A 121,896-nucleotide genomic window follows, 5' to 3' on the forward strand; every position below is an offset into this window, starting at 1 on the left:
AATAATTTTTAGATGGCTAGTCACACCTATAATCTCATTGGGTGTCGGCAATTCCAACCCCAAGTAGGAATGCAATTTTCAAATAAAAAATCACATAGTTAAACTAACTATCAAGGAAGGAATTATGAGTTTGATTTTTGTTAATTAAAATAATTGTCTATCTTATCATGTATCAAGGAGCAATTTTATTGGTTTTTGACCAAAGTATCTCTCTTGTCTTTTCAAGTTTATGCCATGCTCCTAAACCTTGGTCTTCTCCAATAAGACTAATAGAAAATGATCTAGATACCCTCACCAAAGCCTTAACTCTGCTTCTCAAAATTTTCATCTCCAACCTCTTGATAAACTTTTTACCCAATTCTTCTTCCTGAAGATTTCATATACTTCAACCTTCAAACCTCTAGGACGAGATATGATTTTTAGAAAAAGTGTAAGATGATGGGATTTTAGGTAGGAATGTAAAAGATTTATAAAGAGGTTAATGTGAGACTGAAAATGATGTTATATAGATTAAAACTAATTTACCATAGACGTTGAAGAGAAAGACGATGATGGATTTTTTAAAGAAAAATCAATGATTTTTGTTGTGAAGTATAAAATGAAGAAAATGTAGAAGATGGTGGTATTTTGGGTAAAAATGTAAATGATTTCTGCAAAAGGTTAAGGTGAGGCAAGAAATGATGGATTGAAAATGGTATTGGATAGATTAAAAATAATTTACTATAGAGGTCGAAGAGCAAGAAGATGATACTTTTTTAGAAGAAAAATTAAAGATTTTGTTTTGAGATTGAAAAAGGGCATTTAAGTCATTTAAATTAATAAGTAAGAGAAATGAAAGATTTAGAGCTATATCATATGTTTGAAATGGTAAGAAAAGTAGAAGATGGACCCTGCTACCAGGGTTGAAACTTAGGTGGGTTGGCCCAATTCAACCTGCCCACAATTTTTTTTGAGGAATTGGTCATGATATATCTGACCCATGCATAATATTATGAAAAATGGATACAAATTTTTTATTGTTACTTAGTATCGAAATGGGTGAACTTGGGCAATTTATGTAGAACATGAGTTAAGATTGGATTTGAATAACTCAACTCGACCTTAATTTAGGTTGAGCTTGGTTTGAGGGTTCGAGCAAGCCAATTTACTCGGAACCTGAGGCTATATAATATTATATAAATGCTTTATATTAATTATGCATATTTATATATTTTTGTTTAAAATATAAAATTTATTTGTTAATCAAAACAAATTTTAACCAATGAGTGTTGAGTAAAGTGGCCAGGGTCTCATTTCAAAAAAGGGAGAGGTCTTGAATTCACCCCCACTGGCTGGCCACCCACACATATTTCTCCCATCATAAAAAATAAAAATAAAAAACTTGTTTAACTTTCTCAATCCATTAAAAACTATGTAACTTGGGCAAATTTGAGTTCAACCCAAGTTTTGTAGTTCAAACTTGGATTGAGTTTTTGTTAATGAGTTCAATCTCAATAATTAGGTTGGGTTGTGCCAGGGTTAGGGTTTCCAACAGATACTGATCGGTTTGAATACGCATATTTCTGAATATGAAAAAAGGGGTATGTTCGGCACCCTACTTTTACCCTACGTTTTGTCCTATATGGGTTAGAAGTTTTGGAATGGGTTGATTTTTTGTGAAGATGATCTCTTCACCATTAAAAATGATTTACAAAAAATGGACGGTCTTCAATTCTTCAACTTGTAAACATGAGATTAGAAGTTTCGGAATGAGTTGATTTTTTGTGAAGATGATCTTCTCACCATAAAGACTATCCTTATAAAAAATCAACCCATTCCAAAACTTCTAATCCATGTAAGACAAAACACGTAAGACAAAATATAAGATAAATAGTAAGGTGTCGAACATTTTCTATGAAAAATATATGATATCCGAATTCGAATATGAATCTGACGGATATTCTAAATCAGCATTCGAATTCGAATTCAATTATCTTACCAAATATCTGATTCATCCAAATCCAAATAATATGATTCATGAATGCTCTCGCCTTCAAAAGAGTTTGAGAAGGGACACGATACTTCTTTAAAAAATAATAATTATTTTTTATCTTATTTTATAAATACTAATACTAATATAAATATTATTATATTAAATCGAATCAGATATTATCGGATTAGATTTATCAATATCCGAATTGGTATCTGAAAATCATTAGAATCTTAAAATATTATCTGAATTCGGATTCAAATTTTTGGATATCCATTGACACCCCTAACCATGATCTACCCTCCAACTGTTATGTGCCTAATTGTAGGGATAAGAGTAGAGTAGTTTTGAGTACATATGATGTATAAAATATATTTCTAATAAGTGGTAGAATAGTTAAAATAAGTTGGGTGCATGAGATTATAATCTGTATTGTGGGAGACGTTGAGCTGTGGTTATGGGATAGTGGGTAGTTGTATAATGTTTCTCTTGTATTTAAATTCATTGTGAGATTAATGAAAATATCTAGAGAATTATTATTATTAAAAGCCCTTTGAGATTTGAAGATTTACCATCTCGAATTGATGATTTAGGAGGTTTGATTTCTCTGAACGAGATCAATTTTAATCTTTTTCTTCTTTTTATTATTTTTTATGATCCGATCTAAGTAGGTACGTAACATCCGCCTAGGTAGCAAATTGCAATCATGCCCATTATCAAAATTTTATTCAAAGTATAGTTCATTATATATATACATATAGTCTGGTCAAAGAGACATCACTAACATAGGATTGACCCTATATAGAGGGAGTTATCGATAATTCCTTTGACTAATTCTCCCAATTAAGTCAGAATGTGAAGCGAAAAAAATGACCAAATTATAATTTTTTTTTATCTTTGTTGAAAACTGCAGAGAGGCAGAGGGTAGTTAACACACTTGAATGGTTACACCAACGAAACAAAAGATTAGACGCGGCTGTGGAAAACCTTATCTGATATCATATTCATCCACCGTTGGATTTGTTGACTTCCTGATGATGTCAGGCGGGAGAATTTCAAGATCCGCGGTGACAGTTGCATCGAAATACTAAATTAGGGTTTCTCCACCTCTAATGTACCCCCACTATATAATCCTTTGAGGTTGAATCAAAGACGCTGCGGTGCATTTGGGGACTGCCCTCCAATTCCAATTCTTTCATCTCTTTCTGTCTATCTTTCTTTCTTTTTCTTCTTCCAAACTATCTCACTCCATTACTTCCCTCTCCTCTCCCATTATCTTCCCCAACAAAAATAGCCCAAAAAAATAGGAAAAAAAAAGAAGGAAAAATCTACAAAAATCCTGCAACGTGAGATTATATCTGTGAGTCTCGCTTCATCACTGCCTTTTGATTGCAATCTATCAATTCGATCTGTGTTCAAGAGTCTTTGGTCTGTCTTGTTTAATTTATAGCGTTTCTTTCCAATAACAAGAGGAGAGGGAAGGGGAAAAAAAAATCAAAAAAATCAAAAAAGCGAAGAAAAAGGGAAATCTAGATCGATCGGTTTAGGGTTTTGTTGAGATGGCACAGGTTCAAGTCCAACCACAGCCCCCTGTTTCAGGTCCTAATGGGGCGGCGAACACGGGAGTGAACCAGTTTGTGCCGACGTCTTTGTACGTTGGAGACCTAGAATTGAATGTTACGGATTCTCAGCTTTACGATCTGTTCAGCCAGCTGGGTCAAGTGGTGTCGGTTCGGGTTTGCAGGGACTTGAGCACCAGGCGATCACTCGGTTACGCCTATGTAAATTACAGCAACACCCAGGATGGTTAGTTAGCTCAACACGCTACCTTTGTATTTAAGTTTGGGTTTTTTTTCATTAATCTTAAAAAAAAAAAAAATCTTTATTTTATATGTTTCGGAAGAATCTCAATATTATCACTGTGATTTCCCTTTTGAATTCATGGAGAAAAATGATTATTTCAATTATGGTATTTGTTTTATGTCCTGATGTTAATACTACTGTGCTTAATCAGTACTGCTTGTCAAATTCATAAGAACATAAGATTTTTTGGTTTATGATTGTTGTTGATCTTATCAGCAGCGTAGGTGAATTGGTTGATGTTTCTAGAATCTTTTAACTAGTCACAATGAGTTCTAATTCGTTGTTGTTGTTTGTGAATTCAAATTAAATAAATTTCGCTCAGTTTTGAAGATCATCTATGAATTTCCTCAGTCATGGCATTTTCTACCCAATCATGTTCATTATCATCATCATGAAGCCTTATCCCAAAAAATGTGGGGTTGGTGAACCAATCTTGGTCATGATTTTGGGGATGGTTCTTAACTTTGCCCTTCAACACCTCAGATCACCAATGAATGAGTTTTGAATTGTTGGAATTGGATCTCTGCCTCGTTGCTCCCGGGGAACCAGTGCAATACCTACCAAAGAGTCTTTGATACTTAAGTTACTATGTAGCACACGCCAAAAAATAATCCAAAAAAAAAAGGGGCCTTCTTCCACCCTTGTTTGCCTTTGGCTATTTATATGGTTTATTCCCCAATCCCTAATTTAGTAGTTTCCTCATAATACAATTCCTACTTCGATCACACCACAATCACCGGGAGTTGTAGTTGTCCTTATCTGGAATTTATTCATTTTAGTAAACTCGTAGAACAGTAAGTTTCCTTGTCACTTGCATCTCTGTGAAGTGCATTTGCTGTCATTGACCAAGTTTCCTCTCTAACACAATTTTCCCTTGTCACTTGAGAATCTCCCATCTTGCGGGTATATCACGAGCCTAGGTACCACATTTTCCTTGCCTTGATCTGTGTAAACACATGCCGGAGCCGATCATTCCCCAATTTGAAATGAATCTCAGGGTGACATGTGTCTTTTCATGATTTAATGACATCTTCACCTATATAAGTAACTACCCCTTCTCAAGACTATGATCTGTCCTATCATTGATCCAAGACATGTAGGGACAAGTGCTACCAACATCTTCACCCCATCATTTCTAGTAGGGAACAATTTACTTGTCTCAAGGTCACTATTGGGAACAAATAGATTTTTCCTGGGGTTTCTTAGCCTGGCCCATGATGCCTGGGCAATCTTATTCCGTTTTACATTGTGGATCATATCGCATTCCCTAGTAGTGTAGATCTTATTCCGACTTGTGGCACCCCTCCCTTATCATGTTCTTCCTTGGACTAAATGCACTATTCCCGATCCCCCCTTCACCGCCATGTAATCTTGTGCACTAGTACTGATTATTTTTTCCCTTATCCTTATTACAAGATATTGATAAGCATTCATCATATATTTTTGATTTTTTTTTTTATAGAGAAAATATAACATTATAGGTATGTTTATCTTGCCAATATTATCCTTACTAATATTTTAAAATGATTGTTTGTTCCACTTTATTAAAAATATACCGTCTAGTCTGGAATCCTATTTGTCCTAGTTTACCAAATTTGACACTCCAGCCATGTCATGTTCTAACACCTGCACTTGCAACCATCTAACATAACTAGAAACTACGGAACCTTATCTATGCATATTTAACTTGTAATAAAGAGCCAATAAAATTATTTCTATGTTAACAATTGTGACATTGTTTCTCCTTTGACAAACTTCTTCATTCAATTTGGATGTGTTTTAAGAGATGGGAAAGGATGGTAGGGGTTTGACCTAGTGGCGTCAATTGAGCCTGTTGTCCAGCTAACCTAGCCCGGATTGCCCAAAAAAAGCAGGATTAGGGCCGGGCTAAAAAATTTTCAACCCGTTATATTTGGGTTGGGTTAGGGCCTAACAATGCCCAACCTTACTGGGTCCGCTAATAGGTTTTTATGTATATATATATATATATATATAAAGGATAACTAAAGCATATTATAAATAGTAAGTTAATTTTCATCTCTAACCATTTTGCAATTATGCTAGATATATCAAATTGCTCCTAATGAATGTAAAACATGCATGGATTTTTTTTATTTTTATAGAACCTTAAAATCAATCTGAGCCCATTAGGGTTGAGCTCAAGCATAGCTAGCTTATGCCCGATAGGAGTATAATGTTGGTCTATGGTATAGCCTGTCTCTTAAGGGTTGGGTTGGGGCTCAACCAAGCCTGTCTTGAGCTTGCCCAACAACGACCTAGTTTGACCTAGTCTCACATATGCCTTCATTTAAGATAAAATTGGTGTATTATCCTCTTTGTTCAGTGTTGAAACTAGACATTATCAGGGTAGGGAAAGGGGATAAGGTGTGCTTTTGGTTGGGGCTCAACCAAGCCCGTCTTGAGCTTGCCCAACAATGACCTAGTTTGACCCTAGTCTCACATATGCCTTCATTTAAGATAAAATTGGTGTATTATTCTCTTTGTTCAGTGTTGAAACTAGACATTATCAGGGTAGGGAAAGGGGATAAGGTGTGCTTTTGGGAAGATAAGTGGTTTGATGGTGCTCTTTTATCAACACAATTCCCTTCGTTGTACGCAACATTTTTGAAAAAACTGTGCTCCTTTAGCAACACAATTCTCTGGCCATTTGTTTCACAATGCCCTTTCTATCCTCTTTTGATTTGGTCTTCTCGAAGTCTTGCATTTGGTCTTCGTTGGTTGTGTCCAAGGTTGCTTTCTTTATTTAGTTGGTCTCACATGAAAAAATTCCAACCTTAGACAATTTGATGAAATGGGGAATCTTTAGTCCTAATTTTTGTCGTCTTTGTAAGAATAGGGGGGATTCCGGAAATCATATTTTTAGCCATTGCGCCTTTGCCTCAGAGATTTGAGCTCATTTTCTTTTTTTCTTTTCCAGTTGGATTAGGTCCTCCCCAATTCTATCGAGTCTCTTTTCATTGGGAGGAATCATAACATTTTCTCCAACAAGAAGAGTTTTCTCTAGGCTATCCTCCATTTTGCCATTGGCTTGGGGCTTTGGAAGGAGAGGAATAGAAGGGTCTTTCAAGGAAAGGAGAATTCGACAAGGGATGTTATTTTGGAGATTCTGGGTTTACTTTTCTTTTGGTGCAAATTGAGTAAAAATTTTGAAGCGGTGTTCTTTGAGGACTGTATGTTTAGATGGGTTGGGCTTTGCTCTTTGTAGAGGGAAAGGATGGTGGTGCTGTCTTTTTTTCCCTCTTCCATTTTGCTTTTTTATCTTTGGTTTGTTTACTTGTAGTCTTGGAGGACCTCTCCTCCTCCTTTTTCTTTGCTTTCAATAAATTTATTCTTAATACTTATAGGGGGCATTATAGTAAATAATGAAACGAATGCTTGCACACATATGTGATAGAATGTTGTTGTTTTTCATTTCCATTTAATATGGTGGTTTACTGTATGTTGACGACTTAATGAATGTGTTCTAATGCTTAATTTGATTTCCCACACTTTCAATGAAAAATTTCTCAAAATTTATGTCATTTCCACAATATTTCCTTTTTTTTTGTTGATAAGTTGAAATTTTATTAAAAAGAGAGAAAAAGGCGGGGTCGAGAGGACCCCAAATACAACTTAACAAAGAATATAGAAAAAAAAAACCCCTTAGGCCGCCTCTAGGTTACAAATAACCTCCCACCTAACAACAAAATCCTCAAAAATGACCTCTTCCAATACGTTAAAAAAGTGATTAAGAATAAATAAATGTGAAGTTAAGCATGCTACTATTCAATATAACAATCAATCATAGAGTTTCGATAATTTAAAAAAGAATTGAAATGCATAGAAACATGTGAAATGAGATAACCCACCGAAAATACCCAAAGGATGTGATCAGAATCCATGTGCAGGAAAACCAAGAAAGAGTCATTTTTAAATGAAATAGATCACTGCACTTTATTTTCCTAGATACTAAGGTGAAATCTCATATATAATACGTGAATGCTTGTTCACCTGTATGCGTGTGTGTGTTTGCTATTTTCTGTTTTGGATATCTATTCCAGATATTTTGATTTGGAGAGGGCATATTGGTCAATTTTAACCATATTGAAACTTTGCATGTGTAGGTGAGTAGGTCCTGAACTGCAGGTATACAATGTTTTGATGGTGGCCAGTGTTTAGACAACATTATTCATCTCTATTGAAAGCAAATAATGTACATATCTTTCTGGATTTTTATGATGCTGAGGAGAATGCACCATGCCTATAAAAAATGTCCCTAATCATCCTCTCCCTCCTGTGTATGCAAGCTTTTGTATTATTGTGTGTGAGCGTGTCTTGGTATATGTGTACAAGTTATGTGGTATGTGTACATATTATATCTTTTCTGATACACGTTCAAAACTAATGACAGCGGCAAGGGCAATGGATGTGCTGAACTTTACTCCTCTAAATGGTAAACCCATCAGGATAATGTATTCTCATCGTGACCCTACCATCCGTAGAAGTGGAAGTGCTAATATATTTATCAAGGTATATCTTACATGTTACTCAGTCATTTATGTAGTGCGTCCTTGTATGATTATATTGATTTAAACTATCATAAGCCGTGTGCTTTGATTTTTTGGTTGCTTGACTTATTTTCTGTTTGCATGTTCTTTTGGCAGAATCTTGACAAAGCAATTGACAACAAAGCACTACATGAAACATTTTCTACATTTGGAAATATTCTTTCTTGTAAGATAGCTACGGATCCATCTGGGCAGTCGAAAGGCTATGGATTTGTTCAATATGATAATGAGGAATCTGCTCAAAATGCAATCGATAAGCTGAATGGCATGCTTCTTAATGATAAACCAGTTTTTGTTGGACCCTTTCTTCGTAAGCAGGAAAGAGATAGTGCTGCGAACAAAGTTAAATTCAACAATGTGTTTGTGAAAAATCTCTCTGAATCAACAACTGAAGAAGATTTAACAAAATTTTTTGTTGAATATGGAGCTCTTACTAGCGTTGTAGTGATGAGGGATGGAGATGGTAAATCAAAGTGTTTTGGATTTGTCAATTTTGAGAATCCAGACGATGCTGCTAGATCTGTTGAAGCTCTCAATGGAATGAAATTTGATGATAAGGAATGGTATGTTGGGAAAGCACAAAAGAAATCTGAAAGAGAGATGGAACTGAAAGATCGGTTTCAGAGTATGAGAGAGGCAGTAGACAAATTTCAAGGGGTGAATTTGTACGTTAAGAACTTGGATGATAGCATTGGTGATGATCAATTGCGGCAGTTATTCTCGGAATTTGGAACTATTTCTTCATGCAAGGTTTGTAAACAGTGTTAATAAGGAATGACTATCTGTAATTGGCTTCCATGACTCATTACCTGTTAGGGCTTAATAAAATTTTCTTTCTTTCTGTTTTTTTTGTGTGTGTGTGTGTGTGTGTTCTTTAATAGGTTATGCGAGACCCTAATGGAATAAGTAGAGGTTCGGGATTTGTTGCTTTCTCCACTCCTGAAGAAGCATCTCGAGCTGTAAGTTGATTTCCTTGCATGACTGTCTGAAAGACTGGTCATAAACTGAATTGCTTTGTCTTTTTATTTTTATAGCTTGCAGAGATGAATGGCAAGATGATTGTTAGCAAACCTCTTTATGTTGCACTTGCTCAGAGGAAAGAAGATAGAAGAGCTAGGTTGCAGGTAAGATTTCGGAAATGATTCTGTTGTCATGTGAAATAATTTGAGTTTGAACCATGAATTGCTTGATTGTACTTGAATTCAACTGCAACTTTTGACTTGCATTCATGTTTCATGGATCAGTTGCTATAGTGGCCGAGTTTGTTGTATGTTTTCTTTCTACCTTGATTTGGAAGAACTGATTTTTTTCCCTTTTTTCAACTTGCTGCTGTTTTAGAAGTTTTGGCTTGTCTTCTTGTTCAAAGTGCGAACTGCAAAGTACTTGGTGTGGTATGAATTATTTGAGGCATGCGAAACTTGTTATGTCAAAGCTCTGTTTTAAGCAAGTCTTTTTATTTTATTTTTAATTTTAGTTTTAGTTTTGAAAGTTCTCCTAATATTCTTTGTAATACAGTTTGCTCTGCCCTTGAATATTTTTGATCATATGAAAATTTTGTTGCCTTTTTTTTTCTTTTGTAAATAAATACTTATGCCTAGTAATTATAGATTGTTCATGGTGGCTCATCCGAGTAGAAAAACTTGATTTGTTTTTTCTTACTTTCCAAGGTAACACATCATTTAGAATTATGCTCAAACCATATTATTTGATACTTTGACATAGGCACAATTTTCACAAATGAGGCCGGTTGCAATGGCGCCTGCTGTTGCTCCTCGAATGCCAATGTATCCACCAGGTGGTCCTGGTCTTGGACAACAAATATTTTATGGTCAAGGCCCTCCTGCTATGATTCCTCCCCAGGTAACCCTGTTTTCTCAAATTATCTTTTTTCCCCCCTGAATTTGTGCAATTTAATTTCTGTTGTGTGGCTATGTGCACTGGAATTAATTAAAAATATGGTACCTAGTAAGACTATATAGGCAACACTTTTTGCCTTTGTTTTGAATATTTATGAATAAATGTTTAAACTAATTAGTTGATTGTTATGTTTTAGTTGACGTGTCTTTTTGTGATTTGAAGAAGCAATGCGAAGCTTATCTTTAGTGTACAAAGGCAGCAGGAAAGACCAAGAATGGGTCTAAAATTTTCCATTTTAATATAAGCTTGACTTTTGGGTGGGGGTGTTTGTATTTTGTTGCGATGTTTGCTTGGGGACTTGTTTGTGTTTTTCTCCCCTTTGGTGGGTGCCTTTTTTGTTTGTTTGTTTTTTGTTTCCGGGCTCACATGCACTTTATGAGGGCACACTTTATGATTTGTTTTCCTAGGAAGAAATCACTGTCACTAACACTGTTTTCATACTAGAAGTCAAAACTTAAGTGACAATTTTGTAAGCATTGCCCAGAAAACTCAGGTCTAAAATATCTCAATTTTTGGACCCCTTGGATCTTTGGGATTTTTAGTGGTAAAAGATACTATTGGTTCTCCAATTTAAAAAGGCATTCTATATAATTCTTTGATTTTCGTCATAAATCCTTCCTAGTAATCTATATAATTAAACACAACAGTGGACCTTAGTCCTGTTACCACTCCCCCACATAAAGAGGGGTTAGGATTTTATCTTGCTACGAATTTCGAGGACAACTTTCAATTTTAGTCTCCTTTCTCTTCTCTTCATTTCCAAGGATACCCTTCCTACTTAATAGCCTTCCTCTTCTGCCCACTTTACCCAAAGAGGCAAACTCCAGTTAACTAACATTTCTTAAATTTTTGGCAAATCGATCAAAATTGGGGGTTTTATCTCTATTTAAGTCTGTAAGAGTTTTGAAAACTTCATTATCTTATGAAGCGAAGTTGATATGTATAATGGATTTGTTAGAAATGCACTATTGCTTTTTTGATCTTCTAAACTTTTCTAAATCGTACAGGGAATAAAGTTCCTTCTTACTCTCAATGGAAGTATTCTTCTTCCAAATTCTGTCTACTTTTAAAGGTTTTCAATTTCCTCTGAAATATGAAACTAGGCATCTAGTTAAGCTGGTAAGAGTTGCACCAAGGGAGAACTGTATTATACACAGACCTTGGAATCACATCAAGTCTAAATGGGAAGACTGCCTTTGGATGCTTCCACAATCTGGCAACAGAGGAGTTTGATCTGAAGCTGGTTTAGCCTTGAGCCACGTCAGAATGATGGCCCTCCCAGTCTCTGGAATGAGTAACCTGTCAAGCCTACACGTGTAGGGCTACCCTGGTTGTTTACCATGTTAACTATTAGTCCATGTTGCAGTGATTAACAAAGTTCAAGAACGTAATTCTGCTGCCCCCACTTTCCTCAGTACAACCCTCATTACATTGAAATCCTTGCCTATACAATATGGAGGTCCCACATGCATCGCATACTCTTGAAGTTCTTACCAAAATTAATTTGGCCTGTAGACTCTTGTTAAAACCCAACTGAATTGTCTTCTTTCATGGAATAAAGGCTAGAGACATGAAAAGCCCGAAAGATGATCCAAGACTTAATTTATTTTATTTTCATTATTCCAGACCACTTAAGATTCCTTGATGCTCATATAGAGGTGTTCTATTTGCACTATCAGCATCTCTCTTAACTTGATTATACATCCTATAAATCTACTTTTCCTTTTCATGTGCAGTGGCATGAAAACCACTCTATTAAGGGCTGCTTAATGCTGGCATTATCAAGCAACACATTGGTGCATTGCAGAAAATTCAATACACGCTGAAATCCACGTTCTAAATTGAAATCATTCTTTTTATTGTCCTTTACTGCTGTCCATGTGCTTGCACATTAAATGTGTCACGAGATAGCTTTTCTTGTAGGAACAGGACAACTGGACTAGTCATAAATGAATCATAAAATTTTGTTATATTTGAAGGGTTTATGACTATTCAAGGTTGGTTTGAGTCTGACCTTTGTAAACCTTGTTTGGCAACTATATAGGATCTTTATTTCTGGACCTCACATTTTTTTATTTTGGCCCCAGAAGCTGGTTCCACCGGTTCTTTCCTGAATCATATTTTAAAATTGAACCAGTTCAAATAAGAGCCTAAAAAACAGGGAATCATCAAAACAACAAACGCACAGAAATAGTTCATCGTATACCTAACCAATCAAGATCTAACCTTGAGCTGGACTAGGTCTCAGTTTGGATGTTTTCAAACTGGCCCTCTATTTGTAAGAAAAGCTGGGAAATGGGGAAAACTTTAGTTTTAAGAGATCAATCCCAGACTACTGTAGCGTGAAGACCATTTATATTGATGAGTTTGTGTTTTTATTTTTATTTTTATTTTTTTAATTATATTAGAAGGGAAACAAACTAATTGAATGCAAAAGCTTACTACAGGTACCTTTTACGTTGAAAATTGAATTTACTCGAGGTAGGCAGGATTACAATAAGCCTCAATAATGTCTACCTAATGATTAAATGCATTGATGAAATTTCTCTTTCAATTACTAGAAATATTGTGAGAAGAGCAGGAACACACAATAAATACCTAATGTTCTAACTCTTCAACATTCCTATGATTTAAGATGTAAACAATCCTAAAGGACCATACCTCTCTCTGCTTAAATGCCCTGGAAACTTAAGTGGCAAACGAAGCTTCACACCTTCTGCATTGTAATTTGTCAAGAATTAGATGTAGAAAGTGAATCTATGTTTTTCATAGGCAGTCTTTGATGCACATCATGAATGTCTTCACTTGAGGGAAAGTGCTGAAAATGACACTATTTCATTGTTTAAAATCATCATCAAAGCCTTATCCCATGTATTTGGTTCGGCTTGTTATTATGTCACTGTTTTATTGTTGATCCAGATAAGTTTGTGAAGTGCTTGGAACTGTAGGTCATTTGACGTCGTGCGTTCAAATCCTACTTTTCCACCAAAAACTAAAAATTCCAGACAGGTTTTGTCAAGGTTATCTATTCATTTATATTTGTCTCAAAAGGGGTCCATGGATAACCTTACATAGTCTTTGTGCACATGTTTGATATTAGGACTGTACAGTATTGTGACTTTAAAATCATCATTATAATAATTTCTCATATTTCAATTATAGGGTCTTTTTATTTTCTATTAGAGTTTTGAAATAAGCACTTCTGTACTGTCAAGCTTTTCTCCTATTGTATTTGAAATTTGTTGAATAAATTATGGTTTTGAATGTAACCTTTAGATGGTTGTACTTAACAGTGTTTTTGATAATCTATGATTTGTCAGCCCGGATTTGGATACCAGCAGCAACTAGTTCCTGGGATGAGGCCAGGTGGAGCACCAATGTCAAATTTCTTTGTGCCATTGGTCCAGGGTGGTCAGCAGGGTCAACGTCCAGGGGGCGGCAGACGTCCTGGAACAGGACCAGTGCAACAAACCCACCAGCCTCTGCCACTAATTCAGCAGCAGGTGTGTGTCAATATAACAACAACAGGTTCTCATTCGTTCATATGAATTCACATTTGTCATTATCACTGTTTATTTGAGTGGCAGATGCGTCATAATAATAATCAAATGTATCGTTACCCCCCTGGTCGTAACATGCCTATTCCAATAGGTGCTCTGGCTACTGCTCTTGCTAATGCACCACCTGAACAGCAAAGAACGGTATGCATCTGCTTTATAGTTTTGGTAATGCGTCGCATGTTCATGTTTTGCTCAATTGAGAGTACTAATGCGTTCAAAATTGGTTTGTGTGTGTAGATGCTGGGTGAAAGTCTATACCCACTAGTAGATCTGCTGGAGCATGATATGGCAGCGAAGGTGACTGGTATGCTTCTTGAGATGGACCAAACTGAGGTTTTGCACTTGCTCGAGTCGCCAGAAGCTTTGAAAGCAAAAGTTGCAGAGGCTAAGGATGTTCTGAGGAATGTTGCTCAGCAGCAGCAGCAGGGTGGCAACCCAGCCGATCAACTGGCCTCACTGTCGTTGAACGATAGTCTTGTTTCCTGAAAAATATGTTGAGCTGAGCTTTGGCATTTGATCACAACAATGATGGAGTAGTCTGCTTGGGAGTACTTAAATTAAAACACTCTTTAACTATGGATATTTTGTTACATTTGATTGAGTTGCTCTGATTGGAGTCCACGGGATCTTTGGTATGATGATTTTTTCGTGATCTTAATGCGATCTTTCTGCGATTGCAATTCAGTTTTGGCTGTGAATTCTTTTTTTTTTTTTTTCTGTTGCTTTGGCCTGCTGCACGTACCCAAGCACCGTAGCATGTGTTAGCAATTAAATATAGCCACTTTTAACTGGAGGGAGGGGCATATGGAGATTCGAAGGCGTGACTTGGAGAGCATACAGTCGACCTTACCATCTCAGTTAACCCCTGATGGTGGCTGTGAAGTCCTACTTCAAACGATACCTACCTTTAACTTAGATGTTGGAACTTTATTAGCACTTTAATTTTTGGAATCAGAATACAGATCTGTGTCCTGTTGGTATAGAATAGGAACGTGTCTACATGGCACGTTCAGGTTGGTGTTTAATCTCCAAACAAAATCAAGCCATGTAGACGCTATATGTTGCTAAAAGAATGGGACACGGCTCTACATGCCATGCAATGATTATAATTGTTATTGTATATGATGCTGTAGGGCTAAACACGATTTTTATATAACATTGGTGCTGGTAAGTATGCTGGAGAAAACTATGTTTTTGGAAAAAAATAATTGAAATCAGTCCCAAATCTTAAGGGAAAAGGCTTTGAGAATGAAGATGAAGATTATCTTTGTGATTTTTAGCCATTGAAAAAGGTTTCAAGAGGCTGGTTCAACTAGGAATATCTTATTTCAGGAGTATTCATGTATTTGAATAACCTTTATTATTTTTGTAAAATAGTTTATTTTGGTTAGATTAGGATATAGGATTGAAATAGGTACTAAAATTAAGTTTGTAAGACTTTTGCTTCAATTTTATGTTTCTCTCTGAGAATTTCTTATTTGGCTTTATTGTGTGGATTCAATGAAATGATATGCAATCCGACGGGTTGGAATTTATTAATGGTCCAGTAATACTTATTCCAACTATAAATTTCACCATTGGATTTTATATTTTAAACAGATAGGAACAAATTTAATTTAATTTAATTTTTTTCTTAAGAGTCATTTTTCAGGACTCATCGGATCTTGACCCACCCTATAATAGACATAGATATTTTGTGATCTAAGGTACAAACATCCTAGATATGCTGATGTAGAGTGCACGGGTTCGCCTCTAATGCATATTATATTTTATTATATAATTCCCATATATGTAATGTAATCTCCCTTCTCTTTTAAAATTTTTACCTCAAATATCGAAGGTTAAAAACTTGTTGCCAGTAAGTACAAGAGTAAGTTAGTAGGACAACAGAATGCGTATCCATCATATTAATACCTGTTTGGGTAATTGTTTCTTTTTCTTCATATGGGTGAAGTATGAGTAAATCATAGAGATTGGTAATCGGAGTCCAAAACACATAAAAATAGCATCTACACCCCATGTGGATGTAGTCATGTAGATGTAGATGTAACATGTCATTGGCCTTTTTCTTCTATACAGCTTCTGTAGATGCCTTCTTCATGGTCCCCTCTTCTCACTATCCCTATTTTGATTTCTTTTACTTTCCAGGTGAAAATGATGGACTCATTAGAAACACAGATTTCTTGATGAGATGGTCCTAAACGACACGATTCTTCGAAACACAAAAATGTGGGCCTGCTTTTTTTTTTTTTCTTTTTCCAGTGATTTCAAGTACAACAATTGCTATAGAGAAAGCAAGGAAATTAAGTTATTGAAGATGATTTTTATAAAGAGGGATCTTATTTTAGAACTTTTTCTGTTTCTGTTTGATAAATGGATGCTTGTCTACCAAGATATAAGAATTGTGGGCCTGGATATTTTGAGGACACCATTTGAAGGATTTAAGGTGTTTACATAATGATTAGAGTTGTGAAATTTGGAAACCATTGATTTACTTAGCCACCTAACTTATAAATGTGATTTCAATTCATTTCTAATATTGTGGCCCAAGTCATAAAATTATAGCAATCATCATAATCATCTTCGAAACCTCATCTCAAAATTTTAAGGTCGTGTTAAATGAATCTTTTTCCAATATTTATTTATTTATTTTTAAAGGAATGTTATTTTTATTATCCAGACCTGCTCTCTCACTTCGATCTACTTTCTTTTTATTCCTTCTGAATGAGACTATAAACAATCATTTATTATATATGACTCAAATATATCCATCCACCCATGGTCACATGCACCGCCCCCTTAGAAAGTCTTATGTGCAACTGGTTGAGTTGAGGGTCAACCAAACCTTGGAGGGTGGTCCTAAAAAATTCATTGCTTCGTGAGGTTTCAAACGCTTTACCTATCCTTCCGGAGGAAGTTATCAAGGCTCTGCTTGTTACGAAGCGAACCCCTTAGGGTTATATTCATCCACTTACTATTTGTTTGTCGTGTATTTGGATTACTCCTAGAATTAAAGTGGAGATATATCTTTAAAGTGCTATGTGACCAGGCATCCCAATCCACAAATCCTTTTTATTTATTTATTTATTTTTGACATTTTATTATTTATAATTGGCATTTTAAAATTAATAAAGTATTTTATTATTTATAATTGGCAGTTTTGAACTCAACAACTGTTTGGCAAGATAGCTTATGAGATACCTAACTTTTGGATATCTTGTGAGAGCCACTGATTTTGAGATCATTTATATTCAACTTCATATATATATTGATATTTAAATCACAAATAATTCAATTACAATCTTAAGTAATAAATATGGTAGGGTAGGGTTTTAGGTACAAGGTTGAAGTACCTTAAATATATTTAGATGATATGTCCACCAACCTATCAATATCTTGTTGGTTTGGTTAGATCTGATTATTTAAACAACACCAACAACAAATCTTTCATGTCGATATTAAAGCCAAATAAAGGATAGAACTGACCAACCAGATTGATTTTATTTATATTTGTATTTAATTATTGGAGAGTATAACATGTTTTCTTAATATAAAAAATGTACTTCTGAATAGGCCAAAGGTTGAAAAATGTACTAATCCAACCATTAATCAAGTTTTGATTTTCATTTTGTAGATGTTCAAGGGACAGGTTGAAGATTCATATAAGCTTGATTTTTGTTGTTATTTAATCCCTCCCTCTCTATGGGTTTCCACTTTTGAACTAACCCTTGCCCTTCCTTTTTTTTTTTGTTTGAGACAAGACTTTGACACTGACTCAACTATAAGACACTTCTAAATGATGATTCTAGCACTTACCAAACAAAAGGAAAATACAAAAATGAAAGAAAGCGCAGAAATTAAGAGATGTATAGTATTTTAAAATTTTAAAATAATAATTATTTTATAGAAAAAATATTTTATTTGAGAAAATATTTTCTATTTCTCAAAAAAAATATTCATAGCAATCAAGCCAATTTAAATGAATATTTTCCTGTGCATAATGTATCTCTTGATCTTTTCTAAAATTATAAATGTCCTTTATCTTTAATCTCTTGCCGAAAACTTTTGACTTTTTTTTATAAATTCTTAATCTTCAATGTCAACCTTGAGATCTGAAGAAAATAAGGGATTTTTGTCTAGAGCTTTTTAGAGGAAAATCATGGGTTTGTGGGTTAGAGATTGAGAATAATGGTAGTTAAATCACTTTCTTATTGATCTTTGAAATAAGACTGTGGTCAAGGGTATGGCATAAGTTATATAACACATGTATTCACCCGAACATGAGGGAGATATGTCTAAATTACCCCATTTTCTAAAGTCCCATAATGGATACATGGAACCCAAAGAAGGAAAGATATGAGGGTGAGGGTCAGAGACCAACACCAACCAACCTCTCATGCGCGCGTTCATCATTAAAAGGATCTTTATACAACTTGTCCTGTCCAAAACTTTCACTGTTTCACAGATTATGAAAATCGTAGCACCTATTCCCAACTATATGTATTTTGATTCCTTCAATTCCATCCCTTTTATATAAAAAAAATCTCGAAGACCCTTCCTTCCTATTTGTAGGGATGACCCATGATGCTCCCCCATCACATAAACAAAATCATTAAAATATTTTCTTTCTTGTTGTAGTAATCTTGTGGACGAAGTCCTTCATAGACCTATGCCGTTGGATCATCTTCAGATACACATCACACAAATATCAAGGATCATATTAACAAGACATCATTTTTTTTAAAATGATAGAAAGAAAAATTTAACATTAAGTTCTTATGTACAATCTAGATTGTGCTAGAGAGGCAAAATTCCCGACATACTCTCCCTAAGTAAATAATTGGAGGGGAGCAAGCATCACACATTTTTTTTTTTTTTTTAAATTTATTATTGTGGCCATAACCTTATGGGTACAAAATTTGATCGAGCTCTAATATGTTTATCTTGACTTACTCAATTCTTAATTCATTGATGGATGAGTAATTTGTACTTACTATTACATTCTGACAATCAAATTAATAAATATTTTGATAAAATTTTTACATGAAATAATATAAATTGTCTAATTTAGTCAAGGGGGTTTTTGATTGTAATGTGTGTTGGCTTGATTGTATCTATTACAAAGATGCTAACATATCTTAGAATGATGTCACATTCCATCCTATCATTCAGTTTCGCTCAAACTCGAGATTTACATTTGACAACCCACATTAGATTCACAAGACCAACTCGTATATCTTCACTTTTGTCTTAGGATGACTCCAAACCCGAAATACTTCAATGGACCAACCCTCATCTGTATCATTCCCGATTTGGAAGATGCCTAAAGACCATTTGTAATCTTCTCGGGTTGTTGGACTTGGAAATAAAACCTTGATCTAGAGGCATGTGACCATCACCAGCATCGAAAGCAGTATGACTTTCTCCTACTCATACAATTGCATTCTAGTTATTGGACCGTAAAAGTGAAGAAAAGAAAAAAAAAGGCCAGGTTATATGATTTTCTCTATTTTAAGGTTAAACTTATTGCAATTGAAAATTATCTTTTGAATGTTATGTTGGACAATTATTTAGATTGGAATGTTTTCCAAAACATGGAGATCCCATTCTTTTGGAATTTCTCAAATTTTAATTAAACGCCTACTTTTATGGTTTTACAAATATAAATATTTTAAGATGGGTTAGTTGCCTAATTCAATAAGAGTATAATTGGAAGACCATGATATAATTTGTGGGTACAAAATCTTGATTCTACTTTTAGTGTCTATCCTTCCTCTGATCTGATATATGGAATTGGTTACTCCTTGCCTCGTTGGTGGAACTTGCAATTGCACTATGACAGTCAAATCAATAAAATATTTAGTACAATAAAGACTTAATGTAAGGAAAATGTCATGCCTTTACCTTCAAATTAGCCCATTGGTCTATGTCATACTCATGGATATTGATACATGTTCGAATCAGTAAGAGTTGAAATACCACTGAGTCTTTCTATTCCACACTTACGTGATGTGAGTCAATGTTAATATATTCATTTGCATGTTTGAATAAATTATTTACTTTGTCAATTTAATCACTCTGAATGAATGATATTAACAAGTGTGATTAGGTGAACCGTTGATGTCAATGCATGTATAAAGATAAATGATTTCTCTCACTTCCTTGAGATAGACTTGTCTCAATTAGATCCATTCCCTTTACATGAATAACAAGATAGACTAAATGTTTTTAGGATCATTCCATTTACATCATTGTACTTTCTATATGGTGCTAGTAAGGTCTTCGGGATTTTACCAATTTGAATTTTTCAAAGATTGGACTCTAGCTATTGATCTTTGGACTTGGTAGTGGATTTATTTTGGTCTGACACAATCTTAATTATCTCCCATAAATGTTGGTACTAATATCTCATTTTGATAAGAAAATGAGAAATTTCCTTAATTCCACTTTTCGTGATAGGTAGGAAACATTCATTACGTAAAAAAAAAAAAAAAAAAAAAGATAAATTCAATACGACCCCCCCTTTAAAATCCTCAATGAAAAAGAGATAAATTCGATGAACCTTAAAGGGGTAAATTAGACACTAAGATCCGTCGAATTTACCCTTTTCTCACATAGTGATGAGTTGTTTAATTTTTTTAAAGAAAATCGTCTCTCCTACATACTTTGCTATTTTTCTCTTATCAGATTTGACATCATGTTAAGAATTAAGATAGAGCTTCCTCCATTGTTCTTGTGATTTTGATGATTATTTCATGTCTCAGAGTCTTAAAAGTTATTTATTGGCATATTGAATTTACTATTTGTGAGTACAATTATATAAAGTAAAATTTTATGAATTATGATTCTATGGTTTGATTTGATATGATTTGATTTGATTGAAATTTGAAATTATAGATCCTGTGATTTTTAGATGTATTTTAGAATAAAAATCTCAAGATGTTAAAGTAACATTTATAGGCATCTTGCATGAATCAAGTTGGAGATCAAAATATGAGATGACTAGAGTGAACATTTATCATTTGTGCCCATATCTTGAGATGTAAAAGATTTTTTTTTTTTATTATAAAAATTATATTCTTACGTTTTTTTACTTATAAGGTGGTGCCAAGGAATATAAATGCAGATATACAAATCAGATGAGTCCAATAGCATCTTTTGTACAATCTATACAACAGTACTGTCAGAATTAATCATCCAACTTGGGTGCATGTTGTTGCAAATGATTCCAACCATTGGATTCTTTGGCCTTTCTTGATTTTGTACATTCTGAGATAATGGATGGTAAATTAATTATTAACCTGTGTTAGTAAATGTCAATAAATGACTCAGACACACCCACCCCACGTATAATTATGTATAATAAGATCTAAGCCATTCTATTAAAGAATCCAACGGTACGGGAGGAGAGTATGAGAGAGAGGTGGGTGGGAATAATGGTGGGCCCGAGAAATCTATGGATGGTGTTCGAAATGGAGACCCACTTGGGCTCTACTGGCTTTTCTAATTGAGGAAAACAGGGGTCTGAGGGTAGCCTCGTCCAGCTTCCATTATTGGAAGATCTTTTCGCACCCACTGACGATGAGAATTGAGATGCATTTGTGGATCATTGGGTAGGGTGGGATATGACGTGGCGTCATTTTACAAGTGTGGGGTCCACAACATGTATGTCTCCCACCTCTGAAGCATCTGACACCACTCCCTGTCATTTTTTGTTTCTTTGCTTTCATTCTTTTTCTTTCGAACATTGTGCACCTTTGGATGGCACGTCAAGTACGAACTTTGGAAACCAATCCTACGGTTTAAAATCTAGGGAGGACTTTTACTCAGGATGACATCATCGTTGTCATTTTTTTCTTTCTCTCTCTCCCATTTTGGATTAGATTTCTCGTGTCATGTCATCAGAGGTTAGATATTGAGAAAGAGAAATTTTTTAATGTAACTTATATTTTGTGTCAAGCGGATCATAATATGCCACGTGTACATTTGGGCCCACTGGCCTTTAAATGCTCGAACAACCATTTAATTTACTACCCATTGATTAAAAAAAAACTTATAATTAATAATAGGTAATTTATAACCATCAAATTGAGCATTTTTAAAATAATCAGATTGTTGTCTCTTTTTCCATTACTAGTACTTAGATTTAAGATTTGTTCATTTTTTTTGGTATTCCCCTTCATAGAGCATGGCCTTATCCAAGGATTAGTACCAAACAAGTGAGGGTGTGCCCTCGTGAGTGGTCCTTGAAGATTTAACGTTTGTATTATATATCTAATGTGAGGGATTTCATATTGGGATTAATTGTAATTTTTTTTTTTTTTTGTGATAATGTAAAGTATCTCACATTTTTTTCAAAATACAGATTAATTCTAATTATTACTTGATCTGATTATAGAAAGTTTTTCAACGTGCAATGAGATAGATTTAAAAATCATATTAGATTAGAGGGAATAAATTCGTGTCGTTAATTTTATCATTGAACTAACCCTTTAGGCTTTAGAGATACGGAGATAGATTGAAATTGAATCCAATGAAACACTTAACTTTCCGAATTATGATCTTAAAAGGATGATTTTTTTAGTTTACAGAATGCATTGAACCAAACATTCACTTGACAGAGGACAACAGTGGTGGGAACATGTTGTATGTTATCACACAAAATAGGTCAGTATCAAAGGTTCTTTGATGAGGGAGCATTTGCATTATTAATACGAGGTGAGAGAGGGATAGAGAGAGATGGTGTATGTGAAGGATGATTGGTGTATTGAAGGCTAAAAGAGGTAACGTGGCCCTCTCCCGTACTGTTGGGCTGGACTTTTCTGGAAATACTTTCCTTTTACCTGTCTATTATTTCATTTTTCTATTAAGAACCCCCCTCTTCCCCTTGCTTATGGTCCAGGCTCTCGACTCTCTCTCTACACACACACATGTACATATATATATATATATGAGATACATTATCGGGCCATTTAGAGTTTTCACACACACACACACACACACACACATATATATATATATATATATATATATGAGATACATTATCGGGCCATTTAGAGTTTTCACACACACACACACACACACACACATATATATATATATATATATATATATTATATATATATGAGATACATTATCGGGCCATTTAGAGTTTTCACACACACACACACACACACACATATATATATATATATATATATATGAGATACATTATCGGGCCATTTAGAGTTTTCACATGCGCCATTTAGAGTTTTCACATGCCCCACTATGTTTAGGTTAATATTAGAGTATCTCCCTTTGTTTTTAAAGTTATGACATGCCTCTTCGATTATCAATCAAACTGCACCCAATCTTCATAACTTAATCGTTGTAACATTAAATAGACCTTGTAATGCTCTTAATTACAATTATAACTAGAAGGTGGCGTATGAAAACCGGCATGCATCAAAAGGGTTCATTTATAATTTAAAATATTAATTAAAGATTTTTTTTTTAAAGATAAAAATAGACCATGTAATGCCCTTAATTACAATTACAACTAGAAGGTAGTATGAGGAACAACACATGCATCAAAAGAACTTATTTATAATTTAAAATATTGATAAAAGATTTATTTTTTATGATTTAAATTTATATGCTCTAAATTACAATTACTACTAGAAAGTAGCATGTAAATCAGAAGGATTTATTTGTGCTTTAAAATATTGATTAAAAACTTTTTCTTTTTTTTTAAAGATTACATAAAAAAAAAAAAAACTTTTGTAATATTGAAAATCAAGAGAAACTTGCAATTTTATTAATTTATTTTTATCAAAATGATCATAATTATATTAAATTTAAATGTAGAAATGGAGAGCATTTATGACCTTTCAAATTTGGAGTCGAACCACCTCTACTCAACTTTCTCTCATTACAACAACAAAGAAATGCTAAAACAATAATATTGTCTAAGGTCTCTTTATAGAAAAAAGAAAATTGCTCATAGAATATGGGATTCACCAATCACATGAGTCCGCATGTATTTTATGGCATCCCCAATTTATAAAATTACGCTTTTTAGTTACAAAACTACCCTTACTATGATTGAGTCTTGACTTGACAAGTGGAGTCTTTGAGCACTGTGAGTAAAAAAAAATCATTCCTGTTTATATTATTTGTTTCACAAAATAACAGTGCCAAGGCATTATATTGGCCCTTATAAACAAAAAGCTGGCCCCCCCATAACACGACTATGCTATTTTACAAAAACAAAAATGGGCAACAATAATAATTTTACAATCGGAAATAGATTGAATACATTTACAATCAAAGTGAATCCATATTTAATCTGATAACAATTGGATCGAATCTCAATCTTGATCTGATTTGAGAATTTATTGATCAAATCCTTATTGTATAATTGGTTCTTAACAACTTTGTTTTTGGAAGATCCAATAACAATATGATCAAATCCGAATATTCAATCTGACAAACAAAAGTACAAAATATAGACCACTCGTTCACACAAAATATGGCCTCTGAGTGCAACAACCGACCTCGAAAGCCCTATAACTTGGTTTAGTACAAGTTGTGGGCTCTCGCTTGGGATGAAGTACAATATCAGGGGGGTCATCACTTCGGGTCTCTTCATCCTAACCTTTTCTGCTTATGGGGCCTTGGGGGAGTACCCACATTTACTATGAATTAGAATTTCCAACTCAAAGACTCACATTTCTAGGTACCCCCTGTAGTCCCACAAATCTCTAATAGATTATGTTGTTGTATATTGGATAAGCCAGTGATTGGTAGATTCTTGTTTGGATACCAAAACCATCATCACACCCTAAATTATTAAATTAGAAGGAATCTGGTCTATTAGGTATTCACAACCATCGTTATCTTAAACTTGAAGGAGGCGATTGCAAATGCATATGTATCAAAAGGGCTTGTTTATAATTTAAAATATTGATTAATTTTTTTATATAAAAGATTACATAGTGAAATAGATATTTTTGTAAGTTTAAAAATTAAGCAACACGACCGTAGGATAAGGTCAAAGTCAATTGTTGTAATTTTCTTCTTTTTATTTATCAAAATTACCTGTATTATATGATATTTAAATATAAAAATGGAGACATTTATGGCAACTCAAATTTTGGTGACAAACGACTTCTACTTTACTTAGGGATTGCAATTTTCATGATTTTTTTAATCAAAATCGCTCTTATTATACTATATTTAAATTGTAAAAGTGGGAGAGATTCATATTTTGGTCTCCAATTACTTCTAATCCGCCTTCTCCACTTATAATAGTAAAGATCATCAATCAGAGCAAAGATTTATAAGAGAGAGTTGCTATTGGCACCCCAATTTTTATTTATTACATTTTATTTTCTTAAATTATTTATTACACTCGAGTCAAAGATTAAAGTACACTTTTCAAACATTATCAAGCTTAGGTTAGATTCTAATATCAACATTATAACAATTTGAGTACTTTACAATTATGATTAGGCTCATATAAAATCCTAAATCCAAAACAAAAAAAAAAAAAAAATAGTGAAAAAAGCGATTTTTTCCAAAACATGTGCAACTTATTTCCAAATTCTGATTGCAGTTCATAATACAAATTAATTTTGAAAACATGCATGAATCAATTTTCAAAAAGTTCATTGGTAGATATTTTTAATTTAAAGTGATAAATTTGTTGGTAAATTTAAAGTCAAAATCTCCTTGATTTTAAAGTGACGAATTCACAGGTAAATTTGATCCTTATTTTTTAATGGCGATTTCATAGGTAACTTATCAATGAGTTCATCACTTTAAATTAAAAATACCTACCAATGAATTCATTGAAAATGATTCATGCATGCTTTTGGAATTAATATGAACAGTGTATCGGATTCAGAATTTCGCCATATTCAGCACATACGAAATGAAAATTTACCCAAAAATACGAGACTGCTTCTATTGGCAACCCAATTTTTACTTCTTTTTAATTGGGATGTAATAAGTAAAAATTGGGTGCCGATAGCAGCTAATCTGTGATGAAAAGAGGAGAGAAAAAGGTGAAAAGTTATTATTATTATTATTATTTTAAATAGAACTTAAGAAGCATTTTGATTCATTTACCGTAAAATTTAGTTTCAGAAAGGAAACTAACAATTTCAAAGTTTTATTGATAAATTTTTTTTTTCACATATTACCATGAAATGAAATAAAATGAACTAAAAAAAGATCAAAATCTGTTTGGAAAATTAAAATTTTAAAATAAATAAATAGTAAAATTGATGAACTTTCAAAGGTAGAAACAATCTTGGAGATGGTGCTATAAAAGACCCAAAGTCATTGAATACTCAATAATCCCATGGCCAAAAAAATGCCAGATGGCAAATTCATTCGATCCCAAATGACCCGGGAGCTCTTGAGCCATGGTTTGATGAGGCGTTCGAGCCAAAATCCTCTTGATTTATGGTTTATGTGGTTCGATTTGATTGTTTTTCATGAAGGTTTTGAAATCATAATTTTTGTGGTTTATGATTTCTGATATTGGATTTGATTGTTTTTCATCAATAATTTGTATAATTTATAAATTTTGATCATCAAAGAATGATTTTTGGTGTGCAGGTAGGTTCATTGAACGATCCTTGATCATTGTAGCTTCGTATAGATTTACTTACTGATTGTCATGAACATTCTTGAATTGAAAATGCCATTGAATGGACTTTACTACACATTTTCAAAAGCAATATGCTAAGCATTTTTATCTTTTCCAGTTGTACCACAAACAAGTCAAATCCTATGAAGTCCCACAACACATATTAAAGGGTTGGGATCAGTTGACTCATAAAAAACATACTAAATCTCACTGTTAAAACACAAAATCCAATAGTTGGACAAATTCTATGGATATAAGTTCTATCTCAATAGTTGGATTTTATATTTTAGCTGTTTTGATTCGTGGTTTTTTACAAGCCATTTTCCATGAGTCACTGATCCTGATCTGTTAAAAAAAAAAATGTATATGATATTTTCCCTTCAAACATAACATGTTTTATTTTTTTTTTCTTTGAGTTTTAAAATATTTTAATTTTTATGTTTAGATCAGTTTGAGATGGAAATGAAGAGCCAGAAAACACTTAACAAGGCATTTATTTTTAAAATATGTCAACTTAGGAAAATTGCAATTATTTGTCCCTCCACGTGTAATGGGATAAGCGAGCAATACACTAGTGATGACAAGATCGAGGACAACAATAATTTAAATTTTAATGGCAAGAACTTGACCGTATGCATTATTCTTTGGAAAATGCTGAAGTAACATTAAAATTGACATCGATTCTCACATTGTTGATGTGGATGTATGCATAGACAGAATCATAGATGCTTTTCATCGAGATACAGATGAAAAGAATCTATAGTTGTGTATACTTCCACATTGGTAATGTGAGAATCAAAGTCAATTTTAAAGTTATCGCAGCACGGCTCTTTTCTTTTTTGTAAGGACGACATAAATATCATGTTTGGACATTCGAATCTTGGAGTGATACAACAATTATTACGACTGATTATTTATTTTGGAATCAATTTATCTTCATGTTTGAGAATGACTAATTATATTATCGATATGGATGTGGATGCGTAGACGGCGGTAATATATACATGAAACAAGAATAGGTATTATGGACTAACTCATTTGTAACAGTTTTTAAGCAATAACTCGTCCAAAGTGAAAGTGATGTATAGAAACAAACCCTAATACACCCAAAACTTTAATTCAGGGTACAACCAGAAATATGCTAAATTTGGGGTACTTTGTGAATATTTACTGTTTATGCATCTAGGGTTAACAGTCTCAACAATTTGTTTGCCAAAATAGGGAGAAATATGCCATATATTTTGAACAAGTTGACTTAATCATGTGCCACTCACTTGTTGGTGCTTATTCCAGGTAAAATGTTTAATGCACCATACTGTAGAAAATGATAAAATTTTCTTTCTCGAGACATAGCTTAATAATCCAATTAGTTAAAAAAAAAAAAAAAATCAACTAAACACCTTAGCCTTAAAAATAAAAGTAAAATATCAAAATATCAATTTTCTTTTTTTAAATTTTAATAATAGGGGTGTCTGAACTTACAAACCAACTAAAGGGATCGAAAGAGTCAGAACCAGAGCCAAGACATATGGGTCCCTCTCCCGAGCACGTGCACCACCCTCACATCACATACACCGGGTAAGTAAGGATGCACTCTCACGAGTGGTCCTGAGGAAATATTGCTCAAAATATCATTTTTTTACATGCATATATAGATTTACTCAATCACGACTGAATATCTTAATTTAATTACCTAAGACATCCAGCGACTATTGCAAAAACACTATCTTGGCAATTTGTAATGGTGAACGATAAGCTCATTGTCTTTGAAGATATAATTTTTTTCATTGCAAAACATGGTATTTTGCTTTTATAGAGAGAGATTATTTATCATTTTTTTTTTCTTTCAAAAAAATATATTATTTTTCATCTTGAATCGATAGTGATTTCAAAATTAGGTAATCTCAAGTGACGAATTTGCTACTTTTAAAAAGTGACAAATTAATTTTTTTTTTTTAAACAACTTAAAATTTTATCTAAACATCCATTTAGTTATGATCATAAATACCATTTTTGGGAGATCTTCACAAGTTAACCCAAAACTATATATAATAAAATAGACAAATGGAAGTCTGACATGCAAGGTTCCCCAATTTAAAAAATAGTGGATTAGTTGCTTTAAAAGTAAATTTGTCATTTGACATTAACAAGCACAAACATCATTATCTTTTCGCGATCGAACGAGTTCACAATGAAGAATAGAATATCTATAGCAAAAATGTATTCTCAGAAGAACAAAAGATAAATAATTTAACTTTTTAAAGAATAAGATTATATCCTTCATTGTGAAAAAATAAAGTTTGATAAATTAAGAGTTCATTGTAAAGTAAACTTATGTATATAAAATAATATTTTAAATATTTCACATTATTTTCTAAATTTAAGAGCATTAATGTGGAAAAACTTTACCCCGACAACTAGAGGAGGGGGTATTTTGAAAGAAAAAACTTTATTCGAGTATATTAAGTAATCTTCCCTATATTTTTTCTTGTGCTTTGGTTGGTTTAGACTGTAGAAGTCCAGATTCCAGGGACAGCAAAATAGGAGTGAAGATTATTATATTAAACATTTGAGCGTGATAAGCTGAAAATCAATAATAGGCTGCCACGTGTTAGTGGAAAAATCCAACCCACTTAACTGCTTTACGCCCAGACATTTTCCTCACTTTGTCGTTAACAATTTTACTGTTATTTACTGTTAATGGAAAATTGGCAGTATGCTGTTGATTTATAACTTAATATAGCAATGAGAAATAGCATCTTATTTATTTAACAACAAATTCTGATTTTTAAATAAAATAGTAATATAAAAAATATATATATATATATAAAGTTGTGTCAGTCAGTCTCACAGATATATATATCTATCATAGATCCAACGGTCCACAGCCGTACGATGCAAGTTGGCTGTTGAGTTGTCGCAATTGATTGTTTGGGAGAAATGATAATGTCCTCCTTGTAATTGAAACTGTAGAAACTTTATTAACCGTTGATGAGTATGGTAGGTGTATCTCTAGAAATATTACTACAAGGAGAAATTCACTAATGTATCTACTTCAGAAGTATGCTCAACACACTAGATTTTCCCATCTTTCCATCTTTGTACAAAATAAAAAAAAGGAAAGAGTAGGAAGTATCAGTAAAGTCCAAAAACAGAGAGATCAATTCTTTTAAAAATAAAAACAGAGTGAATGAAATATGAATAATTGAGAAAAGAAGGTGAGAGAGAGAGATGGGGGAGGCATTAAGGATCGTTGTTCTACGCTAAGCTTTCTAAATAATCCCCTCGTCTATGCTGTATTGGGCAGTTGGGTATTGTGGTTCTTTTGGAAATCTCTCTTATTCCTTTTTACAGCAAAAGCTCCTCTTCAAGTCCAAGGTAGGTTTTGTGTTTAAAGAGGAACAAAACTCTCCTTAGACCTTACTCTCAAGAAACAAAAGCAAAAAAGACAGAGAGAGAGAGAGAGAGAGAGAGAGAGAGAGAGAGAGAGAGAGAGAGAGAGAGAGAGAGAGAGAGAGAGAAAATTTTGGGTTCTTGATGGGGAGAGATGATCATTGAAACCAACCCATTTTTGTTTATTTGATAAATAAACAAGAATCAGAGAGAGAAAAAAAAAAAAGCAATCTTAAGGAAGAAGAACAAGTATGTGGGATCTAAACGACTCCCCTGTACAGAGAAGGGAAGAAGACTATGAAGATTGTTCATCCCAGAAGACCTCAGCTGATGGAGAGGAAGATAAGGGAAAGCAGGTCGGATCCATTTCGAATGAGAATTCGAGTTCTTCAGCTGTGTTGATCGATGATGGATCAGATGATGAAGAAGGAGGAGCTGTTGGTGGAGGGAGGAGGAAGAGAAGTAGTAAGATCTTTGGTTTCTCAGTGAGCCATGACGACAATTTCTCTTCAGAGAATGAACCAGTGATGACACGTCAGTTTTTTCCGGTGGAGGAGTCAGAAAGTGGGATTCCTGCGGACGGAGGTACCGCTTCGTTCCCAAGAGCCCACTGGGTTGGAGTGAAATTCTGCCAATCGGAACCGGTTGGTGGGACAGCAGGGAAGGCCATGGATGTATCTCAGCCAATTAAGAAGAGTAGGAGAGGTCCAAGGTCTAGAAGCTCTCAGTATCGTGGTGTCACTTTTTACAGAAGAACAGGTCGTTGGGAATCTCATATATGGTTCGTTCTTCTCTAATTTAAACAAGAAAGAAACAAAAAAAAAATGTTATCTTTTTAATTGTTTAATGTTCATGTTTTCAATAAGAGGGATTCCCATATTGTTGTTGATGCAGGGACTGTGGAAAGCAAGTTTATTTAGGTATGTATGAAATAAAAAATAAAAAAAATATACTTTTTTTTTATAATTTTTTTTTTTTTGAGAAACTGGGTTTGGGTTTGGGTGTGTGTTTTGGGAAAATTTTGATTTAATTTTTTTTGGGTTATGTGGTTGTGGTTGATATAGGTGGATTTGACACAGCACATGCAGCTGCTCGGTAAGCTTTTCTGCTGCCCTTTTTTGGTTCCAAGTTTCTTTGATGCTTCTTTTAAGTTTTAATTCATCTTCAACAATGAAGATTTCCCTATTGAAAATAGCGATTTTTGTTTTTGTTTTTGTTTTAGTGCTTATGACAGAGCAGCTATCAAGTTCCGGGGAGTTGATGCAGATATAAATTTCAGTCTTAGTGATTATGAGGAAGATTTGAAACAGGTGTCTTCTCAGTTCATCTTCAACAGTTCTTTTTTGTTGTTGACAGTTTTACATGATAGATATAGGAAACATGTATGATAGTAATTCAAAGAGGTGTTTGTGGGATTTTTGACAGATGAATAATCTAACTAAGGAGGAATTTGTTCATGTACTTCGTCGCCAAAGTACGGGCTTTCCTAGAGGAAGCTCAAAATTTAGAGGTGTTACCTTGCACAAATGTGGAAGATGGGAGGCTAGAATGGGGCAGTTCTTGGGCAAAAAGTAATTAACTAGTACTCCCTTTTGTTCCTCCTATGTATCTAGGATGATAATCTCAACTTGTATTGAATCCTTTTATCATAATCTATAAAATTAATTAACATGTCAGTGTGTTTATTCGATTTCAACAGATATGTGTATTTGGGCCTCTTCGACACTGAGATTGAAGCAGCTAGGTATCATGTTTATTATCTGTCTTTATGTATTGGTACCTCACACATGAGTGAGTGAGCGAGCGAGCAAACAAAGTACTTGTAACTTAAATTTTGTGTCTTTTGATTTTCTTAATGTTTACTTCTCTAGGGCTTATGATAAAGCTGCCATCAAGTATAATGGAAAGGAGGCTGTGACCAATTTTGATCCAAGTATCTATGAATATGAGTTGAATTCCACTGGTTCGTATTAAGAAATCTTTCTTCCATATGTATATATTTTTTTAATCTTTAGTTTCAAATTATAAAATGTGCAATGGTCACAATTTACAGGTAATGGTACTAATCACAATCTTGATTTGAGCCTGGGGAATTCATCGTTGAAGAGCGATAGTCGTGAAGCTGGGGATGACCACCGCTCAAGCAGTACAGATCAACAATCCTTGTCGTTGCCATTCGATCCAGATTGGAGGAATAACAATCAGAATTTTAGGCCCATGGTACAACAAACAACTAACTTACTAATTTGATTCACATTGTTGATTGTTCTGAGTCACAACTTTATCTAAAACTAATTTACTAAATATTTTGACACATTTTGGTGATGATCAATTCAAGTTGCAGGATGAACAATGTAGAAGCAATAGCAAACCTCAGAGACGAGATGGGTGCGAACAATTCCAATCCTCGGTCAATGAGATGCAAAGATATGGACAGTTGAAGAGGAATAACGGAGAAAGTCCAATGGTTCAACTCCTACAACATCAATTCAGTCCTCCAATTTATCAAGTGTGTACAAATTAAGACTTAAGACACATACATTTTATCAAATTAGTTACATCTAGAAATAAGATTTATAAATTAATAATTTCTTTGTTTATAGTTCCCAAGCAGCGGCAACGGAAGCCAAATGAATGTAGAAATCGGGGGAGGGGAGCTTTCGCTTGCAACAGGTGAACGACAACAGCAATCGGGTTGGAGCAAAGGCAGTAGTAGCTGGTCTTCTGGATTTTCTCCCCAAATTTTAGCCACAGCTGCAGCATCATCAGGATTCCCATCCACAACGTTAAAACCGCTGCAGAAGAACGGGTTCCACTCTCTCATGAGACCCCATTGAAGTTTTTCTGCTTAGCCATTTCTCTTATTTAATTTTATGTTTTTTTTTTTTTTTTTTTGGGTTTAATTTTTCAAAATCTTCCACCATGTTTGGATGTTTTTGAACAAGAACAAAAGTGAAAGATCAAAGAGGCTAAATCCAAACTATGGGGAGTAAATAGTAGTGGGGTGATGATGATGATGGTCAAACAAACAAACAAACGAATGAGAGATACTGATCTGATTTACTCTTTTAGCTGTTATTATATTATAACGTATTTCATTATTTTACTATTATGATGATGATCATGGACCATGTGTTCCGTGCCCTCTTTTTTATTTTTTAATTTCTGAGCTTAGACGTCGTCATCCATGATTCATGAAGGCTAGCTCTTTTATTTCCATATATGGGTCTGTTACATTGTCTGTAAATCTGTTGGTTAATTCCTTAATCAAGTAATAATGAGACAGTGAAGCGTAAAACCCAAAGAGAGTGACCCCACATTAGTCAGTCGTTTAGCTTTCGAGTGGGGTTCTAGGGAATACCGTGAGATAGGGATGACGTGTCGTTATCGTGGGTGTCCTTAGAATCAGTACACGGCTATTATGATGAGAGGGACTTTACCTAAGCTTCAACCACAAATCCCCCCCCCCTCTCTCTCTCTCTCTCTCTCTCTCTCTCTCTCTAACTTATAATTAATACTGACTTCTCAAACTATAGATTTTCCTTGAGTATCTCGAGGAAAAAGTTAGATTCCTCGAGGGAAAAAAAAATTATAAGTTCTACATGTTTGATTAGTTAGTTTAGCTCGTAAAATAACAATGAGCAATAGATAAAGAGTTGTGAAACTTATATTGCACATCTTGAAGTGAGAGTAGGAAGAATCATAGATGCTTTTTCACTCGTATCTCAAGAAAAACATCTATGGTATTCATACATTCTCATGATAGTGTGTGCGATGTGAGGTCATCTTGAGGTTAATTTAGCATTATTCTTTGAATATATACTTTAGTGGAAAATTAAGGATTCCTCAACCCATGGTTGCGCCTCTCCTATAAATTAAATTAAAATAAGAAAATATAACATTTAGTTATTATTTTTTAGAGAGATTTTTTTTTTATTTACAAAACCAAGTATCTCAGCGTTGGTTAATGGAGTAGATAATGTTTTGCAAAAGACTTTTCTAACCTCAACACACCGAGGTCGAAATGTATACTAATATTTTCTTGGAAACCCCTAACATTTCAATCATTTGGTGGAAAGCCTCAACCTACTATTCTTGGGCAGTAACCTCAGCATTTTCCCAAGATTTAGGGTCAAGCCAAGACATCAAAGGAACGATTGAGATGAGAGGGAAAAGAACGAAGCAAACTTTTCTTAGACATTGTTGTTAGAGATTAACATGATTATTTGAGTCAAGATAATCTGATTACCCTGCGTGTCCTACTCAATCGACTATCTGACATGATAAATTCGAAAATCGTAGATCTGTGCTCCTTGGAATGCACAGTTGCCTCGAGATACATTTTATAAAAAAATGGAGAAGTGCAATCATGTATCCCGAGGAGGGCATATCTACTATTTTAATTATTTTAAAGAGTTACTATTTTCATACCAACTTTTATTAATGCCACAACAATTGTGTGCATTTTTTTTTTTTGTGATTTTATTTATATATGAATTGGTGTGGCATTAGTAAAAGTTGGTGTGACAATAACAGCTCTCTTATTTTATAGATGAATTATCATATATTACAACAGAATGTTTGACGGTGAGTCTCAAACTGAAACTGTGGATTTGAGAGACTAGTATTTTCCTATAAGAATAACACATACAGTAAGGAAAGGTTAACTGGAGAACCGGTTACCTTTGTCTCTAGAGAGAACTTATATACATCCCACGTGTCCGATGTACGCAAACAAGACATTGGACCCTGGAGAAGTCTTTAATACACTAATAAGTGCTTCTCTTTCTCTCTTTAGATCCTCTGCTTTGCACGTATTTGCGAAGTCCTGCTCTACCTAAGACAGGTCAATTGCATCTCTCTCTTCAGCTTAGCTTTTTTTTTTTTTTTTCTCTCTTTCTGTTTATATATTAAGCGTTAAAAAGATAAAGCTAGAGAGAGAGAGAGAGAGTAATGTATATAAAAAGGGGGTGAAGTGGGTTGGGGAGGTGAGGTGTGTGTAACTTAAGAATTAAGATTGTAGTGTAGAACTGTGGGGCTAAAGTGTGGTTAAGGATAGATCGCTATCGTCCACAAATCTGACAACCAATTCATTTGGTTTCCCTTTCAGGTACTCCCCAACCCTAAATCTAACACCGACCGTTCCGATTACCTCACCTTATCAGCTTTCCATTTTTGGTATCTTCTCTCCTCTTGGAGTCTGTTTCCTTCCCAACATTTCTCTCTCTCTCTCACTCACACACACACAATAAGTTGTCAATAAATAAAAGAAAAGCCAAGATTGAAGCACCAATCCACCCACCCACATTTATTGACCCCACACCCCTCTATCATCTCTCATATTATAGTATCACCTTTAAATTTCTCACTATGGACCACATACCCTCACTAAAACAAACAAAAGAGAGAGAGAGAGAAGGGAAATTCACAATTGTGTGGAGTGTGAACGTCTCTGGAAATGCATTATATTTCAAGGATGGTACGCAAGGCCGTTGGGCCACATAAATATAAGTTTTTCCAACACAACATCTAAGGAGAGATGGTGGCCCTCCTCCACTGCATGGATAGATAAATTTAATCTATCCCTTTGTGGTCCCATTTCTTATAATCAATCTCACTCACCCATGAAAGACAGATATAAACAGACATAGAAAGAGTGTTTGTGTGTGTGTGAGAGAGAGAGAGAGATAGAGAGAGACGTTTCTTTTCTCTGATTTACTTACTTACATGATGGAGTGTTAATTGTAAACCTCGTTTCCTTCTTCAATCTATATATATCCTTCAATATAATCACTTTCACAACTTTAGCTAAAGAAGAGTAGAGACAAAACACCTGCTACATCTCCCCACCCCCCAAATCTAATCTACAAATGCAAACCAAAAAGGAAAATGTTTTTAATTCATTTCAGCTTCTCCCAACCAACTGGCTCTTCGTTTCAGATTGAGAGGTTGGAAAACCACGTTACATAGGACCTTAGAATATAAAGTTGAGTAATGATCCTGTACTCCAGGAAGTTGGAATAACCATTCAACACCACTTTTATCTTTTCTTGTATATTTATATATGGGTAGCCTTCAATGGCCAACTTTTTGGCAAAACATTTTTCAAAACATGAGTTAGAAGTTTTGGAATGGGCTGATTTTTGGTGAGGATGATCTCTACGGTGAGGAGATCATCCTCACCAAAAATCAGCCCATTCCAAAACTTCTAACCCATGTTTACAAGTTGAAAAATTGTGGACCGTCCTTTTTTTTGTAAACTATTTTTGATGGGGTTAGAAGTTTTGGAATGGGCTGATTTTTGGTGATGATGATCTTCTCACTGTAGAGATCATCCTCACCAAAAATAAGCCCATTCCAAAACTTCTAACTCATGTTTTGAAAAATGTTTTGTCAAAAAGTTTGCCATTGAATGTGATCCTTGATATATATATATATATATATAATTTTTTTCTTTTCTTTTTATGGTGGGTGTAAGGTCTTTTCTCCACAATATATTCTATTTCGGAGAAGACTTATAAAACGTCGATAGACTATAGCTATTGATGATTTTTAGTCATTGTTTTGGTTTATATGTCACTCAAAGTCTCTTTTATCCTATTAAGATGCGCAAATCTATTGGTAACAACTGATCAATCAAATGACAAGACAACCATTGTTAGATCATTAGTCCAATGATTTTGCCACGTGTCCATACAAACAACCTTTTACATGTGCGGCCTGTTCTACAGGATCTCAATTCTTCCACTTGCCTTATTTGGAAATGTGTAAGACACGTTCGTTAGGTTTCCCATTCGCCACGTAGCAAAATATGGAAAATTTTGGACCAATTTATGTTGTGTTAGGTGAGCATCTGGCCCACCTCCCTCTCCCTCTCCGTCTCCCATTTATTTTTGTAGGTAAAGTTAATATAATGTGATTTAGAGATGCCCTCCCATGTCTTGCTCAATATTATACGTACCCCCGTGATTTCAATCTTATGACATGCCCAGTTGACCAATGTCTTCATTGAAAGACTAATATAAATGACCTATATACCCTCATCTCCAACTTCTAAATAAAGTCCATTTTTTGATATTCTCTTAAAAAACAAGTCATATTTAATGTTAGTGTAAAGCTTGTTTTACCCTCATCCTCTACCTTAAGATTTTTTCCTTGGGTTTCTGGAAGTACAAGGAGGATTTATAAGGTAGAAAAACCAAGAGTTTTTACAAAACATTAAAGACGATGATGTATTTAAGATGAGATTGAATAGGTTAACAAAAGTTTACCATAGAAGTTAATAGTTTTAAAAGGAAAGATTTTTAAGAAGAAGCATTTTTATCTTCATTGTCTTTAACCTTCAAATCTTAAGAAAAAGATTGAATTTTTGAAGAAGAAGAATGATGGATTTCTAGGTAGAAAAATCCATTGAAGATGGTGTTAAATAGGTCAATAATATTTACCCTAGTGATTAGTACTTTGAAAATGATAGAATTTCTAAGTTAAAAATCAAAGGATTTTAGCTAAAAGTAAGAGATAAGGACATTTAAGTCATTGTGGCAAGATTAAGTTTCAACCCTTTTTTATAAGGGTTAAAATTGAGACAAAATGACTATGTGGGGGTGAGGCAGCCGACCTATTTTATTACATAGATATACTATAGTTTGCCGTATCTATAAGCTATGGCACAAGCAACCTCTTTGAATTAAGGGGGGTAAAAGAGGAAAGATAATTAGTATAGGAAGAGTATCATTGAAAAAGGGAAGAAGAAAAATGGTAATGTATAAAATTGAAAGGGTATTCTTGAAAAGGGAATAGAATATGAAAGGTAGAAAAGTTGGAGGCATTCTTAAAAATGTAGAGATGAGAAAAAAATAAAGTGGAAAGTTATCATTGAGACACGTTCTTTATGAGGGATAAATATAGAAGATTGAGACATCGGAGGAACAACCATCCAATTATTTTATATAAAAATGAAATAATTAATTTTTAAATAATATATATTTTTTAGTTTATATGAAAAAAGTTTTGTAATTAGGCATCAAATCCTTCTTGTAATATAAAAATTATAATTCTTAAACCATAAATATATAATGAGGAACACTTTCCTAACTAACTTAGTAAGATTTGAGCCTTACTTAGGGTTGAGTTGCTCACATGGATTACCACCTTAGCAATCCAACACCACAACCCTCTAAGTTGCTTCAAAAAATTCAGATAAATTTTTTTTTTTTTTTTGATAAACACTTTTTTAACTTGATCGAAGGTTTTGAAAATGGGCAGCTACCAATCTTCCACATAACACCCAAACAAAAAATTGAAATTCAACAATAAAAAATAATTCTTTTTCGGGATTTTTTTTTTCAAAGTTCATATAATTTTTTCCTCTACAACCCTAAAACATTGGATCATGTTTTTGGATGCCACAAGTTGAATCCAAGAACCCTTAGTGAGGGTGCAATCATTAATAAATTAGTAACAAGACTCATATATAATTAATAAATAATTTAAAATTAATTTAAATGATTTGACTTAATGGAGATGAATAGATGACTTAGACGAATCAATCTGGTAGTATTGATGGGGGCAAGACACTATCGGGTTTCAAAATCACATACTTGATATTTTTAAGGGAAAATTACTTGAAGTACCCTCGCGGAAGGGTATCTTTCAAAATAATCTCTAAGTTTTCAACGGTTGCTTAACAGGACATTTAGTTAACTTTTTTCTTTCTAAATGGTCATTGGACTTCATCTCCCACATTTTCATGATTGAATGCTCTAATCGTTCGAATTCATCGTTTTCATCCAAAAATTGGATTTTTGACATCTCAATTGAGTTTTGAAGACTTCATTCCATCAGAAAGGATTTAAGAAAGAAGAATAAGTCATATCCAAGGATTTATTCACTTTTTTTCTTCTTAGTTTTTTTATGAAAATTGATCAAGAATGGTTCTTTTGGGTTGAAATCATTTGAACAAGTCGTTATCTCAAGTTTTTAGTCGATCTTTTCATGTATTTTAGTTTGAAAAACTCAAAAATTGAAAATGAGTGGGTTTTACCAGTGTCAAGTTCACCATTTTTTATTTAATAAGTGGTGAACTTGACAATAATTAAAAAATGCTGAGTTTGACAGAAAATAAGAAGTGGTGAACTTGACAGTAAATAAAAAGTAATGAACTCGATAGTAAAGTCTTGTTAAGCAAACACGCAAAACTTAGAAACTATTTAGAAAGAAACCCTTCCGCAAGGATCCTTTTTAAGTAAGTTTCCCTATTTTTAAGTGAGGGTACAATCTTGTCATTTTAAAATAAATGATTTTAATTTTAGAAGAATTTCTAACCATTTGAAAAAGTAATATTCGGAGAAGTATTTCATCCTCTATAAGGGGAATAAGTCAAAAGTACTCGGATACTCCCAGTAAAAGATTCTTGTTGTAGGCCCTACTTGGTACAAAACAAAATGCAAATGATTTGTTGGAATCTAATTTACATATGCTTGGTTATATTCTGAATTTTTTTTGCATTGCAAATTATTTGCATGAAGTTCTTAAAACCTTCACAAATTTCAGTAAATAATTTGCAGTCCAAAAAGTGCCGCAAATTTTTTGCATTTGCAAATGATTTGCATGGAGCAGTAAATACAACACACCATTGCTCTCTACCTTGCATAGTGCATGATGCAGGTTTGGCAGTCCATAAAACCCATCAACCAAAAATACCAGAAAATAATAAATTGATCTGCCTACCACTTTTAAATTATTATATATAAACACATTTTTATAACGCTTTATAATAGACTACCTAGTTATGATATTATTGTATGCCAGTATTATTGTTTTTAACTAATTAATTAATTTTTTATTTTCAAGCACCTTGTCAACCATGTTATAAATCATTAAGTTTTTTTTTTTTGATTGGTAAGTTTTTTTTTTTTATCGGTAAGCTAGGGTTGTAGGGTTTCCTCCCTTTTTATTCATTAAAGAAAATGTTTTGGATCAAACTTTGAATCATTCTCAAAAATTCTATGAAGATAATTATTTTCAAGCACCACAGCACTTCTAAGTTGCTTCGAAAAATTCAGATAAAAAAAAAACAATCGAAGACATTTTTTTTAAACCTTGATCCAAAGTTTTGAAAATGGACTGCTACCAAACTTCCACATAACTCCCAAACTTAAAATTGAAATTCAACGGTGAAAAATAAAAAAAAATTTGGATTTTTTTTTAAAGTTCATAGAATTTTATCCTCTACAAGAAGCATTGGATCATGTTTTTGGAAGCCACAATTCGAGCCCAAGGCCCTTAGTGAGAGTGAAATCCTTACCGACTTAGTAAGGCTACTTGGACTCTTAATTCAATTGTATCACAAAATTTTTATGACTTGTTATGTACCATTTCATCTTATATTCATCCTCCCCTCTATATATATGTTTTATCTGGCACCTATCGTTCTTGGATCTTTCATGGTGGGTCTGGATATATATATAGGTTTCCCTTTGTGGATTCTTTAGCATTTATTTATAATTGACCTCTCTTTCCTTTATGTTTTTAATTTTTAATTTTATTTTATTTGGAGAGTATTCTCATTAATGATTGATCGACAGGTAGGATTGCTTCTTTGGCTATTAGAACTACGTGAAATACTTTGTTTAATTCAGAGGTAGATCTTCCTAAGATAGTTAAAAGGTGTAGTTGGGTAATAAATAGGGTTTGCATTATTTTTTTGGCCTTGATCTTTGCTTGGTAAAGGGTATGCTCCAAATATGATTTGAACACCATTTTTACTCTTTATATATATAAAATCATAATCACTTGTTTAGCACCAAAGAAAGGAAAAAGTTCGTAACAATAATATCATAGTATCTGTCAGACTCACATAGATGGTGAAATGTCAATTTGAAACCAAAGAAAGATCAAGCTTCATCATCACAAATGTGTTCACACCAACTTTTTATTATTATTGAAACAACAATATATACCATTTTGTTTTTCTCTAACACATCTATTTATAAGAATTTATATAAGAATCAAATTTGGCTACTACTTACTAAATTTGGCACGATCATTTCCTTTTCAAAATAATACTTTTTATGTATGAGGCTGATATAACCCAATTGATCATTAATTGTGACAATAGAGTTATCCAATTAGGTTTCAAATAGGGACAATGGGCTTAATTAAATACCAAACAAGTTCTACATTTAGGAGAGAGAAACAAAAAGATAAAAGTTTCCTTAATTCATTAAATTTGATGTTTGATAAGAATCTAATTTCCTTTAATGGAAGAACACTGGCCATGGACGCAAACCCACCCTTTCTGCCCACTGTTTTGGTGATTCATTCACTTTATGCAAACTATAGGATTCTTATGATAGGGTGTGTGGTGTTATAGTATGTGTGAGGTCGTAGTCATCTTCAATTACTTGGATTCCAATAAGTTCCCTTTATGGGTAAGTTGGAGAACAACTATATAAGCCAATTCATTTTCTTAAAAAAAAAAAAAAAAAAAAAACAAGAATTTGAATACAACTTTACACTGATGGGAAGTATCCATATGGGTCTCTCTCAGCCAGACTTTGATGAACCTGATTGCAAGGGATTTTTGGGCTGTTGAGTTTCGAGTCCCCGTAGACAAGAATTTGAATGGTGTTATCAGGCTGGGCCGGATTAGGCCTATTGAAAATTATCAAAATCTAAGCTTGGGTCCGGCCCATTAATTCCCCCGGTATTGTTCATGCATGATTTCTTGCCCTTAGTTACTCCAACTTGTAAGTTAAAAACAGCCGAAATTTCCTTAGAAATAATTATTTTAGCTTTCATAGAGGGCCTAAATATGCATTAATAAATGTTAATAGGTGACTTGTAATATTTTTTATTTCAAGTCAAATCTTTTTTATGCCTATGTTTATATATTCTTTTTATTAAATTATTGTACAAAATTCATCTGTAGAAAGACGTTAGGAGTTCTTCATTAATAAAGAGGTTGTGAATTTAAACGATGTCAAGATATTTCTACCGAGAATCTATAGGCACACCAACTTTTACTTAGAATACACCAATCCTTTTTAAATAAAAAGGTCTACATATAATTTAGTGTGTTATAAGTAAAAGTTGGTGTGTTAATATAAGCTCTCTAAGCAAAAATAATACCTTAATCTTGCAAGGGCAATATTTTAAAAATGGACCTCAAATGATACATGTTCGTTGTTACTTGTTAGAGACACTTTGATAACCTCATCTGTGCATGTATAACACTTTGATCAAATGAGGTGAGAAAAATTATAGAATCTTGAAAAATTGATGACTTGAGATTAGAATACACTCAGTGGTGGCACGCACTACTGATTAAGAAATTTAAATTAAAACAAATCCTAGATAGTAATGGGGTTTGAAAACGAAATCATCCCAATATGACTTTTTTTTTGACTCCACAATTCCTCCATATATTTAAATCCAATTAAACAGCGAGCACCAAAAGTGGAACCTAACAATGTTCTAATCCAATTATATACTTCTAATATTTGGAATTACATATAGGTGGGACATGCATTTATGGACAGCACCGTAGAGTTCTTCAATGTTTTAAAAAGACGAGTAAAAAAAGAATTGATGTGTATTATGTAAAAGTTGGTGTATCAATAGAATCTTGCTTTCTTATTGTGCTATCTTAATTAGTTGCACTTCATTAGGAGAGTTTTTTTTTTTCTTTTTTACTTCAACCCGCTTCATCTTCTCTGCTCTTGTTCTCTTTGGGGCTAATTATAAGTCCTTTCGCTTTGGTTTTAAATCAAAGAACTATCAATTTGACTTTCCATTCTTTTAGTTTTCCGTTTCTAGATTCATGTTTTGATTTATATGGTTCAATGAAGAAGGCAATCATTAGTTTCTCCAATGTTTACATAAATTAGGTGAATTAAAAATGTTAAGGTTCCATGCTCCATTTTTTTTTATATATTGAATTTGATCACACTTGAAATCCAATCCAATCCCTCATGATCCGATAACTTCAGGTTCCGATCTGATATCTTATTGGATCGGATCTGGATTAACCATGTCCCAAATCCGATAAAATGTTTGAAATTAAGAGCCCGATCCAATATTGATTGTTATTGGACTAGGTTTGGATGTTAATACTGAGATCGGATAAAATTTTGATATGTTAAGAGCCCGATCCAATACTTATTGGATCAGTTTCAGATCTTATCCTTCTCAGATCGGTACCAAAATGACCCCTGATCCGATCCATTGACAGCCCTAAACACAAATTTCCTCGAGATCAGCGTAGCTTCTTAGGAATTAGTACCAATTTTTCCAGTGATATAATTTTCTTGCAAAAGGGAAACACTGCCTCAACGCTCTCCCCCATCAAACAAACAAACAAACAAATGGATGAACTATAAGAAGAAAGGAATTCGGGATTAGTACGATTTTACACTAGTGATACAAGTTCCTTGGAAATGACGTAGCATCTCGACCATCCGTTTGTGCATTGGGGGCTAATGTTTATATTTTATTTTTTTGACTTTTCTAACCTTAATCAACTCATCAAACAAAACATACAGTTGAAATAATAAGAAAAAAATAAACACAAATTTCATAAGGATTAGTAGTGGGATGAGGATTTCAATCCTCTCCACCCCCATTCCCCTGGTTTCGTACGATCTCTGAACTCAAAATCTTTTTGATATCTTCCTAGGTGCAACTGCTTGACCTTTCTTCCCACTTTTTTACTTAACTTTGAAAAGTCTCAGTTCCAATTTCCACGAACCTACCTCAGTTCCAACAACCTCAATCTTTGGCTTTGAGAAAAGTCTCAGTTCCAATTTCGACGAACCTACCTACCTCTGTTACTTTGAAACTCTCCCCCTATATGTACCCCATCCCCACTCCCAACACACACCCCCCCTATAACACTCTTGATAGTTTCATCGATTATTACCTCTCGATGAGGCAGGAAGCATCAATTCGTCATATCTCCAGGTGCACCATTAAACCAGAGTGTATTATAAATGAAGAATCTCAACAGATATACTATTTGACAGCATGGGATCTTGCCATGCTCTCTGTAGATTACATCCAAAACGGTCTCCTTTTCATCAAACCCCCATCAACTTCCCAAGATCAAGACCCCATGACCACCATCGCTGATCAACTCAAAGATTCCCTCTCTCGCACACTCACACACTTCCCCCCTCTCACTGGCCACCTCGTAACTAAAAAGGGCGTTGACCCACCTTCCTACTCTGTCCTATTAGATTGCAGTGATCCTACGGGAGCCGAATTTATCCATGCCATTGCAGATGATGTAACTGTAGCCGATATCCTCACCCCTATCGACGTACCCCCATTCGTTGAATCATTATTTGCCATTCACAAAGAAATTAACCATGATGCCCACACCATACCTGTGCTTGCTATACAGATGACGGAACTAGTGGATGGCATCTTCATTGGCTGCTCTATCAACCACTCAATAGCTGATGGCACCTCTTTCTGGCATTTCTTCAATACATGGTCCGAGATCTCTAGAACAACGAAAGAAAATATCATGTGCATCTCACGTCCACCCATCACAAAACGCTGGTTTCCCGATGGCCATGGTCCCATCATCAACCTCCCTTTCTCACACCATGATGAGTTCATTGAAAAATATGAGCCACCAGCCCTAAGGCAGAGAATCTTCCATTTCTCATCTCAATCCATTGCACAACTCAAAAAGAAGGCCAATGCGGAGTGCAACACGGATAGGATTTCTTCCTTCCAAGCTTTAGTCGCACTGCTTTGGAGATCGGTGACCCGGGCGCGTCATCTACCAGCTGATCAAAAAACAAGTTGTAGGTTGGCCATGGACAATAGATCAAGATTGGACCCTCCCTTGTCTAGGGATTACTTTGGAAACTGCCTTCAAGCAGTGTGTGGGACTACTTCGGCTGGGGAACTACTCAGCCACGGTCTTGGGTGGTCAGCGTGGTTACTGCACGAGGCCGTAGTTGGCCAAACTGACAGAAAGGTGCATGAGTGGCTAGAAGCATGGTTAAAGGCTCCCTCGATTTACCATCTGGAACGGTTCTTTGATAGATTCAGTGTGATGGTGGGGAACTCGCCCAGGTTCGACATGTACAACAATGACTTCGGATGGGGAAAGGTGTTGGCGGTTCGATGCGGGTATGGAAACAAATACGATGGGAAGGTATCCTCTTACCCAGGTCGTGAAGGAGGAGGGAGTGTGGATTTGGAGGTGTCTCTCCCACACCAGTCCATGAATGCACTTGAATTGGATGAAGAATTCATGGGTGCTGTCTCCTCCCTTAACCCAAGTGTTTAACTCACTATTATTGTTAAGTCTGTCTTGATGTACATCAGCACTTCTCTTTTACATGCCACACTGTACTCTTTTGGTCCCATTGAACTAAAATGTAGTTTGGGAAGTAGATCTATGATTTTCTTCTGAAATTGGGTTTCATAAAAGAAGCATTGGCCTTGATGGATATTGTGGGTTCAAAATCAATTTCTTCCTTTAGTCTTCGTAAAATACCTCTTGATCTGGTCTGGAGCAGAAAAGCTGGATCCTTTTGTTTGTTAAGGGGGACCTGTAAAAGCACCCCAACGATCAAGCCTGAGGAAATGCCAACACGGTTTAGACTTCAAGATGGGGAAATTACATATATATATATATATACATACATTTGTTTTGAAAATAACTTTTATTTATAGAATTTATCATACATATATGTATCTTGATTTTCTTAACCAATATCAATATCATGCTCTCACGAATTTACACATGACTAGATGGGCACATGTTGGCATTCCACGAAGTTTGCCATCCAATACCAATGTGACAAGGGCAGATGTAATTATGTTAAATTGCATGTACTCCTCAAGTCACCTACCAGGAAAGTTCAACTTTTTTAGTCTACCTGCTCTAGTAGAATAATGTCAGTATACGTTAGGTAACGTCAAACACTTTTGTCAATGCGCACGTATAAACAAATAGACTACTCTACGTTCAAGAGATTATATCGGGTTGTCTACCTTCATAAGGTAAGCATTGAACTCTCATGAGTTAGAGCTCACCATCCCTACCCTTGGTGTATTTACCTTGATTGCTCAAGTCATCTCGAAGAAAAGTTTTTTCATTATCGAGTTTATTGGGTCTCAATAATGAGATCATTGTTCCTTCTCGGATATGATAGTGAATTTTTTTTTTTGTTGATAAATTTAAATTTTATTAATGAAAGAAAAAAGAAGAAGAAGAGGCTGAGATAGCCCCCAAAAAATAAAATCACAAAGAAGAAGAAGGAATAAGGAAGAAATAAGAAAAACTCGCCCAACAGGAGGTTAAAGTTCACAAATCGTATCCCAATTAAAAACAAAATCTTGGAAGCTCAATCCCTCAAAATCTTTACTCATCTTTGACCAGAAGAAAAGAAATCCCAAAGTCTCTAAAATCACCGTATGAGGCAAGCTTTCCTTGCTATGGAAAGCCCTGTTGTTGCGCTCTTTCCAAAGACTTCAAGCAATGGCGAATGGAATGATAGCCCAAAGATGCCTCTTTCTAGAAGAGAAGATATTGAAACTCCAACCCTCCAAAAGTCCAAAGATAGATAATGGAAGAACCCAATTCACCTGGAAACGAGTTAAGAAGAACATCCACATAGCACGGGCAAAATAACAATGAATAAGAATGTGGTTGATTGACTCCCCATTCCTCATACAAAGATGGCAAAAGTTTGGGTAATCCACCCCCGATAGATCGAATTATCCAAGGTTAGGATTCTACCCAAAGAGGCAAACCAAATAAAGAAAGACACCGTTGAAGGAACAAGAGTTGACCAAATGATAGAAGGAGAAAAAGATACCTCATACAACGGAAGCAAACAATAATAGAAAGACTTGACAGAAAACTTCTTATCCTTAGCCTTGAACCTTACCCTTCTATCATGTTCGTTCTCTCTTAATTGAATCGAATTAAGGAGATCTAGAAGAGATGTGACCTCCGTCAATTCCCAATCATTGAAATTCCTCATAAATCCCAGATCCCAAGAATTCATGTTCCCATCCCGAATCAAACATTGCCGTACTGAGTTATTTTTTTTCAAAGAGCACGCGTACAAAGATGGAATTGAGTAGACAGAGATGATGTACCGCACCAAAGATCCTCCTAAAATCTAACCTTGTCTCCCAACCCAACTTTGAATCTAATCTCTCTATCAAATTTATCAACACCCTTCAGAATACCTTTCCACATACTACACCCATATGATAGTGAATTTTCTTTGTTCCCATAGATATGTTTGTGGGTTCTTTTATCAGTCCAATTCATGTTCTTTGATCTTCCATTTTGAAGATGGTGATGGAGCTCCTAATATCAATATGATGCCTAATAAAACGCTCCAATGATCATGTTTGTAGACAAACCAACAAAGTGTTCGTGCATGATGTATAAATTGCGTGATTTTACCTTCAAAAGTAAACTACTTATAATCTAGGGGTTCCCGATGATAGCGTAAACTGACTTGACCATATCAATTGTAGGGTGATGATACATGTTAGAATGAAAGTTCCCTTTCCATGAGTTTCACGAAATATCCAATCGTGTGCATCCTAGATGAATGTGCAACAACTTCAGTCCAATTGTTATATGGAGCATCAGATTTGATGACCTCATCCATCATGACACATGGGGTATTCTGATTTTTTTGGGTACCTAACTACCAACTTCACGCTCGATACTCCGAGTCATTCTCCTGGGAGTTTCACTACCGAGTTCGTTCATGCTCGGGACAAACAGATACATTTCTTGGTAGTTTATGAGAATATACACCACTCAAAATTCCATCCCATGGGTGGAAAGTATACATTGAGAGATAAAGTACGAAGCAGTTTCCAAGTAAATCACTCAACCATAATATTTATGAAATTCTATTTTAATGGCATACCAAACAGGAGGAGACTTGTTAAGCCGTTGTAAGACAAAAAAAAATTGTAACTTAATAAAATGGGAGGGGTGCCATTTCCACCAACTTTTGAATTCCTCAACGACGGGCTGAGATGGGGAGAGAGAAATGAATTATAGTTAGCTATCATTTTCAACTGTAATTTTTTTTTTTTAAAGGGTCAATTGTATATATAATATTAATATCAGCTAGAAAACAAAGAGATAATATTAAATATTCACCAAAACGTAGAAAATCCATTTCCAAAAATGAGAGGATAAACCGGTAAAAAAAAAACCAAAATCAAAACCACAGATTTCAAGAAATTTCCTTTTGATTAGTAAGACAAACTTGTCCAAGAAAATACACTATGATCCCAGAAAAACTATACTTCTCTTCCCATTTCAATTGTTTGTTTGTTAGAATCTTAAGACACGTTATTTGACTCTAGAAAAGTCTCAGTGCCACGAATCCTACTCAGTTCCACTAAGAGACGACTGTAATTCGGTTTGTTAATTGAACATTTGGGGTTAAGTTGGGCAGTTAACGTTTCAACCCACTCTAATTCAACTTACTTTGGAGCCTCAGTGTCCAACAAGCCGATTACCTTTTGTAAGGAATAATTCATTTGACCAGGAAAAATCCGCCCTATAAACACTCCAGAACCTTACTCACACACACACACACACACAGGCACACATATACACACAAAGCACAGCACACACAGTTCAATAGCAGTGATAGTTTCGTTGATTGTTACCTTTCAATGATGAAGGCCGCAGCAGTACGTCACATCTCAAGGTGCACCATAAAGCCACAGCATCCCTTTGAAAAATCTCAGCACGCATACTATTTGACACCATGGGATCTTTGCATGCTCTCTGCAAACTACATCCAAAGCGATCTTCTCTTCCTCAAACCTCAACCACCTTCCCAACATCAAGACCACATCACTGTCATCGCTGATCAATTCAAATACTCCCTCGCTCACACACTTGCACACTTCCCGGCTCACTGGCTACCTTATAACCAAAAAGGGGTTGACCCACTTTCCTACTCTGTCCTCCTAGACTGCAGTGATGCTACGGGAGAAAAATTTGTCCATGCCATCATAGATGTAACAATAACCGATATCTTCACCCACATCGATGTACCCCCAATCATGGAATCATTATTTGCCATTCACAATGCCGTTAACCATGATGGCCACACCATGCCTGTTCTCTCTATGCAGATAACGGAAATTGTGGACTGTGGAGAAAGATAGAATCCAAGTTTCTGGAACTCCACTTCTTAAATAGTGTAGAAACACACTAGCCCAAGACTCATAACCAAGAAGAAGAAGAAGAACAATTAAAAGGATGAAAAGAAAAATACTAAGTTAATTCAAAAAGAAATTTTACAAGTTGGAAATGAGACCTCCACTTATGCAAGATACGGAATTTGGAGTGTTCATGATATCTTACTCACTTTCTCTCTTCTCAAGGGCTATTTCAAGGACTTAGTTGTGAATGAGACTCCCTACACGTATATATAGGTGGTGGAGGAAATTTCTAGCATGTGAGAATGTTTGTTCAAGAAGTTTCAAGAGGGTTCAAGATGGAAAATGAAATTACATTGGGACTTAAGGTTGATTGCATGGGAAAATGGAGATAATTGATGGTAATGGGATTTATCAATGGAGGTCGAGATTCAAGAAGAGTACATGGGAAAAGCAATAATAGTTACATGGGAGACACAAAGATGACAAGGTAGAGAAGAGAGAGAAAGTAACATGTGTCAATCACACATGTGGAGTGGGGCCCATACAAAATTACATAAATACCTTCACTACAACCCTCAAAATAAAACAAGAAAATAAAATAAGACTTTTAGAAAATTATCTTTAAAATTTAACGGGGACGACATCTTTATTGACTGCTCTATCAACCACTCAGTAGTTGATGGCACCTCTTTCTCGCATTTTTTCAATACATGGTCCGAGATCTGTAGAACAACAAAAGAAAATATAAGGTGCATCTCATGTCCACCCATCACAAAATGCTGGTTTCCTAATGGCCATGGTCCCATCATTAATCTCCCTTTCTCACACCATGATTAGCTCATTGAGAGATACGAGCCACCAACGCCAAGGGAGAGAATCTTCCATTTCTCATCTCAATCATCGCGGGACTCAAAGGGAAGGCAAATACAGAGTGCAACACTGATAAGATTTCTTCCTTCCAAGCTTTGACCGCATTGTTTTGGAGATCAGTGACACGGGCACGTTGTCTACCCGCTGATCAAAAAACAAGTTGCAGGTGTCCCATAGAACCGATAGAGATAGGACCTACCATTGTCCAAGGATTACTTTGGAAACTGCATTGAAATGGTGAGTGGGGCAACTGCAGCTGGGGAACTACTAAGCAACAGTCTTGGGGGGTCTGCGTGGTTACTACACCAAGCTGTAGCTAGCCACACTGACAGTAAGGTGCCCGAGTGGCTAGAAACGTGGGTGAAGGCTCCCGTGGTTTACCAGCTTGAACGATTCTTTGATATGTACAGTGTGATGATAGGCAGTTCGCCCAGGTTTGATATGTACAGCAACGACTTTGGATGGGGAAAGGCAGTGGGGGTTTGAAGAGGGTATGGAAACCAAATCAATGGGAAGGTGTCCTACTACCCAGGTTGTGAAGGAGGAGGAAGCATGGATTTGGAGGTGTGTCTTCCACACCAGTCCATGAGTGCACTTGAGTTGGATGTTGAGTTCATGGATGTTGTCTCCTCTCCAACACCAAGTGCATAGGTTCCTATTGTTCCAAGTCAACCTATAATCCAGCACTTCTCTCACTGTTCACGCTTCACAACACTCTTTTGGTCCAATGGAAAAATAAATGTTCACAGCTTTTACTTAATTATATAATTTAGACAGGACATAACATTTTTACTCTTTCATAGTTACATCCTCTCTCCTCTACCAAAGCTCCTATACAGTTAGTGGACCGATTGAGTGTCGCACAAGGCACTTTCAAGGGTTTGTGACCTTTTGATGATTTTGTGAGTTATTTGGTGAGTAGAAATAATAAAGAACAAAGATCCATCTAAGGATTCGAGAGTTTTCTATGAGGATTAACTTAATCGTTTGAAGATGACTCCCATAAAGATTTGAGAGTCCTTGGAGGTTTGGCAACACTTGCTAGACATTGACCATATCTTGATTTTGTCAACTTCTCCAAAGTCCCCTTTTCTGAAGTTTTACTAAGACTAGAGTTTTCGATCTGTGGGTCTATTTCATGAAGAAGATGTCAAAGACAAACAGATCATTCAATTTGGAGCAATGGAAGAGAAGAAAGAGATTGAGAGAAGGGAATTGGAAGAGAAGCAGGAACAACAACTAGAAAACTCATTACAGATTGTTACCTCGGACAAAGATTGTTCAATTTGGAGCCAAAGTTCCACTTGAATCCATCAACACCCCCATTTGGAAGCCAAAAACCCAGCAACCTGTGCATGAGGCTCCAAATAGTGTAGTCGTTCGTAGCCCCAAATGTATTTGATGAGAAGTTAAGTTTGCTAAGGAATGCGCCGTGGTGGCCTTGAAGAAATGCTTGGGTACCAACATGGCCTTTGCAGTCACACGAAAGGCATTGACCCTTGCGCACTATCTCATTTTGGCGCCAAAAACAGTATCTTTGGAGTTATTTTTGTCTCTCACTCCAGAGTATTGTTTAATCCCAAGAGTGTCCTTACTAAAGTTGCTTTGCATATTTTCTGCCTTAATCCTATGTATACTAAAACCTTTAGTTTCTCAGGTATTCCTTCATTTACATCATCTGCAAATAACATACACTAAGGGACCTCTCATTGGATGTAAACAGGTAATCCACCAATTATTAGAACAACTATTACAGAAAAGAGTTGATCACTGTGACAAACCAAATTAAGAATGAAAACTCACTCTTCTCCCCACCAACTGTTCTAGTACTACGTAAAAGTATTTACACAAGTCCTTAATATTGTCAATATACTCACTAGAGACTTTTTTTATGATACCCACCAAATTAACTCTCTAGGGTTTCGATCAAATACTTTTTTCTAAGTAAATAAAATCATGAAAGCATCTTCCTCTTTCCTTCAAACATCTCCATTAATAGACTAAGTAAGAACATGGAAAAACAAACTGGCTGGTTCTCCAATATTTTTGTCAAGAACCTTAACATTTTCTCCATCACTATACCCATTATTTCAGTGACAAAAGTTTTAGCCCAAGATAGCATAACCTTGCAGATCATTCTTGTTCTTATAAACAGGTAGAACTACTCCATTAATTTGGTATTTTCTAATCTTTCCAAAAATTTAGTTAAACAATGTAAGCCAGTTTCTCCCATGCACTTCACCAAATCTCTATTGACTTAGTCTAGTCCCAAATCTTTCCTACAATCGAATCTTAAAGCTTCTTTTGCAACCATAATCCTAAAACAGCTCAAATCCAATAACCAGTGTAGTATTGGACTATGGAAATAGTCCTAATTTCCAAAATTGATCCTTATTTAACAATTTCGAAAATAACTCCCCTCCACCAATCTTTATTTTTTTTGAATGAATGATTATTACATATAAATTGTGATAGTAACAATAAGAAAAATAGCTTACAAGAAACTACAGCAGGTGACACAATATCGAAGTGTAAAACATAAATAAATTAATACCAAGTTTCACCAAAGCATCAATAGGTTGAAAACAACACTCACATGCACACCATCAAAAACTCTTACAGCATAATTAATATAAAATCTTTTGTAGGCTCATATGACCATGTAGAACTGTTAAAGCTGAATCACTTCCCAAATACAGATTTGGGAACGGGCTTAAAATAACTTAAAATAAGTTATAGGGGCATATAAGGATGTATGTTTTTCCTCCCAAGGGATACAAGCATTTGACCATGTTTCAAGCCCGTTTGGATACATTTAAAAAAGCTTTTTTTTTTTTTTTTTTTGTACTTTTGAATGTGGAAAAGTTTGTTTGGATTACTTTCGAAAAGTAAAAAATCTTAACTTTTTAAAAAGTAAAAGGAAACTACTTTCTAAAAGCTATTTTCTTCCACAATTGTTTTTTTTTTTTTGTAAGTTGATAACGTAGGATATCCCACCTCTTTCAAGATATAGAGTAATTCCTATGGTTGCACGCCCCGACCCCACAGAAAATTTTCAACATGCAACAAGATAAGTCAAGAGGTCACCCAGTTTTGAACACATGGCTAGAGGGAGAAAAAAACACCTATCACTGGTTTTACCACTAGGCAAACCCCTTGGAGGTACTTTCGTCCACAATTACTTTCTACTTTGTATACAAACAGGGCCTTCTAATCAAAACAAAATAGTTCTAAGCAGTTCAACATCTGAAGTCTCAACAATGGAAAGAAAATAAAGAAGAAAAAGAAAGCAGAAAACAAACACAAACCACTAGATGCAGAACCTGAATCACAATTGACATACAATAGATGAGGAAATGGTCAACAAGAAGAATTCATTAAAATGGTAGAAGTTCCTCAGTATTTACAAATATTTATAGGGAAAACGACAAATAACCTTTGCAAGCTTGCATGGATGAATTGCTAAGTCATGATTTGTTGAGAGTCTACATTCAAAGAAAATAGTACTAGTCATAAACATAATCAAGTGAAAAACAGACTAAAGCAAATAAAATAAAATAGTATCTTATGTTAAAATCTCAGGATTTGGTTTGATCTTATTGTCCACTAATGTGATTTTTTTTCCTATTTTTCGTGTGTGGCATTGGCGTACCTGCTTCCACTTCTCTAGGAACCCCTCATTTAACAGGCATCAACTAAGAATCAGTTACCAGAAATTTCTTCTCAATAGATCACCATCTCACTTAAAAAAGATTTGTGGAGTGAAACAGCCATGACGTGAAAACCCAACCAATTCCTAGCGGATTGTAGGTATTTCATTGGAGAAACTCTCTCTCAGGGACTCAAGTGCACACCAGACACCAGCTTTGCTACATCAACCAAAGTCTTGAAAACCCAACCAAATTAATGCGAGTGACATCAACATTTTCAGTAGTGTCTTGCACTGTTTCATCAACAGCACGAGGGATGTGCTTCACAGAGTTAATCTTACTGGAAGACCCAATTTCATATATCTCTGGAAATCATCAAATTGGGGCTCCTTGTGGTCGTCACGACTCACCACATTTACAGATGCCACTGGAAGAAAACAAAGCAATGCCATCTGATACACATGGGAAACATACCTATAAGGCGCAGTTTGAAGTTAAATTTATATATTTCAGTTAAAATCCACTTGTATTTGACCTCTAATAACGATTTGTTCTACTGATTTCGAATTAAAAACTGGAAATAACGAAACGCATTCCCTGATTCGGACCAGATGAAAAATAAACTGAAATTGCAAATCCAAACACCATAATCGGAGAACGAGAACTACAACCCATCTCAGCTCAAATCGCGAACCTCTTATTAGACCAAAAAAAAAAGAAAAAAAAAAAACTAAATCAAACCTAACCATAAATCCCTATAAAACCAGAAAAAAGTGTAGACTGAAAGAGAGAAGGTTAAAGGAGGGGGATTGGAGTGAACCTTAGAATTAATCTAATAGAAAACCAGAAATAGAAAAGAGCTGTTCGAGAAGGAAGAACCCACGATTTGTTGCGCCTTTCCTCTTTTGTTCGTGTTCTCTTCTCTGGCAGTCCAACTCAGAGTTAGTAGCAGTCCATGAGTCAACAACACACGCATTTGCTTTGGGATTGACTTGAACTCAATTTGATTTGACCTTAGCTGTCCAAAACTTGAACTCGAGTTGGCCTTCGTCTCATATTGACTCGAGTCTCTGGATCTTTTGGGTTGACGAGTTGACAAGTAATGGTCACTCACAAATAGATCAATCCCAAAATCCTACTCCTTGAATCATCATCATCAAAGACTGATTTTTACCATTATTATCAACCCATTTCTAAGAAAGTACGTATAGACGATGAGATAATGAGAGTTGATCTTATAATAAAGAGTCGTGATAATCTGACACTTTTTTTTTTTTTCTTTTTTATAATTCCCTTCACCGAACTGTACAAAACCATTATCATCTGTCTTTGTGTATCCTAAAGTGATAGATCTACAGTTTTGTGAATGGAGCGTACACAAAAGAGAGTCCGGATATCACGATTCATTAATAAATTGAATAATGCTCAAGGGACCTAAAAGATTGACCCTCACATTGCACACCTGTCGTGAAAAAACATTTATGATTTCTATACATCTTCACGTCAAGATGTATGATATAAGATACAATCTTTAGGTCACTCTAGCGCGACTTTATTAAATTATGATTCATTTTTTGGTGGATTCATTCGCCAACAAATTATCTCTATTGGAATTTCGTACTTAATTTTACAAAAAAATTTTACCAAGAAAATAAAATACTTGTGAGAATAATGATTATTTCTGTTGATGGGACATTTGGGGTCAAGTTGCCCCGAAAGGGACAAATAATGTTTCTACCTACTTCCATTGAAATTTGATTTACTCATTAATAAGGTCATGTTTGTTTCAACTTCAAAACTCAGTTTTTCACGCTTTTTGTAACTCCTAAGAGTGAAAAAACGGACGTGGTGGTGTTTTTTTCCGCGTTGTTTTATTTTAAAAGTTACTTAAAGTCGCAGTTTTGAGAAGCACAAAAAATGTGCTTATATATATATATATATTTGATAAATATAACTTGTATTAAATAAAAGAAGATAAGGAGGCTGAGGTAGCCCCCAAACAACAAGAAAGAAGAAACAACAAAGCGAAGAAAAAAGAAAGCAAAAAAACACAAAAACAACGGGGGGCTAAGCGCCACACATGATTTCCCAATTAAAAACAAAATCTTCGAAGCTAACTCCCTCGAAATCTTTCTTCAACTTGGACCAAAGAAAGAGTAATCCCAAAATCTCTAAGATCACTGAATGAGACGAGCTCTCCTTGCCTTGGAAAACTCTGTTGTTGCGCTCTCTCCAAAGGCCCCAAGAAATAGCAAACGGAAGGATAGCCCAAAGAAGTCTCTTTCTAGAGAAAAATATATTGAATCTCCACCCCTCCAGAAGCTCAAAGAAAGATAGAGGAAAAACCCAATCCATCTGGAACCGAGATAAGAAAAACATCCATATAACTCTGGAAAACGAACAATGAATCAGAATGTGATTGACTGACTCCCCATCCCTAGAAACAAAGAAAACAGAAGTTTGGAGTAATCCACCCTCGATAGATCAGATTATCCACCGTGAGAATTCTACCCAAAGAAGCAAGCCAAATAAAAAAAGACACCTTAGAAGGAACAAGATTGGACCAAACGACAGATGGAGCAAACGAAGTATCCCCCCTCGGTAACAAGCAATAGTAGTAGGACTTAACAGAGAACTTCTTATCCTTTGCCTTGATCCACTCCCTTCTGTCCTGCTCGTTTTCTCTGACTTGGGTAGAGTTAAGGAGATTTAGAAGAGATGTAACCTCCGTCAATTCCCAATCATTGAAGTTCCTCCTAAATCCCAGATCCCAAGAATCCGTGCTCCCGTCCCGAGTCAGGCATTGCCTTATGGAATTATTCTTTTTCAAAGAGCAAGCGTACAAGGAAGGAAATTGAGTAGATAGAGATGAATTTCCGCACCATAAATCTTCCCAGAATCTAACCTTGTCCCCCGTCCCAACTCTAAATCTAATTTCCTTTTCAAACTTATCCACACCCTTCATAATACCCCTCCACACACTACACCCGTAAACTCCTGTAACCTCTTCACTATACCAACCAAATCTCTTCTCACCATATTTAGCCTTGACCACTTTCCTCCACAGGTTATCTCTTTCTTCCCCAAATCTCCACAACCACTTGCCCAAAAGGGCTTTATTAGTGATTCTGAGCCCTCGAATCCCCAAACCTCCATTCTTCTTTGGAGTGCAAACCATCTTCCAATTCACCAAATGATACTTTCTACCACCATTATTATCATTCCACAGAAAATTCTTCATAAGTCTTTCAATCTTAACTTCCACTGATTGGGGCAATGAAAACAGAGATAAAAAATAAATCGGAATACTCGTTAAAGTACTTTTAATCAACGTAACCTTACCCCCTTTTGAGAGATATTTAGCCTTCCAAGTACTCAATTTCTTCTCCATCTTCTCGATAACTCCCTCCCAAATATTTTTACTGCAGTACGAAGCCCCTAAAGGTAAACCTAAATAGGACGAGGGCAGCATATCACTCCTGCAACCCAAAGTAGCTGCTAAAACTGAAAGATTCGGCACCTCACCAACACCAAATAACTTGCTTTTCTGCAAATTGACATGCAATCCCGAAATAGCCTCAAAACAGCCTAATAAAACCCGGAGAACTCTCACTTGATCTCTAGAATGATCTAAGAACACTAAGGTGTCATCTGCAAATTGCAAATGTGAAATCAAAGGACCCTCATTCGAAACTCTAAAACCGGATAATCTCCCTATCTCAACCCCCCTCCTGAACAATTTACCCAAGGCCTCAGTCACTATCAGGAATAAAAATGGGGATAACGGATCCCCCTGTCTCAAACCCCTAGAACTCCGAAAATACCCAGCCGGACTACCATTGACCAAAATGGAAAAAGAAACCGACGTTATACATTTCATAACCCACCCAATCCACCTAGAACCAAATCCCATCCTACCCAACATATACTCCACAAAATCCCAACTCACATGGTCATACGCCTTCATTTGTGGGAAGATGAAGCAATATGGGTTTCTGATCAACTCAACGCAGCAAGAATCTCGACAAAGCTGTTTCGAGCCAAATTCTCGAGGGAGGGCCGAATATTTATGATACAGGAAGAACAAAATTCTAATGGGAGATATCTGAAGTTACAACAGTTTTCGGAGAGGTTCCGATCTCGAGGGGTAATGTTCCCAGAAGGCAGAGGAGGCAATGGGTGGGGGGTGGTAAGCATCACTTTTAAATCAATAATCATTCCAGATGAGAAGATGAAGGGCACAGTGGAGGATGGAGGGAAGACTTTGTCATGGGTTCAAGTGCTTAATAGATCATCTACTTCTAAAACAGAACTTAAGAGCTCAAATGCTAATAAGGCAGAGGGGAAGAACACTTTTTCGACTAAGCGAGCCCAAAATCCGATGGTTAAACAAGATTACAACAATGGGTTAATGTTTGGTAGATGGAGATGGTCGTTTATTTGTAGCTCAAGTTCTGTCGAGGCAGATTGGGAGGGGTTTTTGGAGATTATGAAGGTAGCATACTCCCAATCCTCGATGTTTAAACTGTTAGATTGGGAACCAACTAAAAAGATGTTGATGTTGGATAGTAGAGCAGCATTCTTGAAGGTGGGTGTGAGTAGAACAATGGTAGTAGGGAACAGTACATTCAGCTTAAACCCATGGTTTGCCGGATGCAACTCTATCAAACCAGAATGGAAGGAAGGTGGAGTCTGGGTTAGCGTCTATGGGCTTCCTTTCCATCTTTGGACGAGTCAGGTGTTCAGGGAGATTGGAGAACAACTGGGAGGGCTGTTAGAGGTGGATTCAGTCACTCTTCGTCGCTCAAAATTGGATATAGTGAGGCTCAAAGTGGGTGGTGCTCCATGGAAGATGCCGCGTGGACTGTATGTTTGGATGGGTGGTTTTCGCTATATGATTGGGATCGAGTTGGTAGGGGAGGAAAGTGAAAGAAAGGAGTTGAAAGAGGAATTGAGGAGAGGAGCTGAGGACGGGAATAACAATCCAATAGAGAGAGGTTCACAAGGTCAAGTGGAGGAGGTCCGTTTACAAAAGATGGAGGGGGAGTGTCAGCTGGAGAAGAAGAGGCCTGGAGATAACAAGTTGGATCGGGTTGTATCAAATCCAAAAGACAGGGGCGTGCGTTTAAAGTCTTCAATCAGGCGTAAATTCAAATTTCGGGTCAGTATGAAAACACGTGGCAAGAGCAACTTAAAGATTCAGACACGTAGGGGGGCTTGTAAGAATGACAAGACGAGGAGGCTGTTAGTCAATGCAGCTAGAAACCTAGAGTACACTAGGTGGCTGCGCATTAATGGGATGATAGAGCAAAATGGACAACATTTGAGCGGGCTGGGTGTTAGCAGATCTGGGGCCCAAAATAATGTTAGTGGCCTGGTAGGAGTGCAGGAGTATGAGGCCCAGATTGTGGAGTGTGAAGGGATGGGTTGTGAAGGCCCATTGGATGGTAATATTGATTTGAGGCAAAGTAGTTCAGAGGCCCAAAGAAATAGAGGTGGGCTGGCAGGAGTGGAGGAGAATGAGGCCCAGATTGCGGCATGTGAAGGGATGGGCTGCGAAGGCCCAGCGGTTGATAAGAGACAGAGCCCAGGTCTGTGTAGGAAACCCAAGTGGAGGAATCAGTTTGCTAAGCCTTGTGTAGGCCCATTTGCAATTCGAAAACAAGTTGGGCTTAAATTTCAGCAGGCCAGAGGGAGATTTATGAGGTCTTCAAATCTAGGGAGAGGGCTCAGTTGGTATAAGTTAACAGAGGAGATTAAAAAGAAACTATCACAGATTCTAAACACCGTGAGAGAAGGCTACAAGGTAGCGAAGGAAGCCAAGAGGAGTAATAGAGAATCGGAGCTTTTGTCGGAAGAAGATAGCCAGAGATATCATAAACAATACCGCGGAGATGGACCTGAGGTAAGTAGAATCTGGGGTGCAACGAACGAAGCTAGAGTTGATTCCGGAAATACTTCTAAGAGGTACTTCGAACTTCGACTAGCCGGCAGAGCAGAGAGGGAAGGAGGGCAGTATCAGGTGGTTAGTGTTGGAGAGTGTTGGAAAATCCGGAATCTTACATCAGATTCGATAGGCGATAAAGAGGAGAAGAACAGCGAAGGACGCGAAGATCCAGAAAAGTTTAAGATAAATGATAGACATTCAACAGGCTCCCTTCTTTTAAACACAGAAAAATGGGATAGATTGAGCAATTCTTCTTGGAACCTTCTGGGGTCGTTGCTTGATCCAGGGAACTTGAGTATGATGCATTTGGGGCAGGATAGTCGAGAAGAAATTTCTAGGGAAGGTAATTCAATCTCTTCAACGTCTCCTTTTGGTTTTATTCTCCTTCCTTCCTTGAACAACTCTTTGTTGGTCTTTTGTAAGGGTGTTGGTTGGGCATCCTGTTGTTTTTCTGTATGTCCTTGGTACTTTGTTAATAGGTCTCCGACTTCTGTAGTCTTGATCGATTCCCACCAAGTCAGTAAGTGTTCTCAAGATGAGGATAAGGTGCGGGAGATTAGTAGAGATGACTCTTGTCAACTTATATATATATATATATATATATATATATATGGGAAATGTTCAGCAACAAACATTTTGACAAAATATTTTTCAAAACATGGGTTAAAGGTTTTGGAATGGGCTGATTTTTAGTGAGGATGATCTCTATGATGAGGAGATCATCATCACCAAAAATTAGCCCATTCCAAAACTTCTAACCCCATCAAAAATGATTTACAAAAAATGGACGGTTCACGATTTTTCAACTTGTAAACTGGGGTTAGAAGTTTTGGAATGGGCTGATTTTTGGTGAGGATGATCTCCTCACCGTAGAGATCATCCTCACCAAAAATCGGCTCATTCCAAAACCTCTAACCCATGTTTTGAAAAATGTTTTGCCAAAATGTTTGTTGCTGAACGGGACCCTATATATATATATTGAGTTTTTGACGAGCTGAATCACCGTAAAATAGTTGGAAGGAAATGATCGAAATCTTCATGTTTTTACCATATTCCACTGATATTAAAGTGAAAAATGGTTTCAACGTCTCTCTCTATTCGAAGAAGATAACTGGTTTCATCTCTCTCTCTCTCTCTCTCTCTCTCTCTCTCTCTCTCTCTATGTTTGTCGTGAATGGGTCTCTACACTTCGTTGAGATCCTCTCCTGCTTCATTTCAGCAGACTTTCACTTCTTGGCTTCTCACAGCTCTCCCACTAACCCTTGTAGCTTTGGTTTTTATTCTTCAATGGATAAGAGGTCTCAACAACGATCCCACCATGCGTTGGCCTCCTAAAAAGCATGAGTTCCCTAGTATGGGAGGAAGCTCTCCTCCCACGAATCTCGTTCACTCCTCCGTTGTGTCGACTTTCTCAGTTGAGGCTCTTCCCCTTCATTTCCTTACTCCAGGATTGGAAGTTCAATTACGAGGTTGATCTGAAACCAAAGGTCATAAAATCATTTCTATCTCCAATTCGATTTGATTTCGGTTGATTAGTTATGATTTCTTGACATGTTTATTGCAGATTTGGAGTTGTTTATAAAATTATTATCAAGTTTATAAGTTTTGTTCATTTGATTACTTGTTTGCAACCTACATTATTCTGTAATCAAGATGTTGGATTATGTATTATTCAAATTTTTTTTTATCAGGAAAATTTCATATGTCCATTTTTAAGAGGAGATGCTACCGAAATTCCTATGGTATAATAAAATTTATAAATTTATTTAAATTAAAGTAATTATTTTAATATATTTATATATTTTAGTGTAATTATATATTTATAAGGGTATTTAGATCATTTTTTGTGTATTCTCGATGCATTATTAACATTAAGGGTATTCTGATCATTTTACCATAATACAGCAAAATCCAGCAGCTGTATTAAATAATAATTATCAAATTTTAGTAAACAGCACAACACTTTTACAAGATTTTATCAAACAAGCTTTTCAGTGTTTCAACTTCTTACAGGTGTTTCTGACAACTAATTCTAACAACAAAATCTGATAGCAAATTTTAGCAGGATTATCAAACGGGACCTAAAGGATTTTTCTAGAGTGTCCAACAACCCATGTACACATTTTTTTTAAGGGATTTTTACAAATTTCTTCCCAATTGCTCAGTGAGTTTGCTTGACCAGGAAACATCCACCATATAAACAGTCTAGACACAGAGCACAACACACACACTCAATAGCGGTGATAGTTTCTTCGATTCTTACCTTTCGATGATGAATGCAGCAGCAATACGTCACATCTCCAGGTGCACCATAAAACCACAGCATCCCATTGAAGAATCTCAGCAGACATGCTATTTGACACCATGGGAAATCGCCATGCTCTCTCCAAACTACATCCAAAGCAGTCTTCTCTTCATCAAACCCTCACCACCTTCACAAGATCAAGACCCCTTGACCGCCATTGCTGATCAACTCAAACACTCCCTCTCTCACACACTCACACACTCACACACTTGCACACTTCCCTGCTCTTACTGGCCACCTTGTAACCAAAAAGGGCCCTGATCCACCTTCCTACTCTGTCCTCTTGGACTGCACTGATGCTACTGGAGCCGAATTTATCCATGTCATTGCAGATGTAACAGTTGCCGATATCCTCTCCCCTATTGACTTACCCCCAATCATTTAATCATTATTTTCCATTAACAATGCCGTTAACCATGATGGCCACACCATACCTGTGCTCGCTGTACAGATGACGGAACTTGTGGACGGCTTCTTCATTGGCTGCTCTATGAATCACGCAGTAGCCAATGGCAGCTCTTTCTGGAATTTCTTCAATATATGGTCTGAGATTTGTAGAACAGCAAAAGAAAATGCCGTGTGCATCTCATGTCCACGCATCACAAAACACTGGTTTCCTGATGGTCATGGACCCATCATCAATCTCCCTTTCTCACACCACGATGAATTCATCGTGAGATACGAGCCACTGCCACTAAGGGTGAGATTCTTCAATTTCTCATCTGAATCCATCGCACGACCCAAACAGAAGGCGAACACAGAGTGCAACACCAATAAGATTTCTTCATTCCAAGCTTTGATAGCACTGGTCTGGAGATCAGTGACACGGGCACGTCATTTACCTGCCGATCAGAAAACAAATTGTAGGCTCGCCGTCAACAACCAATCGAGATTGGACCCTCCATTGTCCAGGGATTACTTTGTAAACTGCATTCAAACGGTGAGTGGGACAACTTCAGCTGGGGAACTACTCAGCAACAATCTTGGGTGGTCTGCCTGGTTACTGCATCAGGCCATAGCTGGCCACACCGACAGTAAGATACGCAAGTGGCTAGAAGCATGGATGAAGGATCCCTTGATTTACCAGTTTGAACGATTCTTTGATAAGTACAGTTCGATGATAGGGAGTTCACCCAGATTCGATGTGTACAGTAACGACTTTGGATGGGGAAAGGCTGTAGCTGTTCGAAGAGGGTATGGAAACAGAACCGATGGGAAGGTGACCTCCTACCCAGGTCGTGAAGGAGGAGGAAGCGTGGAATTGGAGGTGTGTCTTCCACACCTGTCAATGAGTGCACTTGAGTTGGATACCGAGTTCATGGATGTTGTCTCCTCTGCAACCCCAAGTGCATAGGTTCCTATGATTCCAACTCATCCTGTACTCCAGCACTTAATGTTCAACAGCACTCTTTTGGTCCCATCAAATAGTAAATTTTGAGAGCTTGTGCTTGTTGGAAAAATCTGCATTTCTATGCAGATTTTTGTGATCAAGTAGGGATATTTGAGCTACGATTCAAGTGGGTCCCATTACTTTTTTGTAGTTGGACCACTTGGAAACTTATTCATCTCATTGAAGAGAATAGTTTCATGTTTTAAGTTGTCAAAAATTCATTATGGGTGAATGACAAATCAGCTCCAAAGAACCCCTATTAGCCATGGTTTGTTGTATGTGGTTTATAAGATTATTGAGTTTATAAGAGAAACTCTTTAGTCCCACATCGGATAGGAATAAGAAAATTGTCTAGTTCTTATATAGAACTTCTTATATCACTTAAGTGTATATGAGAGAGAGACTTGGATAAGCCCACGCACGCGCACAAGGGGCCCATGGGCTCAAGAAGGATTTAATCCATTGGTCCAAAATATCCTTAATGCGTATGCGGGCACACGATGCGCGCGACGGGCCCTTTTGCTAAATTCCGTATTGGGCTTGGGCTGGGCTCAAAATCCGTACCCGTACCCCTCACCGTCCATTTAATTTTAAGGGACACACATGCACCTGTCCTTTTCTAAGAGACACTTGCACATTCCTTTTCCTAAGAGACACCTTGTCTCTTAAATTTCTATAAATAGGTCATCTCGACCTCAGTTTTATTCACTCAAAAATTTTCTCTTCTTTGCTGTTTAAACGTGCAAGCATTCTGTTTTCCTTCTGCATTCTTTGAGAGTATAAACAGTAGCGTTCGGTTCGCTAGACGTGTAGATTGTAGTGCTGCCTCTACACGTGTGATCGTTGTATCCTGGGAGACAATTGTTCATTGATCCGTGTGCACCAAGTTGCGGGAACAAAATTGTCTTAAGGACATTGTGTTCAACACAAGCCTCGGTCAAACTTTCTTTTTGTTCATTCTCGGGTATCTACCGCTTCAAATATTCAACAGTGCTTACTTCAAGAATTTAGAATGGAGAAAACATTTTTACATTTTTATAGTCACATCCTCTCTCCTCTCAAAATGCCAATACATACAACATCATCATCATAGCCGTATTCCTACAGGCAATTCATTAATGTAAAAGGTAATCTGCAAACATATAAAAAGCTTCATACAATTCTTCTAAAAATCTAATGTGGCACAATCAAATGAGCCCAACACCCATTCGGTTGTCATTGGTAGCGAAATTGGCTGAGAGATCATTTGGTCCCTCATGTTATCAGTCAACCAACAGCCATTCAGTTGTACCAACTGACAGATGGGGGCTTTTCCTTGTGAACTCCAAGCCAAAGGTCCTTTTGAATCCATCACCACCTCCTTTCTGGAGGCGAAATACTTGGCTACCTATGTGTGTGGCACCAAGGGCACCTAATAGTGTTGTCGTTTGTAGCCCCAAATGTGTGTGGTGAGAACATAAGTTTGGTGAGGACGGTGACTCGGTGACCTTGAAGAAACGATTGGGTACCAACGTGACCTAAGCAGTCACACCAAAAGTGTGGACCCTGTGTCATCCCATTTTGGCACCATTAACAGTGGTATCTTTGGGGTATTTCTCTCTCTCAATCCTCACAACTGTTTCATCCCAAGAGTGTCCTCAATAAAGTTGCATTGCATATTTTCTACCTAAACCCCATGATTCCTAAAACCTATAGTTTCTTAGGTATTCATCCATTTGCACCATATGCAAATAGCATTCACTAGATTGGAGGTAACTGGTTAATTCTTAAATTATTGGAACAAAAATTATGAAAAAGAGTTGATCACCGCAGCAAACCAATAAAGACTAAAAACTCCCTCTTCTTTTCTTTTCTTTTTTGATAAATAAAGATGGAAAATTATATCAATAGGGGAAGTTGAGATGGCTATCCCAAAAGGGAGTACAAACAACCAACACCAAAACCGAAAACCCAAGCACAAAACCAGGGAAAAAAAAACTCGCTCTTCCTCTCCACCAACTGTTCTGATCCTACTTACAAATTTGCATACAAGTCCTCAATATTGTCAATATATTCACTCAAGAATTTTTTTTCTTGATACCCACCAAACTAACTCTTTAGGGATTGGATCACATGCTTTTTCTTTGTAAATGAAATTCATGTTAGAATCTTCCTCTAAGTGAGAAGATGGAAAAACAAACTGGTTCTCCGATATCTTAGTTAATTACCTTGACATTTTCTCAGTCAGTCAACTCATTATTTCATAGAGACATAAATCAGCCCAAGACAATTAGTGTAATCTTGGATTTCATCCTTGTTCTTATAATCTGGTAGCATAGTACTGCTCCATCCATTTGGCATTTTCAAATTATCCAATATCTTGTTAAAAAATTTAGTTAACCAATATTACACAGTTTCTCCCACACACTTCACCAGATCTCTATTGACATAATCTGGTACCAAAATCTTTCCTTCAACCTAAGCTAAAGCTTCTGTTGTAACCATAATCCTAAAACAGTTTGTGAAAAAAAATATGACCAAAAAAAATCAATATAAGTTTGACCAAACGAATAATTTTGGATTATTGAATATTTGAAGCGGTAGATACCCGAGAATGAACAAAAAGAAAGTTTGACCGAGGCTTGTGTTGAACACAATGTCCTTAAGACAATTTTAAGTTTAAATTTTTTTTTAAACACACAAAAAAAATCCAACACACAAAAAAAAATATTAAGTTTCACCATCACAAACTCTTAATGTATAATCAATATAAACTTGTGTAGGCTCATATGACCATGTAAAACTATTACAGATGAATCGCTTCCCAGACACAGATTTGTGAACAAGCTTAAATCTGAGCAGAAACACACAAAAATGTCTACTTAAAAGAAGTTATAGAGGCTTATAAATTGTGCGCCTTTTTTTCCCCCAAGAAATGTAAGGGTCGAACCATGTTTCTAATAAAAAAACAAAAATAGCACTAGGTGGAAACATTGATATTTCAGTGGCTGAAGGCTTAACAATGTAAAGAAAAGAAAGCAGAAAACAAACTACTAGACAAAGAACCTGAATAGCTACTCGGGTGGGTTACTTGAACTAACTGTCATTCCCAACAACATCAACATCCCTCTTCAAGAGGGTCATTTCCTGTAGACATACAAAAGATGAGGAAATGGTTGTCAAGAAGAATTCACTAAAAGGAAAGAAATGTATCTGTACTCACAAATGCTTCAAGAGAAAAACGAAATAACCTTCACAAGGTTGTTTGGATGAGTTGCTAAGACATGATTTGTTGAGAATCGGCATTCAAGGAAAAATCGTACTGGTCATAAAATAATCGAGCTTATAAAACTCAGAACAGAGGAACCACCATTTCACAGGACTTGGTTCAATTGTTTCTCCAGCAAATCGTTATCCCCAAGCTTCCATAATGTCAACAGCGTGTCAACACTAAGCTCATTGATATCAACCACAATTTCATCAGCCAGTTTGGCTTGCATTGGAACTATGCTTTCTAGGAATCAATAATATGATAAACAGGCATTTATGCTCTCTGCTTAGATTATGTTTTTCCTCATCTATCATTATCCGTTTCACAGGATATGGTATGATCCTCGTCTATCTTTTCCTCTTTTTTGTGGGTGGCATTGGCATGGCAGTTTCCACTTCTCTAGGAACCCTATATTTCACACCCGGAGTGGATTTACAGTGAGAGGTCCTATTGCCAGATGGCGCCCACCCATAGCACACTTCTTGTCGTCCAACATGGCGGTACGAATTCACCTCCTGGTCTACCTGTTGGCAATATCGGGCTTGGGCGTTATCTTCCCCAATCTTGGTGTACCAACTGTCATCAATGTCCCCCGTGTGATCGTGCACGTTCCTGGTGACCAACAGCACGATCTTCCTCTTCGTACACAAGGCTACATCGGCTGAGAAACCATTATGGGAAGAACCCCATCATTCACCATATCAGCAGATTTTGCCTTGCCACATGGCATGCTGATTTGAACACCACGTCATCACAACTTTGCTTTGTATCTTGAGCCCAACCTACAGTAGGTCATTGCATTGGAAAAAGTAACTCTCAACCAAGAAAACCCAAGGGACTGAGTACACACCAGACACTAACCAAAGTGCTGAAAACTCACCCAAACTAATATGAGCAACATCAATATTTTTAGTAGTGTCTGTCTCCCACTGTTTCAAACAACACAAGGGGTCTGCTTGACAGAGCACCTACTTCACAAATTTAAATCTTACCGCTTCGAATGGGGACCACCACTTTGGCCTGGAGAAACTTCCAATGATCTCTCACTTGTGGCCATCCCATCACCTCATCTACAGAGGCCACTAGAAGAAAACAAAACAAAACAAAGCAATGCCATCTAATACACATGGGAAAATTTCGACACTGAGACAACTTGAAGAGGGATGCCAAAACCACTACAATTTTCAACGTTGAATTTCATTATTGGTGAACATGAATCCCCCAACACAGACATCTTAGCATCAAAGGAGAAAGAGCAACCAAATCCCTCAGAATCACACCTATGGTCGTCTCAACTGCATGAAGGTAATCCAGAACAAAACAGGTAGGACTTAAGAGTAAGACGGCCTCTATGGAAACTATGTCACTACTCCATCATTACTTAACCACCATAACTCTCCTCCAGTATTTCTTAGATTCCTCTTGTTTAGTGTACGTTACAAGAACTATTGGTGCCATAAGTTCAAATCCCAAATTTTACATATAGGAATGAGATTCATCCATGGATATTGCTATTATGACCCCAAGTGTTTGGTTCTTCAACAAAAGTTCAATTTCATCATAATTCAACGAAACCCACCAAAAAGGCGGAGCTTGAAGTTAAATTTATAGATTTTGGTTAAAATCCACTATGCATAATTGTATTCGATCCACTGATTTCGAATGCAAAACTCGAACCAGATGAAAAATAAACTGAAATTAAAAATCCAAACCCTATAGTCCTAGAACTAGAACCCATCTCAGCTCAAAATCAAATCGTGAACTTTATTTGACAAAAAAGGGTGTAAACGAATCCGGGGAAAAAAAACCTCACGAAAACAAAATACAAAACCTAACGAAAACCCAAGCACAAATCCCTATTTAACAAGAAAAAACGGTAGACCGAAAGCAATGTCGAAGCTTAAAGAAGGGGGACAAATGGCGCTAAAACCGTGAAAATAGAGAAGAAGGCCTTCTTCGCTCTTCAAATCTTCATGTACAAAATACAGACAGACACCAGAGAGCGAAATTTGGGATATCTCCTTGGTACTCCACGTCCACGTGTAATCCAAAAGAAGAGGATTCTACTTCTACCGAAATTTAAATTTTGTAGCGAGGTAACCGCTTCAAAGTTTTTAAAGAAAGAGAGGCTCTTTATTTTGAAGAGTTACTATTGCCACAGGAATGTTTACTAACGCCACACCTACTGTCTGCAATTCTGAAGAGTTGTCTTATTTATTGTTTGGGGTATTAATAAAACACATCGAATTCCTAATCAAGCCGTTTTATTTATGACACGCGACCTGATGAATTTAATCTCCAATTGAAAAGTGCCATGTAGACATAATATGTTAGGCACTACTTACTCATTAGCGATTTCTTTATTTTACTGATTAGTCATTAATAAAAATAGAGAGATTATATTGTCATACTAAGTTTTGCTAATGCCACCTCAATTTATATGTAAATCACTAAATTAGCACACATTTTGGGATGGCATTAGCAAAAGTTGGTGTGACAATAGAAGCTCTCTAAAAATAAGGCATGTTATATTGACATTAGGGGTGCAACTTGGTTTGGTTTGATTCGATTTAAGGCCAAATCATAATCAAACCAACATAGGTTGATTCCATGAAATAAGAATAGAACCAAATCCAATTGCCTATAAAATCAAACCGAACTAAGATCTGCTTTGTATGGTTGGGTTGGTTTGGTTTGGTTTGGTTTGGTTTTATGGGTTGTTAATATCCTATAAACCTGTGTGGAAGCAATATATTTTTAATGAAAATAATAATAATGAATTCAAAATTTCATTTAATAAGTCATTAATCTATGTCCTGATTCCTAAAAGTAATAAGTCATTAAGGGTTTGTGACTTAAGGGTTCGATTCTTAGTTTGATTCGATCATGTTCAAGCCTTGAACTAAGAAATGAACCAAATAGATTGGTTATCCATTTTCTTAACCTAGAACCGATTAGCAACTTGTTCCAAACAAAACTTCCCACAGTCATCGGTTTGGTTCTCAGTTTGAATCGAACCAAGCTGCACCCCTAATTGACAAACCACGTTTTATTAAGGGCACCTTCACTTAGTCTCATCCCTTTCTTCTTCTTTTACCCTAAACTAACCAACCATCAAAATTGTCTAAAGACATCAATCTCATTGAAAAATGCTCCATTTTGTCAGAAAACTACTCCAAATGGTGGAAAACCTTCCACCACATATTGAATCTTCAATGGTGAACTATTAAATCCTTTAAAAAAAATTAATTCCTGGTTGAGTTGGATTTCTCAACCATAGTTCCAATGGATCTCATAAATGTCTCTCACTTTTGCGTTTAAGCTTAATATAATCATTGATCATTTTGGTCAAAAACTAATAAAATTGCAACAGGGGACTATAATCCTTATAATCAAGCAAGTTGGTTTTCAAAATTTAAAAAAACATCTTTTTTTCACGGAAATAAATGTATGGTGTCGTGATATTTACACGATGAAATAGACTAAAAGGTGGCAATTATGATGGTTGCGAACTTGCGGGCGTGATAATGGTGATTGTCTACTAACAATTATGGGAACGAAGAAAAGTTGCTACCACGCATCCTTACGAAGGAATAACAATAATGAGATGAGATTGAGCAATCCAATGATGAGAAAGCTTCTCCCGATCTAGGTAAGTATGTTAAGGGTGGGAGAAGATGAGTCTCAAGAGTTCAATGCTTAGTGTATGAAGGGAGATAGACTGGTATCATCCCGATTTAAGACAAGGAAGTTCACATGCTCACGCATGTTTGTTGACAAAGGTGCGGTTGACCTAATCTAACTTAATACCTCTCTATCAAAATGGTTAGACTAATAAACTAGTTAACTAGTTGATGTAGGTAATGTAAGCAAGATATGCGAAGTACCAACAAAGTGTGCACCTACATCATACAAATATATGGTATGAGCAAACTCTAGAAGATCTAGTTTGTTGCAATTAGTTTGGTGTAAGTTTGATGTCTTCCCATTTGAGAGGGAAAAACCTTTGAAGAGGAACCCTCCCCCTTTACAAGACATGCAGCACTTTCACATTTTAATGAATATTTGGGATGCCCTTTTATGTTTTCTAATTGGTGACGTCCCCCTTGATCTTGATCTTTTCTCATCAATTAATGAAAAATGACTTAAAAATCTTTGATTTTTCTTTTGAAGACGGCCTTTAATCTGTTGGAAATAATGATGATGATGATGACAGTGATGAGATGATAATGATGGTAATGGTGGAAATGATGACGATGGTGAGCGTATTGATGTCATTTTATTTCATTTATAAGAGAAGACCAAGGTCAAAGGTGGCATATCATTTATTTAGAAAAAATAGGGAAGTATCTCAAGTAATTCAAAAAATGTAGAGGGACATGTATTTATTTTGCAAAAATAAGGGAAGCAGTTGAGAGTTCCTTCTAAATTCTCAAAGCCGGAGAGAGGGTAAAAAATTTGAAGTGACGGGCCCCCCTCAAAGTTTTGATTCCTTTTAGGTGACACCCTTGACACTTCAATGAATATTTCGGATACCTTACGTTTTAAATTGAGAAAATTACTTAATAGACCCTGTAGAGGGTTTTTTTTTTCTAAATAATCTTTTACATTTGGGAGTAGCTTGAAAGTCCATTTAATAAATTTTTTATATCTAAATAACCTCTCAACCTCATGCTCCTTATAATATTTTTTAAGTACCCAATTACCCTTTTTCTCATCCTCTTTACATAATTAGGTTTTTCAAAGGCAGTTGCAATTATTTTCAATATGTTTTACCGTGAATGATGAATGGATAATGATATACTCCTAATTTTGAATATTTAGATGTATGTTTTGATTTATTTTGATGATTTGTAACAAAAAATAACGAACGAAGTTGAAATTCTAACATTTTTTTAAGATTTCGTCATAACTTTTTATTCAAATATCCATTTCATAATTATAATGTATTACAATGTCGAGTTCACCACTTTTTATTGTTGAGTATTTCAATTTTTTTTATTGTCGAGTTCAACAATTTTAACATAGAATTCAATATTTTTTTATTGTCGAGATCAATAATTTTAGTGTCAAGTTCCACATTTTTTATTATCAAGCTCACCACATTTTAATGTTGATATCAATAATAATAAACATCGATCTCGATGATAGAATCATTAAACTTGACAAGAAAAAATGTTGAACTCAACAATAAAAAGTGGTAAACTCAATAATCTAAATGTGATTAAGATCTTTCTTTTTACTTTTTCTTTTTTTCAATTTTGTGATCTCAACATTGGATAGATACTTTTGAAATACTAAAAATGCATATATGATAGTTGCAAAATTGAAGATCAAATTAAAAGTTATGAGAAAACCTTCAAAAAATGGCAGAATTCAAATTTCGTTTGTCATTTTTTTGATATAAACCATCAGAAAAAAAAAAAATTTTGAAAACACATTTAAATGCTCAAAATTAAGAGTGTATCATTCTCTATTTGTCATTCATCATAAAAAATCATCGAAAATAATTGTAATCATCGTTGAAAGAGACCTAAGAGTGTGAAGAAGACGAGAAACTGATAGTTTGGATACTCTGAAATGTTATAAGGAGAGATGAGATTGAGCAATCATTTAAATATAAAAAAAAATTAGTAAAAATTTAAGACACTATTTAAAAAGAAACCCCTCTCAGAGAATCTATTAACTAATTTTCCCTTTTAGATTGGTAACATGCTGGTGGTCACATAAAAGTGAGGTTACTCCTAAATATTGAAGTGGACTGGTCGCTTCAAAGTCGGACTAGTTGAGAGCTGCTTTTGGTTCATGAATTTCTTTAGATGGTCGTGAAAGAGTGGTTGAAACAATAAAGCAAACCAATGAGTGATCCCACCAAGAAAAAGGAGTGAAAAAGCAACCAAAAAAAAAAAAAAAACACTGAAAATCAGAATGCAGGCAACCACCTTCTTGTTTACTTTTACGGTTTGGACTATACATGAGGACAAGTTGCGGAAAGCTTGAATAGGAATCCATACAAGAAGAGGTAGGTAAGGACAAGGTGTTAGTACAACTTTGTATTTTATCAAACCCCATTCCCCACTTATAGTACCTCTCCCAACACCCTATACGCTATTCGAGATATTTGAAGTTTGCCCATGGGTTTTGGTTAAAACTAGTCATTGGGACCCTAAAGTAATCAATATTATAATCAAAGCTTTATTCTAAATATTTAAATTTTGCTATATGAATTTTTTTTTTTTCTTATCTAGATTTCTATATTATTGAAAGACTATTCTTTATTTAACCTCGAGGGTTGGCTTAATGGCAATTTTGATACCCAATATGAGCATTAATTCTTAAGGGTCACGAGGATGTACCCTCAGTTACCCAGGGCATGTGATGTGTGGACATTACACATGCTTGGGGAAGGACCCACACACCTTGGCCTAGCCTTTGACTCTTTCGAGTCCCATTAGTCAGATGTAAGTTCAAATACCCCTATCATCACAACAACAAAAAAAGAATAGTTTATTTTTATTTTTATTTTACCATATTCGTTCACATTATTTTATGTTTGCATCTCAATTTTTTTTTCTTTTAAGTTCTTAACTTAAATATTTAGTTTAATTAAAATTATTCTTGATTTTCACCTAATTTATCCAAATCAACTCAAATAAATTTCTCTTAATTTATTATCTAAAGAATTATTGCTATATTTTTCAAATACATTCATTTCTAGTTCCATGTAAATGGAACTAGACAAATCCCCTTATCGGTGATTTGTTACACTGAGATATAGTAAAGCAAACTAAACTCTCATATCGATATTAAGAAAAGGGTTTAAATAAATTAAATCATCAGACATCAAAAAAAAAAATTGGAAGTAAAGTTTTGTTTTTTTGGTGGGTCCCACTCACCCCATGAATATGGGCACAAAATTTTCAGCTTTTTTCCTCTCTTTTTTTTATGTTAATTATTATATTGGTTGGTTGGTTGTTGAGTTGTTCCACTTCTAACAGACAACCTAATGATTCTAGGAACTGGTCTAGTGCTAATGACAATGTTTTAACTTCTAAGCAAGCTATTATACAGGATGAGATAATGAGAGTTGATCTAATAGTTCAGACTTCAGAGAGTTCAAATTATATCTTGATTGGAATTTCTTACCTAAATTTTGAATTTTTTACCTGGAACTCATAAAAAAAAACAATTAAAATAATGTCAGTCAGTCAATCAAATGTGGGCTCGTTCACTGGACCCGAAAATTGTGCCACGAGGAGGTGCAAAACGGACATGGAGTTGGATAAAGATCAAGTCCATGGAGTATAGGATCAAGAGTGTTGGGGGACATTATCACCTTCCACCATTCCACGTAATTAATATCTGCAAAGCTACATTATACATACTGACTTACAGACTACATGATAACCACACCCGCGCTTCCGAGGTCCATCCCATTTCCCATCAGAGCAACAACAACAGCCAAGCCAAACCTCTGCAAAATCTCATTGCACGTGCGTACCCCTCTCTCGTGGCAGATCCAACCGACACACTCACACTCATTTATCTCAATTGGTGTTCAAAGTTGAAACAGCTCTCCTTCCTCTCCAGTTTCTGGATTTTCTGCTTTTGCCTATTGGTGATGTTTTGATCCGTGAAGAGTAAGCTGTTAGTGCCAAACTACGCCAGGTGAGAACTGTAAACAACTCTTGTCAACTTTCTAATTAGATTTTGTGTTGTATTTCTATGTCATTGCACTTTTGATGTGCCATCTGATGATTTGTTCCTAATTTCTCCTATGTGTCTAATTTGAAGATTATGCAACTTCATCTCTTGATCTAGAGTTGATCATTATTTGATAATTGTCCTGTCCTGTAAATGGAATTCATGTTATATGGATCTTCTTGATCTTGAACACCAATTTTGAATTTGTGATGGATATGGTATTGGTGAAGATTCGAGATTCTGAGTCTAACCCTGATACCTATCATAGAGTGTTCCCAATTTAGTAACTTATGACATTATGCAATGGCAATGACTAGAGTGATTGTGCAGGACACTGTGTTTGACACTGAACTGACGTCGTGGTCCGCACAGAACCCATAGATGCTTTTCACTCGTATCTCGAGGAAAATGAGCATGGTTCTGAAACCTTATATGATAACAGCAAGACTTTTATGTATCTAAACTTTTTTTGTAAATTTCACTTAATTACACTTACTTTTGGCTTCTTCATTACTTGGATGATCACATTTACATCAATCTCTGTTCAACTTTAACATCAACTTTTGTTTTTCCCTTCACACCACTTGAAATGGATGGACATTGTATGTTCAATTATAATATAACATCTGCATAGTGTGAATTCCCACTCCAATCTTAGTCGGGACAATTTTCGACCCCATCATCTAAGAAGATGACCCATCATTCTTTATTCAGTACAAACATTGGGTTTAGCATAAATAGACCATTTCATGCTTACCTTGGTAACAAAGATCCGAACAGCAATCTGACTGATACTGCTAGACTGCATCAAAATTCACAGAAGTCATAAAAGATGTCTATTACATGCATAGAGGAACTACATGAAGAGTACTTCTCGTAACTGAATTCTTAATGTAGTTTTGAATTTTGATTAGTAGAAGTTCTCATACGTTGATGCCCTCAAGAAAATCCAAATGAAGTCATATTAGCCAACAGTTGTTTTCGATGCAGTTGAATATATCACTGTTTGAGTACTTCTTCTGAGCTTAGATAATCCAACTACATACAGTATCTAACCTGACCATCTTTGTCAAAAATAATTTCTTTGTTGCAGTTAATTTCTGCAAAGTTTCATCTGGTCTTCATGTGAAGTAAATGTGGATGTATGCTTCTCAGTTCTTACTCATTTGGTTGTTTAATCAACATTGAGATGGCTTATTTAGAGACTAAAGTAGTTTTCGACTTTCTTTTTCTGTACTTTTTTCTCATGAAGCTTTCCCTGTTTTATTTGAATAGCCAGAGTTAGCGAAAATCATGGACCACAAGTCATGGCTTTGGAGGAAAAAATCTTCAGAGAAGACAATTGCCGTAAGTGATAAAGTCAACCTCTCAGTAATTGGCAACGGTGAAGAGGTAACTGAAGCTCCTCGTACAATTATTCACACAATTTATATAAGAAAAATATGACAATTTTATTAATTATTCAATTCCATAACAGTACATTGTCATTTCACTAGGAATGGTCAAATATATGTAGGTGATTGTTAAATGGTGTGATCATAAAGAACTTATTGTTTCAAACAATACTCTTTGATAAGGCACAAAATGTTCTTAAACGGGCATTCTAAACCTGGTTCTAAACTTCCTGCTATGCAGAAGTAGATGCTAGCTTTTTGTAATTCAATCTAGCATAGGCATTTGTTAACTAATCACCCATAGTGGACTTTCACAAATGAAAGATGTTATAAGACCTATGGCTGGATATTGGCATAAATTCTTGAATCTTGAATTTTTTTCATTTCTCTATGGTTGGCTTCTACCTACTTTACGTACCATCATATTGTTGGCAAGTAGAAAGAAATCAGTTTTATGGACTTCTGCCAAAGGTGTGTATCATGATATGTTGGTTACTTCCATTAAGTCCAGGGGTAGAGCCAGGATTTTCTTGTAGTGGGGGCAAACTATGGTTAATAGTAAGGTTGAAGAGCTTGAAGATGAATGGTTTTGAGGAGAAAATTCAAAGGGTTCTTGTTTGAGTTTGAAGAAAAGGGTATTTAGGTCATTTCCAATTAATCTATGAGAGAAGAGAGGCAATGTGATATTCAAAAAATAGAGGGGGAGGGGGGAGCAAAAATTGGAGGGGGGTGAGGGAGTGGGGGCATAAGGGACATATCATTAGTTGAAAATATAGGGGTTATCTCAAATTAAAGCATAAATGCAAGGGTACCTAAAAGGCCTGTGTTATACACACCCCAATAATTAACTAGGGCACCCCAACAAATTGTTTTGATGACCAAGGCACCCCAGCTGATCAAAGCATCCTGTATTTTTATTTTTTTGTCGACATGTTCATGTTGTCATTGACCAAGCAATGTCAACATGAACATATCGACATAGGCCAAAAAATCTTTTGGAGGCATGTCGACATAGGTGGGGTGCTCTAATCATGTTAAAACTTAAGTTTTCAATAGTTCGTGGGCACCCCTAACTGCAGCCTACCTAAAATCATCCAAAAAAATTGAGTGGGGGCAATTGCCCCCACTGACTTCTTACTAGCTCCTCCCCTGATTAAGACCGTACAGTGGTGCACTCCTCCCTATAAGAACTTAATAGATCTCTTCTGCCAATATTCCTTTTGTCATCTTCTAACTAGCTGTATTGCTGAGACAGTTTTTAATCTAGTGTCAACATGAGCTCTTGTACATATTAACAAAATACAATTTAATGTGTCAGTATTTATTGTCGGGTCTTGGGAATGCAACACCTTTATCTTCTTGTAAGCGAATATTTGATAGGTTCTAAGTTGCTGATGTTTTCAGTAAACTTTTTATTTTACATTCCAAACACTATGCACTCAACTATATCTGTTAAGAGTTGACAGTAATGCTGTTTTAATTAAACAGACACTTGCGATAGAGAACACAGTCAGATTGGAGAGCTCCATGGAAAATCTAAATCAGAAGCTATCTTCTGCTCTCATGGAAAGCAATACGAAAGATGTTCCTACGATAAAACATATGAAAGTGGCAGAAAAAGCCCTTGCAGGTTATTTTCTTTTCCTATTTCTCCTTGATTCTTTCACATGCGAGCTTAAGCAAATTTGTTGTAATTTTCTGCCTATTAGTTTATCTCATTGATAAGTTACATTATATAGGCTGGGACAAGGCAGAAGCAGAAGCATTGCCTCTCAAGCAAGAATTAGCCGAAGCTTTACGGCAGAGAGTAGTGGCAGAAGAGAGGATATCCCACTTGGACGCAGCTCTAAAGGAATGTATGCAGCAGTTACGTTTTGTTCGAGAAGATCAGGAGCAGAGGATTCATGATGCAGTTATTAAAGCATCAAGAGAACATGAAAAGGCACAAATGGTTTTAGAGGAGAAGTTAGCAGAAACAAGTAAGAGGCTTGCCAAAGTAGATGTTGAGAATACTCATCTGAGGAAGACCCTTCAGGCCAAGGAGAATTTGATCGAAGACTTGAGTGAATGCAATTCTCAAACAGAAGCAGATTTAAATGCATTAATAGCAAGACTGGACTCCACCGAGAAATACAATGCTTCTTTGAAATATGAGCTTCGCATGCTTGAGAAAGAGCTTGAGATTCGGAATGAGGAGAGAGAATTTAACAGTCGATCGGCTGATGTATCACATAAACAACACTTAGAAAGTGTGAAGAAGATTGCAAAGTTAGAAACAGAATGTCATAGATTGCGTCTCTTGGTTCGAAAACGATTGCCAGGACCAGCTGCCTTGGCAAAAATGAAGAATGAAGTTGAGATGCTTGAAAGGGAACCAGATGAGATGTGGAGGAGGACAAAGTTGAATCCTCAAATTGATGGTTTGATTGTTAAGGACTTTGTGAAAGACAATTCACTTGACACCCCCAATAAGAGGATCAATTATCTAATTGAGCGCTTATGTGCTATGGAAGAAGAAAACAAGACGCTGAAAGAAGCACTATCCCATAGAAGCAATGGCCTCCAATCTCCACAGATCATGTGTGCACGCAAAGCTTCCAAATTATCAAAGGTTGAGGCTCAACTCGGAGATTTATCACATGGATTCATCCTTGCTTCAATATCTGAGGACGATGTCAATGAAGATGCTGAATCACAGTCTGCTTCTTTAATTTCAGAGATGGATCCTTTCAGAAATGCAAAACCAAGGGGGTCACCATTAAGCAAAACTGTTGGAGGTTCGGACATAAGTCTGATGGATGACTTTGTTGAGATGGAAAAAATAGCAATAGTTTCTATGGATAAATCTATTGGAAGTCCACACGTTTCTTCGGATGGAAGTACTACATTTTTGGGCCCCATGGAAACTGAATTGGGTATGTATCACTCAAGTCTGAATGAATCAATAAGCAAAATAATCGAGCTTCTTGAAGGAATTAATCAACCATCTTTAATGGATTATGGTAGCCAAGAAATCTTGTCAGGATATAATGGGAGTTCTGTAGCATATAAGAATCTGGCAACATCTACGGGCTACATGGTTCGTGTTTTTCAGTGGAAAAGTTCTGAACTCAATGCTGTTATAGAGAAATTCATTCACGCTTGTAATGATCTGTTGAACGGAAAAGCTGATCTTGGAATATTTGCCAGAGAACTGACTTCGGCTTTGGATTGGACGGTGAACCATTGTTTTTCAATTCAAGATGTTTCAAGCATGAAAGACACAATCAAGAAGCATTATGATTGGGATGAATCACAAAGTGAAAGTGAACTTGGAGTTGGAGTTCAAATGAACAGTTTGTTTTCAGAAGCAGAGAAAGAGAATTCACTAGGTGAACAGTCGTCATTTTTGCCCTCATATTCAAATAGCAAAATTTATTTATCTCAAATGGGGGAAATACAGTCTAATCTGAAAGAAGAAAATAAGGGATTAAAAGATGATCTAGAGAAAATGGAATCTGCAAAGAGGGATATGGAAGGGAAGCTTCAGTTAGCAACTAATAAGATTGAAGTCTTGATGATTCAACTCCAAGAATCAGAAAAAAACATTGTTGATTTACAAAAAGAACTAGAAGCTTTGAAAGAAACAAAGGTTGTGATTGAGGATCAAATTGAAAATCACAAGTTGCTTAACAAAGATCTTAATACCCAACTTACAGTTGCCAAAGTCGAATTAAATGAATCTCGCCAAAAAATTTCATCTATGGAAGCAGAGCTGGACGATAAAAGTAAAACTTGTCGAGAATTAGAGACAACATGCCTTGAACTACGGCTCCAGCTAGAAAGGTACATAATTGATTTCATTCATGAAAACTGAACTCAAGTTTTTTTCCTTCATCGATGAGATATCTTAGACTTCTAAATTATTTGATTCACAGTGTGACAAGTAAGGAAATTCCACGTCATGGTACAGATCATGAGGAAAGGCAACTTCAAACAGTAAGAGTCCCATCCTCTTTAATCAATTTTATTGGTGTGATGATTGAAACAAGTAGCAAGATAGAAGTTTTAATCTTTACTATCTAGTTTTATGTTATATACTTTCAAAATATGCAATTACATTGTTAGGAAATCCATGGTATTCTTTAGCAGTCTTTTTCTATAACTTGATACTATTATCTAGCATCATACCATAAACCAATTGTTGTTGTATTTAAAGGAAACTTATGTCTTTTTTAAGTAGAGTCATGATGAATGCACGCGGTTTTGGTACACGGCTGACGTGGCAAGGGCACAGAACTATAGATCTTTTTCTTCAGGATACACAAGAAAAAGATCTGCTGTTCTGTGCCCTTGCCATTTCATCCGCATACCAAAAACCCCGTGCATTCATCATTATTCTTTTAAGCAAGAAATTTATTACCCGCCAAAGAGAAGTAAGATCCTCTACTCCTTGGAGTCAAGTTTCAAACTCAACTCCTTCAGACACTTTTAACACCACATATGCCACTCATGTGACAGCTGTGACTAGACTGTATCTGTTAATGGGACACGTGGTATTGAAGTTCACCGAAGAAAAAGTTCAAAATATTATTATAAAACTGGTGGTGAGTGAGTTATTAAATTGTGCTTACAATCCAAATTGATCGAATAACTGTTGTTAATCATCTTTTCAGGGATGGGAGATCACGGCAGCTTCAGAAAAGTTGGCTGAGTGTCAGGAAACCATCTTAAACCTTGGTAAACAGTTGAAGGCATTGGCTTCACCAAGGGAGGCAGGCCTCTTAGACAAAGTTATCTCTATCACCCCTGCCATCACCACCAAGAACTCCAGCCGTCGCTCATCCTTACTTGATCAAATGTTAGCCGAGGATAATGCTGAAACCAATGATCTCAAATCCCCCAAGATGAAAGAAATTATATGCACTTCTCACCCTCAGAAACTTCCCTCCTATCCCTTAGACAACCCCAATGCTGCCTGTGGTGAATCAGTGAAGCCTCTCACGCATTTTGGAGGTTCAAACGAAACAAAACACAAAACTGATAATGCTGCAGGAGGAGCTCTGGCTAATGTGCCTCGAAAGAATCGTGGAGGTTTGCTAAGGAAGCTACTTATGAGAAAGAAGAAAGATAGTAATAATAAGATGTCTCTCCTTATGGTTGCATGACGACATGCACTGAAGAACTAATAAAAGAAAGAGCAGTGCTTATGGTTTGGTTTTGGTTTTGGTTGAGTTTTGTTGGTGGTGGCTTTGGCCTTTTTGTGAACATTTTTGAGAGTAAGACACTTGAGTAAACACATTAAATGAGTCTTATTGTTTGTGTGAGGGACTGCTGGTAGATGCGAATTAAGGGCATGTTTGGCAGGGTGTGTTGAGAAGATTCTCCTCGAAAGACTGCTTTTTATCGTGCATCATCCAGATCATTAGAGTTGAATGTTCCTTGAAATATTAATGTGAATGCCATTAATGTGAATTCTAATCAAAGACTAATCCTAAATATTTGACCGTCGACCATGGCAACATGGTAACTGAAAATACATTTGTAAGATACCACCTCTGCCAGCTGGGAAGAATTGTGTTCTAATGAACAGAACATGAGTAAAGAATCCAAGGATTAGTTGAGTACGGTACAGACTTAAAAGGAACATATTATGCATCAATTGAAACCAATGGAAACAGGGATATAAAAAGATGGGGAAAAACTTGAGATAATGAAAGAGAAATCGACTCATTGTCAACGGTTTCACAAACAAATTAGATGATGAAATGTGGAATGATCACTACAAATCTTGTCAAAATCCTTAAAATTGTGGAAGAATTTTAAAACTCTTTTTAAGAGTCTGATATACTACTGAGAATTAGCCGATATGAATTGTCCATCATATCAAATTGCCCAAGATCCAACAAGACTCATCCAATATTTTGGACCAGCCATTGTTTTTTCTCCATGTAGATAAATTGATATTTTTGCATTTCTACGCAACAAAGGATTTTTTAGTGAGTACATATAAAAGAAAAATAATTATTATATTATTTAAAAATACATATGTAGGGAATGCTAATCGTTAACATTGTCCAACACTATTTTTTTTTTATAGTAATATCCTTCCTCGTTTTGTCTTTTAGTGAAAAAGACAATGTTATATTAATCTTTTACACAATAAATACTTGTTTAAATAATAAATGTCATGAGCATTTAAGTATTTTGAATTAAAAGTCTTTGTTATAATAAATGCTTTGACAATCAATACCAACATAATACATATACTTGATGTAAAAAAGACTAACATACCCATATTTTTTCCACTAAAAAACAAAACAATGATGGATATAATTGAAAAAAAAAGTGTTGGACAATGCTAACATCCCCATCAGGTCTTGAACATTCCCTATATATATGTGTAGGATGCTAACGTCCAAGATCGAAGAGGGATGTTAGCATTCTCCACATTTTTTTAAATATATTTACCTATTTTGTCTTTTAGTAAAAAAGACAAAGGTATATTAATTTTTTTAAATAATAAATGCTTATTTACATAATAAACAATTGTTTCTCACATAATAAATACTAAAGACATTTAATCTTTAAAATTAAATACCTTGTTGCAATAAATAATTTGGCAATTAATACAAACAAGCATTTATTGTGAAAAAGGCCATCATATCCCTATTTTTTTCATTAAAAGACAAAATGAATAGGACTATTATTAGAAATAAAAAATTGTTGGACAATACTAACGTCCCCATACAGTATTAAACGTTAGCATTCCCCTATATATATATAGAAGGAATGAAAACCAGTTTAAATGATTCTCTCTCTCTCTCTCTCTCTCTCACATAGAGACATCATATCCACTACATGAATTTTTGGCTTGATTGCTAATTTCTAACATCTCAACTTAATCATTTGATTTGCCAGACACTTGAAGATCCATATACTAACAATTGAGTATTTTTTTTTTTTATGAGTTTCTATTCCACTTATGAGTGATAAAGCCCGAGATGGAATATACTTGATCCACCTTGTTAGAAATTGAAGATCTATATACTAACAATTGAGTATTTTTCTTCATGGATTTGGATTCTACTCATCGAAAAAGCCATACTTAATCCATCTCCCAGAAGAGAGCCATTGAACCCCAGTCCTTACCCTACAAAAAGCATGTTAGAGAGAACACCATCTACAATCGAGAGCATGGAAAAATCATTATTTGTTGACTACATTGCTATCAATCAAGGATGCTAACTCTCTTGAAAAGGATGGCACATCTTCCTCATTTAAACACTATGCTTTCAGACTTTACATCTCTCAGACAACCCTAGACGAATTGAATCATATCAACTCACTCAGGTCATGTTGTTCAATCAATCATAAAAAATAAATAAATAAATAAATAAATAAATAAGCTGGTGACACGAAAAGGCCAATTTTCATTGACCGACCCCAAGTGATTTTGGTAAACTCAGAGGAAAACCCATGATTGGAAACCTTATTGTCATCATCCCAAAATCCATTACTAATGTTTTGAGTGTGGCTTTAAGGGTCAATTCACTGTGGGATCCTGCTTTTAAAGCCTTTGTTAGGTTAAAACTTGCACTTCTTGGTCTAAACCCTAGACTATCAGAGGTTAGCCTTAAGATTTTTCAACTTTCTAAGTTCACACAAAAATTTCAATCATTCTCCCCTCTCGTAGTTTTTTATCATGCAAATCTATTTTCCATCTTCCAAACCCCAAAAGAGAGATTTGGTGATGCTTTAATCTTACATTGTTGATTAAAAGAATTTCATGCTTTAATCTTTCAGAGAGAACACAACTACAATTTTGGCATCGCACATTACACTGACAAACATATAGGTTGGAAAAATGAATCTTACTTTGCCATTCAACTCTATCAATATCTTCTGTAGTTCTACTACACTGGTATAAGCATGTAATACACAAGTGCAACAACATATTTACCCTCTTGCTGGGTCTACCTAAAAAGAAAGGAATGAAAACATAATACCCACCAACTGGATGATTTTTCATCCTTAAATGGAGCATTGTCAAGAAATGTCATAGGGTGCAAGAACAAGGCATAACCTCATCTAAAAAATTAATCACCTAGATAATTTTTTGATCCAGTTTAGCTAGTCACAATGCCAAATCCAAAGCCAGAAAAGGGCAACCAATTCGACATCCTTCATGGCCCAAAGTTAAGAACCCTCTCTTCCTTTAGGCAAGACCCAACAACGGCACTAAAAGTAACCATATGATTTTATCCACGTATAAAAAACTATCTAGGCTAGTTGAACCAAATGAAGAATTTCACTTTTTTATGGAAGATGAGGAACCCAAATGGCAGAAGCTAGAAATGCTGACAACATGGTAAGACTTCAAGAACGATAAAAGCATTTGACTGAGAAAGTTACCCTGCATCCGCAATCAAATCCGACGATCCTCATCAAAGGAAAGATAGAGATGGAAAACAAATAGTTAACAAGGTTTATTGATCAGCTCCATTTCCCAATCATTGGTATTCCAAAACTCCTTTTCACAATCACAGAGGAACAAAGAATTTGGGAATCACACTAAAGACTGAGAACACAAACACAAATAGATGTGCAAATGTAACAAATGTAAAATGCAGAAACAAATGTAACAGGATAATGGAAAATGCAGCCATTAACCTCCAATGGTGTAAGAAGGAAAAGAGAAAAAACCTGAACCTACTACCATTATAAATACCATGCATGTAAAGTTAAAGAGGCCCAACAAACTTTCTTAATAAGCTGAAGGGAAATGCATGGAGCTTTGATGCCAAGATCTGCACAAAACTGCCTATGAAATCAAGAGAACTTTTTTCCACTTCTATCATTTGCTGAAAACATATACAAACCAAAGACTGAATTGGCCATACTCAAACAGCGAACTCATCATGATTCAGGTTCCTTGAGCACATCTCTTCACCTGATTATAGTGTGGACAGATGATGGCCAAATCTGAACTGAAAAAAGTTTTACAAACACCAATAAGGGATCCTAATTTCTCCTTATAGGAAAAAGAATTTCATAATCTCAACGACAGTAATTGTTAAGTGGACAAACATGTCCTCATTTTGTCTATCCATGAACCTTTTCTCCCATCTTATTAAACATGTAACATGTGCTCCAATCTACAACTTCCATTTGGAAAAACATCATGTAGACCAAAACTCTTGGCATGATTTTCTATCATGAACCCAAATGTAAGATGCCATCCAACTCCCTCGAGGAGGCATGTTTCCTAAACTCCTTGTGCTTCAAACTTTGTTAATCACAACATAGTCTCCTAGCTGAATAAAAAATACAGCCCGTGGGGTTGGGGCATGCTAGCATGGTTTAAATATCAGAATGTATCGACCGATATGTATTGGTATTGACCAAAACCAACACAAAAACATTGACCATCGAGTCTGTATTGGTTTGTTTCGAATGTATCGACCATGACCCGTATCGGACTTTTCATTAACCGATCAATATGACATTTTAAACCTAGGTGACTAGTCCCATCCCAATTTCCAAACGAATCTTACAATTGCGTCCTTATAGAACAGGGAATTGAAAACTCAACCAAAATAACAAACTTACCATCCAAATCCAAAATTAATAAAAACCATTACATTAAGTAGATTACTCTTGTATTGTTCCATAAAGCAAATATATAAGATACTAAACCGGGAAAATAAAATAAAAAAGAAGAGTAATCCAACTTCTTTCTCCTCTCAACGATACGATTTCTGGAAACGAGCGCGAGCTCCACGACCACCAAACTTCTTGGGCTCACAGCGCCTCGGATCAGCAACTAGAAGGGTTCGATCGTACCTGATGAGTATATCCTTGATTTCCTTCTTCGATTGCTCGTCCACGTACTTCTGGTAGTAAGCAACAAGGGCTTTGGCGATGCTCTGTCGGATTGCGTAGATCTGCGAAGTGTGACCACCTCCACGAACCCTAATCCTCATGTCGACTCCAGCGAAGCGGTGACGACCCAGTAAGAGAACTGGCTCGTAGGCCTTGTAGCGGAGGATCTCTGGCTCGATGAGTTCGATGGGGCAACCATTGATCTTGATCAGTCCTCTACCTCTCTTGCAATGGGTCACTGCTACTGCAGTTTTCTTTCGGCCGAAACACTGGACCGACTCCGCGGATGCGATCGTTGGTTGATTGGGTTCCATCTCAGCTGTTCTCGAAACCCAAACCCTAAATTGAGAGATTGATTGTGAAGGAGTCAAAGGCAGTTTTTGTAGTAGAGTCTAGGGTTTTGATGAGAGCGGTGAAATACGACTGAGATTATATAAGAATTACTTATTTGCCATTATTTGTGGTGGTGTTGATTTAGTCCGCTGGGCTGTTAGTCCAGTCCAGCCCGCTCAAAACAATAAGGGTTAGGGCCTTGACACTGAGTCCGCAAGGTAGGGTCAGGTTCAAAATACTTCAGCCCATCAACCCCGGATTAGGATAGGACTTAATAGTGCCCAACCCGATCCGGCCCATCCCGTTATCATATTCTATAAATAATACATATTTTAATCTGTTGAGTTATGTGGTCTATTCCTGATTGGTGACTTTGGACTTTGGGACATTTTTTCGTGTTGTCCGAGAAAAATAAATTATACGCATCATTGAATAGATACAAATATAGAGGGATATTGTAACTTGGATTCTTTATTGATTGATATAGTGAAATTGTCGCTTTCACTTGTGGACATAGGTCAATTCTAACCGAACCACATATGTCCTCTGATTGCTTTTTTTGTTTATCTTAAATCATGTTGATTTTATACATCAATCCACGGTTTTGTTGTAACATAATCTTTACACAAAGAACCAAGTTATTTAGGAAGTACATTTTTATCAACTTTTAATGTTGAATCCAACATTTTATTCTTTTATATTCAACGAGAACTCGATAAGAGTCCTTTAGGACCATGTTAGGGCTTAGTTGATTTAGTCCCGATATGGGTATCGGATTAGTCTAAGGTAGAGCCCATCTATTTAGGGCCAGGTTAGGGCTCAATTCAGTCTGGCCCGAATCGGCTCATTGACAACCATATTTTTGTAGAATACAACTTGGTCGAGTTTGGTCGAGCTAACCCAAACCCAGCTTAAGGTCATTCAACCCGAACCACTGAAACATTGCTAGGGCATAAAATTATCGGGTTTGATATGAAATTTAGCCGATATATGTGTGATTTTCACACAAATCACATACATTAATCTGGTAGGTTTTTTTTTTTTTTTTTTCTTGGCAGGCAAGGTTGGTTAGTAGTCAACTTGAAGGTGGGTCAACTAGATTTGAACCTACATCATGAGATCAACACTCCACATGCCTTTTACCAACTTAACTAAGATGGTAGGCCTTCACAAAACCAACAAATGTATCAAAAGTATTCATATTCAATATGTTGTATCCGGTAATCGACTTTGCAATAGTAATCCATATTTGCAACCTCTCACCAAAACCCTTGTTTTTCTCACTAAAAGGCCATTAGAGCGAACAGAGCGCTGAAGTGCCAAGTGAGGTATTTAGCCTCCCCAAAATTCCTTAGCTTGTTATTGAGTCTTGAAAGTTGACAAAGATAGATTTTTAAGTTTTGAATATGAGTATAAATGTTTTTCCCTTGAGGATTACGATGACGGAGCGGATCCTCTGTAGCAAGTTTCTCTTGTTGCTCTTGCTCTAAAGTCCATATAAGAACACATTGAAGAAAAATGATGACATAGTCCTTTTGGATTCATGGTTTGGATCAGATTTATTTATATATATATGGGAAACGTTCAGCACCAAACATTTTTGCAAAACATTTTCAAAACATGGGTTAAAAGTTTTGGAATGGGCTGATTTTTGGTGAGGATGATCTCTACGGTGAGGAGATCATCATCACCAAAAATCAGCCCATTCCAAAACTTCTAACTCCATCAAAAATGGTTTACAAAAAATGGACGGTTCACGATTTTTCAACTTGTAAACATGGGGCTAGAAGTTTTGGAATGGGCTGATTTTTGGTGAGGATGATCTCCTCAGCGTAGAGATCATCATCACCAAAAATCAGCCCATTCTAAAACTTCTAACCCATCTAGGACAAAATGGTTGGTTAAAACGTTAGGCCAAAATGTTTGGTGCTGAAACGTTTTTGTCTTATATGGTTAAAAAGATTCAGAATAGGCTAATTTTTTTGTGAGGATGATCTCTATGGTGAGGGAATCATTTTTGCAAAAAATCATCCCATTTCAAAACTTCTAACCCCATCAAAATTGATTTACAAAAATTGGATGGTCTAAAATTTTTCAACTTGTAAAGATGGGGCTAGAAAGTTCATAATAAGCTGATTTTTGGCAAGGATGATCTCCTCACCATAGAAATCATCCTCACAAAAAATCAGCCCATTCCAAACTTTTTTGCCAATATAAGACAAAACACGTTTTAGCTTTATGAGTAGCTTTATGTGTATACAGATCCTAATCCATATATATATCAGGTTCAAGGGACATATGAGAAAACATATGTAAAAACAATGTAACATTAATAAATTTTCAAAATATGGGTTAGAAGTTCCGGATCGAACTGATTTTTTGTGAGGATGATCTCTATGATGGGAAGATCATTAAAAAAAATCAGTTAAATCTAAAACTTTTAACCCCATTAAAAGTGATTTAGAATGTAGACCATCGATTTTTTGTCAATAATTTGTAAATCACTTTTGATGGATTTAAAAGTTTCTGATTGAGCTTATTTTTTGCGAGGATGATCTTCTCATCATAGTGACCATCCTCGCAAAAAATCAGTTCAACCCAAAACCTCTAACCCATATTTTAAAAAACCATTATTTTTTCATATGTTTTTACATATGGCCCCCATATATATATATGGGTCCCGTTCAGCAACAAACATTTTGGCAAAACATTTTTCAAAACATGGGTTAGAGGTTTAGGAATGGGCTGATTTTTGGTGAGGATGATCTCTATGGTGAGGAGATCATCCTCACCAAAAATCAGCCCATTCCAAAACTTCTAGCCCCATGTTTACAAGTTGAAAAATCGTGGACCGTCGTTTTTTGTAAACCATTTTTGATGGGGTTAGAAGTTTTGGAATGTGCTGATTTTTGGTGATGATGATCTCCTCACCATAGAGATCATCCTCACCAAAAATCAGCCCATTCCAAAACCTCTAACCCATGTTTTGAAAAATGTTTTGCTAAAATATTTGTCAAAATGTTTGTTGCTGAACATTTCCATATATGGGTCCCGTTCAACAACAAACATTTTGGCAAAACATTTTTCAAAACATGGGTTAGAGGTTTTGGAATGGGCTGATTTTTGGTGAGGATGATCTCTATGGTGAGGAGATCATCCTTGCCAAAAATCAGCTTATTATATATATGTATATATATATCAATTTTTTTTATTACTCCAATTAAGTGTTTGAAATGGACAGTCACTCAGCTCCTAAATTTTTAGGATTGAATGTAACCGTCTCAATGATCTAGCACACCCTCAATCATTAGTATGGGCTACAAAGAGCTACAAGAGAAACTTTGTGCAGAGGATCTGCCCCCTCGAGATGATGGATACTCGGCGAAAATAGAAGGTTTCCCGCAAGTGGTTGATGATGAGGACATTTGGATAATTTAATGATCTAATCCCTCACATAAGAACAAAGTCAATGGGGGTGTATCACTAGTTTTAAAACCCAAGTGGGGGCATCTCTAATTTTCACCAAAACCCAAGCCCCAAGGGGGATAACCAAAAATTACCCAAATTGAAATCACAGATCTAGGTGTTCCATCATTCATGAATTAATGAGATGGTGCGACCCACCTTGGCATTGATATTCAAATAACTCAGAAAAATATGGTACCGATCAGAAGAAATCCATGGAGATGCCAGTAATCAAGCTCGAGCTTTGTTTGTTATCCGTGGCTAATGATATTTTAATTTAATTTTTTTTAATCTTCCTTTAAACATACTCTATCAAGTAGGAGTTTTGGATGGTTCAAAGTAGACATTTATTTTGTTGTTTTTATTTTATTTTATTTTTTTGCTATTTCTCAATCAAGGAGAATTAATCTCTATCAGTTGTTCTACAAGATAAGCGGGATTCCAAGGTAGCTGTAATTAATGTGGCTAACATATGTTGAAAGCTTGATATGCTTCAATCTTTTGATCAAGCTTTGATGTAAGGAGTTGACAAAAAAATATGGTGTTCTAGCAAATGTTTGGAGTAAGCCCATACCTACTCTTTTTTGTTTATTGATAAACTGGGGTTGAAGGACCCCTCCCTAATCACATGGATCAACAAGAATATTTTAATCATAACTCCCGTTAACTTCTTAGGTAAGCCAAATGCATCGTCAGCTCCAAAAAAATCTCCTCCAAATGATCCCAATTTTATTAGAAATATGCGGTCCAATTAACTTATGGACAAAAGCAATCGGACCCACATGTTAAGAAATATGTAGTCACCAGTTGAATTTCCTTAACTAATTCCATATATCTCCAAGAACTCTTAACCTTTCTTCTTATGCATTTGATTGAATAAAAAGAATCTGTTTGTACGGACTTCTATTATATTACTTATGTTTGCCCATATATAATTGTGTATCCCTTGTAGTATTTATTGGGGGTTTTATGATTGGATACATATACTTAGATTTTAAGGTATTTATAATGATTTACGAGATTCCAAATGACCGTTGAGATGGTAGGGATTCCCAAGGAAAATGTATCTTTAGGAAATATTATATTAATTCCTAAAAAATTGGAATTGATCTCAAGAAAATCTAAGTTTTTCCTTAAATTCTAACGTCATGTTGATGGAGAACCTCAATCTCAATCATGGGTTGATGCTAGAAAAGTTGATCCTTATTTTCAACCAGACACGTGCATATGTTATTAGTCATTTTTGGTCATAGATGGAATGCCTTTAATCATAACGAAATGTAAAAGATTAAACCTTAAAATAGGGGGGAAAGTGGGGACGATAGCATTGACATTCCATGCTCTCATCCCATAATTATTACCCCCAAATTCAAGAAACCGATTGTTCCAAACAGAAATACATATTATACATGACAAATATAGAAGAAAGAATTCATCATCATAATATAATTTTGGTTGGTAGTGATCAGCTGATGCGGCGGCAGAGAGTGATTCCATCACCAACAGGAAGTTGACAGATATCAACCCTTGGATCTGCTGCTAAAGCCTTGTTAAGCTCCAACACGAAGTCCCTGTAATACCTCACGTACTTACGCAAAGGTGCATCAGGTGGGGCCACCACAGATCCGTTCCACAGAGTGTTGTCGTATCCGATCAATCCTCCAACCTTCACTAGATCTATCAATCTCTTGTGGTAGTTCAGATAGTTGTCTTTGTCCGCATCCACGAATATGAAATCAAACGTTCCATGATACTTTCCCTGTATTTCATATTTATTTATTTATTTATTTACAAGATCAATCATAAATTCATAGATAAATTTGATTTTAATAATAATAATTAATTGTGACTTACATCCTCGATCATTTGGTCTAGAACGGGCAAAGCTGGACCTTCTTTGAAATCGATCTTGTGGGCAACTCCAGCCTTTTTTATGATGGGAAGGCCCAGTTCATAATTCTCTCTGTTAATGTCCATTGCTAAGATCTACAAAATAAATAAATAAATAAATCATTATTTTTTTTCTTCTTGGAATTAATGTTTTTTTTTTTAATTTAATTTGATTTTGGGTTACGTACCTTTCCATCATCAGGAAGAGCGAGGGCAGTGGCAAGGAGAGAGTAACCAGTGTAGACACCAATCTCCATAGTGTTCTTAGCGTTGATGAGCTTGAGAAGCATGTTTAAGAACTGCCCTTCATCAGCAGAGGTGGTCATGATGTTCCTGTATTTTTTTATTTTGTTTTAATTATTTATTTAATAAAAGATTAATTTAAGAAATTTGAGTTTCTATGATGAAAACTAACCATGGGTGTTTGGCTGTCAAGTCTCTGAGCTCTTTCATGACTTCAGGCTCTCTTGGGTAGACACTGGTTTCAAGTATATACTGAGAAAGAAACATAGAGAAGAAGAGATTGAGACGGAGAGATGTTTAGTTTAATGAGAAGGAATAAAGGGGTTGTTTGGGTTTTTTTACCTGGTAGAGAGCATCGCTTTGTAAGAGACTTTTGTGGCCAACCTCCTGATGTCTCCCTGCCTGATTCTCCTGAACATTTGCCATCTTATCTCTTCTTCTTCTTCTTCTTCTGTATCTTTTCCTGTTTGATTCAAATTAGGTTTGCTTTGCAGTTTAACCTGATTTGAAAGGAGGAAATGAGGGGGTATTTATTTGCGGGGAAGAGCGGTAGGTGGGGATGCTAAAAGGTGCGAAGAGGTCTGGATTAGAGTTGGTGAGCTAGTTTTGTGGGCCCACTGGCCAACCACGCTGATGTGCTCTCCACCCTCCACCAAATTCAAGGTTCCACTTCCAACTTGACAACTTTATTATTGAGAATTTGGGATACGATATGAGCGTGTTTTTCTTTGGTTGGATTATGACGTAGCTTTTGGGGGCGCCAATTGGCGCATGCTCGCGCGCGCCCAGACAGACAAATGCCTCATTTCACTCTCTCTGTACTCATCTTAACTTTAAAATAATTATCCACAATCTGCACACACTTATAAATATACTTAACCTAAATTACTTATTTCACCCATCTAAAACTACAAAATTATTATTCTTTTTCTTCGCATCTAGAAAAATGTTAATGAGGGTTAACTTTGATCTTACTTATTTTTCTTACCATAAACACTTTCAATTTAGTCGAAGTCATTCACATGAGAAATTTTTGTTCAATAGATACTTACCGAATCGATTTTTAATGTTCAGTAAAAAAATTTTGTTCAGTAAGAGCCTATCAAATTCGTTAAAATAAATTCAAAATAAACCTATCGAACAGAATTATCAAAAAATATTTGAGTTCTTCGATTCAAAATCGTCATTTTAAATTTTTAATAACAATTTTTCATCTTCCTTGATAATTAAAAAAAAAAAAATTTCTAAAACCTAACTCCATTTATTCAACATCTCACAAAACTCAGAAGGGGATGAATTTGAATAAGAAGAAGAATAAAGTGGATTTTGGATTTTAGTTTAGTAGGTGGTGATGGGTACAATAAGCCAAAACGAAAGGGTGAAATTGTCTTTCATTTTTATTTTTTTACGATAATTATTTAAATAGGAGCATTGAGCCATTTCAATGTGTGCAAATAGTTGTCCCTGTAGTTTTTCCTTTCATAGTAACAAAGTTTGGATTTGCTATTTATTTAGTGAGGGTTCAATTCGGATAAATTCAAGAAAGTTTTGTGAAAAATTCAATAAAATTTCAGAAATTATACAAAATATTTTATTAGATTTCTTACCAAAACTTACCATCTTCAGTTCTTATTTAAATCTTATTTTCTTCTTGATGTTTGGATATTGAAGAAACTAAAATTTTGGAAGTGAAGGGTAAAAAGGCTATAATATTTCATGAATAATTAAGGGATCATTTATTTGACGTCAAATTAATTGACCCTTTAGATTAATTACACTTTCACCCCCGATGATTTGGAAGAAACCTATATTGAGACCCTAATGTTTCAACAATTACACTTACCTCCCCTATAGTTATCTAACGGGTACACTTAACCCCCTTCTCTCTACATGTTGTCAATCAAACAGTTAAAATTTGAATTTTAAATTTTATAAAGACTATTTTACTCTTTGTAAAATAATTTTTTTATAAACAAAAATATCCCCCAAAAATGAATTTATTTGTGAAGGACTAAACAAAGATATTGTAATATATATAAGGTCAAGATCCACAGACAAATATACCCACTTACATCCATACAAATGACACCAATTGTTCGATTAAATAGAAATCCAATAGTTGCGATTTAATTTGAAGCATCACGTGGGTTATTCGATTACTTAAAACTATTCGACATTTAATATTACTTCCCTGACAAATAAACACCCTTAAACGAGATCATATATTCTTCCTCACTCTTCTTCTGATGCCCTAACCTCAAAATTTTCTTCATAGAATCAGTATAAGCATCAACAGTTTAAATCTTCATTCCAAATCAAATTTTAATTTCTTCTCTCAAATCAAATTTGGATCTTTACATATGAAACGGTTCAGATCTGATTTCTCTTGTATTAAGCATTATAAGTTCACTTTGAAAAAGAAAAAGAAAATAAAACTTATTCTATACATGGGTTTAGTCCACCATTGATGGCGGTTCAAATCTAATTTCTCAAGTATACATGGGTTTAATCCACCATTAATGGCAGACTCCGTCAAACCTCTAAAAATCTTAGAAGCTTTGAAGCTCCAGTAGAATTTAAAGAAGATAAGGAATTGAAAGAGGGAGGGGGATCTTAATATCAAATTTTGAAAAACTTTCAAATTCGATGTTTGTAGCGATCTTCTCCAAGAATTTCAGTCTACCATTAATACCGAGATAGAGGATTGAGCAGAGATAATGATAATTGTAGACATGAGAAATGTTCACCTTTGAACCTCAATGCTACGTTGTTTGGAGTCGCCACCATTCTTTTTTGTAAATGGGTGTGAATGGGCACCCGAATCGATTCTTTTGAAAACTATTTTTTTATGGCATTGTAGTGACTCTCAATCATGGAAAAGGTATGGTCTACCTAAGATCTAAGTAAGGGGATTCGGTTAGAGAATGGGGAAGGTGTTAAGCACCCCATTCTCTCCACCTAAGGTGGTTACCTTTAGATTTGGCCATTTTGAAAATGATTAAAATAACAAGTAGAATGCATGAGATGCATGAAGTGGGTGGGTGCATATAGTGTGTATGTACCTCATTGGAAGAGATTTTGATGTTGGTGTTGACATAAGAGATATCTTATAGAAAAAGACATTCTATGGAGTCAACACACTTTTGCATGAGTTGAAATGTTGGTTTATGATTTTAGAAAAATTCCATGAAAGGAATTCTCTTAGATCTATAACCTTAATGCATGCATGTTTAGCTAGAAACTTAGTGTTTTAACCCCATCAAGAGAGTTACACATTTCTTCATCATAGCCAACATGTGTGATGTGTGTGTATAGTGTACATTATGATGCATGATATGAGAGTGGGTTAAAAAGGGCTTCAACCTCCATCCTTTCGACCAAACCGCCTCAAGCATTCCATGCCCAAGGTTGAGGTTCAATCTACTCGGGATGAAGGAGGGTTCTCCATTACATCTTAAGGGTTTCTAAAAAAGAAAAGAGAGGGTTAGAAGAAGAAGATGCAAGATAAAAGAAAATAAATAAATAATTACTATCCCACCTTGTCCCCTTGGAAGTCTTGAATGAACTTGAGCTTGAGAAGTGAACTTGAGAGTTAAAGGATAAGAGAGTTGGAGGTTGGAAGTTGAGAGATGAGAGATGAGTAGAGATTTTGGTAGAGTTTTAGGTTGAGAGATGGGGGCTTGAGAGCATGCCTTGCTCATAGGAAATGAGGGTATTTATAGAGTTTTTGGAGAACTTTTGGGGATAAAGTGGTCCAACCCTAAAAATAAAGAACATGGACATGAGATTTAGGTTATTTCTTTTTGGATTTTTCATTTGTATGAGGGTAAAGATGACATTTGTGAAGAAACCCTAAAAGCATGCTTTGATCCTTGGTTTTTTGGTAAATAGAGGTGAGAGAACAAAGGTACTTTTGGGAGGATGAATGGGGGAGTGACATGTGTAAAGGTGGAGTGGTAGGTAAAAAGTAGATCTTGGTTTATTTGTAAATAACTCATAAAGCAAGGGTGGAAGTGTAGTTTTGAAATGGACCAATGGGAAAAGAAAAGCACATTTGGGAGGGTGAATAGGAGGATGACATGTGTAAAGGTGAAGTGGTAGGTGAAAAGTAGACTTTGGTTCATTTGTAAATAACTTATAAAGCAAGGGTAGAAGTATATTTTTGAAATGGACCAATGGGAGGACTCCATGTATGTACTTGAAGATTCCCACCTTTTGAGGGCATAATGGGAAGTTCTCTCACCTTTATAGATTATTACCAAAGACCAACTAACCTTTTTGGTTGGACTAAACTTTTTGAGAAAGGCATTCTTGAGTTTTCACAAAAGAAAGGTTGACTCTCCAATTAGATGATGCATTGGGTGTTGGAGGCTTATGAGGTATCAACATGTGTCATCTTGTGAAGGGGTGAGAGAATGGACTTGGAGTGGGTTTGGTTTTGGGCTTAGAGAATGGATTTTGTTTTGGGCTTAGGTTGGGCTAGAAAGTGGATTTAGGTTATGGGTTTAGAGTGGCATTGGGTATAGGTTGGGCTAGGTAATGGATTTGGGTAATTGGGTTTAGAATGGCATTGGGTTTTGGGCTTAGGTTGGGCTAGGTAGTGGATTTGGGTAATTGGGTTTAGAATGGCATTGGGTTTTGGGCTTAGGTTGGACTAGGTAGTAGACCATGGTGAGGGTATGGGTGATGGACATAGGTCTAAAGTGGATTAGGGACAAGGTATGGGCATGATATGAGATGCAAATAGTATGCATGTATGCATGAATATGATGCCAAGTGGCAATGCGGGTCCGTCAAAGAGTTTGAGTTCTAAATCGGAATCAACTCGAGAAAATTTGAATCTTTCTAACGGGTTCGTGCAAATTGGGGTGTCTACAATAATAATCCTAACATTTCTCTATTAGAAAACAATGAAGAGTGAAGAAGGCGTTTGTGCATTTATGATTTGGGTTTTTACTCATCATTGATTGGGATGGAAACATGATTTAGTTGTTATTGCAAATCTCAAGTTAGGATTGTTGAAGAAGGCGAGTACATGTTTAGTGTGGAGAAGAAGTGAAGAAAAGTTATGTTTATGATTTGAAGTTCTTTTTGTTGTCTCAGAGAGGTAATCGTAAATATTTAAAAGATGTAAGTGAAACAATGAAACACTTGATTTTAAACAAATTTGCATCGTTCATCCTATGAAGATGCGAAAGACAAGATAATTTGTCTAGATGTTTGTCCAGATATTTGTCGCAGGAGCGCTATATATATATTTAAAAAAAAAAGATATAATGAGATGGTAGAATAATACAATAACATTGAACTTTAACACTAGTGGATGAAAGGGGAGGTAAATGTAATTGTCAAAATGTTAGGGCGTCAACATGAAATTATGCCTAAACTCAGGGGTCAAATTTAATTTACCTTTTTTTACTTTTTACGTCGTCAAAGATATTTTATAGAGAAATTTTTTCCTTACTAACTTAGTAAAGATGTTAAGCCTTACTAAGGGTCATTTTGCTTAAATGAATTACCACATCACAAATCCAACATCATAGCCCTCCAAGTTTCTTTTAAAAAAAACTCAAATAAAAAAAATTCAAATTTCGTTTTTTTTTTTTTTTTTTTTTGATCTAAGGTTTTGAAAATGGACGGCTACCAAACTTCCGCATAACTCCTATACTTTAAATTAAAATTCAATGAAGAAAAATAATTTTTTTAGAATTTTTTTTGTGAAGTTCATAAAAGTTTGTCCTCTACATCCCTAAAGCATTGGGTCATGTTTTTGGCTAAAGTACTGATAATATGACAAACTTTTAGTGGACGGACTTGACACACGCTAACGTGGAAGCACATAACTAATTAAAAAAAGAAAAGAGATGGTTTCTCTCTCTCTCTTGCCTGTTCTTTGCCCACATATCTATTTTTTTAGATTTCCAATCTTAAAAAGAATCATTGGGCCCACATTGATTATCACATTGACAATCCAACAACACAAACATCTAGATTTCATGAAAATATTCATATTTAGTAAAAATTATTATTTTTCGAGCTTAATTCATAGTGTTTAATACAGACGATAATCGAGCACCCACATTTAAAAATAAAATTCAACGATGAAAAATAATTATTTTTTTTAACTTTATATAATTTTATCTCTAACAAACCCATTTCATCGGATCATGATTTTGAATGTCACAAGGTGATTGGATCTGAAAATTTATTTTTTTAACTATGAACAAAAGAAAAAGAACTCTCTTTTTCTTTTTTTTTTCTTTTTAAATAAATTATGTACTTCCACATCAACGTTGGTCAAATTAATCCACCAAAAATCCATCAAATTATCAGCAATCTTTTGGATAGCACAACGTGAGCCAAGGACTCTCATAGAGGGTAAAATCCTTACTAACGTAGTAAGGCTGGTTGGACGCTTCTGTATCGGACTTGCTTGCAGCGTGTTTGTTTTTTATTGTAGCCCATGCAGGCCTGTACTGTACCATGTTTTCCACAGTCAATAGAGCTCCACGTCAACAGAATAACACCACCACTCTTACCGGTTCAAGGTTTAAATAACTTTTTTAGAAAAAAAATACCAGATCAAAGGTTTTTAAAGTACACGGCCGGCAACCTCAGCCGTCACATTCATGGTCAATTTGGTCTAAATTAGATTTAAAAAAATATATTCTCATTTATTGCTTGACGAAAGATTTTTAAAATTAGAGGACCAACTCAGTCTCAATCATCGAAGGTTGATTACTTGATAGTCTAACTTAGATTTTATAATAATAAAAAACCTTTGTCTACCTAGTCTAAGATTTTGAAGATTGATGTATACCATAGAACTCCCAAATTTGAAAGGAGTGATTTAGTTATGATTCATTCACATTAGTATCTAATTGAAGAAAGGGCACTAGAATAACGATGAATGCACGCGATTTTGATACATGGCTGACATGATAAGGGCATTGAACTACACATCTTTTTCTTGTGTATCCCGATGAAAAATATCTATAAGTTTGTGTCTTTACCATGTCAGCCGTGTATCCAATCACGTGCATTCATTACGACTCAAATTTAATGATGTTTGGAGTAGCCAACATTAAAATATCTTTTATAGGATTATTTGTTTTAGTTCCTTGAGGTGTTTTTTCCAAAGCTTAAGAGAGTGCCACATCAACCAAGCAACAAAATCACTCTTTTTAGAACTTTTGATGAGGTTTAGGAGTTTATTGGTCATCCATTTTCAAGGCTTTTGATTAGATAAAAAAAAATGAATTTTTTTAAGTATAATATAAGCCTTGGACCTTAGAGGGTTCAATTATTATTATTTTTTCAACACAACACTGTCTAAACTATCAAAATTGTATTACCAACAAAAACACTACAAAGTATCTGATCTTATAATTAACATGATTTTAAGACTCGTCCTACTTGTAATGGAGACCGCAAGGTGAGGTATTCAATGTGAGTAATGATCCATCACATTTCACCCAAAAAAATGACTCATCCTTTATTTTGAAAATATTGGCCAAGTTTATGAAAACTTTATTAGAGTAGACAGAATTTTTTGGGTATTTTATAAGAAATAATATTTTGCAATAATTTAAATATTTATTTTAAATAAATAAGATTTTTGTGATTGATTATATACAAATCTCTTGTATTAAATATTTATGGGCGAGGAAATGAGAAGAGATTTGAAAGGGACTTGATGGTAATTTTCTTAAATTGATATATTGGTGGTCCATTTTATTGATAGTTAGAATTGATTAAAAACAGAAACTTTATCTTTATCTTTCTCCCCCCACCTGAGATGTTGATCTTTTAAGAGTTGATGATTATAGTGGTAAAATATTTAAAGATGACTGAAATCATATACAAGTCACCGCAAGATCAATATGTTCCGAAAAAAAAAAAAATTGTATTAGAAATATCCCAAGGATCCTGTCAATAAACATGACTACATGAATCTTCCTTGTCTTGACAGGGTCCCGTATTTATGTTTAACGGATAGACAATGGCTGTAACTTGTAAAATGATATAATTAGGCATATAATGATCCTATACAAAATAATCTTATGTAAATAAAGATGGGTCAAAGTATAAAAACTTATAATTATTTAAAGAGTTTTGCTCAAGATCAATATGTTCCGTACAACTTTTTGTATTAGAAATATACCAAGGACGACCCTGTCAATAAACATGAGGTTGCTTTTCTTGACACAGTCTCATATTTATTTTTAATGGATAAACAATGTTTGTATCTTGTAAAAGGATATAATTAGGCATATAATGATCCTTAGCAAAATATTCTTAAATAAATAAAGATTCACACTTAACTAATTAATGTGGAGGTGCGCACGGAACCATAGATGCTTTTCACTTATATCCCTATGAAAAGTATCTATGGTTATAAGTGAAAAGCATCTATGGTTCCGTACACACATCCACGTCAATATGTGTTAATAAATAATTAAATTGATTTAATTATTTGACTTCTACAATAGTAGAGGATGTTTAATGATGTCAATTGTGACTAGATGAGATGAGATCCCAACTTGAAAAATCATGAGTGATTTTTTGTTTATTGAATTCCTCATCATACTGCTCATAGAATCTCTAGTGCATGCCACGTCAAGCCTAACAGCCTAAGTTTATAAATTGGGATGCATTCAATACACACAATCTAACAGTCTCTTCTTCTTTATATATATATTTAAAACGTTTATCTTAAGTATTGATGATATGATTAGTAAAATGTACCAAGATGATTGGTATTGCACAAATACTACCACAAGATATGCACGATATGTCATATTAAAGATATTCTTAGAATATGGGTGTCATGGCCCACTTATTTTATTGATTAGAAAGTAAGATATGAGATACAATTTTAAAGTCACTCTAACACAACCCTTTATGTAATGAATACCACGAGTCCTTAGTTTAGATGGAATCTTATTTGAGTCTTCCCACAGTGATTCAAAATAACACTAGAAGTAGTTTTGTGAATAGAGAACCATCAATTTTTTCAAGTGTATTTAAGAAAAAAGAATTTATGATTTTTACATGCAAATTCACTCTCAATGCTACTTCAAATGTTATTTCCGGTCATTTAGGATTTTTCATCCCATATTTATGACCAATGGATATACATTTGACGGTGACCTTAAAATCTAGATGCATAAAGACACGATCATGATGGACATAGCATATGGTCATTTTCTAACACGTGAAGTCAAGAGTTTCTGAAACTTACCTACCACAACAATTTCTTAATTGCCCATATAAGACAAAATAATTAGGCTGCTGTGCGGGTTGACCTTATTAACTTTGTGGGTGGGGGGGTGCTTTTATAATTAACCTATAAAAGTAAAAGATAAACTATTTATTGCACAAATCTGGAGGTGTGTGAATTTTAGAGATTCCATTGAACGATGAATAGTCAAGTCAGACGATTAATAAGAAACCCTCTCTAAATGATTAAGCCGATATTTTCTCAAAAAATTAGAGACAGAATGAATCTCTTCTCTTCTCTTATCTTAAAACGAGAGCTCACCAACCCAACGACCGTACCTTGGAAATCTAACGTAATACTGTTGCCCTATACGACCAACCGAACGACCGTACCTTGGAAATCTAACGTCGTAATGTTGCCCTATGCGACCAGAAAAATATAACATTTCGGGTGAGACATTCGCTCATTAGTCATGACTTGTCAAACCAAGTTAGGTAAGTGGGGCTACCATTTAAAAAAAGCACAGAATATTTAGAGGGTAGGGTTGGTGAGTATTTCTAGGAAATTTATTTTATAATTTTAACTGAAATTACAGTAGAAGCGTGTTACCTGACACCCCACTCTCACATACGCTCCTCTACGCCCTCATCATAGATCATTTGTCTTAGAATACACAAGAAAAAGATTTATACACCCACTATAGACAATCTAACTTAGGCATGTGCCATAACTATAAAAATTGTGACATTCTATAAAATTGTAGATCTACTTTTCTCGGGATATAAAATTGTGATTTCCCATAAAAATGTGTGGTTTTCTATCTTGAGGATATTAGATTTATGATTTGCAAGACCGTCGCATCAGATTAGTTGATTGAGTATGCCACGTGCCTAAGTCAGATTATCACAACTCTTATACATTAGATAAGCTAGGTTATCTCATTTAAAGATTTTCAAGTGAGTCGTGCTAGAGTGAACTCAGCGGAGGACACCTTGATGTGGTGGTCTGCACATGTTAGTAGATGTATTTTACTTGTATTTCGGAGAAATGTATCAATGGGCATGCGTGCGCCACCACGTCAAGATGTGTCCCACTAAGGTCACTCTGACATTAATCTTTTGAAAAATTTCTTAAAAGAAAAAAGAGAGTGACTATGACCCTACCAAAGAATTTACATTAGCCAGTCCAAAAACAATCTTAAGTTAAACATGAGATGGTCGGATGCGTATCTAATGCATATGCTATTCAAAAGGCATTCCTCGATGGGATGCATGACTTGAAGGGTCTCTCATGATATGTTTATGGTTTTCACCTCCTCAGATCAAGTTGTAGCTCGATCAAACTGATCCTATTGGAATGAATTTTTAATTGACTTGGTCATAAACTTGTTTAAAATGGCATTGGGTCGACTATAAACATTTCCTAATTCAAATTAGAAACTTGACCAACTTATTTAATTATATATATTTTTTTAAATCTTGAAAAATGAAAAATATATAAATTTGATTAGAAAATTTTTAAAATATAGTCAAATATTTACTTCATATATATTTATTTGACTCAACTTGCCTAGGGTCATAAACCAAATGTATAATGAACTTAATATATGTTGCATGTTTTCTTATAACATATCTACTATAATAACCAGAGAAGATAAAGTAAAGTGGTTTGATGGACACTAAAATTCCGGAGGCCAAAAAATGTCCCGACATTTGATTTTAACCTTATTTTTATCAAGGTCATTTTCGTTAAAAAAATAATAATAATAATAAAATTACTACCACACAGTTCCTAATATCAATTTTCTAGACTTACAACAACAAAAAAAATTCTTTTATTATGTTATCTTCAGAATTCCCTTAGTCATTATTTTAAAGTACAAAATGGCCCTTATAATATATTAAATAAATTTAATAAACACTTACTGAAAATTATTTTCTCAAAGATTTTATAAATAAAAAAGGAAATATAGTATAAAAAGGGACGTACCCTTCAATTACATGATATAAAGAATAAGATGACCCAATCACTCTCCATGTAATCTATTTCTAGTTACAAAAGGCAAGCATCCAATATGAATAAAAGATGAATACATGCAAGACCTTCCACACAAATCACAAAGCAATTTTTTTGTTTAAGAGACACAGGCATTCAAATGCCAAGGAGACCTTTGACTACTATCAAAGAGTTTATGAGCTTTCATTTAGACCAATTTTCTATATAAGAAAAATATTTTTATGACCTATGATCATTGCACATTTCATAAAGAATTGTGATGATCCGACGCCCAATTTTTGTACACTCCCTTCACATATTGTAAATCCATTGCTTTGAGATACACAATGACATATACTTATGATTTTGTATGGTTCTGTGAAGGAAGCGTACAAAAAAAAGAGCGTCAAATTATCATGACTCTTCATTAAATCGGTGCATCGAAAATGTCGAGTGATCAAAGAAATCAATCCAAGAACAATATAGAAAAATAGTCGAAGATGCAGGCAAACAAAGAAACACAGGTATTTACCTGATTCCCTCAAAGATTGAAGTATGTCCAAGAATCCACATCAATTTTACTATGAAGAGAAAACTTCGATTAATTTTTTATCCTTTCACCGATTAAAGATAAGTATGTACCGCAAGAAACATAAATAAGATTTTACATAATTTGGCAGAAGTATGAAAATACCCTTGAGAAAATTTGGTTCTCTTTACTTCACAAATCATACATAATAAAGTGAAATACTCTTTTCGATTCACTGATCTCATGAACCTCCCACCTTCTCATTGATCAATTGAAAATCTTCCTGATTCGCAACTTCTATCATTTGCCTTTGTTCTTTTTTGTTTGATCTTTGTAAGATAGTGAATGAGCACCCCCGTGAACACTTGTACAATTGTTGTAAATTTATTTTCTTTAATCTAATTAATCTAAGCTTACTTTCCAATATATATCCAACTTTAGATAACCAATTAATCTGCTCTAAAATTTTCTCTCTATCAACCAATCACTCATGTTCATTTAATACACATGGCATCATGAAATTGATTCATCAGCTAAGCACATAAGTTTTAAAACAGCAAATCTTTGTTCTTTCGATTTGGGGGACCTAAAATAGTAGGTCAAATATTTGATGAATAAGTCCAAAAGGGTATGCTTGTGCCACCTTGGTACTTTCATTTTTCTAAGAGTCCTGATAATATGACTCGTCAGATGGCATACTCAAATGACTCTATGACCATGGATAAGTTTGGGAACCGTAGATTTGTACATATAGAGATACATGATTCCCCCGAAAAACTCTTTTTTATGGGAAAGTGAGGCATTCAGATCTACGGTATCCGAATTTATCACATCATGAAGTCATTTGAGTATGCACCTGGGGAGTCATATTATCATGACTCTTTTTCTAATATCTGATAAAACAATAATATTTTCACACTTGACATCCACCAACTATAAGATAGAAGTTTTCTTTTCTTTTCTGTTGGTGATTTCTGGTTACAAACTTCACCAGCAAAGTTGTACAAAGATTGGTGAGTTTGGTAAAAGTGGTGCCCACGCTCTTCTTTTTTTTTTCTCTCTCTTTTACCGTCCTTGCTTTTGGTCAAAGTCTTGGAACACCGACAACCATCAACACCAACTTTTGCTGACTTAAAAGTCTAGACTTGTTCAATAAAAATCCACTAAAAGTTAAGAAATACGTATATGGAACTATAAACATATTTCCAGATAAGTATTGAGCAATGCTTACGTTATTTTAAAGAATTTTTTATACAATTTTTGTTAGAAAAAAAAAATAGAAAAATAGAAAAAGTATGATTTTATTCCTTACCATGCACATTAATCTCAAGATAAGTGAAGATTAATATTTTGAAATGAATAATGATGAATGCACGCGATCTTAATATGTGACTGACATGGCAAGCATACAGAACTGCACATATTTTTCTTGTGTTTCACGATGAAAACGGTCTATGATTCCGTATCCTTGCCACATCAACAACATATCAAAACCGCATGCATTTATCACAACTCTTTTGAAATACCTTGACTTGCATTATGCCTCACAAATAGGTGAACTTGTCATTGAAGTTGGGTACCCATCATTTGTAATAGTAATAGTCTCAAATTTAAGGGTACTATAAAAATATAATCTAATAATTTTGATTTAGAAAAAAAATGAGGTGTTTAATATAACCATTTATATTTTCATTCGTGAAGCTGGGAAACTTTTAAAAAACCTTATTTTATAAATTTTCTTACAATTTCTCCCTTCACAAAATCATTTATTTTTTAAAGAAAGGATTCCTATTCCCAATTTGGGAAAATATGAATGGATACTTGCAGTGTCCAGCAATATTAGGCACACAACATTATGTGGCCACTCAAATTGTAATTCATTAAAATGTTATTTATCTGTTAGATTCACAAATGCCCTTTACATTTACATTAAGGTTCAGTTCAACTTTTTTTTTATAGATAAAATATGAAAGGATTTATATTATTATCCAGCAATGTTAAACACAAAAGCATCCATCACCATTAAAATTATGTGATATGTATGTTGAAAACCTATAAACCATGATAACTTCATTTGCTTCTCTCTCTCAATCAAATTCTAAATCCAACACAAACAAACAAAAACACAAAAACTTTTTTTTTTTTGTTGAAAGTTTTGGATATTACGTCATTAAGAAAAAAACAACATCCGTAATGGTTTAAAAAATTAAAACTGGGTGAAATATACCCTTGCAGTCCCCTATTGTTTTATTTTTCTTTTAGATAATTTCATTTTATAGCATAAATGAAGACTTGACTGGTAATATGCTTGTACTGCATGGTCTAATGATAAACTTCGGCATATTGGTGAAGAATATCAATTAGGTTTCAAGATCTCTTCAAGAGTCAGGATGGCTAATTAGTATCCGGGTGGTGTTCGGAGGCCCTAAATAGAGTCAAATATTGTGTCAAACATTTTTTCAATGTATGGGTTAGAAGTTTCGGAATGGACTGATTTTCTGTGAGGATGATTTCTATGATGAGGAGATCATCCTCACCAAAAATCAGCCCATTTCGAAATTTCTAATCCCATAAAAAATAGTATATAAAAATGGGATGATCCACGATTCTTCAACAGTTAAACTAGGATTAGAAGTTTTGGAATGAGCTGATTTTTAGTGAGGATAATCTCTTCACCATAAAGATTACCCTCACAAAAAAATCAACCTATTTCAAAACTTTTAACCCCTATTTTGAAAAATGCTTGGCACAATGTTAGGGTCTTTTTAAGGCCTCCGAACGCTTCCCTTAGTATCCATCCCTTAGTATTCATATATATCCTATTTGAGACAAATGAGTTTCTATATTCTATGATAACTTTGATGATTTTTAAAAGATGGTAAGAATAGAAAATTTAATGATGCCATGGAACTTTTAATAACTTAGCTCTTTGATTTATGTAGGTTAATTTAAAAAGGGGTTGCATGTTTTGAAAATTCACCATTTGGCTTAGGAGGATCTTTTTCAAGTGAAACCCTTTCCCCACTAAATCAGTAAGATTTTGAATCGTACTAAGGGGTCATTTTGCTTCCCTCTAAGTTTTATCGAAAAACTTAGATCCCAAAAAAGAAATTAAAATTTTAAAAACAATTTATTTTGAACTAAATCTAAGGTTTTGAAAATGGATAGTTACTAAACTTCCACATAACTCTCAAACTTAAAAATGAAATTCAACATGATAAATAACTTTTTTTTGAAATTTTCTTTCTTCTTCTAAATTTATAGATTTTGTTTTCCTCTACAACCTTGAAGCATCCGATCATGTTTTTGGATGCCAAAGGGTGAGCCCAAGGGTAAGGTGAAATCCTTACTACCTTAGAAGGTCAGGCACACACTACTTTCCAAAGTCCTTGAAAATAAATTCATTAAAAGAGGAGAGATGATATTGACACCCCAACTCTTACTTACTACACCCCAATTAAAATAAAGGAAAGGGTGAATCTATAAATTGTGCACTGAATATATCGAAATTCCAATTTCGGTACATTGTTCATTTTAATTCCCAAAACATGCACACGGTACAATATTCACTTTTTACGCATCTACGAATGTAAGTTTGTCACTTTTAATATTTATGAATTCATAAATTCATCACTTTTAAACTTAGGAGTTCGTATATGTGTAAAAGTGTATCATATTTTCATTAAAAAAAATGACAATGTACCGAAACCGTAATTAAAACAAAAGTCATGCATGTTGTCGTAAATATCTCTAAAGAAAATAAGTGAATGTTTGTGAATAAGTAAAAGTTGGGATGCCAATAGAAGTTCTCTCAATTTTTTTTTGCTAAATTTATATCTTTTGGGTTTAGGATTTTATACAAGTCTAATCATAATTGTAACTATTGAAATTGTTTGAACGAATTTTATAATGTTTTGTAATATTGAGGTTATAATTTGAGCCACATTTTTGTAATTTGTAATGTGTAAAAAGTATTTTAATCTTTAATTAGGGTGTGAAGTAATTTTAATCTCTAGAAATATCCTCTCATCTTAGCCGTTCGTTTGATGGAAAGCCTCAAACGTTGACTGAATGTATATTATTTTCCTTTGACCAGATTAAATAAATGTGGCCCCCACTCCCAACAGTGTATAAAGTCCACGTAACATCATCACCCCTCCAATGAGAGAAGACATTAGTCAAGCGGACAATGTCATAAATTTAAAAGTATAGTGTATCTCAATGATTCACGAAACACGTTGAGATAGGTCAAGTGTGTCAAAGATTCACCAAAGTGTCTTCCCCGCAACCTCAGCACTCTCTAATGCAAAATGACTCTCATCTTTAACTTGAATAAAATCCTTTGATTTATCTTTTCAAATAAAAAAAGATAAGATCATTTTTGAAATCCAAAGTGATTGAGGTTTGTTTTTATCACTAAAGTTGTCTTAGTTAATATTTTAAATTACAAAATGACATTTTACAATTAGAGTCCAACTAACTTAATTTATTAACTTAGTAAGATTTCAACTCTTACTAAGGGCCGTTGACCTCACCTTGTGGCATTTAAAAAGAAGATCTGAATTCTATTAACTACAAAAATTAAATAAGTTATTTTTCACGGATGAATTTTAATTTTAAATTTGGGAGTTCTATGAAAAATTGATAACCATCCATTTTGAAAACCTAGATGAAGCTCTTTTTTTTTTTTTTTTTTAATGTGAGTTTTTCCAAGAAATCTAGGGGTATAATGTTAGATCATCAATGTCGTAACCCATTTGAGCAAAACGATCCTTAGTAAGACTTAAAATATTACTAAATTTGTAAGAAAAGTGTTTTTCTTACAATTATATATTTAATGAATAATATTAGTGGAGTGCAATTTTGGAGGTTAGCATTTTGACGACCTCACATTCTTATTGATCTACGTGTATTGAGGGCATCCTTAATTTACAAAATACCCACCTTAAGGCATTCTCAATTTACAAAAATACCAACGTTGAGGATACCTTCACTACACATGGGCGTATAGGAATCTGAGGTTTATTGTAGTCTCCAAAACTGCATTAAGAGATACCCGTTGTGTTTTGAAAATGATGGCATACCCTCCTTTAACATCAATCTTCTTAATAGACTAACAGAAAAAACCCATGCATTGTCTTTTATCCCTATTCTTAATAAAACCTAATGGAAAATAATTTTAATCTTAATTAAAGTATAACAACAAAATTATTGGCCAACTATCGCTTACAATAATGATCCCAACATTGGCATAGAAAGAAATAAAGATGATCGGTCATTATTAGAACTTAGCCACCACTGATAGAAAATACTAGCTCTATCCGGATAATAATATAGAAATGTTTTTATATTAACTATATATATTTATTTAACATATAAAATTTCTATTTGTATTGGATATATTTCTTGTTTTCAATGGGCTTAGACCATAGCTTAGTTGATTTGAATCATTGCAAAACAACTTTGAGGATTTGGGCTTGTTCATGAGTCCAACCGACCCCAACTACTTAATTTGGACCAAGCTGAGTTTAGTAGTTCAAAATTTGGATTGAACTTAGGTTCAGGCCTTGAGGGTTCTGCCACTACTTGAGTTGAGCTTTGGTCAACCCGCCGAGGTTTCAGCCCTAAATAATGACCAATTAAAAATGTCACCAGCACCATATTATAAACCCTAGTGCAGCTTGGGAATGAGACATAAATTTAAAAAATAAAATAAAATAACTGTTAATAAAAATCTGTTTAAGATCCACTCTCCTTGAATAAATGAATAGAGGAAGCCCATATGGTTAAGAAAAAAAGAAAAAAAAGAGGCAAGAGTCGATTAGATACAGAGCTGATGCGGATTCTCGTTGATCTCCTTCTTCTTCTCTTCTTCTTATTCTGTTAAGTGCAGAAGTAGTAGTACAGGTGTTGGGGCAAAAGCAAAACCCATCTAGTTACTTCTCCAGAGATGATTTCCCATCTGACTTTGTCTTTGGTGCTGGAACCTCTGCTTATCAGGCATGTTTCTATTTCCTTATAATTAATTAAACCTGTTTTATTGCTACCAAGTATTTCCTCTCTCTTACATAAAAAACCTTTTAAAAATAAAATAATTAAACTAATAGAGAGAGAGAGAGAGAGAGAGAGAAAACTTTTTTTTCTTTTTTTTTTTCTATTAAAAAAAAAAAAAACAGATGGGTATCTTCATTAATGGGAATATATGTATGCAGGTAGAAGGTGCAGTGGCTGAGGATGGAAGAACACCCACCATCTGGGATGTTGCTGCTCATGAGGGTCAGTTTTTATTTTATTTATTTATTATTATTATTTTCTTTTCCTTTTATTAGCTTAAAGTGAGAGAATCTAACTTCAACGGTTGGTGCTTAGTCTCTATCCTGAGCACCCCACACGGGACTTGTTTAGTGCTCTTCAATTAGTTTTCTTATAAACAAAGAAATGTATAAATAATATGCCAGCCTAAGCACTTATAAACTATACGAATAATGATTTTCTCCCCCCTCTGACATACTCCCTCTTTACCATCCCGACGTAGCATGTGACACAAGCGTAGATTTTATTCCTCAAGATACACAAATGTACATGTCTGTGAGGATGTGCAGTTATGTATCCCGAGAAAATAAAATTTATGATTCTATCACATGCCACGTCGGGACAGTAGTGAGAGAATATGTCTGAGAGGGGAGTCAGAAAATCACGACTCATACGATACTATCCATGGTGCGATGCATAGGGTAATATATATATATATCATTCTGTCAAATTTACAGAAGATTGGAAAGATTTTCATAAAGATTCTGAATGAAATGGATCAGTAAATATAAAATCCCCATTGTACCTTAGCAATGTGTAATATATATTGTTCCGTAAGGCGTGTTTAACTCTAGGGAAAATATTGTTTGACAAATCCTTTTCTATTATTTGAGTACATCATGAAAATTTATTTTATATTATTTGAGGGGCATAGAAAAGTAATTGAAAAAATATATTATTTTAATCATTTTTTTATAATAACTATATTAAAATCATGATAAAACCATTCAGAGTTGCATAAATATTTTGGATTTAAAAAAAAAAAAACCATTTAATAAACAAACATTGAGGATACATAAAAATACAATATTTAAGAAAGAGTATTTAATTTTCACTATTGAATTTTATTAATATATTTAAAATCTTGAAAGCATATTTTTTTTAAGTAAGTTAATTTTGATGTTGAGTTCGTAGCCATTCGTTTTCAAAATTAACTTTGTATCAAGCCCATTCCAAAAATCTCTACAGTGAGGAGATCATCATCACCAAAAATCAGCCCATTCCAAAACTTCTAACCCCATCAAAAATGGTTTACAAAAAATGGACGGTCCACGATTTTCAACTTGTAACATTGGGGCTAGAAGTTTTGGAATGAGTTGATTTTTGGTAAGGATGATCTCCTCACCATAGAGATCATCCTCACCAAACATCAATCCATTCCAAAACTTCTAACTCATGTAGGACAAAAATGGTTGGCTAAAATGTTGGCCAAAATGTTTGGTGATGAACATGACCCATATATATATATATATATATGGGAAATGTTCAGCACCAAACATTTTGGCAAAACATGGGTTAGAAGTTTTGGAATGAGCTAATTTTTGGTGAGGAGATCATCATCACCAAAAATCAGCCCATTCCAAAACTTCTAACCCCATCAAATATGGTTTACAAAAAATGGACGATTCACAATTTTTCAACTTGTAAAAATGGGGTTAGAAGAGATCATCATCACCAAAAATCAACCCATTCTAAAACTTCTAACCCATGTAGGACAAAAATGGTTGGCTAAAATGTTGGCCAAAATGTTTAGTGCTGAACGGGACCCTATATATATATATAAGGGGGCGTTCAATGGCCAACTTTTTGGCAAAACATTTTTCAAAACATGAGTTAGAGGTTTTGGAATGGGCTGATTTTTGGTGAGGATGATCTCTACGGTGAGGAGATCATCCTCACTAAAAATCAGCCCATTCCAAAACTTCTAACCCCATCAAAAACAGTTTACAAAAAATGGACGGTCCACCATTTTTCAGTTTGTAAACATGGGTTAGAAGTTTTGGAATGGGCTGATTTTTGGTGAGGATGATCTCCTCACCGTAGAGATCATCCTCACCAAAAATCAGCCCATTTCAAAACCTCTAACCTATGTTTTGAAAAATGTTTTGCCAAAATGTTTGCTAAAAAGTTTGCCCTTGAACGCTACCCATATATATATATATATATATATATATATATATATATATATATATGGGTCACGTTATTACGACCCCCTTTGCGACACACCTTTTTGTCTTATATGAGCAAAAATGTTTGGAATGGGCTGATTTTTTGTGAGGATGATCTCTATGGTGAGGGGATCATCCTGGCAAAAAATCATCCCATTCCAAAACTTCTAACCCCATCAAAATTGATTTACAAAAATTGGACGGTCTATAATTTTTCAACAAAAATCGGACGGTCTAGAAGTTTTGGAATGGGATGATTTTTTTGCCAAGATGATCCCCTCACCATAGAGATCATCCTCACAAAAAATCAGCCCATTCCAAACATTTTTGCCCATATAAGACAAAAAGGTGTGTCGCAAAGGGGGTCATAATAACGCGACCCTCTCTATATATATATATATATATAGTGAAATGTTTAGCACCCAACCATTTGCCCAACACGTTTTGTCCTACATGGGTTAGAAGTTTTGGAATGGGCTGATTTTTTGTGAGGATGATCTCTACGGTTAGAAGATCATCCTCACAAAAAATCAGCCCATTCCAAAACTTCTAACCTCATGTTTACAAGTTGAAAAATCGTGGACCGTCCATTTTTTGTAAATCATTTTTAATGAGGTTAGAAGTCTTGGAATGGGCTGATTTTTGGTGATGATGATCTTCTCACCATAGAGATCATCCTCATCAAAAATAAGTTTATTCCAAGACTTCTAACCCATGTAGGACAAAACATGTTGGGCAAACGATTGGGTAAATGGTTGGGTGCCGACCGGGACCCATATATATATGGGAGCAGTTCGGCAGCCTTAAAGTTTGTCAAACATGGTGCCAAACATTTTTTGTAAATTACTTTTGATGAGGATAGATGTTTTGGAATAGGCTGATTTTTTGTGAGGATGATCTCTACAGTGAAGAGATCATCATCACCAAAAATCAGCTCATTTGAAACTTCTAACCCTAGTTTACAAGTTGAAGAATCGTGAATTATCTTATTTTTGTAAATCACTTTTGATGGGATTAGAAGTTTTGGAATAGGCTGATTTTTGGTGAGGATGATCTCTTCATCGTAGAGATCATCCTCACAAAAAACCAACTTATTCCAAACCTTCTAACCCATGTTTTAAAAAATGTTTGGCAAACTTTAGGGCTGTTGAACCGCCCCCTATATATATATATATGTTTTTTCCATATGTGTTTTTCCAAGAATTCAAGAGGGATATAGTGTTGAGGATTGCCAATTTGTTGATTGAAAAACACTTTCTTTAGTAACTTAATAAGATTTCAAATCTTACTAAAGAATCCTTAAGCTCACATGGATTACCAAACTGGCAATCCAACACCTCTCTAGATTTTATGGAACAACTCATATAAAAAAATAAAAAAAACAACATTTTTTTTATGTTGATCTAAGGTTGTGTAAATGGACAGTTGTTAAACTCCCAAATGTAAAATCAAGATTTAATGACGTAAAATAATCTAATATTTTTTTACTTCTGAAGTTCATAGAATTTTGTCCATTATGCCATTTGGCATGTTTTTAGATGCCACAAGGTGAATTGAACCACCTTAATATCATCTACCATAGACAAAGGTGTAAGGCTAGACTTACTCTCAATAACATATGACAATAATTACAAAGAAACGTTCAACATCCAAATATATAGGGACAAAGAAGCGTAACATTCCAAATATATGTACAGAGAGGTATGGGTTTTCAATTTTTCTGGTATTTTTTTTTTAATTAACGGTGAGAAATCGTTTTCCTAAGGGGGACGGTGAGAAAAGATTTTTTGCTTGAAACGGCAAATCTGATGGGCAAGGCAAATCCTTTTCTCCACCCTTTTAAATTTATTTCATTGTCAAACATCGTAAAATAATTGTTTTTAATTTCCATGACAAATCATTTGCCTCAGAATTTACGGTATAATCAAACACACCCTTACGTCTTTATTTACATTTCATCGTAGTTTGACAGACTACCTCAAATGTCGTTTCATGGAGTCTAGATAAAAATAAAAAGTCTCTCAATAATTTTAAGGAGAATGACTGTGAACGTGGAACAGTGTTCATGGTCGACCTTTCCAGAAAGGTCTTTTTGTAATATTGGATAATAATAATAATATTGTCTTAGTTAATTTTTAAAGAGTAATGCAGGAGTGACTTCTTGCATTAGTGCATTCGACATTGTATTGACGTGGACTTGTGCACTCCTCTCAATAAGTTGGTAATGTCAAGGGACTCGAAACCCATATATATCTATATGGTATCATCAACCAAAGACTTTGCCAACTGACCTGCAACTTTTACAGAGTTGTTGTCCAAGAAGATCAAAAGAGACAATGAAATATGGAAGATATCTGGTTATCTAAATCAGTATTCTTTTCACACATTTACCTATCTCATTAGTTCGATGGAAACTGAATTTTTTTAAATCATTTCATCTCTATTTGCTCGAATTAAATGAATGATTTGCACATCACAGATTGATCGACCTAGTCATAGAAGATCAGACAAAACACTTTGGCTGTTGAACCCAATACTTGAAGTCATCAATCAAATGGATTGTTTGCGTGTATTTCTGATAAATATCGGTCTATATGATACTGGATCCAAAAAGTTGTTTCACAGCAAAATCATGCATCTAGAGAAGTGTTTTTGAAAATCTTTATATAATCATCTTATTTGATTCTAAGAAACCTGATTGAAGAGATCTGTCATCACTCATTCATATTTGGATAAAGGTCTATAAGGAGTGGAGAGAAAGTCTACCAAATTAAACTTTTATCATCCTTGGCATAGAGAAAAAGTTAGACTTGAAATTTTCTAATTTTTTACTAATATATATTGTGGAGATCAAAACTTGCTCCACCACAAGGTTCAAGAACTTTGTTGGGACACCTTGACTCGTGTTCTTCAAGATTTTCCTAAGAAATAACAAAAATCTTAGAAAAAAAGGGAAAAGATAAAAAGAAGAACACTAAGATTTTATATGATTCGGCAAAGATGCCTGACCACAAGGTTCAAGAACTTTGTTAGGATACCTTGGCTCATGCTCTTCAAGATTTTCCTAAGAAATAACAAAAATCATAGAAAAAGAGGGAAAAGACATAAAAAGAACACCAAGATTTTATGTGGTTTGACAAAGATACTTGATTTATAAAATAAAAAATAATAATAAAAAAAGATGCCTGCATGCATCCACGGGCTCCATAGGAGTCATTCTATTATATTCTATATATATGTTACATGAATATCCTTTTTTACATTGGAAGTGGATTCTCTGTAGCACACAGTTCCTAAAACATCCTGTAGCACTGATCCAACAATTGAAAGAGCACCACAACAACCATATAATTAAATTCCACACTTAAAATATTGGAAGTTCAATAGCCGTTCATTTTCAAAGACATGGATCGGGAGGAAAAAATTTGTTTTTTGATATTTTTTTTCTTCTTTTAATCAGATCTAAGTCATGATCATAAGGTGTTGAGATGCTAATTTTTTTTCAAGATAACTCTCTCTCATCTATTAGATCTGTGCTATAGGGTGTTTTATGAACCGTGTGCTATATAGGACCTACTTCCTTTTACATTAGATTCATGAGAGTACCCTTCTTAGATCCCTCTTTTTCTTTTCTTTTTTTTCTTTTTAATTTTTAATTTTACAATAGTTATATCCTCTTTAAATAAATAGAAAATCCTATCTCAAAAAGGAATCTTAATTATGATTAATTGTAGCTGTCTAATTCATCTTTATCCAAATATGTTAATTACCCACAAGGAAAGATTGCTTTCCTATTGGGATTATTTTTTAACTAGATAAGATTTGATCTTGATGATGTCACGTATATGTCTCAGGATACATGTTAAATGATGTGACATGAACAATTAATCGAGACGAGAGTAAAATTCCCTCCATCAAGTGTTTTCATTGAAAACTTCTATAGAAACTATAAAATTTCTTTCCTTTTATTTTCTTTGAATCCATGAAAATAAAGAAATGAGAAATAGATTTTCAAAAATCCGAACGAGGTATTAAAGACAAAATTTTCAACTTCCTCCCTCCCCTTTTCTCACCTCTTTTAACTTATAAGATTTTCAGTGACAGTTGCGATCTATTCCAAGGATTTACGATGGTGAGCGATAAATGAGAATGATAAACTCATAATTTCAAAGATTTATATTTAAAAAAATTAAAAAAAAAAAATCTATTTTGACGATTTGTGAGAATGAATAACAAAGAAATAATGACATACTTAAAATTTTGAAGCGTTAGTCATGATGTTTGGTCCAAGTGGCCGTATCACCACTATAATGTATGCCTTTTTGGTATTTCAGGAAAATTTATCTAGTGTCTAGCTTTAAAAATTGAATAATCAAAATCATCGAGGCTTGCAACCGTCGTTTCAAAACTTAGGTAAGTCAAAAAAAAAGGGGGGGGGGTGGTTTAGAGACAGGGTTTCAAAGAAAACACTTCAGGGTATTTTGGTCTGAAGATAGGTTTTATTGTAGCAAATGTTTCATTTCGCCTATTATTGTTATTTTTATTTCTAGTCTGTTTTGATGATTTTCTAATAGTAATTAAACTTTTATGCTTAAATTATTTATATATTATATTGACTCAATCAAGACCACACAATTTGATGGATCCAAGTTGAGTTGTGGTTTCGAAGAATCATAAATCATCGAGTTGACTTGATGTAAGTCGAGTACAGTCGAAGGTACTAATTTGGGAAGTTGGTTAAAGTCTATGATTATTAATACCACAACTTGTGTTTAAAAACCATCTTCACCTACTAATTACTGAGCGCTTAGCCCACTTGACTTTTCATTTGAAAAAGAACAGTCAAGCCAAGTTTTAAGTTCTAAAACTGTGCTCTGCACTTTCACCCAATATTTGGCCCAATAAAAGTAGACCCCTTTGTAATGCAACTTCAGCCTAGGGCTGCAACTTGGACCAGCTGACTCGAGCTTATCCCCGGCTCTATTCGATTGATAGGCAAGTCTGGGCCAAGTTATGTAGAACATGAGGTGAGTCTGTGTTAGAATAACTCAACCTGATCTTGATTTGGGGTGAGTTTGAATTAAGGGACGGCAACCCAACTCAACTCGAACCCTGAGGCCATATAATAATTTATGAATATTTTTAAATTACTTTTTAATTATTTATTTTTTAAGATATAAATCTTTTTATTTATATAATTATACTTTTTAATATTTAAAATTTATTTGCTGATCAAAGGAAAATTAAGTTTGCTCAATGGGCACAACCCGTTCAAAACTACCTAACTCGAGCTCAATTCTAGTTTACAAGTTCAAGCTCAGTTTCAAGGTTTAATGCTCAAATTGAGTTGAGCTCGGATTAAGGGTTCTCTCACTTGAGTTGAGCCTGAGTCTACCCTCCAACCAGCCCAGGTTGCAGCCCAACATTAGCCCAAGGCTTATAAGGCATCCTCTTATTTTGGTGCCTATTTGGGACAGCCCCTGTGTTTTCATACTGAGAGAGCCCTTCTTGACCTAAATACCCTCATTTCAAACCTCTAACATCTGGCCTAAAACACTTCGATCATCAAGCTCTTCAACCTCTTGTTGGGTAAATCAAATATTGTTTTTTGATATGAAAAGGGCATTCGTATAATATTTTCTTTAAGGTTTTCTTATTTTTGGGGGAGATCTACATATTTTGGTAACTCCCGAATTTATGAATAGAGATCTCAAGGGTTGAAAAACTTAAGAGAAAAATAGTGACTGTTTATTATTTTGTTTCGTGGCCGTAGGCACACTATCAAATCACGTAAATCCTTATTTTTGTGTGATTTTGTTATCTTCGTTATTTAAAATTTTTCACACTTCTATGGTAAAATATTTTTCTTATTCGACATCGTCTTCTATCCAACTCTCCCTATGGTCTCATTTACTTTACAATTAGGTCAGGTCACCATGACTAGGCCATTAGTGGGACACTAATTTTGTAGGTGAAGGGGTTGCAGGCTTGCAGCCCCTAAACCCTAAATTTCAGTTTGAAATTTGTAACAGAAGAACATCTTAGAAGGGTTTGAGGATCCTAATGAAGTGTGTTAATGTTTGACAGGGACACTGCCAGACCACAGCACTGGAGATGTAGCTTGTGATCAATACCACAAATACAAGGTAAAATCTTTATTTCATTTCCAAAAAACAAAATGTCACTTAATATTTTAAAAAAAAACTTTATATCTTTATTTTTTTTTTTTTAACCAACAAATAAACCAAGTAATGGGTATTATTGGAAATGTAAAGTATTGGAGGTTAATATGTCCAAATGAACGTTTGAACATTATCAATCCTATGTATAAGAATAATGATTTTCTGACACAAGCCCCCTACGACCATGACATGGCATGTGTTAGAACCATAGATTCCTTTCCTCGGGATACTCATTCATACATATTTTGGGGTTGTACAATTGTGTATCCCGAGGGAAAATCTATGATTCTAGCCCATGTACAATTGTAATCATCCAAATTTTGAGATCATTTATAAGTTTCTAAATCTCTCCATTGCAAGAAATGCAGGAAGATGTAAAGCTGATGAGTGATTTAGGTCTTGAAGCCTACAGGTTCTCCATTTCTTGGTCAAGGCTTCTCCCTAGTATGATCACACACTTTAACCAAATTTGCTTAATTAACTATATCCTAGTGTTAAACTGATATATGATTCTGATTCTAGTTGTTTTTATTTTTAGATGGGAGAGGAGCAGTTAATCCTAAAGGTCTCAAGTACTATAATAATCTCATCGACGAATTGATAGCCCACGGTCTGAAAAAATAAATTGCGCAAATTAATATTTGTCATCAATATCAAAACTTTATAAAACATTATTACTATTTTAGATTTATTTCTTCATTCCCCTTGCTTATTATTGGCTGCATTTTCAATTTATTGGAACTTATAGGAGTTGAACCACATGTTACTATCTTCCACTTGGACCTCCCTCAAATACTTGAAGATGAATATGGAGGATGGCTGAGCCCCAAAATAATGTAATTTTACACCCTTTCCTTTGTAGCATCTCTTCTATTATTTGCACATAAGATTTCATGTGACATGGGTTGGGTTTGTTTTCTGGTTCAGTGGGGATTTTACAGAATATGCAGATGTGTGTTTTAGAGAGTTTGGTGACAGGGTCACCCACTGGACCACTATCAATGAGCCCAATGCTGTGTTTTTAGCAACCATTGGCGACCCAACATTTCCACCTTCGATTTGCTCGCATCGGGCTGGCTATCTTGGCTGCAGGCCTGGCAATGACTCTGTGGACCCCTACATAGCAATGCACCATAGTTTGCTAGCACACTCATCAGTTGCCAATGTGTACAGAGAAAAATATCAAGTGAGTCTTTGGCTTGTATTTAGGGCAAAGTTGATAGGCCCCCCACCTTGGAGATCTTGTCAAAAAGTAATACTTAACTTCTTGATCTTGACCATATATACTATATTATTTTGAATGTCTTGAGCCTAGTTGGCGATTGATCACCATTCATGTCCTGTTCACTAGTAAGGTATTGTAGATTTTGCGAGGTTCAAGTCAAAACCAAGAGCAATTCTTTTATTTTGATTTGGGTTATATATAATGTACATAACTCGTCTAGAAAATTGAAATCGAAATAGATAGAGAGGGAGAAACCTAGACCTATAATTTCTTTCTCAGAGTTAATGAATCACTCTCATCTCATCTGTGGACGTAGGTACACTGCCGAATCATGTAAATTTTGCCTACATTTTGTAGTGTTCTTCTATTTTTATTGCTTTTGTGGTTTTATCTGAGGTTTGATGTTCCTGGGGATAATAAAAAAGATGTGATGAATAAAATATATCATGCAGACCAGGCAGAATGGTTTTATAGGCTTGAATATCTATGTTTTTTGGTGCACCTCTATGACAAACTCAAGGGAAGATGTTGAAGCAACACAAAGAGCTAATGATTTCCTCACTGGTTGGTAAGTGATTTCCAATCTATGGACCTAAGTGTATTTATAGAATAATGATTTTCTGACACAACTCCATACGCCCCCTGATGTGGCATGTGCTAAAATCATAGATTCTTTCCTCAGTATACACAACTGCACATATTTATGGGGATGTACATTTGTGTATCCCGAGGGAAAACTATGGTTCTAGATCATGCCATGTCAGGTGGCATATGAGGTTGTGTGCCAGAGTGGCCGTCAGAAAATCACGACTCGTATTTATATACATAAAAAAAAACAACAGGAAGACTAGTACTACCTATTGTATATTTGTATTTTATTATTTAGTCACCATTAAGTAGTCCTGGTACTATAGTAAACATTTCTAACAAAAGAGATCATCTTCACCAAAAGTCATCCCTAGTATAATCTCCATGTGGTCCTATAGATCCATATGAGAATGGTGCACAAGAGTACATGCTTATATATACATATTTTTCTTTCTCTTTATCATTTAAAATGAAAAAAAAATTGGCATAACTACATTTTTATCATCATCAAAAGAGGTTCGCAAATTGGACCCCAAATTCAATTTCAATTTGCTTAGAAGTTTTCTATAGAGATGATTTTTTGTGAGGGTGATCATGGTGAAGACTTCCCTCTTCGTAATAGAAGAGACATTTGGCGAGTTGCTTGTGCTTGTTTGGAGAGATCATCATAAATCATCAACGTCTGCTTGATACGTTAAATACTTAGCTAAAGCCGCTCCTGTATAAGGAGCATAATATTGTAATGTAGCGGGCCGCTGTTTCTGCTACCACATGTATATTCCATTGCACCACATTCTCGGAATGAACTACCTGAGCGGGGCTAAGAGAAGCAGCTTACCAATGGCTACATAAACACATCAACCATTTTGATGGAGAAACTCATCTTCACCAAAACCATCTCTTGACTCATATGTAGAACCCATGTATATGTATCTTTTTAGTTTGTTCAATTTGGTCTACAATTATATCTTGATATATACCATAAATTAGATTGCTCAGTTTGATTAGAACCAAAAAATTTGCAGGATGGCCAATCCCCTTGTTTTTGGAGACTACCCTGAGATCATGAAGGAGAAAGTTGGCTCAAGGATCCCATCTTTCACCAAACATGAATCTGAACTACTAAAGAGGTCTTTCGACTTCATCGGCATAAATCACTACTACACACTTTATGTAGGAGATTACCCTGATATTTCAAAGATTGAACCTTTTGATTTCTTCCAAGACATGGGTTGTACATATTCAGGTATTTTTTTTCCCTTACATTAAGAGTTGTTCTCTTAAGAATCCAACTGAGGAAAGATTTGCAACTTCAATCCATGTTTTGGAACCATTTTACAGTTTATCAAAATGGAGAACCCCCAGATCATACCTTGTCGAGTGATGTACCCTACAATCCATCTGGAATGCGAAGTTTGCTCGAATATTTCAAAAACTATTATGGAAATCCTCCTGTCTATATTCATGAAAATGGTACATTCATCTCTCTCTACCAAATCTTAAACAAGTTTGGGATGATTATGCTCTTGTGTCTTAGTTGAACTATTTGTAACTAAAGGTTACATATTTAATCGAAGTTTTCATCAATCCATTAGTATGACTATTATGTTGAAAGCAAATTGGTAACCTTGTCAGGTTATGGGACGCCAAAGAATGTGACATTTAATGACACTGCTAGGATTGATTTCTTGAGTGAGTTCATGGGAAGTATGCTTGATGCAATTAGGTAAGGCTTATCTAGTTTCCTCACCATTGCCTTAGAATTGTAGATGTTATTCCTTAAGAATGTTGATTATGTTGGTTGTTTGCAGGATAGGTGCAAATGCAAGAGGATACTTTGTATGGGCATTCATGGACCTTTTCGAGTTTTTTCATGGGTACCAAGCAAGATATGGGCTTGTTTATGTGGACTTTGAGGATAACGATTTGCCACGAAAACTCAAGTTATCTGCATTATGGTTCTCTGATTTCCTGAAGAAGAAAAGCACGAAGATAAGGAACTCAGTGAAGGCTACTAAACTGCGTGGAATATCACATTCGTAACGTTAATTAGTAAATTGTTACTTCTTGGTTTAAATGCATAAGACTGTTATATCTAGATCGACATTGGTTAATAAGGAACACATTGAATTAAGTTGCCTGGTATTTCACAGCTGAATTATGAAAGGTTGTTTTTGTTGGGGGATGATCTATATTGGGTTAAAAATATTACATTAGCTAAGACTAAGATTTCTCTTGTAACTTCAGACCCATGTAACTTTCAAATAAACCTTCTAAGGATTGATGTATTTCCTTAACTCTAACTGTATTTCCAAATAATTTTTTTTTTTTTTGACATAAGTGAATTGAGAAGACGTGAGGCCTCTCCCTTGATTGGAAGCCATGATCATGAACGTGAAGATAAATATACTTTTGAGGTTGAAATGGATTTTAGAACTACTGGAGTATTACACCCATTTAACGAATCTTGGGCAATAATCCACAATCATAACAAGA

The 121,896-nt window shown here is 35.1% G+C and overlaps 7 protein-coding genes and 2 pseudogenes across 12 annotated transcripts; 7 read left to right on the forward strand and 2 right to left on the reverse strand.

Annotated features, from left to right (window-relative positions):
• Positions 1-3,060: 3,060 nt before the first annotated feature.
• LOC147407114 (polyadenylate-binding protein 2-like) lies at positions 3,061-14,561 on the forward strand. Its single transcript, XM_086435507.1, has 9 exons — positions 3,061-3,775; positions 8,244-8,362; positions 8,497-9,150; positions 9,282-9,359; positions 9,435-9,524; positions 10,123-10,260; positions 13,638-13,820; positions 13,905-14,018; positions 14,115-14,561. The coding sequence occupies exons 1-9, from the start codon at positions 3,529-3,531 to the stop codon at positions 14,361-14,363; spliced, it is 1,872 nt and encodes a 623-aa protein (XP_086291633.1). The 5' UTR covers positions 3,061-3,528; the 3' UTR covers positions 14,364-14,561.
• A 15,140-nt stretch (positions 14,562-29,701) lies between these two features.
• Positions 29,702-33,031, forward strand: LOC147407115 (floral homeotic protein APETALA 2-like). 2 transcript variants are annotated; one of them, XM_086435509.1, is made up of 10 exons: positions 29,702-30,688; positions 30,802-30,827; positions 30,972-31,002; positions 31,130-31,217; positions 31,333-31,478; positions 31,607-31,651; positions 31,779-31,870; positions 31,961-32,127; positions 32,252-32,416; positions 32,511-33,031. In XM_086435509.1, the coding sequence occupies exons 1-10, from the start codon at positions 30,159-30,161 to the stop codon at positions 32,742-32,744; spliced, it is 1,524 nt and encodes a 507-aa protein (XP_086291635.1). In that variant the 5' UTR covers positions 29,702-30,158; the 3' UTR covers positions 32,745-33,031. The 2 variants fall into 2 exon arrangements, with proteins under 2 accessions (XP_086291635.1, XP_086291634.1); XM_086435508.1 differs by having other exon boundaries at positions 29,705-30,688; positions 32,246-32,416.
• A 10,270-nt stretch (positions 33,032-43,301) lies between these two features.
• Positions 43,302-45,377, forward strand: LOC147407116 (putative acetyltransferase At3g50280). Its single transcript, XM_086435511.1, has one exon. The coding sequence runs from the start codon at positions 43,760-43,762 to the stop codon at positions 45,212-45,214; it is 1,455 nt and encodes a 484-aa protein (XP_086291637.1). The 5' UTR covers positions 43,302-43,759; the 3' UTR covers positions 45,215-45,377.
• Positions 45,378-48,597: 3,220 nt separating this feature from the next.
• On the forward strand, positions 48,598-50,613 carry LOC147407117 (putative acetyltransferase At3g50280; annotated as a pseudogene).
• Positions 50,614-61,746: 11,133 nt separating this feature from the next.
• On the forward strand, positions 61,747-63,278 carry LOC147407118 (putative acetyltransferase At3g50280; annotated as a pseudogene).
• A 10,546-nt stretch (positions 63,279-73,824) lies between these two features.
• Positions 73,825-81,128, forward strand: LOC147407119 (filament-like plant protein 7). Of its 3 annotated transcripts, none has more exons than XM_086435513.1 (6): positions 73,825-74,172; positions 75,488-75,600; positions 77,091-77,232; positions 77,342-79,427; positions 79,520-79,580; positions 80,258-81,128. In XM_086435513.1, exons 2-6 carry the CDS (start codon positions 75,502-75,504, stop codon positions 80,747-80,749), a joined length of 2,880 nt encoding a protein of 959 aa, XP_086291639.1. In that variant the 5' UTR covers positions 73,825-74,172; positions 75,488-75,501; the 3' UTR covers positions 80,750-81,128. The 3 variants fall into 3 exon arrangements, with proteins under 3 accessions (XP_086291639.1, XP_086291638.1, XP_086291640.1); XM_086435512.1 differs by having other exon boundaries at positions 73,826-74,172; positions 75,484-75,600; XM_086435514.1 differs by lacking the exon at positions 73,825-74,172 and adding an exon at positions 74,270-75,350 and having other exon boundaries at positions 75,484-75,600.
• Positions 81,129-85,181: 4,053 nt separating this feature from the next.
• On the reverse strand, positions 85,182-85,829 carry LOC147407120 (small ribosomal subunit protein uS9-like). The gene has a single exon (XM_086435515.1). It carries the CDS (start codon positions 85,778-85,780, stop codon positions 85,328-85,330), a length of 453 nt encoding a protein of 150 aa, XP_086291641.1. The 5' UTR covers positions 85,781-85,829; the 3' UTR covers positions 85,182-85,327.
• A 4,675-nt stretch (positions 85,830-90,504) lies between these two features.
• Positions 90,505-91,904, reverse strand: LOC147407121 (caffeoyl-CoA O-methyltransferase). Its single transcript, XM_086435516.1, has 5 exons — positions 91,740-91,904; positions 91,570-91,649; positions 91,343-91,487; positions 91,119-91,250; positions 90,505-91,023 (listed from the first exon to the last, which is right to left on the reverse strand). Exons 1-5 carry the CDS (start codon positions 91,821-91,823, stop codon positions 90,730-90,732), a joined length of 735 nt encoding a protein of 244 aa, XP_086291642.1. The 5' UTR covers positions 91,824-91,904; the 3' UTR covers positions 90,505-90,729.
• Positions 91,905-108,675: 16,771 nt separating this feature from the next.
• LOC147407122 (cyanidin 3-O-glucoside 7-O-glucosyltransferase (acyl-glucose)-like) lies at positions 108,676-121,687 on the forward strand. Of its 3 annotated transcripts, none has more exons than XM_086435520.1 (12): positions 108,676-109,148; positions 109,361-109,420; positions 117,493-117,551; positions 117,956-118,031; positions 118,126-118,197; positions 118,336-118,423; positions 118,515-118,773; positions 119,265-119,380; positions 120,426-120,646; positions 120,742-120,873; positions 121,036-121,126; positions 121,217-121,460. In XM_086435520.1, exons 4-12 carry the CDS (start codon positions 117,971-117,973, stop codon positions 121,314-121,316), a joined length of 1,140 nt encoding a protein of 379 aa, XP_086291646.1. In that variant the 5' UTR covers positions 108,676-109,148; positions 109,361-109,420; positions 117,493-117,551; positions 117,956-117,970; the 3' UTR covers positions 121,317-121,460. The 3 variants fall into 3 exon arrangements, with proteins under 3 accessions (XP_086291646.1, XP_086291645.1, XP_086291644.1); XM_086435519.1 differs by having other exon boundaries at positions 108,681-109,148; positions 118,126-118,152; positions 121,212-121,687; XM_086435518.1 differs by having other exon boundaries at positions 108,685-109,148; positions 121,212-121,687.
• The last annotated feature ends 209 nt before the right edge of the window (positions 121,688-121,896 follow it).

This window comes from Akebia trifoliata, chromosome 3, assembly GCF_017979445.1.
Source record: "Akebia trifoliata isolate Shusen 1 chromosome 3, ASM1797944v1, whole genome shotgun sequence".
NCBI classification, from domain to species: Eukaryota; Viridiplantae; Streptophyta; class Magnoliopsida; order Ranunculales; family Lardizabalaceae; genus Akebia; species Akebia trifoliata.

Coding starts and splice junctions, on each gene's coding strand:
- LOC147407114 (XM_086435507.1), top strand. CDS start 3,529: ATGGCACAGGTTCAAGTCCAACCACAGCCCCCTGTTTCAGGTCCTAAT. Junction 9,151..9,281: donor GAACTATTTCTTCATGCAAG/GTTTGTAAACAG, acceptor GTTCTTTAATAG/GTTATGCGAGACCCTAATGG. Junction 13,821..13,904: donor TGCCACTAATTCAGCAGCAG/GTGTGTGTCAAT, acceptor TTTGAGTGGCAG/ATGCGTCATAATAATAATCA.
- LOC147407115 (XM_086435508.1), top strand. CDS start 30,159: ATGTGGGATCTAAACGACTCCCCTGTACAGAGAAGGGAAGAAGACTAT. Junction 31,218..31,332: donor ATGAGGAAGATTTGAAACAG/GTGTCTTCTCAG, acceptor GATTTTTGACAG/ATGAATAATCTAACTAAGGA. Junction 32,417..32,510: donor TCAGTCCTCCAATTTATCAA/GTGTGTACAAAT, acceptor CTTTGTTTATAG/TTCCCAAGCAGCGGCAACGG.
- LOC147407116 (XM_086435511.1), top strand. CDS start 43,760: ATGTACCCCATCCCCACTCCCAACACACACCCCCCCTATAACACTCTT.
- LOC147407119 (XM_086435513.1), top strand. CDS start 75,502: ATGGACCACAAGTCATGGCTTTGGAGGAAAAAATCTTCAGAGAAGACA. Junction 77,233..77,341: donor GGCAGAAAAAGCCCTTGCAG/GTTATTTTCTTT, acceptor TACATTATATAG/GCTGGGACAAGGCAGAAGCA. Junction 79,428..79,519: donor CTACGGCTCCAGCTAGAAAG/GTACATAATTGA, acceptor TTTGATTCACAG/TGTGACAAGTAAGGAAATTC.
- LOC147407120 (XM_086435515.1), bottom strand. CDS start 85,780: ATGGAACCCAATCAACCAACGATCGCATCCGCGGAGTCGGTCCAGTGT.
- LOC147407121 (XM_086435516.1), bottom strand. CDS start 91,823: ATGGCAAATGTTCAGGAGAATCAGGCAGGGAGACATCAGGAGGTTGGC. Junction 91,650..91,739: donor AAAGCGATGCTCTCTACCAG/GTAAAAAAACCC, acceptor TTTCTTTCTCAG/TATATACTTGAAACCAGTGT. Junction 91,488..91,569: donor TTGACAGCCAAACACCCATG/GTTAGTTTTCAT, acceptor AAAAAAATACAG/GAACATCATGACCACCTCTG.
- LOC147407122 (XM_086435518.1), top strand. CDS start 117,971: ATGAGTGATTTAGGTCTTGAAGCCTACAGGTTCTCCATTTCTTGGTCA. Junction 118,198..118,335: donor CGACGAATTGATAGCCCACG/GTCTGAAAAAAT, acceptor TGGAACTTATAG/GAGTTGAACCACATGTTACT. Junction 120,874..121,035: donor TGTCTATATTCATGAAAATG/GTACATTCATCT, acceptor TAACCTTGTCAG/GTTATGGGACGCCAAAGAAT.